The following is a 144179-nucleotide window of genomic DNA, read 5'->3' on the forward strand; positions in this document are numbered from 1 at the left end:
ACCCCCTTCTACCACCATACCCCCTTCCACCACCATACCCCCTCCCACTATCATACCCCCTTCCACCACCATACCCCTCCCACTACCATACCCCCTTCCACCACCATACCCCCTTCCACCACCATACCCCCTTCCACCACCATACCCCCTTCCACCACCATACCCCCTTCCACTACCATACCCCCTTCCACCACCATACCCCCTTCCACCACCATACCCCCTTCCACCACCATACCCCCTTCTACCACCATACCCCCTTCTACCACCATACCCCCTTCCACCACCATACCCCCTTCTACCACCATACCCCTTCCACCACCATACCCCTTCCACCACCATACCCCCTTCCACCACCATACCCCCTTCTACCACCATACCCCCTTCCACTACCATACCCCCTTCCACTACCATACCCCCTTCCACTACCATACCACCTTCCACTACCATACCCCCTTCCACTACCATACCCCCTTCCACCACCATACCCCCTTCCACTACCATACCCCCTTCCACCACCATACCCCCTTCCACCACCATACCCCCTTCCACTACCATACCACCTTCCACCACCATACCCCCTTCCACTACCATACCCCCTTCCACCACCATACCCCCTTCCACCACCATACCCTCTTCCACCACCATACCCCCTTCCACTACCATACCCCCTTCCACCACCATACCCCCTTCCACTACCATACCCCCTTTCACCACCATACCCCCTTCCACTACCATACCCCCTTCCACTACCATACCCCCATACCCCCTTCCACCCCCTTCCACCACCATACCCCCTTCAAAGGCACATGCATTTTCTGTCTTGCACACTCACCCTCTGAATGGCACATATACACAATCCATATCTCAATTGTCTCAAGGCTTAAAAATCCATATTTAACCTGTCTCCTCCCCTTCATCTATACTGATTGAAGTGGATTTAACAAGTGACATCAATCACCAATAATACACCTGCAGATGTAATCAATGCCACCTGGTACAGAATCTCTGGCATTTGGGAATATTTCTTCAGATTGACAAATTGGACTGTGACAGGCACTGACATTCCTTTGATACGTGTCTCTTTAATATTCTACCTGTAGCCGGGCGGGTAGGAGCGTTGGCCCAGTAACCGAAAGGTTGCTGGATTGAATCCCAGAGCTGACAAGGTAAAAATCGTCGTTCTGCCCCTGAACAAGAAAGTTAACCCACTGTTCCCCAGGCGCCGAAGACATGGATGTCGGTTAAGGCAGCCCCGCACACCTCTCTGATTCAGAGGCTGGGTTAAATGTGGAAGACACATTTCAGTTGAATGCATTCAGTTGAATACATTCAGTTGTACAGCTGACTAGGTATCCCCCCTTTCTTTCTCATACAAAGCTTTTTTGTTGTGTTGGAGCCAGGCGCTTTACTTGCAGGGGGGACATGACCCCAATATTAGAAACTGGCTAATTTGACTCCCTCCCCCCTAAGTAAAATCCCCACTGTAAGTGCCAGGCAACTACTGGCTTTGCACCGCATTGACTCAGCACCAAATTTTCAGTTGCGCTCGGTCACCCAGAGCTAGTTTGTGATAAAGGGAAAAAGAGCTGAGCACGGCTTGTAAGGAGAACAAAGAAACAAGCAATTTCTCCTCTCTTTCCCATTTCATCGGTCTGCAATGTTTTTGCTTTGGTCTGCAGTTAGTTTAGCAGCTCACACTACATGCTCTCTTTCTTTCTTTTTGTGGTGTTTGCTGAGGATAAGTAGCTAGCTATATTCACGAGCTCTCCAATGTATAAATGTTTTTAAAGTTTATAACATGTAACCATTTCATAAATGTATTCCTATGTTGTTGTGTAACTAGCGAACTATAGGTGATATTGTGTAAAAATAGTTTTATACAGTGATGCAATGCTAGGTTGGCTATTTTAGCGAGGCTAGCTAGCTAAGCTAGCACCAAACCTAGCACAGTATCTGGATCATCCCCTTTTCTACTTCACTTTCAGATGAGCAGCACTCAGTGAGTCAGTGGTCACCCTTAGTGAAAAAGTAGCTAGTGCCCTTAATGTAGGTACCAATGCCAAAGAGGAGAAAAGACAGAAGATCTAGCTGGTCTGTCATAATATAATAGAGACAGTAGACGTAGCTGGTTCTTCATAATTCAATAGAGACAGTAGATCTAACTTGTATGTTGTAATATAATAAAGACAGATGTAGCTGGTCTGTATTAATATAATATAGACAGTAGAACTAGCTGTTCTGGCATAATATAATTGACAGGACATAAGATTTCTTTAGGGGGAGTGCCGAGGACAAAGTAAATGAGTAAATGTCTACATAGCTAGCTAGCTTGCTATGTTCACTCCAGGGCCTGAAACTCCCAGCGACGATTGAACATCCACTAAGAAAAGTCAGCAAAAACGTAAAAAAAACCATCAATGGAGAAGTCAACATACAAGTGTAAGTAAAAACAAATTCAAATAAGTTAGAAATTGTGCTACTAATGCACATGACGGCACAAACGCGTCTCGTAAAAAGTAAATATGTTTTTGTTTGGTTATCTTTTGGAAATTGTTGAAGTAAAAGATTTTCCTTCAGAATTTCCAGCTAGGCAGGGTAACGTTAGTTAGCTAATTAATTTATTTTTTAGCTATCATGCTGTAAGCGTATATTAATATAAGTAGACATGCACTCATAATTGACTGTAGCGCACATAAAAGCACACAGAGAGAGAGAGAAAGAGAGAGAAGAGAGAGAGAGAGAGAGAGAGAGAGAGATAGAGAGAGAGAGAGAGAGAGAGAGAGAGAGAGAGAGAGAAAGAGAGAGAGAGAGAAAGAGAGAGAGAGAGAGAGAGAGAGAGAGAGAGAGAGAGAGAGATAGAGAGAGAGAGAGAGAGAGAGAGAAAGAGAGAGAGAGAGAAAGAGAGAGAGAGAGAGAGAGAGAGAGAGAGAGAGAGAGAGAGAGAGAGAGAGAGAGAGAGAGAGAGAGAGAGAGAGAGAGAGAGAGAGAGAGAGAGAGAGAGAGAGAGAGAGAGAGAGAGAGAGCACTGCCAGGATTGCCATTTCAGTGGTTTTCCCGCCAAATTGGGCTACTTTGAAAATTACATTGTGGGTGAAAATGTATTGGTCACGGTTTGAGGTTTTTGGGCTACTAAGTTCCACTGTGGCCGGCATGGCATTTCTATTTTATATATATATTTCACTGTGACCTGCTGCTGCTGACTATCAGGCAGTGAGGCCGGCTGTTGCTGAGTGAGTGGTGTGGAGGGCCGGATAGTCCACTATTGGCTGACTCACATGAGTGAGAGGAGACGAGCAGCACAGCTGTGAACTTTTTACCAGTTGTAGGTAGGCTAATTCACTTCTCATTATGCGCAAGTGGACATTTGAAATGGAAGGTATGGAACTCGCCTGCATGCTTCTGTTATGGGGAAAAGTCCTCAATGAAACTGACATTAAATGTGGAGAATGATACATTTGCATCTGTTGGCCATCAAGTACATCATTTATATGCCATTGTAGGCTTCTGTAGGCCAGAGTTTCCCAAACTCTGTTATTTGGATGAGCTGTGTAGTGCTAGTGGGGGGTGGCTGCACCATCTCCATTGGGTTGAGGTCAGGTGATTGTGGAGGCCAGGTCATCTGATGCAGCACTCCATCACTCTCCTTCTTGGTCAAATAGCTCTTACACAGCCTGGAGGTGTGTTGGGTCATTGTCCTGTTGAAAAACAAATGATAGTCCCACTAAGCGCAAACCAGATGGGATTGTGTATCCCTGCAGAATGCTGTGGTAGCCATGCTGGTTAAGTGTGCCTTGAATTCTAAATAAATCCCGACAGTGCGATTTATTTGATTCAGTGATTGAAATTAAGACCCTGTCCTCAGTAGCCTATTCCAGCAGGCTATTGGGAAAAATAAGCACTTCTTACCTCGAAATACACCAAGCTATTCATTTTGAAATAATTAGTCTGTTAATTTGAACTAAGCAATCCGCTAAATCGTTCAGGTAATGTCTTTCAGCCTGAGCACTGCCGATGTTGAGGTAGGCCATCATTGTAAATTAGAATTTGTTCTTAACTGACTTGTGTATTAAATAAAGTTTAAATGAAATAAAACATTAAATTAAAAGGTACAGGGAGAGGACGAACAGGTTATCAGGTGAGAATTTGGAATTTGAGTTACAGAATTTGGAATTTGAGTTACAGAATTTGGAATTTGAGTTACAGAATTTGGAATTCCCAGTTTGGTAAAGTATGTTGCAGCACACAGATTAGAACTATAGGTTCAACTCCTCATCCTACAGCTGACTGTAGCCCAAGCGCTGTAACAAATGTTGTTGCCTCCATTCTGATTTCATTTGACTGTCATGGAGGTTGAAGAAGTGGCTGCTCTCAACAATGACACAAAGCAGACTGAACCAAGCAGGAGAAGCTGGATACCACAGATAGGAAAACAACAAATCATCATATGATATCATAACGTTTATATTTCACCCAGGAAGACTGTTAGGAAAGTTTGCTTGCCAAAGTCTTTCAGGATCCAATAACTACTTTCTCAGTTCTTAGATGAGTCTATGAGTTTCACAATGAGTTGGCAAGCACATTTCTTGAACAAATTTCTGTATTGGTAGAGATCATATTGGTAGAATATAGAAGTTGCTGAATATAGAGAGTAATTCTGACTTGCTATGTAATTGGGTCAGTGTCTGAATAAGGCAGATAGGCTTGAGCTGGATCCATACCCGCTACTGTCTGATAATAATAATAAACTCACAAAGCCAATGCTTTTAACAGTTTACCCTTTGAAATGTTAATTCAAAAACGTGTCTTTGATCCTCTGCACTGTAACGTAGCCTGACTGCATTTTACCCACCATGCAAGATTACGGCAGCCTAAACAACAGCAGTCGAGCCCTTTGGGAGTGACATACTTAAAACACAACATTTCCATAAAAAGCCTTTGTGTTGCCACCTTTCGCGTTGCCACCTTGCGCAGTGTTGTAGGCAAGCATACAGCTTTCGTATACAACGACCACACACAGTACAACACATGACAATGAACTTAGAATAGGTTGTAAAATGGAATTAAACACTTTTATTATAGCTGTGCCAGAGGTTGATCACACCGTTCATCTACAATATGAGTGAACATCCTATACACTAATTCCTAAGTAAGCTATGTTACAATACACATACAGTCCATTTGATTGAAGTTATGATATGAGCTAACCAATGGACAACTGACAGCAGTTTGATAAACAGGCAAGTCTTTGAATGGAAGTGAATGTCAGACTAAGTGACTAAGTGACATGTTAACATCCCTTAGCAGTTTCTTCTTCCGGCAGCTCAGATAGGAAGGACTGCTGAATGTTTGCAGTGTCTGGGTGTTATAATTAAATCCCCAAAGAAGAAAATCATCTATGAGAGCTCTCAGAGTCATTCCCCTTACCCTCTTCTGTGTCAATCGCTGCAAGGTCCTGATCTCGTCACCCCAGTCACACGTAGTCACCACAGTGGGCAGCACAGGGTGCAGAGTCACTCGCAGGCCTGCTGGTGTGAGTGCAGTGTATTCAGCATCCGTGTGCTCTGCTGGCCGTAGAAGTGGACTGTGCCCCGTGACCAGTATGGACCCATCTGGAGAGAAAGTCACACAGCACAGCATAGACCTCCACCTAAACTCCCACACCATTAGCAACACACTAAAATAAATTAATAGACTATACACTGAGTGTACAAAACATTAAGGACACCTGCTCTTTCCATGACATAGACTGAACAGGTGAATCCAGGTGTAAGCTAGGATCCTATATTGATCTCCCTTGTTAAATCCACTTCAGTCAGTGTAGATGAAGGGGAGGAGACAGGTTAAAGAAGATTTTTAAGACTTGGTGCAACTCAATAAGCTGGAGACTCATCTCCCTCACTAGCTTTAAGCACCAGCTGTCAGAGCAGCTCACAGATCACTGCACCTGTACATAGCCCATCTGTAAATAGCCCATCCAACTACCTCATCCCCATACTGTTCTTTGATTTATTTTGAACCCCAGTTTATTTTCTTATGCTCCTTGTTTAATTGAAACTGTAATTATTTCCCATTATCTCTTACCTCATTTGCACACACTGTTGACTAAATGAGAACTTGTTCTCATCTTGGCCAGGTCTTGTAGCCTAACCTGGTTAAATAAAGGTGAAATAAATTAAATAAAAATATTAGGAAAGTGTCTTTAATGTTTTGTACACTCAGTGTACATTGCAAATGGCCCAGGCTCACATTTTCCACCTTTAGTCGGACACAGTGCACAAAATAATTATACATTTTGGCTATTCTTGCAAGTTTGCAATACTGAAGATCAAGATTGCATTGAGGTTGTAATCCTGTGCTGCCTGCCTGAGATTCCCCCTTACGCTACTATGTAAAGCCATTAGACTACCTTGTGAAAAACCCCTATATAAATCCAATCAATTATTATTACTGTGGCATTGCATGCATTTCATATACAGCACAAAGTTTACTTTATTAATGATGTCATCACATGAGAGGTTTCAAGATATAGACTTCCTATCCTATTGTGAGTAATAGGCATCTCAGTGCTGTTTTGCATATAACCCGTAAACTGGGAAAATAACATGCATAAATAAATGACATGTTTATTATGCTTATGTGTAACGAATCTCCTCTTGGTCTGAGGAAGAGTAAGAAGGATCGGACCAATATGCAGCGTGGTAAGTGTCCGTCATAATTTATTGACTGAACGCACAAAAACAAAATAACAAAGTGAAATGGAAGAAACGAAACAGTTCTGTAAGGTAACATACACTAAACAGAAAACAAACACCCACAAACAAGAGTGGGAAAACCTGCTACCTAAGTATGGTTCTCAATCAGAGACAACGATTGACAGCTGCCTCTGATTGGGAACCATACCAGGCCAAACACATAGAAATACCAAACATAGAACTAAAACATCAAATGCCCACCCCAACTCACACCCTGACCAACCTAAAATAGAAACAGACAACAGGAACTAAGGTCAGGACGTGACATTATGCTTGTTTATTGTAGCTTTGTTTTACACAACGGATCCATGTTGAAACTACACTTTAGTGACAGCTAAACATGCTTTCTTACATCAGCATGAGAGCTAGCTATGGGCTACTCACACGTTGGACAAATATTGACAGAAGAAAACTCAGCAGGTTCTTTCAATATTCATATCACACATATCTGAATGTCACATTCTCTCTGTGACTCATTAGCGTTATTGTTTCTGGGTAACCATGTCTGTTTATAGAGTACTGTAAATGACAGGCCGGAAGGAGCACTGCTATCAGCTATAGATCTGTGTGTGGAGCGTATGGATCTCTCACAGCCTAAACACCACTGACCTTGTGTCCCTCATACCGCCTCCTCTTGTCATTCTGTATGGCCGCTGTGCAGACAATAGGGCCATGTAGTTGTCATTGGTGTGCGCTACAAAGGAGTCTTCCTTGAGGTAAAGGGCTAGGCTGAGGCACTTGTACAGCTCCTGGATTCATTCAACTGAATGGTAGAAGGTCAGAGAACATTCAACTGGCTTGGCATTCATACTCAATAATACTGTATTTTCTGCCACAAAAAAAGTGTAATTGACTTAAATAGTCAATTTGGTCCAACACTTACATACATTACAGGGAGAGGAATTATTGTGTATTATGGAAGACAAAACAAGTTAGAGCTTTAAGATAGATACTGTACATACATACATTCCATTATTACTAGTTTTTTCTTTGCTCCTTAATTTAAAAAAAAAAAAATTCACCTTTATTTAACCAGGTAAGCTAGTTGAGAACAAGTTCTCATTTGCGTCCTGGCCAAGATAAAGCAAAGCAGTGCGACACAAACAACAACACAGAGTTACACATGAAATAAACAAGCGTACAGTCAGTAACACAATAGAAAAAAATAATGTCTTTATACAGTGTGTGCAAATGGCGTGAGAAGGTAAGGCAATAAATAGGCCATAGTCGCGAAGTAGTTACAATTTAGGAAATTAACACTGGAGTGATAGATAAGCAGATGGTGATGTGCAAGTAGAAATACTGGTGTGCAAAAGAGCAAAAAAGTAAATAAAAACAATATGGGGATGAGGTAGGTAGATTCGGTGGGCTATTAACAGATGGGCTACATACAGCTGCATCGATCAGTAAGCTGCTCAGATAGCTGATGTTTAAAATTAGTGAGGGAACTATAAGACTCAAGCTTCAGAAATGTTTGCAATTTGTTCCAGTCATTGGCAGCAGAGAACTGGAAGGAAAGGCAGCCAAAGCAGGTGTTGGCTTTGGGGATGACCAGTGAGATATACCTGTTGGAGCGCGTGCTACGGGTGGGTGTTGTTATCGTGACCAGTGAGCCATAAGGCGGAGCAAATACTTATAGATGACCTGAAGCCAGTGGGTCTGGCGAGGTCCAGCCGACTAGAGCATACAGGTCGCAGTGGTGGGTGGTATAAGGGGCTTTGGTGATAAAACGGATGGCACTGTGATAGACTGGATCCAGTTTGCCGAGTAGGGTATATGACATCTCCAAAGTCGGGGATCGGTAGGATAGTCCGTTTTGCAAGGGTGTGTTTGGAGGCTTTGTTGTGAAATAGGAAGCCGATTCTAGATTTAATTTTGGATTGGAGATGTTTAATATGAGTCTGTAAGGAGAGTTTACAGTCTAGTCAGACACCGAGGTATTTGTAGTTGTCCACATATTCTAAGTCAGAACTGTCCAGAGTAGTGATGCTAGTCGGGCGGGCGGGTGCGGGCAGCGAACGGTTGAAAAGCATGCATTTGGTTTTACTTGTTGTGACTAGGGTGGGCATTCTATGTTCCTTTTTTTATGTTTTTGTATTTCTTTGTTTTTGGCCGGGTATGGTTCTCAATCAGGGACAGCTGTCTATCGTTGTCTCTGATAGAGAACCATACTTAGGTAGCTCTTGCCCACATGGGTTTTGTGGGTAGTTGCTTTCTGTATTGTGTTTTGCACCTGACGGAGCTGTTTCGGTTGTTCTTTTTGTTATTTCGTATTTAGTGTTCAGTTCTATTTAATAAATCACGAACATGTACCACGCTGCGCTTTGGTCCTCACCTTCTTCCACCAATGGTCGTTACATTACTAGTGTTTTTGAGCAGTTGGAGGCCACGGAAGGAGTGTTGTATGGCATTGAAGCTCGTTTGGAGGTTAGTTAACCCAGTGTCCAAAGAAGGGCCAGATGTATACAGAATGGTGTCATCTGCGTAGAGGTGGATCAGGGAATCACCAGCAGCAACAGCAACATCATTGATATATACAGAGAAAAGAGTCGGCCCGAGAATTGAACCCTGTGGCAGGCCACTCGATTTCGTCTCTGCGTTATATTGGCATCGAACATGTCACCCTCCTAGGATAGGGGGTGACCTTGATAATTTATTGTTAAAACGAGAGGCTGCCTGGATATTTAATTTAAAGACCCTTGCTCCCTTCGGTCTCAACGTAGACTTTGATCTGAAGCCTTTCATGTGATTATTGTGACTCTGCCATTGTAATTGTTTGTAAGCTTTTGTAGTCAAATTAATTTATGATCATATGCTATCCATTTGTTGTTTGTATGCTGTTCTTTGTATGCCATTCTAATATTTGATAATTAACCAATGATATCAGGCCACTCTTGGCCATGATTACTGACACCTGTGTCTTTTGACACTACATAAACGAGTCATCCAGTGTTTGTGATTACTCCCTGATGAAGACAGCTTGGCTGTCGAAACGTTGGTAATTACATTTTTGCATCTGAGCTCCTAGAGTGTGAGGCTCTCTTTAATTTTCAAACCTCCATAGAGACTGCCAGGGGTCCGGACAACAGGCCCTTCCGATTTAACACACTGAACTCTGTCTGAGAAGTAGTTGGTGAGCCAGGCGAGGCACTCATTTGACAAACCAAGGCTGTTGAGTCTGCCGATAAGAATATTGACAGAGTCGAAAGCCTTGGCCAGGTCGATGAAGACGGCTGCAAAGTACTGTCTTTTATCGATGGCGGTTATAATATTATTTAGTACCTTGAGCGTGTCTGAGGTGACCAGCTCATAAACTGGATTGCACAGCGGAGAAGGTAGGGTGGGATTTAAAATGGTCAGTGATCTGTTTATTAACTTGTCTTTCAAAGACTTTAGAAAGGCAGGGCAGGATGGATATAGGTCTATAACAGTTTGGGTCTAGAGTGTCACCCCCTTTGAAGAGGGGGATGACCGCGGGAGCTTTCCAATCTTCAGGGATCTCGGATGATACGAAAGAGAGGTTGAACAGACTGGTTTTAGGGGTTGCAACAAAGGTGGCGGATGATTTTAGAAAGAGAGGGTCCAGATTGTCTAGCCCAGCTGATTTGTACAGGTCCAGGTTTTGCAGCTCTTTCAGAACATCTGCTATCTGGATTTAGGTGAAGGAGAAGCTGGGAGGCTTGGGCAAGTAGCTGCGGGGGAGTGCGGAGCTGTTAGCCGGGGTTGGGGTAGCCAGGAGGAAAGCATGACCAGCCGTAGAGAAAAGCTTATTGAAATTCTCGATTATTGTGGATTTATCGGTGTTGACAGTATTACCTAGCATCAGTGCAGTGGGCAGATGGGAGGAGGTGCTCTTATTCTCCATAGACTTACAGTGTCCCAGTTAGAGCGACAGGATGCTAATTTCTGTTATAAAAAGCTAGCCTTTGAATTCCTGACTGCCTGCATGTATTGGTTCCTGACTTCCCTGAAAGTTGCATATCGCGAAGACTATTCGATGCTAGTGCAGTCCGCCACAGGATGTTTTTGTGCTGGTCAAGTGCAGTCATGTCTGGAGTGAACCAAGGTCTATGTCGGTTCTTAGTTCTACATTTTTTGAAAGACAGTACATGCTTATTTAAGATGGTGAGGAAATTACTTTTAAAGAAAGACCAGGCATCCTCGACTGACGGGATGAAGTCAATATCCTTCCAGGACACCTGGGCCAGGTCGATTAGAAAGGCCTGCTCACAGAAGTGTTTTTGGGAGCGTTTGGCAGTGTTGGGGGGTGTTCGTTTGACAGCGGACCCATAGCGGATGCAGGCAATGAGGAAGTGATTGCTGAGATCCTGATTGAAAACAGCAGAGGAGTATTTGGAGGGCAAGTTGGTCAGGATAATATCTGAGGCAGTGATCTCTGAGATCCTGATTGAAAACAGCAGAGGAGTTTACGGATTTAGGGTTGTACCTGTTTGGTTCCTTGATAATTTGGGTGAGATTGAGGGCATCTGTCTTAGATTGTAGGTCTGCCGAGGTGTTAAGCATATCCCAGTTTAGGTCACCTAACAGAACGAACTCTGAAGCTAGATGCGGGTCATTCAATTCACATATGGTGTCCAGGGCACAGCTGGGAGCTGAGGGGGGTCTATAACAGGCGGCAACAGTGAGAGACTTATTTCTTGAGAGATTAATTATTTAAATTAGAAGCTCGAACTGTTTGGGCATAGACCTGGAAAGTATGACAGAACTTTGCAGGCTATCTCTGGAGTAGCTTGCAACTCCTCCCCCTTTGGCAGTTCTATCTTGACGGAAAATGTTGTAGTTGGGTATAGAAATCACAGAATTTTTGGTGGCCTTCCTAAGCCAGGATTCAGACACAGCAAGGACATCAGGGTTGGCGTAGTGTGCTAAAGCAGTGAGTAAAACAAACTTAGGGAGGAGGCTTCTGATGTTAACATGCTTGAAACCAAGGCTTTTTCGGTATCAGAAGTCAAAAAATGAGAGTGCCTGGGGATACGCAGGGCCTGGATTAACCTCTACATCACCCGAAGAACAGAGGAGGAGTAGGATGAGGGTATGGCTAAAGGTTATCAAAACTGGTTCCCCACCTTCACAATCTGCTGCATTGGGGACAGAGAATAAAAGGAGCAGATTTCTGGGCGTGGTAGAATAGATTCAGGGCATGGGTATGGCGGGGTGCGGGTACAGTGGAGGTAACCCCAGGCACTGAGTGATGATAAGAGAGGTTGCATCTCTGGACGGGCTAGTTATGCTGGGTGAGGTCACCGCATGTGTGGGAGGTGGGACAAAGGAGGTATCTGAGGTATGTTGAGTGGGACTAGGGGCTCCGCAATAAACTAAGACAATAATAACTATCCTAAACAACAGTGTACAAGGTATTTGACATTTGAGAGAGACATAAAGCGAGGCATAAAGCAATCACACGTGTTGATTGGGAGAGCTAGCTAAGACAACAACGGGTAAGACAACAACAACAGGTAAAATGGCGATGAATGGGCACAGAGGGTCGGTTAACTACAGTATGTTTCCACGGACAACATGGCTGAGGTGAAACAAGCTATGTCATGTCCAAAGAACTGGGAAGGTACTAACTGATAGAACTGGGGAAGTACTAACTGAAATTGTCCAATAAGAAACGCTCATTTCCATCCGTTGCAAAACATTTTGGTACAGTATGCCCTACTGAACATGTCCGTGGTCTTACATACATGGTAGATCTGTTTGGAGACCTTAGCAAAGGTTTGGAAGTCCCATGCGATGAGCATGCGCTCAGCAGAGTCCTGGCTGACTGAGTCACTGCTGGTCACAAACAGTTTGCAGAATTCCTGCTCTGTACACCCTCTGAGAAGAGAATATAGGGCATAAATAGAATAAATAAAACATGCTGGTGAAGCTTGGCTCCTCTAGCAGATATGACAATTCCATATTCTCTGCAACCTGCATTGACACCTTATCTCGCAGAACAAATTGCTGTTGCTTTAAAATGTACTAGCGGCTAGCCACTTGGGAACGTGCCAGTTTGAACTCATACCAAAAAGGCGTACAGTGCACCATAGAGTAGATCAGCATGCCTTGACAATGTTGTTAGCCCTATGAATTACTCTCTCTGTCTTGATGACTGAAGAGCCACAGAGAGATCAGACCTGGGTTCAAATATCTTTCAGATTGATTGTCGGATAGAGCCTGCTTCTAGTGCCAGATGGGCACTTTTATGGCTATTCCATTGGTTCCATTGTGAAATTATTCTAAAGAAATCAAATACTATTTGAATTCAGATCTAACAGAAATAGGCCTACAGTGCTGGGGAGAAGAGAGGGTTAATGATGCAGCTGACCTTGCAGGTATGGGCGTCCCAAGCCTTGACTTCTGCACTGTAACCCCAAGACAGGAACAATTCGGGGTCGTTGGGCTACACAGCCAAGCACATCACCTTGAACTGGTTCCCCACCTTCACGTCTGCTGTCTTGAGGAACCAAACAGAAACCGCCATAAGATCTCCCCAGAGAACCTCTAACAAACCTCTAACAAACATTTTACAAACAGGAGACAAGTACAGAACGTTACAGCTTTGATTAAGCATATATGACAGAGCAAATGGACACAGCCTCATTTTGAAAGTCATTAATCAATTTGCGTCCTCTCAAATGTATAAGTATGAAACTGGAGTGGTCGTCTTTGAAGTCGAGGAGTTTATCGTTGTCACTCGCCGTCCCATACCGCCAAATTCTACCTCGGTCGACGTTATTACGCTGTCAGATTGAACGTCATGTGCAATCACCTTTATGTATGTCAGTGTACAATATCTATGTTTTTGTAATTTTCCAGGATTTGACTAATGATACAGTGGCCTTCGCGAGGATTACCATAGAGCTGCTCCCATTAATCATGATCAACATGAAACTAGAAGAAAGCCTCTTTACAGGGACAATGACAGTAGCTACTGTATGTTTCCATTAACTTGTCCAGTGATTTTTTCCCCCCGACATTTTGACATTTTGAATAGAAATAAGATTGCTTGCTAGGGTGTATTTCCATTTAACTACCTGTACTAAATGTACTAGCGGCTAGCCACTTGGGAACGTGCCAGTTTGAACTCATACCAAAAAGGCGTACAGTGCACCATAGAGTCTTCAACTACCTGTGTAACTCTGTGTTGTCTGTTCACACTGCTATGCTTTATCTTGGCCAGGTCGCAGTTGCAAATGTTCTCAACTAGCCTACCTGGTTAAATAAAGGTGAAATAAAAAATTAAAAGTGTTCTTTAAAAACTGCTGGACCTAATGACCTAAGAAAAATACTTATTTGCCAAAACCTTACAGTGTTAAATACAAATGTATTGGTTGAAGTGTTTCTATTACCCATTCAGGCATATTACGCATTAATAAATTGGCGACAGTCTGCATGCCCTCCCACCTATCTTTCATATCTCAGGTAGCCCGTAACAGCCAGCATGTATAGAATGCAATCATTTACTAATATTTGAAATATTCTAGTAATTCTCATGTGCTAATATATTGCCACTGTCTGTGCCATGGTGAAACTTGCACTCCTGTAGATATGAAATAATTGAATTGTGAAACTTGCCAGTCAACCAGAAAAGTAAGGCAAAGCACTTCAGGAATTCTTGAAAGTCAGGACAATCCTTGTCCAGCGAAGAAACATATTTATAGTTGAGAAAATAGCTAATTTAGCAAGCAGTCAGCATTTAGAATTAAATGTGGAGGGGAGCCTTATAGTTATGCTGTGACATCACGTGCCCTGCGTACCTTCAAAAGGATTTGGCAATCATCAATCGTCATCAGTTTCCATCATAATTGTCACAATAAAGAAAGTTAGACAAAATAAAAATCCACCCCTGTCGAACGGATTTTTTTTTTGTCCATCTTAAGAAAATGTCTCTTATATCTGGTCTAAGACACTGCACCTCAGTACAACAGGTGTCACTGCAGTAGCTGGTTCGAATCCAGGCTGAATCACATCCGGCAGTGATTGGGAGTCCCATAGGGCGGCGCACAATTGGCCCAGCATTGTCCGTGTTTGGCTGGGGTAGGCCATCATTGTAAATAAGAATGTGTTCTGAACTGACTTGCCTAGTTAAATAAATCAAATAAAACGTAAATATATCTCCCCCAAAAAATCAGTTTATTTTTAATTTTTTACATTGCTTTTGTTGAAAAGGGTCAATGGAAACCTGTCTAGTGAGGGCTTCACTCTTCAGGTTCAAAGAAGACGTGTGTGTGTGTGTGTGTGTGTGTGTGTGTGTGTGTGTGTGTGTGTGTGTGTGTGTGTGTGTGTGTGTGTGTGTGTGTGTGTGTGTGTGTATGTGGGGGGGGTTACAATCCTTGTGGGTACCAGAGGTCCTCACAAGGATAGTAAAACAAGGAAAATTCAAGACATTTCATCCGTCCTCACAAGGAAAAATGCTATATTAGGCTTAGGGGTTAAGTTTAGAATTAGGTTAGATTTAGGGTTAGGAGTTAGGGTTCGGTTTAGTTTTAGGGCTAGGGGTTTGGGGTTAATGGTTAAGGAAAAGAGGATTTGAATGGAATTCAAATCCTCAGACCCCTTGACTTTTTACACATTTTGTTACGTTACAGCCTTATTCTAAGATGGATTAAATAAATAAAAATCCTCATCAATCTATAGACAATACCCCATAAAGACAAAATGAAAACAGGTTTTTAGATTTTTTTTGCAAATGTATTAAAAATAAACAGAAATACCTTATTGACATAAGTATTCAGACCCTTTGCTATGAGACTGGAAATTGAGCTCAGGTGCATCCTGTTTCCATTGATCATCCTTGAGATGTTTCTACAACTTGATTGGAGTCCACCTGTGGTAAATTAAATTGGAAAGGCACACACCTGTCAATATAAGGTCACACAGTTGACAGTGCATGTCAGAGCAAAAACCAAGCTATGAGGTCAACGGAATTGTCCGTAGAGCTCAGAGACAGGATTGTGTCGAGGCACAGATCTGGGGATGGGTACCAAACCATTTATGTAGCATTGAAGGTCCCCAAGAAGTGGCCTCCATCATTCTTAAATGGAAGAAGTGTGGAACCACCAAGACTCTTCCTCGAGCTGGCCGCCCGGCCAATCTGAGCAATTGGGAGAGAAGAGCCCTGGTCAAGGAGGTGGTCAAGAACCCGATGGTCACTCTGACAGAGCTCCAGAGTTCCTCTGTGGGGATGGGAGAACCTTCCAGAAGGACAACCATCTCTGTAGCACTCCCCCAAACAGGCCTTTATGGTAGAGTGGCCGGACGGAAACCACTCCTCAGTAAAGGGCACATGACAGCCCGCTTGGAGTTTGCCAAAAAGCAACTAAAGGACTCTCAGACCATGAGAAACAAGATTATCTGGTTTGATGAAACCAAGATTGAACTCTTTGGCCTGAATGTCACCTCTGAAGAAAACCTGGCACCATCCCTACGGTGAAGCATGGTGGTGGCAGCATCATGCTGTGGGGATGTTTTTCAGCAGCAGGGACTGGGAGACTAGTCAGGATCAAGGGAAAGATGAACAGAGCAAAGTACAGAGAGATCCTTGATGAAAACTTGCTCCAGAGCGCTCAGGACCTCAGACTGGGGCGAAGGTTCACCTTCCAACAGGATAACAACCCTAGGCACACAGTCAAGACAACGCAGGGCAAGCATCGGTGAATGCAGGGGTGGCTTCTCTGAATGTCGTTGAGTGGCCCAGCCAGAGCCCAGACTTGAAACCGATCCAACATCTTTGGAGAGACCTGAAAATAGCTTTGCAGCAACGCTCCCCATCCAACCTGACAGAGCTTGAGAGGATCTGCAGAGAAGAATGGGAGAAACTCCCCAAATACAGGTGTGTCAAGCTTGTACCATCATACCCAAGAAGACTCAAGGCTGTAATCACTGCAAAAGGTGCTTCAACAAAGTACTGAGTAACGGGTCTGGATGCTTACGTGAATGTGATATTTCTGCTTTTTATTTGTAATAAATTTGCAAGCATTTCTAAAAACTTGTTTTTTCTTTGTCATTATGGGGTATTGTGTTTAGATTGATGAGGATTTTAAAAATATATATAATTTAGAATAAGGCTGTAACGCAAAAAAAATACATGTGGAAAAAGTCAAGGGGTCTGAATACTTCCTGAATGCACTGTACAGTGAGCACCAAAAGTATTGGGACAGTGACACATCACTTTGGGTGACATTGACTATGAGGTTAAAAGACACACTGTCAGCTTTAATATGAGGGTATTTTCATCCATATCAGGTGAACCCTTTAGAAATGACATACTTAACTTTTTACTACTTTAATACACATAAGGGATTTTTTCCCAATACTGTTGGTCCCCTAAAATGGAGCTATGTACAAAAAGTGATGTTATTTCTAAACGGATCAGCCGATATGGAAGAAAATACCCTAAAATTAAAGCTGACAGTCTGCAATGTAACCTCATTGTATCATTTCATTTCATTTCAAATACAAAGTGCTGTAGTACAGAGTCAAAACAACAAAACATCTGTCACTGTGCCAATACTTTTGGAGCTCACTGTATGTGTGTGTGTGTGTGTGTGTGTGTGTGTGTGTGTGTGTGTGTGTGTGTGTGTGTGTGTGTGTGTGTGTGTGTGTGTGTGTGTGTGTGTGTGTGTGTGTGTGTGTGTGTGTGTGTGTGCACGTGTGTGCACGTGTGTGTGTGTGTGCGTACGTGTGTGTGTTGTGCGCACGTGTGTGTGTGTAGATGAGAAGAGCCCTGCATCTGTCTCTCTCAGCTTTGAACTGATTCCCCTGGCCACTTCAATCCCCCCTGCTCTGCCCTCTCTGATCCAAAATCCAGCAAAGCAATTACCCTGTCAGTGTCCCATCCGAGACCAGGGACCAGCGCTGACACACCACCACCGGCAGCCACTAGCCGTATCACCATTTAGAATCAGTGTTAGCCACCGTCGCTGGCTGCTATGCTAACAACATGCCGTTTCTGTGTACTCTACAAGCCCAGGCATCACAGTTGATGGATGTTGAAACAGATTATAAAACAGCCATAGGTCTACCTGATCATACGCAGACTTATTATTATTGGGGGAGGTATTTGAGGGTGACTGCCAAGTCTTGTTAGAGATAGGCCTATAAAGTAGAGCAGAGCTGTGTATTGCACATGTACAAAACATTAAGGACACCTGGTTTTTCCATGACATTGACTGACCAGGTGAATCCAGGTGAAAGCTATGATCCCTTATTGATGTTACTTGTTAAATCAACTTCAATCAGTGTAGATGAAGGGGAGGAGACAGGTTAAAGAAGGATTTTTAAGCCTTGAGACATGGATTTTGTGTGTGCCATTCAGAGGGTGAGTTGGCAAGACGACAATTGAAGTGCCTTCGGTAGTAGGTATGGTAGCAGGTGCCAGGCGCTCCGGTTTGTGTCAAGAACTGCAACACTGATGGGTCTTTCAAGCTCAACAGTTTCCTGTGTGTATCAAGAATGGTCCAACACCCAAAGGATATCCAGTCAACTTGACACAACTGTGGGAAGCATTGGAGTCAATATGCTTTCAACACCTTGTAGAGATATGGTCTAGACAATGTAGCAAAATAAGGAAAGAGTGGGTTCTGAAAATGAAATTGCCAAGACAACATTTGTGGTTGTTGGTACCGTATCCAGAACCAAGCGTGTTTTACTTGCTTTTGTTGAATGTTTTCATGTGTGGTTGTCTTGTCATTTATTTTTATTTTTTTTCACCTTTATTTAACCAGGTAGGCAAGTTGAGAACAAGTTCTCATTTACAATTGCGACCTGGCCAAGATAAAGCAAAGCAGTTCGACACATACAACGACACAGAGTTACACATGGAGTAAAACAAACATACAGTCAATAATACAGTATAAACAAGTCTATATACAATGTGAGCAAATTAGGTGAGAAGGGAGGTAAAGGCAAAAAAGGCCATGGTGGCAAAGTAAATACAATATAGCAAGTAAAACACTGGAATGGTAGTTTTGCAATGGAAGAAAGTGCAAAGTAGAAATAAAAATAATGGCCGTCTTGAGCTATTGAGATCAATCAAATATATAAATTGCATTTTCTCTCTCCGGTTGCACATTTTGCTGAAAGCATTTATCCTGTTCAATATAGGAATGCTTTACGTGAACTTGCATCTCTTGTGGGGAGTTATGGGAAGATTTGATTTGAGGCTATAAATATTGGGCAAATTACATTGAGCTATATGCCATGCATCTCTCTACTGAATGGATTCCTTTGAAAACAAGCTGATTAAAACAAGACAAATTGTGTTGTTACTTTACAGCATTGGGTGTAATCGTCAACTCAGCAGAGCTTTCAAATTCATGAGGCACATATATGATTGGTAACGTTCCAAGATATTTACAACGAAGAACTGGAGCTATAAAGTCATCTCAGTTATTACAATGGAGGAGGATAATACTCTAGAACAGTGGTTCCCAACCTTTTTCGGTTAATGTACCACCAAGTACATTTTGCTCTGCCCGGAGTACCCCTCATGTGCATTTTACAAGTAGGACTATGGTCTCATTAATCTTCTCAAGTACCCTCTGTGGACTGGGGCGGCAGGTAGCCTAGTGGTTAGAGCATTGGGCCAGTAACCAAAAGGTTGCTAGATTGAATCCCCAAGCGGACAAGGTACAAATCTGATGTTCTGCCCCTGAATAAAGCAGTTAACCCCCTAGGCCGTCATTGTAAATAAGAATTTGTTCTTACCTTGCCTGGTTAAATAAAATAGGCCAAGGTTGGGAACCACTGCCTTGGGTTTCAAACATTGTACAATGTGTCAGTGATACAGTATGATGTATTTAACAAAAGATAAACTCGATCCAGGAATCACAGAAGCATGCCGTGATATTTTTGGATCTATGCCTTTAACCATGTCGAACAAATTAGTCTTTGAAAACCAAAAGCAGCTTTTATCTCACACAAGTTTTTAAAAAAAATTGCTAATTTAAACTGACAAAGAAGTGATGATATAAAGATGTGTAAAAAAAAAAGAAGAGAGAATCCACTGTTTTGGCCAGCGGGTGTCTGCAAGCGTTTTCTTATATAATTATAGCGATGTTGAGCTTCTAAACAAAACCAAAACATTGAGGGGCTTAAATATAATTAATCCTGAAAGGGTGCGACATCCAGAGTAAAAACCTGCAGGGACCATTCCAGACTATGCCCAGGCATCAGCCCTGTCAAAGGCTATGTAAAATGTACCCCAGGGCCAAGCTTCTCCTCATTAATTAATCTAACACACAAACTCCATCACCAGTGTTAAATACCCCCTCACCAGTGTTAAATACCCCCTCACCGGTGTTAAATACCCCCTCCCCGGTGTTAAATACCCCCTCCCCGGTGTTAAATACCCCCTCACCAGTGTTAAATACCCCCTCACCAGTGTTAAATACCCCCTCACCAGTGTTAAATACCCCCTCCCGTGTTAAATACCCCTCCCCCTCCCCAGGTGTTAAATACCCCCTCACCAGTGTTAACCAGTGTTAAATACCCCTCAAATACCAGTGTTAAATACCCCTCACCAGTGTTAAATACCCCCTCACCAGTGTTAAATACCCCCTCCCCAGTGTTAAATACCCCCTCCCCAGTGTTAAATACCCCCTCACCAGTGTTAAATACCCCCTCCCCAGTGTTAAATACCCCCTCCCCGGTGTTAAATACCCCCTCACCAGTGTTAAATACCCCCCCCGGTGTTAAATACCCCCTCACCAGTGTTAAATACCCCCTCACCAGTGTTAAATACCCCCTCACCAGTGTTAAATACCCCCTCACCAGTGTTAAATAACCCCTCACCAATGTTAAAGACCAAGGTTACTATAGTAAACAAAAACTGGAAATAGAATAAAAACTACAATTGGAAAAACAATTTTGTAAACTGAAATAGAAACTAAAAACATTTGAAAAACAAACTATACTGAAACTATTATCTTCGACTGCAAAACTAACTAAAATAAACTGTTTAGTTTTAGTTTTTTTATTCTAATCTTTGACAAATATCAAATGGGGTTTTTCAAGATTTTTTTGCGAATGGGGTTTTCAGGCTTTTTTTGCTAATGGGGAGATGCAGATGTTTCAAATAGGCCTAGCTTTTGCATCACTATCACTAGCTATCACTAACTAACAGGGCATAAATCTGAGGGCGAGCACGGAGCATGACTGAGACAAGCTAGAACAGCATGTGATGTTGTTGGAGCCGTTTGCAATCCACACTAACCAACTTCAAACTGACAGCCAGTCACGGTCTGATGTGGTGCCGTGCTTTCTCAACTTTGAGACACACTTGCAGTCAACTACTGTTGCAAAACAGTTGGCACAGGTCCTCCTAAATTCACTGCGTGAGCGCTTCAGTTGCATACTGATTCCCCTGGCAGCCAACATCAACACAAACCCTGCATCACCTTGTCTGATGGACCCAAGTGTGTCTCTGCCACTTCGATCAACAAAGATGGAGACACTGATGAGGCAAGCAGAGTCTTTTGCACTTCAGCAAATTCGACAGTACAGCCGTGGAGCAGCAGGACGCCAGGGAGATGCCAGCCCGATTAATCCAGCAAGCTTCTCGACCAGATTGCTTTAGGAATATAACTTCCTCGCATCGAAGATTGTGTCTAAGGTCACCGTCTAGCCGGAGGGTCAACCTGGCAGGGCATTAAGTACTCTGTGTGAGCTGTGGAAATACCTGGAAGAGGTAAAGGGGGGCATCACTGCCTCATTGCCTGCATGCGTACTGGGTCAGCGGTCCAACGACCACCTCGCATCACTATCAAACGCTCCCTAAAACACTTCTGCGAGTAGGCCTTTCTAATCGACCTGGCCCGGGTATCCTAGAAGGATATTGAACTCATCCCGTCAGTAGAGGATGCCTGGTTGCTCTTCAAAAGTGCTTTCGTCTCCATCTTAATTAAATAAGCATGCTCCCTTCAAAAAATGTGTAACTAAGAACAGATATAGCCCTTGGTTCACCCCAGACTTGACTGCCCTTGACCAGCACAAAAACATCCTGTGGCGTTCTGCATTAGCATCGAATAGCCCCTGCAATATGCATCTTTTCAGGGGAGTCAGAAACCAATAAACTCAGTAAGTTAGAAAAGCTAAGGCTAGATTTTCCAAGCAAAAATTTGCATCCTGTAGCACTAATTCCAAAACGTTTTGGGACACTGTGAAGTCCATGGAGAATAAGAGCACCTCCTCCCAGCTGCCCATTGCACTGAGGATAGAAAACACTGTCACCACCGATAAATCTACGATAATCGATCATTTCAATAAGCATTTTTCCACTGCTGGCCATGTTTTACATCTGGCTACCCCTACCCTGGTCCAACATCTCAGCAACCCCTGCAGCAACTTTCCCAACCCCCCTCCTCTTCTCCTTCACCCAAATCCAGACAGCAGATGTTCTGAAAGTACTGCAAAATCTGGATCCCTACAAATTAGCTGGGCTAGACAATCTGGACCCTATCTTTCTAAAAATTATCAACTGAAATTGTTGCAACCCCTATTACTACCCTATTCAACCTCTCTTTCGTATCGTCTGAGATTCCCAAAGATTGGAAAGCTGCCACAGTCATGGGTCATGGGTGCAAGGTCCTGGGTGCAAGGTCCTAAACGATATCATAACCGCCATCGATAAAAGACAGTACTGTGCAGCCGTCAAAGCTTTCGACTCTGTCAATCACCGCATTCTTATCGGCAGACTCAATAGCCTTGGCTTCTCAAATGACTGCCTCGCCTGGTTCACCAACGACTTCTCAGATAGAGTTCAGTGTGTCAAATCGGAGGGCCTGTTTGTTTGTCCGGACCTCTGGCAGTCTCTATGGGGGTGCCACAGGGTTCAATTCTCAGGCCAACTCTTTTCTCTGTATACATCAATGATGTCGCTCTTGCTGCTGGTGATTCTCTGATCCATCTCTTTGCAGACGACACCATTCTGTATACATCTGGTCCTTCTTTGGACACTGTGCTAACAAACCTCCAAACAAGCTTTAACGCCATACAACACTCCTTCCGTGGCCTCCAACTGCTTTTAAAGCTAGCAAAACTAAGTGCATACTCTTCAACCGATTGCTGCCCGCACCCTCCCGCGCAACCAGCATCACTACTCTGGACGATTCTGACATAGAATATGTGGACAACTACAAATACCTAGGTGTCTGGTTAGACTGTAATCTCTCCTTCCAGACTCACGTTAAGCATCTCCAATCCAAAATTAAATCTAGAATCGGCTTCCTATTTCGCAACAAAGCCTCCTTCACTCATGCTGCCAAACATACCCTCGTAAAACTGACTATCCTTGACTTTGGCGATGTTATTTACAAAATAGCCTCCAACACTCTACTCAGCAAACTGGATGTAGTCTATCACAGTGCCTTCCGTTTTAACACCAAAGCCCCATATACTACTCACCACTGCGACCTGTATGCTCTCGCTGGCTGGCCCTCACTACATATCCGTCGCCAAACTCACTGGCTCCAAGTCATCTATAAGTCTTTGCTAGGTAAAGCCCCGCCTTATCTCAGCTCACTGATCACCATAGCAACATCCACCCGTAGCACGTGCTCCAGCAGGTATATTGCACTGGTCATCCCCAAAGCCAACACTTAATTTGGCCACCTTTCCTTCCAGTTCTCTGCTGCCAATGACTGGAACGAATTGCAAAAGTCTCTGAAGCTGGAGTCTTATCTCCCTCTCTAACTTTAAGCATCAGATGTCTGAACAGCTTACCGATCACTATATCTGTACACAGCCAATCTGTAAATAGCACACCCGATTACCTCATCCCCATATTATTACTTACCCTCTTGCTCTTTTGCACCCCAGTATCTCTACTTGAACATCATCATCTGCACATCTATCACTCGATTATTAATGCTAAATTGTAGTTATTTTCGCCTCTAGGGCCTATTTATTGCCTACCTCCCTACTCTTCTACATTTGCACACACTGTACATACATTTTTCAAATTGTATTTTCTTTTGTGTTTTTGACTGTACCTTGGTTTATGTGTAACTATGTGTTGTTGTTTTTGTCGCACTGCTTTGCTTTATCTTGGCCAGGTCTCAGTTGTAAATGAGAACTTATTCTCAACTAGCCTACCTGTTTAAATGAAGGTGAAATAAAATTAAATAATAAATCAAAATGTTTACAGAATCACCTCTCCAGTTTCAATGATGGCTGTGTATCCAAAGCTGTGGCCCGTGGCTCTGGATCTGCTTTCTGCCCCTTTATCCCAAGCATTCAGGAAGAGAATATTCTCTGTCTGTGGACAACTGTCATCCGGCTTGAGATTCCAAACGACTACCTTTCTGGAACGCAGAATCTTCTTGAAGATAAAACAGAAAATCTTGTTTGGTTGAACAAAAACAAAAAAACACACACACAAACAAACAAGCTGGCTGTGAACTGATAGATATGCAAATAATTGTTTTATTGCTTAAGGTGCCTGCGGAAAGTATTCTGCCCTCTTGACTTTTTCCATATATTGTCAGGGAGATGACCAAGAACCCTGATGGTCACTCTGACAGGGCTCTAGAGTTCCTCTGTGGAGATGGGAGAACCTTCCAGAAGGACAACCATCTCTGTAGCACTCCACCAATCAGGCCTTTATGGTAGAGTGGCCACTCCTCAATAAAAAGCACATGACACATGACCCGCTTGGAGTTTGCATTAAGGCACCTAAAGACTCGCAGATCATGAGAAACAAGATTCTCTGGTCTGATGAAACAAAGACTGAGCTCTTTGGCCTGAATGCCAAGCGTCACATCTGGAGGAAACCTGGCACCATCCCTACAGTGAAGCATGGTGGTGGCAGCATCATGCTGTGGGGATGTTCTTCTACGGCAGGGACCAGGAGACTAGTCAGGATTGAGGCAGAAATGAACAGAGCAAAATACAGAGAGATCCTTGATGAAAACCTGCTCCAGAGCGCTCAGGGCCTCAGACAGGGGCGAAGGTTCACCATCCAACAAGCACACAGTCAAGACAAAGCAGGAGTGGCTTCGTGACATGTCTATGAATGTCCTTGAGTAGCCCAGCCAGAGCCCAGACTAGAACCCAATCGATCATCTCTGGAGAGACCTGAAAATCGCTGTGCAGCAACACTCCTCATCCAATCTGACAAAGCCTGAGAGGATCTGCAGAGAATGGGAGAAACTCCCCAAATACAGGTGTGCCAAGCTTGTAGTGTCATTCCCAAGAATACTTGAGGCTGTAATTGCTCCCAAAAGGTGCATCAACAAAGTACTGAGTAAAGGTTCTGAATACTTATGTAAATGTGAAAATTCATGTGACGTCACCGATTGAAATGCTATTTGGCGCGCACCACCGCTGACTAGCTAGCCGTTTCACATCCGTTACACTCACCCCCCTTTTGACCTCCTCCTTTTCCGCAGCAACCAGTGATCCGGGTCAACAGCATCAATCTCACAGTATAACTTTACACCGTCCCCTCGCCCATACCCGGGCACGAACCAGGGACTCTCTGCACACATCAACAACAGTCACCCATGAAGCATCGTTACCCATCGCTCCACAAAAGCCGCGGCCCTTGCAGAGCAAGGGGAACCTCTACTTCAAGGTCTCAGAGAAAAGCGACGTCACCGATTGAAACGCTAATTGGCGCGCACCACCGCTGACTAAGCTAGCCGTTTTACATCCGTTACATGTAGATGGGCGAAAAATATATATTTAATCCATTTTGAATTCAGGCTGTAACATAACAAAATGTGGAATACGTCAAGGGGTATGAATACTTTCTGAAGGCACTGAGTGTTTCCCCTTTCATCTATATATGGTGTTAGCTAGGAGTAGTTAGGTCTTCAGCTGGCATGGAACAAAAGGGGGGAAGGTTCGTTCAAAACTCAGATCCAATGTCAAGTCAACACATCCGTCAGTGCTGCTGTGAACTACATCACCTCAAACATGCCAAACCGGAGATGTATACATTTTTTTTTAAATCATTGATTCAATGTTGTTTGAGTTTCTTTGTGTATCAACAAATTTGCTTGAGAGATGATTTTACTGCAATACTGCTCACTGCATCAAAGTTGCTTGGCATAGGCACTTCAAACAGCTGTCAGTCAAGGCGAGCTCATGAATATAAAAAATAACTAGAGACAAGGGACTCTCTTCCCAGCTAGCACATAACGTTCTGAGAACCATATGTTTCTTAGAGCTTGGTGAGAGTGGGGTTGTCCTATGGTTATTTGTGGTCCTTCTGTAGCTCAGTTGGTAGAGCATGGCGCTTGTAACGCCAGGGTAGTGGGTTCGATTCCCGGGACCACCCATACGTAGAATGTATGCACACATGACGACTGTAAGTCGCTTTGGATAAAAGCGTCTGCTAAATGGCATATATTATTATTATTTTGTATACAACCTTCCCACATTTTCTTGGTATTTCATGACTTTAATAGAACATTTTCAAAACGTTTGAACATGGTTGCATTTAATTAACATTTTGGTAACGTTCTAGGAACGTTCTCCAACTAGTTTGACATTGGGAAAGTTCTCAAATAGTTCAGAGAACTTTAGAAACAACGTTCTTCTATGGGAATTTCAATACTTCAGCATAACGTTTCTTACAGGTTTCCTCATGGAAACAAAACTCTCTTTATCCTCTAATCTTTTTAGTGTGTTCAGGTGTGTTGGCCGCGCCCACTAATTGGACACACTTGACCTTTGAAATGGGGTCAATTTGAATACACTAAAAAGGACGGCTTCGTATGCGTAAAAAATGGAGTAGTGGACTAATTCCATAGATAGAGAACAGAATCTCACTGATGCTGTGTCACAATAAAAAAATAGGTGTTTGCATGATTAATGTCAAAGGAAATGAATTTCCATGTGTCCTATCTGTGCTGGGAGTGTTATTAAAAGTCTTATTGGAACATTCAGTGAAAGTTTTAAGAGAATTTGTCAACAACCTCAAACAAACCTATTGGTTAATAAAACCTCCCAGGAAAAAAACTTTCAAGCAACCAGAGTAAACGTTGTCAGAACCACCCTGCAACCTAAAAAGAAATGTTCCCAGAACATGCAAAATGTTCACTTCTGTTCTAAGAACATTTAAAAAAAAATTTTTTTTTTTTTTAAACATTACGTTTTACCGGTCAGGAAACAATCAGCAAAGTTTGTGGGAAATTTCTTCTGGCGTGTGGCCAGGAAGGGTGGATTTCCTGTCTTCGCCTTTAATGGCTGTCTCCCCCATGGTGATGTGGGAGAGATCTTAGATCTGTCATTGAGATTCAAAGTTAATGTTTGGGGCGATGATGAGAAGTCAGAACCATTTGCATAATAAATAAGGCCTTTCACGTTTTAATTAAGAAACGTTAATTAGCTTAGCGAAGTTGGAAGATAAGGGGAGGAGACCGTTTCCTGTGCTGGAGCTGGTCTCTGAACTCCTAATATAAAGCCAGTGAACATTAAAAGCTGTCTGATCCTCAACGCTGGCCTAAATGCAATGATGATCTTGCCATGTAAATGTTGGTGGGGCAAACAAAAATATATATTTTTGATGCATGCCAGCCAAGCCACTACACAACACTAAACAATACATGAATTGCACTATAATGGTGATAAATGGTTCCCACAAACTGTTAGGGCCTACGTACAGCTGTCCCAACAGCAGAGCTTTCTTTTCAGCACCATGGAGTGAATCCTTACCACCGCTACACCTGGCTATCAGCAGAGCCTTGTCTGGCAGCGAAACAGTTAATTCAGCCTCATTTACTGCCTTTAAAAAAAACATAGCTGATATGGCTGACTTGATTAAACAAATGTGGTTTCTACTGACAATTGAGACGTACAAACTATGGCATAAGGAGATGACAAGCGCATAAGAGGCTATCTGTAATTTAGATTAAGACATTAATGAGTGAGCTAGGACGGACATAGTCAATATAACTATTTGTTTAGCACTTTTGAAATGTACAGCGACAGAATTCAGAACATGGGCCGTTATTCAGTATTCTCCCTGTACACCAGGTCAGAACCATAGGATAAATAAAGGGGGCATATATGCAGACAATTAAAGCTCTTACATTATTTGATGATGACATTTCTCTCAAGCAGGCTATATGTGCACCTTCAATTCAGAACAGTAGGCTACATTATGAGGGGGAAAGGGAACAAATTATTAGGGTGAGGCACATGGGCTATTAACAGCTTAATACACAACACACCCTTAGCATTGCTTTCTTAGAAACAGTATACATAAAGTGCCTTCGGAAAGCATTCAGACCCTTTGATTTTCCCCACATTTTGTTAAGTTACTGCCTTAATCTAAAATTGGGAAATTGTGTTTTTCCCTCATCAATCTACACACAATACCACATAATGGCAAAGGAAAAACAGGTTTTTAGAAATGTCTGCAGATTTATTAAAAATAAAACAGAAATATTACATTTTACATAAGTATTCAGAACCTTTAGTCAGTACTTTGTTGAAGCATCTTTAAAGGTGAATCCTCGCCCCTGTCTGAGGTCCTGAGCGCTCTGGAGCAGGTTTTCATTAAAGATCTCTCTCTTCTTTGCTCCGTTCATCTCGGCCTCAATTATGACTAGTCTCCCAGTCCCTGCTGCTGAAAAACATCCCCACAGCATGATGCTGCCACCACCATGCTTCAACGTAGGGATAGTGGCAGGTTTCCTCCAAAAGTGACGCTTGGCATTCATGAGAGACTTTGGTGACTTTTGGCAAACTCCAAGCGGGCTGTCATGTGCCTTTTACTGAGGAGTGGATTCTGTCTGGCCACTCTACCATAAAGGCCTGATTAGTAGAGTGCTGCAGAGATGGTTGTCCTTCTAGAAGGTTCTCAAATCTCCACAGAGGAACTCTAGAGTTCTGTCAGAGTGACCATTGGGTTCTTGATTACCTCCATAACCAAGGCTCTTCTCTCCTGATTGCTCCGTTTGGCTGGGAGGCTAGCTCAATTACTTCGACATCATGGCTTGGTTTTTGCTCTTATATAGACAGGTGTGTGCCTTTCCAAATCATGTCCAATCAATTTAATTTACCACAGGTGGACTCCAGTCAAGTTGTAGAAACATCTCAAGGATTATCAATGGAAACAGGATGCACCTGAGCTCAATTTCAAGTCACATAGCAAAGGGTCTGAATACTTCTTAATTTTTAATACATTTGCAACAATTTCTAAAAACCTGTTTTCGCTTTGTCATTATGGGGTATTATGTGTAGATTGCTGAGGATACAATACATGTTTGGACTCACCTTTTGCTGTGCTCACTTAAACAGGAAGGGATCGCGGTGGTCCTTCTTGTGTGGTCTAGAAAGTGGCCTGAATAGTAAAAATAAAGAAAAACCCTTGAATGAGTAGGTGTGTCCAAACTTTTGACTTGTATTGTATATATATATATATAGATATTATTTATGTGGGGGGGGCTAAGCAGATGTGGCTCAAAACAGGTGGGGCTCTGAATGATGCATCATGCCTACATGATAAGAGAGAGAGAGAACATTGAAGATAGTTGGGGGCTAAAACAAACATCATAACAAGCTTTACAAAAAGCCGGGCACTAGTAGTTGATCTACATACCATATTATGACCCAATCAAATACATTCTTACAAGGTATAATCTTCCAAAAACACAATTGCTGGCTGAAGACAAAGGCATAATGAAGCCAAAAACAAAAGCATAAACGTACGATAGTGGATGTTTACGACGTAGGGGTCCACTATCTTACCTTTGGTGGCAGCAGTGGGATCCAGGTCTGGGGGGGGGACTTTGTGCCCTGCAAAGTCTACACAGCTCCTGTTGTAAACTTATACCTGCGGACATGTCTTCTGCCAGTCGCTTTCAATCCCATTGGTCCATGAACAGCTTGGAAAAGCCAAAGCAGCAGCTGCCACTTCTCACTAATGCCCTTCAAATGAAATTAATTTATTCAACTGTCCATCCCTCCATCCATCCATCCCTCACTCTCTCTCTCTCGCTACTGAACTGTGACAGTCACTCTGTGGGCCAAATACGACTGCCTTAGGACTCAACAAATTGAATGAATGGGACAGAGCTTCTTGAGACGGATGAAACACTTAAGATTTCTTTGAAAGGTGGAAACGTGGTACCATTGCATGAATATAAATGGCAGAGCATTTGTTGAGGTACCTCACTCTAGACCATTGCGGTCAGGGGTTCAGATAATGTAAGTGGAGGTTCTCTAACAGCCAGTCAGACAGCCAAGAGCTGTGCTGTTTTGATCGAGGGCCCATCCTCTAAACAACCCAGCCTTCCTCGTTGCGGTTGAGAGCCTCTACATTATTGAAGAGCATCAAGAGCCTATGAATCACATCTGTTGATTACGAGCTGATGTTCCTAACACAAGCACACCACTCCGGCTCCACTGCCCCAGCTCTGCTATTAACATATATATGAATTTGTGACTGTCAGCGCAGACATAACAAACACCGCTGCATTGATATTCTAATTATCTCAATACCTCGGGTGTGGCCGTTCACCAGAATGCGTCATCACGACGAACATAAATCTAGTACTACAGGCCATTGCGGCTGAGGATTCTCAGGCGTTGCAAGGGAGCCTAGTCTCCCTGCCTGCCAGATAAGGGTGCACAGCATACCGGTATTCAAGAGTGCTGGCCTGCCAAAGGAAAGGTTGACAGACAGAGCCCAAAGGTCATGCCAAATGGTCATCAAGAGTCCTTATTATAATTTTCTGTTGCAAGTCACAACTAAACTGAGGTAAACATTATATTATTTTCACAAATGTTCTCAGAGTATCTGTGGGATACCGTTCCCTAAAAGCCCAACGAGAATGTCCTCTTATGTCCTTAGGACATCCCCTGTTTGCTGAGACAGTCATTGGGTCACTGGTCCCTTATTGAGTTAATACACTCTTTTACCAATAAAAGGAAGGGTAAACAGGAGATGATGTCACAGCAGGCTGGTGATTGTGGGTTGGTGGTTGGTTGGGGGTGTGTGGGCATGCTGGCCTCTGCCTGTGGATATGCTATCGATCACCACTCCGAGCTACCGGGGTATTTAATGGGAGGGCGAAGCAATTATCTAGGGGCTTTATTGGCAGATTGGACAGCCGCACGGGGAGAGGAGGTGCACAATGCAGCGACTCACTATGGGGATGAATGTGGTGACCTAAGAGTTGACTCATCATGGGGATGTGGTGACCTAAGAGTTGACTCATCATGGGGATGTGGTGACCTAAGAGATGACTCATCATGGGGATGTGTTGACCTAAGAGATGACTCATCATGGGGATGTGGTGACCTAAGAGATGACTCAACATGGGGATGTGGTGACCTAAGAGATGACTCATCATGGGGATGTGGTGACCTAAGAGATGACTCAACATGGGGATGTGGTGACCTAAGAGATGACTCATCATGGGGATGTGGTGACCTAAGAGAGGACTCATCATGGGGATGTGGTGACCTAAGAGATGACTCAACATGGGAATGTGGTGACCTAAGAGATGACTCAACATGGGAATGAATGTGGAGGCCTAAGAGATGGAGCACCACTGGGAGCTTTAAAACATTGTCCTACTGAATGGTGTCTTGTTTGTTGAGAAAACAATTAAGTGTGTTTACAGTTGATAAAACACACTTAAAAAAGGTCCAACACAGCCATTCATATCTCAATATCAAATCCTTTCTGGGTAACAATTAAATGTGATTATCTTCAATTAAAATGGTCAAAAAGAAACAAGAAAAATGCTTCTTAGCAAAGAGCAATTTCTCAAGGAAGACTGTCTGGGGAGTGGTCTGAGGGCAGTTGAAAACTGAATAGTAGCTGATATTGGCAGAGGTGTTGAACTCTTTCTTATTGGTCTATTAACTCATTTACTGCCTGGCAATGTCACCAGGCAGGCCAAAACTCCATCCCACCAAAACAGGCTGTGATTTCAGGCAGTCTTTTCAAACAGCTCTTACACTAAAAGGGCATTATCATAATTTTAACCATTTTACAGTATTATTCCAACCTCATAATGTGAAGATATATATAAAAACAGAGGAAAAATCACAATTTCAAATGCACTGAGCTTTTAAGAAAATAGGATAACATGCATTAAGGGGATGGATCACTTCAAAGAGGATTTTTACAAGATTTCCCATTAACCTTGGCTATTAGAAGGTTTTTAAGTGCACAATCTGATCACCTACACACTTATCAAATGCCAATTGTCTTAACGATTTTCCATAATTGGGTTAGGGTTCGTTTTTTCCCCCACATATGGCATTTTTCAATGGTCTAATATACAAAATCTGTATATCTGTGGTACAGTGCCTTCAGAAAGTATTCATACCCCTTGACTTATTCCAGCCTGAATGCAAAATAGATTAAATATATATTTTCTCCTCACCCATCTACACACAATGCCCCTATAATGACAAAGTGTAAAAAAATGATTTTAGACATTTTTGCAAATGTATTGCAAATTAAATACAGAAATATCTAATTTACATAAGTATTCACAGCCCTGAGTCAATACTTTGTAGAAGCACCTTTGGTGCTGATTAAAGCTTTGAGAAGCCTTGGGTATGTCTGTGTCAGCTTTGAGTAGCCTTGGGTATGTCTGTATCAACTTTGAATAGCCTTGGGTATGTCTGTGTCAGCTTTGAGTAGCCTTGGGTATGTCTGTGTTACAGCTTTGAGTAGCCTTGGGTATGTCTGTGTTACAGCTTTGAGTAGCCTTGGGTATGTCTGTGTCAGCTTTGAGTAGCCTTGGGTATGTCTGTGTCAGCTTTGAGAAGCCTTGGGTATGTCTGTGTCAGCTTTGAGTAGCCTTGGGTATGTCTGTATCATATTCGCACATCTTTATTTTATATATTTAATATTTATATATTTTCAGCCAAATTTCTTCAAGCTCTGTTAAGTTAGATGGGGGGGCGGAGCTGAACAGCAATCCTCAAGTCTTTCCAAAGACTTTCAAGTCACTCAAGAACTTTCACATTCTTGTTCTGAAGCCATTCCACCGTTGCTTTGCTTAATGCCTGGGGCCGTTGTCTTGTTGGAATGTAAATCTTCCTCAGTCTAAGGTCGTTTTGCACTCTGAAGCAGGTTCTCATCAGGGATTTGGCTGCATTTGTCTCTATTCATTGTTTCTTCTATCCTTACCAGTCTCCCAGTCCCTGCTGCCACCACCATGCTTCACGGTAGGGATGGTGCCACCATCATGCTTCACGGTAGGGATGGTGCCAGGTTTCCTCCAGACGTGCCGCTTGGCATACAGACCAAAGAGTTCAATCTTGGTTTCATCAGACCAGAGAATCTTGTTTCTCATGGTCTGAGAGTCTGTAGGTGCCTTTTGGCAAACTCCAAGTGGGCTGTTTTACTGAGGAGTGGCTTCCGCCTGGCCAATCTACCATAAAGGCCTGATTGGTGGAATGCTGCAGAGATGGTTGTCCTTCTGGAAGGTTCTCCCATCTCCACAGAGGGACTCTAGAGCACTGTCAGGGTGACCATCGGGTTCTTGGTCACCTCCCTGACCAAGGCCCTTCAGTGCCGATTGCTCAGTTTGGCCGGGCGGCCAGCTCTGGGATAAGTCTTGGTGGTTCCACACTTCTTCCATTTAAGAATGATGAAGGACACTTCTTGGGGACCTTCAATGCTACATAAATGTTTTGGTACCCATCCCCAGAACTGTGCCTCGACACAATCCTGTCTCGTAGCTCTACGGACAAATGTCGTTGACCTCATAGCTTGGTTTTTGCTCTGACATGCACTGTCAACTGTGTGACCTTATCTTGACAGGTGTGTGCCTTTCCAATTGAATTTACCACAGGTGGACTCCAATCAAGTTGTATAAAGATCTCAAGGATGATCAATGGAAACAGGATGCACCTGAGCTCAATTTCAAGTCTCATAGCAAAGGGTCTGAATACTTATTTAGATAAGATATTTCTGTTGTTTATTTTTAATAAATTTGCAAAAAATAGATTAAAATGCGTTTTCATTATGGTGTATAATGTGTAGATTGCGGAGAAAAAAAATTGAATCAATTTTAGAATAAGGCATGTTTTGCCACTAATATAAAATACCAGTGACTTCCATTGTTCCACAGAGAGCGTTGCTCACCTGTCTCCACTGCAGTTACCATGGCTGGGTTGTCAAAGAAGCCAGTGAGGAGGCGTCGACCACAGGGCAACCAACAGGCATCTCGCACCGCCCGTGAGTGGGAGGAGTATACCATTAGGCACCACCCACTGTCTGCACATTCCCAAATCTGCAGCACGTGGAGTGTATTCATTAGTGAACACCGTAGCAACATATTTTCCTACGAAAACAAGAGTTTCTTATTGGACAAATTCAAGTAGGGCTCTCACCGTTTGTTTGGTTCTGTTTGGTTCCTAGTGAATACACCCTTGAACACAGTGCAGTGGTTAATTAGACATTAGTCAGGCACTTTATCAGTTGTAATGGGAATTCGCATTCACGGCACAGAGAGAGCACAAAGAGGCTTTTCATCACATTATTTTGTATCAGAAAATTAATGTTCTTTAAGAAGGTGTTGCATTCACACTACGGCTAAATAATCAGAAATATGGGGGCTTTCAGTCTTTGTTACCAGAGCCTGGACAATTTCTCTATAAATGACATGGGGGAAAAGAAAAATGCTCTATAATACATTGATACTCATTAGTTTCTTTTGCAGTTCTTCACTTCAAATAAAATCGGCCTACATTAAAAAGGGTCGCCTCGGTTCTTTTATTCAACAAGTTGGGACATATTCTTTCCCTCCTCTGGTGTAACAACCATTTTACCACTGAAACACATAGAGGCCTACTCACAATGGTAATAAACTCTGTTGTTCGAACGATGAGGGTAAACACCTTACAGCTGCACCACCCGTTTTGGCTATGACATCACACAGAGCAGGGCAACTTCCTGCTTAGAGACATCATCATCAACATAAACAATAACAACAGGATTCAAATATGCCAAGATGGACACTACTGGCATATTGTAACATGTGCCCTTTCTGAAGGCATCCATTTTGTTGTTGTTGATTTCTTAAAGAGGAAGTTGCCAGCCCCACTGTCAAATTGCTAAGTCTACCTATAATGTTTATGCAGGAGGGATATTAAAAAACAACTCTCCACTGTAGAGCAAGCATCTTCAAAAGGCATTTGCCTCCAAGAGCGCATTGGCTCAAGGGTTTTATGCTACATTAAGTCCACAAGCAAACCCTCAAACTAACTACAAAACATGTCTGCCTCGATCAACGGCTTTGGCATTTGCTGGACAGCTAGCTACAAAACATGTCTGCCTCCTAGATTAACGGCTTTGGGGGACAGCCAGAGCTATTTGTGATGGATCTTCGCTGTCACGAGCAGGTGAGCCAGAGGCCCTGTGATGATATGACAGGACCACTGGTTTAATAAGTCCTGTCCGTCTCTTTTCATCTTGAGGTACCGTCTCATCTAGTGCGATCAGGACTCAGAACACACAAAGAGCCGATACCTAAAGAGAACTGAAGCTAGCCACAGCCATTAGTGCCTTTCCACAAAGTTGTTGTTTTTTTACCAAGAGGAAAAGCAAAGATACTAAAAGCCCGAGGCATCTGAAAGGAAACATCTACTAACAAGGTGTTTGACATCCACAGTTGAGTGACATCTATTACAAGTTGCATAAGAGATCCAAAAAATGACATGTTCTTTTCAGACGGAGTGAATGAATGTCAACATGAAGGCAATCGAGCTAATGGAGGAAATCCACACCTAGTAGGATCACGCTGAGATAATGATCTGACTAGCTGGCAGCGACCTAGAAACCGGAGTGAAATCCATGGGCTGGTGTAAGCACAGACAATCTCACATCCTCTTTACTGGCTCCCACATCGGGAGCCTCAGGGAGCCACACAGTCCTTTAGGATGGCAGTGGATTACTTTAGAGCTGGATAGACGTTTGGCTGGGAAACAAACAAACACATATACAACACAAACTGATAGGCCTGCATTAAAAGGGACAGTTTGGGTATATCATGTTTAACATGCTTATTGAATTTTTATGATCTTCTCTTGACATTCTCATTATCTATGTTGATGAATACAGTATATTGGATTATGTAGCCTGCAAATTTATGTCTATAGTAGCTTATGTTCTAACTTTGGGATTTGCTATTTCCGCATTTTTTATTACAATGTACTTTTTTCTGCTGCTAAAACTGATAATATTAGTAAAAGCCTTTAATGTTTTTTTGCATCTGGATCACACTGCTCTTGATATACACTCAGTTTATTAGGTACACCACCACGTTCGCGAAAATTGTTCACTCCTCTTTACAGTGAGTTACATGGCCGTGGCTTGCTATAGAAAGCAGGCAGACAGGCATTGAGGCATTCAGTTACTGTTCGATTGAACGTTAGAATGGGCCAAAACGAGTGACCTAAGCGACATTGAGTGTGGCATGATTGTCTCTGTCAGGCACACCGGTTCCAGTATCTCAGAAACAGACGGCCTCCTGGGCTTTTCACACACGACAGTGTCTAAGGGTTTACTGAGAACGGACAAACAAAAAACATCCAGTCAGCGGCAGTCCTGTGGGTGAAAACAGCTCGTTGATGAGAGGTTGAAGGAGAAGGACAAGAATAACAGAGGCATCTGCCAGTCCCTTTGGTCTAATCTCCCTGGGCAATGTTCTAAAGTTGAGTGGCTGGTCTCCTGTGTGTGAAGGCCGAAACGAAAGATGAGAAGGGTCTATGCCCTAGCATATCCACACCCACAGAGGGGCTGTGAAGATCTACAGTATGAGTCAGTTCTGTCTCCCTCTATTTCACGATTGAACACGGTACTGTACTGTACGGAGCATAAAACGAGAAAGGCATGACAGCTCCCATACTTCACAGAGAGAGAGCGTCAACAGGATGTGTGGCACGTCAATCCAGGAACAAGCTATTCCAAACAGAATTCCCAAGAACCTTATGGGAATATTTTGGGAATTTTAAGCCGTAATAAGGACATTTTGAGGGAATGCCTGAGCAAAAATCAAGACACAAATAGAGCAGAAAATAACTGGAGTAAAATAACTACACAACGCTATATCCATCCCTATCATGAACAACAGCAACGTCTAAAGAAGTGTCGCATACTAGTCTTTGTAAGGGAAACACTGCCATCTTAAGCATAAATCCTGACAGTAGGCATACGTGTGTACTGTAGAGAATAAATGCTTCACGGTTTGCAACATTTTCCATTTTACTGGTCACTTCAAGTCCTTGTAAATGACTCATTCTTTAAAATCAGCCTCCTAATGTGCTCTAAGTAATTAAAATACAATTGGTATTCATGCTATCCACCTAAACACTGGCAAAAAAAAACTACTGTAACCATGGTGACTGTCCACAGCTACAAACATAACTCTTCCCTGTCACCAAAAGTATTTGTTACGTTTTGAATGCTTAGCAGGACAGGAAAATGGTCTAATTCAAACACTTATCAATAAAAAAATCCCTGGTCATTCCTACTGCTTCTTATCTGGCAGAATCACTAAACATGAATGCTTCATTTGTAAATTATGTCTGAGTGTTGGAGTGTGCCCCTGGCTTTCCAGAAATACAACAACAAAAAACCATCTGGTTTGCTTAATATAAGGAATTTGAAATTATTTTTCTTTTACTTTTACTTTTGATACTTAAGTATATTTAAACCTAAAAACTTTTAGACTTTTACTCAAGTAGTATTTTACTTGCCGACTTTCACTCAAGTAATTCTCTAGTAAGGCAACTTTACTTTGACTTTTTCCACAACTGCCTGTGTCTCCTACAGTCATGTCCCGCCTTCCTCAGCTTGGCTCATGTCTTTGTTTGGGTTTAATTGGATGAACATTACAATATTTACACATTGCATATTCCAATTGGATGCCCCATTCAAATAATTTGTGAGATTGATCCATTTAAGACCGTTTATCATACGAACAATAAATATTCATCTGAGTAAATTCATTTCTATCCTCAAATAGGTTTTCTTTAAATAATTGGATAAAGGAATCCAATATGAATATAGTGTCATTAACTGATTTGATGCCGAGATACAGACACACGAATACCTCACAAGCCTTGCCATCTGTTTCTAAACTAGTTTGCCAGGTGCCAAAGGAGGAGGGAGCCTTGCAGCGGTACACTTGTACTCCTGAATGAATAGAAAAGACTCATCATGAATATTTAAATTGTTAATTATACCGAGCCAATTGGATAGCAGGCAGCTAATGCTCTCTGGCAATGTGCGGGGGACCCAATTTCCTCTGGATCTAAATATTGAAATATTTTGTTGTCTGCACCTGCAGCACTTGACCTTTGAGAAGATTAATAGATAGCTGGTTTTGGACTTCCAGGGTCTTATTCATTGGGGCTCTCATACAATTTACATTTGCATTTTAGTAATTTAGCAGACACTCTTATCCAGAGTGATTTACAGTTACCTAGGTGGGACAACCACATACACTACACGACCAAAAGTATGTGGACACCTGCTCGTCAAACATCTCATTCCAGAATCATGGGCATTAATATGGAGTTGGTCCCGCCTTTGCTGCTATAACAGCTTTCACTTTTCTGGGAAGGCTTTCCACTAGATGTTGTAACATTGCTGTGGGGACTTGCTTTCATTCAGCCACAAGAGCATTAGTGAGGTCGGGCACTGATGTCGGGCGATAAGTCCTGGCTCGCAGTTGGCATTCCAATTCACCCCAAAGGTGTTCCATAGGGTTGAGATCAGGTCAGGTCAGGGTTGAGGTCAGGGGGTAGTTAACGGAAGGCAAGGGTGTTATTTATTAATTGTATTTAATGGGCGAAAGGTTGAGGGGGTTCCAAGGGGAGGGGCTGTGGGAGTTTTTAAGATACTCTTTGAAGAGGTAGGTTTTCAGACGATTTTCAGAAGATGGGCAGGGACTGCTGTCCCAGCTTCAGGGGAAAGCTGGTTCCACCATTGGGATGCCAGGACAGAGAAGAGCTTTGACTGGGCAGAGCGGGAGCTGCCCTCCCGTAGGGGTGGGAGGGCTAAGAGACCAGAGGTGGCAGAACGGAGTGCTCGGGTTGAGGTGTAGGGTTTGAGCATAGCCTGAAGGTAGGGAGGGGCAGTTCCTCTTGCTGCTCCATAGGCAAGTACCATGGTCTTGTAGTGGATACGCGCTTTGACTGAAAGCCAGTGGACTGCGTGGAGGAGCAGGGTGGCATTGGTGAACTTGGGAAGGTTGAACACCAGGCAGGCGTGTGGTGTTCTGGATAAGTTGCAAGGGTTTGTGGGTTTGATGGCGCAAGCCGGGAGAAAAATGTTTTGCAACAGGAAACAGAAATACATTTTTCTTAATTGGTAAAGTTCAGCTAGTCCTTCCAGGTTTCATTCCGTTTTCCTCCATTTGGTGCCTAATGAATACAACCCTGGTGAAATGTGGTATGGAGGAGTGCAGAAAAGGATAGGCCATGGGTCCTGACACACATTGTTCTGACAGTGACACAGGTGTTTCTAAAGGCAGCATGTCTCTGTCTGTCTCTATCTCACTGCAAGAGGGTTTATCATCCAGCTTACCACTGAGCCACTTCAATTGAATGTCAGATAACCTGTACACTGTGATTACCCACTTACCTGCCCCTTGGACTGACACAAGTCTGAAATGATGTCGTGTGTCGGCTATGATTTATGCTACCACGCGTATGACCAAAAACATGGAGCACTCGCTCACACAGACAGACAGATACTCACACACAGACACACACTTTGCCACATCCATTACCATCGTCATCATCCTTATCCTCACAGTTACCTTGACAGTCTTGTCCATGGAGGCAGACAGTAGGAGATGGTCAGTAACCTGGAGACAGTGGACCTGTCAGACATGACATTGGTTTCCAAAGACGTTGGTTCTTCTCTCTCTCCTGGTGTGGCCAACCTCTGGGGAATGTATGGCCTGACACCAAGTGCTGCAGCCTGATGCCTCTTCACTGTTGTCATGATATTTACATGATCATGGAGTTGGGGAGTAGGGTATGGTTTTGAGTTTGAACTGCTATCCACCATCGCTGAGAGACCCAACGGAGGGGGATAATTCTCCCTGTGATGTTCTAACACTGACCCCCACCACCACCAACGCATTGTCCTGCTCAAGTTGTTTGTAGTGGGGGGCTGTGTAATGGTCCATGGAACTTAGAACCCAACGATTTCTGGTTTCTTTGGGACGGCCTGATATCATCCATGGGAGAGTTGGCAAGCGGAGGGAGCGCCTCGTCCTCCTCCTCATCCTGGTCAGAATCATCATAGGCCACTAGTGAGGTCATTGTCCTTTCCCCAGAACCTTGTGGGATGTCAATTAAAGAACACACAGGTTTAGAGCCGTTTCAAATAATCCTGCTCTACTACAAACTCTGTCCATCTGCAATTCCCTCTCTAATTCCATCCACTCTGGATAAGCAATAATTTAATAAGAGACACTATTAGAGTGACACCTGCTGGAGTGAAGTATAGCACACAAAATCTATTATTTTGCTTGCTGTTTGGGGTTTTAGGCTGGGTTTCTGTACAGCACTTTGAGATATCAGCTGATGTACGAAGGGCTATATAAATACATTTGATTGGATTTGATTTGATATAGAGGGTACAAAACATTAGGAACATCTGTTCTTTCCATGAAATTAACTGACCAGGTGAAAGCTATGATCCTTTTTTGATGTCACCTGTTAAATTCACTGCAAATCAGTGTAGACGAAGGGGAGGAGACAAGTTAAATACAGATTTTCAAGCCTTAAGAAATAATTGAGATATGGATTGTGTATGTGTGCCATTCAGAGGGTGAATGGGCAAGAAAAAAGGATTTAAGAGCCTTTGAAAGGGATATGGCAATAGGTGACAGGCACGCCGGTTTGAGTGTGTCAAGAACCGCAACACTTCACGCTCAACAGTTTCCTGTGTGTATCAAGAATGGTCCAACACCCAAAGGACATCCAGCCAACTTGACTCCACTGTGGGAAGCATTGCAGTCAACATGGGCCAGCATCCCTGTGGAATGCTTTCGATGCCTTGTAAATGCTCCGACGAATTGTGGCTGCTCTGAGGGCAAAGGGAGGTGCAACGCAATAAGGCAGGTGTTCCTAATGTTTTGTACACTCAGGAATTTTGTACAGATCCTTGTGACATTTAAAAAATATATATTTTACCTTTATTTAACTAGGAAAGTTAGTTAAAAACAAATTCTTATTTTCAATGACAGCGGGTTAACTGCCTTGTTCATGGGCAGAATAACAGATTATTACCTTGGGGATTTGATCTTGCAACCTACTGGTTACAAGTCCAACGCTCTAACCACTAGGCTACCTTCTGCCCCATGGGGTTGTGCATTATCATGCTGAAACATGAGGTGATGGTGGCGGATGAATGTCACAACAAGACACGGTATCTCTGCACATTCAAATTGCCATCCGATAAAATGTAAATGCGTTTGTTGTGCGTAGCTTATGCTTGCCCATACCTTAACCTCACCGCCACCATGGGGCACTCTGTTCACAATGTTGACATCAGCAAACCACTAGCCCACACTACACCATGAACGTGGTCTGCTGTTGTGAGGCCGGTTGGACGTACTGCAAAATTCTCTAAAATGATGTTGGAGGCGGCATATGGTAGAGAAATTAACATTAAATTATCTGCCAACAGCTCTGATGGACATTCCTGCAGTCAGCATTCCAATTGCACGCTCCCTCAACTTGAGACATCTGTGGCATTGTGTTGTGTGACAAAACTTCAGATTTTAGAGTGGCCTTTTATTGTCCCCGGCACAAGGTGCACCTGTGTAATAATTGTTCTGTTTAATCAGCTTCTTGATATTGGCTACAAGGGACCAGTAAACGGTGAAACTTCTGTGACTGAGGACAGGTCTTCTGAACAAGACTCACAAACGGTTGGCCACCATATAATCAGGTAAACTCAGTTCTTACTTATAGTTTAAGTTTGTGTAATTTGCTTCAGGAGTTCTTCCTCAGCAATAGAAGCACCAAGGAGGTCTCTCCAAATTGTAAACGAACTGAAAGATATTGGGAGCTTTTGAATTCAATAAATGCATGCATGATACTATTACTTCCTTAGGGACTTATAAAAAATTGTAATTGTAAAGTTGATTAGTTATTCGAATCTGTTTATTTTTATTTAACATGATGTTTTTGAATCACGTGTTCAAAGGGAAAATGACCAGTTCGATGGGGCCCTGTTCTTTGGGTAAATCTATAATATGTACTTTGTTCAGTCTGCATAGAGAAGGGAAAATATATGTCAGTTACTCCAAATGGATTGTGATAAATGTAATTGATGATTTTGTTTTTTGTTTTTGTTTCCATACAAATTTCACCAGATTGGGATTTATGGAGTATGGGATTCTAGGAGGGATTAGGGTGATAACTTTATGATCTGGTAACTCTTCCGAGAGGTCGCCAGTAGAATAAAGGAGTTATCATAGACGGTGACGTCAGATCGTGTCTTAACGCATGGTTGGAATAATTTGACCACAGTGTGTGTAAACATCAAAACCCTCCCTAACCGGCTGGAGAAAGAGCGACAAAGGCGTGCAATACGACAATGACTTTTATCACTTCTATCTGAGTCTACACACTGCCAACAGTTTGGACTAATAAGTATGCATTGAGAAACTGATCTTTCATTACCAGGCCACTTATGACAAACAGGGACAAAGGGAGGCTGTAATGAGAATAGTTGTCACGTTCTGACCATCGTTCGTATGTGTTTTCCTTGTTTTAGTGTTGGTCAGGACGTGAGCTGGGTGGACATTCTATGTTGTGTGTCTGGTTTGTCTATTTCTATGTTTGGCCTGATATGGTTCTCAATCAGAGGCAGGTGTTAGTCATTGTCTCTGATTGGGAACCATATTTAGGTAGCCTGTTTTGTGTTGGGTTTTGTGGGTGATTGTTCCTGTCTCTGTGTTTGCACCAGATAGGACTGGTTAGGTTTTGCACTTTTCTTGTTTTGTTTAGTCTGTTCATGTATAGTCATCTTTATTAAAAACATGAATAACCACCACGCTGCATTTTGGTCCGCCTCTCTTTCACCCGAAGAAAACCCTTACAATAGTTATTATTGGCACTAAAAGGTTTTGTTTATAAATGTACATTTTAATAGGGATGATGTGTGCTAAGTTGAGAAGGTTGAATTTGAGTTAACTAAGGACTGTTATTCTGAATTTGGGTTGGATAATTCATTAAATGTTTTAGTTATGATTTGGATATAGCAAGAGAGAGTTGCTTTTGAACGGTGAGGGTTGGGGGAACTGTTTAAAAGTATTAGGCCTAGGGAAGCTCTGGAAACCTTATCTCTAAGTATCCTTTGATAGGGAGGTTGTTAGAACTTACTGGATGATAGCTTGGGTTAACTTCTTGGGGGCAGTATTGAGTAGCTTGGATGAATAAGGTGCCCAGAGTAAACTGCCTGCTACTCTGTCCCAGATGCTAATATATGCATATTATTAGTAGTATTAGATAGAAAACACTCTAAAGTTTCTAAAACTGTTTGAATGATGTCTGTGAGTATAACAGAACTCATATGGCAGGTGAAAATCTGAGACAAATTCAACCAGGTGGGAAATCTGAGGTTTGTAGTTTAATTTAAGTGATTGCCTATCCAATATGCTGTGTCTATGGGGCCAGATTGCACTTCCCAAGGCTTCCAGCAGATGTCAACATTCTTTAGAAAGTTGTTTGAGGCTTCTATTGTGGAAGGGGGTCGAATAAGAGCTGTTTCAACAAGTGGACTGGGCTCTGGCCAATCAGTTGTTTACTGCGCGGTCACGCGGGCGCGCCGTTCCTTCTTTTTCCTCTGTAATGAATACGCTATTGTCCGGTTGGAATATTATTGAAGATGTATTATAAAAAGACCCTAAGGATTGATTGTAAAGATCATTTGACATGTTTCTACAAACTGTAATGGAACTTTTGACTTTTCATCTGGATTTTGCGCTCACGCATTGTGCCTTTGGAATAGTGAACTAAACGCGCGAACAAAACTGAGGTATTTGGAATATGGACGTAATCGAACAAAACAAAAATGTATTGTGGGAGTCCTGGGAGTACATTCCGACGAAGATCAGCAAAGGTAATTTAAGATTTATAATGCTATTTATGACTTTTTTTGACTCCACAATTTGGCGGGTAACTGTATGGCTTACTTTTGTGGCTGAACGCTGTTCCCAGATTATTGAATATTGTGCTTTTTGCCGTAAAGCTTTTTTGAAATCTGACAGCGGTTGCATTAAGAGCAAGTTTATCTTTAATTCTATGTAAAACATGTATCTTTCATCAAAGTTTATGATGAGTTTTTCTGTTATTCAATGTGGCTCTCTGCAATTTCTCCAGATGTTTTGGAGGCATTTCTGAACATGGCGCCAATGTAAAATGAGGTTTTTGGATATAAATATGAACTTGATCGAACAACACATACATGTATTGTGTAACATTGAGTCCCGGGAGTGTCATCTGATGAAGATTGTCAAAGGTTAGTGATTAATTTTATCTATATTTCTGCTTTTTGTGACACCTCTCTTTCGTTGGAAAATGGCTGAATGATTTCTGTGACTAGTTGCTGACCTAAAATAATGATATGTTCTGCTTTCGCCGAAAAGCCTTTTTGAAATCGGACACTGGTTGGATTAACGAGAAGTGTATCTTTAATGGTGTAAAATACTTATATGGTTGAGGAATTTTAATTATGAGTTTTCTGTTGTTTTGAATTTGGCGCCCTGCAATTTCACTGGCTGTTGGCGAGGTGGGACGCTAGCGTCCCAAACGATCCCAGAGAGGTTAACATAAAGGTTTGAGTTTTTTGTTTCTTTTGTTTTACTATGTCATCAGAATTTTTTGTTAACTTTTTGTCACAACTTCCGCCGAAGTCGGTCCCTCTGCTTGTTTGGGCGGCGTTCGGTGGTCGACGTCACCGGCCTTCTAGCCATCGCCGATCCACTTTTCATTTTCAATTTGTTTTGTCTTTGTTTTACACACCTGGTTTCAATTACCCAATTACATGTTCATTATTTAACCCTCTGTTTTCCCCATGGTTTTTGTGCGTGTTTGATTTTTGTAAGTTCGGTCCTATTGTTTTTGGGCCTGGTGTTACTTCATGTATTTTGATATTTTGAGTAAATTTCCTTGTGTTACTCATCTCTCCTGTCCTGCGCCTGACTCCTCTGCACCAGCTACACCCAGATACTTACAATTGTATTGATAAATAGAGATGGCAGGATGATATGATATAATTAATTGCATATAATGTTTATAGTCTTCAGTGTTGGTCTGGTCCACACACAGTACTCCTTACAGCACCTGCAGTGGTAAAGATCGCCATGTCTCTCCTCGGTGGGTGCACAGTTCTCATGTGAAGTAAGGTCCAGCTGTATAATGGGTGAGCTTGAAGACACCATGACAGAGGAAGGAGAGAGAGAGAGAGAGAGAGAGAGAGAGAGAGAGAGCGAGAGAGCGAGAGAGAGAGAGAGACTTGATTCCAGTGTAGACATGCAGATGGGTTGGATCAGAGTTACGCTCAGAGTTACGCTATTGAGGCAATCTACCTCTCATCCATTTGAACAATTTTAGCTCCAGTTTCTCATTCACATTGGTGAGTCAGGACCAAATATCTCCTTTCACATATAGTGTTACAGCATGTGCATTTCTTAACCTGGGGCAAGGCTATCTCAGTTATGTAGAATACAAGAAAAATAATAAAACAATTAAAACAATGAACTAAACATCATAAACCCTTATAATGTCAATCTCAATATGATACCTAAACATATTGCCCTCCCTCACTGACACCTCTCGGACAACTATATTTGACATAAGTGAAAAACCTGTCAGAGGATTGAGGACAAAGCCTATGTCACATACATGTCTAGGTGAAGAGATATTCAGAAGGTCTAACATAATTTATCATTCAGCAACTGTTACATTGAGTACATGGTTATATTCTGTTATACTCTGCTCCAGTTTCAACTGTTCTGCCTGCGGCTCTGGAATCCTGACCTGTTCACCGGACGTGCTACCTGTCCCAGACCTGCTGTTTTCAACTCTCTAGTTACAGCAGGAGTGGTAGAGATACTCTTAATGATCGGCTATGAAAAGCGAACTGACATTTACTCCTGAGGTGCTGACTTGCTGCACCCTCGACAACTACTGTGATTATTATTATTTGACCATGCTGGTCATTTATGAACATTTGAACATCTTGGCCATGTTCTGTTATAATCCCCACCCCGCACAGCCAGAAGAGGACTGGCCACCCCTCATAGCCTGGTTCCTCTCTAGGTTTCATCCTAAGTTTTGGCCATTCTAGGGAGTTTTTCCTAGCCACCGTGCTTCTACACCTGCATTACTTGCTGTTTGGAGTTTTAGGCTGGGTTTCTGTACAGCACTTTGAGATATCAGCTGATGTACGAAGGGCTATATAAATAAAATGTATTTGATCTATGCATAGCCACTTTAATAACTCTACCTACATGTACATAATTACCTGTTACCCCGACACGGTTCCTCCCGCACATTGACACATTGACTCTGTACGGGTACCCCCGCTATTGTTATTTACTGCTGCTCTTTAATGATCAGTTATTCTTCTCTCTTACTTTTTGGAGGGATTTTCTTAAAACTGCATTGTTAATTAAGGGCATGTAAGTAAGCATTTCACTGTAAGATCTATGTCTGTTTTATTTGGCGCATGTGACAAATACATTTAAAAAAATGTATGCACCTAAAATGTGGATGCGATCCGCCAACCCAATCATAAAGAAGAATCCCCTCTGTCCATTACCCCCATTCACCTTAGTTGGCTAGCTTGCTATTACGCTGCGTTCATAACCAAGTAGGAAGGTGGTATTTGCCACATAAGACTGAGAGAAAAACTGTCAAACAGGTCATTGATAGTGGACAACTCTCATTCCCGAGTTTCCTACCTGCACCTCTCTGACATCATTGTCAACAAATAGACAAAGCATGGTGACACAGTTGTTTATGGTAGAACTAAAAACAAATTGTTGATACAAAATGGATTCTGCTCATCTTCCTTTTGATTTATACAGTTAAAGCAGATCCGAATGTACTTTTTTTATTAGCAAAACAATCACAAGGCTTCTAAAGACGTTTAGACGGGATTTCCCAGTTCAAAACGTGGATGCACCCATATTGCATTTACGGCTACACACTTAGCATTAGCGAACATGAACCCGCAAGCTGGCTACGCGCTGAAGCCAGGCACAACAGCTCCATCACAGATACAGTCGAACAATGAGCTATGGGTTAGTTATAAAAATATTTGGCTCTATGGTTAGCCACAGTAGTTAGCTAGCTTTGTAACTCAACCAAGAAGCTGCATAGCAATATCTTCCTGTGTCTATAGCAGATATGCCACTACAACAGATATGTCACTAGTACCATGACGGGGGGTAATCGCAGTAGCTAACGCTACTTTACAATTCAGTGGTTCAGGAGAAAGTACAGTAAATGTATGTAGGACATCAATTTTGTCCCGTTCCAAATGTGTGAAGCCTGTGCATGAACCCATTGATCCACATCTTCGAAATAAAAGTTGTAATTATATCTCAAGCTCTTTACATTAGCGCACAGGGCTTGATAACTTTTATTTTGAAATCAGTCAGTCGGAACCAAAACAATTCCGACAAGCACCGTCCACGTTTTAAACAGACTTACATTGTCGTTTACGCATTTCTCTTTATGTCCTTCTCATTCAAAGTAACTGGATTTTCTCTTTGACATGACAACAATATTATAACCTCTCTTATTGCGGTAAATAAATTCACAGTGGAACTGAATAGATCAACTACTTGTTTGTTAGGGGATACATTTGCCCTGAACACTTCCCAGCCAACAAGCAGGCTGATGCAAGTGGAATGAGTTGATTTTACCGGCGTCATAAAATCTGAAAGGTGCGTGCATTTGAATTATTTTGAAACATTTGGAATATTTCAAAATCTAAACTATTTTGAATATTTCATTTGATGTGCTCGTGTTTATTTAAAAAAAAAAACATCCTATCAAACCGAAAGCCACTGTCATGGCGTGATAGAGTAGATCAGAAGAACGTTATGGCAAACATATGGGCTAACCACCATGCTAAGCTAGCTTTAGCAGTGGAGATCGAGAGGTTCTTGAATCACAACATATTAAACCTTCCTTTCTGTTCAGGTGGCTTCATGGACCATAGCAAAAACTAGATATCTATTGCTGTTCATTGTGGAAATGATTTCAAACCACCCCTGACAGAAATGTGTGTTTTGTTGATTTTAAATACCCCATACATTAGGTAGCTAGTCATTTTAGTGGACAAACTACTGAACAAATTTCGGAGATTTTAGTTCAGAGTTAACCAAGATTAGCTAGCTACTTTCTCTAGCACAGGGAACTGAAAACCCTGGCCTTATCTTTACCATGCAAAATTTAATCATTTTACAAGACATATTAGATAGCTTGTTAACTAATGCAATGGCATGTGTGCTACTTGACGTAAACTACTGTATATGAAATTGTGTCACACAATCTTGTATCTCTTAGGTCCTGACCAAGTTGAAGATGACAGACTGTCTGGGAGACGGGGCTGGGGATATGACCCCAATGGACCTATATGAGAAACTAACATCACAAGGAGACACAGTCCGAACTCTGAAAACTGAAAAGGCTGCAAAAGTGAGCTTTAGAATGATTTATTCCATTTATTTTTGCAGGATAAAATTGAGATGCACCATCTCGTTTTCAAGTGTCCCTCCAAAAAATACAATACTTACCGGTAGTAACAAGAATAATATGGCATATACTAACGGTCCAATAATAATGAAATACAAATAAAACGGCATAAAAAAGTTGTAAAACTAATAATAGGCCTACAACTAACAAACTACTGCTACAACTAATATAAAACGAAGTACCTATAACATATACATATTTACAAATATCTTCACATGGGGATGTTTTCTATTAGTTTTAAGAACACAACCAGTGTGTTCTTATACTGTATCATGTCATAATAAGTGGCTAAGTGTTGTGCAATACAGTCCCGATACAACACTGGTCATATCGTCTTCGTATAGTGAATTATTCCATGATCATGATAATGATCCACCTTGATGTTATTGTAGGACCTTTTATCTCATTTTGTTTTTGGATTGCAGGCTGATATTGACGCTGCTGTACAGTTGCTGCTGAAGCTAAAAGTGGACTACAAGCAGGTAACAGGTCAGGACTACAAGACTGGATGTCCACCCTCAGAATGCGTTGTTTCACAAGACAACGGGCCAGCTGCAGATGGGGAGGACATGGTCGACCCCTGGAATGTCTCCACCACCAACGCCAAAGGAGTGGACTACGACAAGCTGATAGGTCAGAGGGGAAAGCATAATGTTAGATCTCTGGGCAGAATCCGAATTTATGCACAGCGCACGCTTCACTTGATAATTGTGTAAATCATGCATTGATGGAAGAATTGTCAGAGTTATGTATGAATCTTCAAGTTAGGAGTTGGGCCTCTCTGAAAATGAATGAGCCTTGTGAGATATGTCAATATCTCACAAGTTGCTGTAAACTTGCTTCAAACACATGGAATGTCAAACTCTAAAAAAAAAAACATTTTAGTCAGAGCATAATTAATGGTATGGGTAAATTGTGTACTGACGTTTCTTTTCAGTGAGGTTTGGCAGTAGCAAAATTGACCAAGAGCTGGTGGACAGAATAGAGAGAGTCTCGGGACAGAAGGCACACCGTTTTTTACGCAGAGGAATCTTCTTCTCTCACAGGTCAGTTATTTGAATGTACTCTAGAGGGTGGTCCGTCTGCCACCCTGCCTTTATGTCTATCTGTCTGGGATTGAGCATGAGCAATTGATACCACGTAGTAAACATATAGTCTTAATCTGCTCTCATCTTGTTTTGGGGGCATTTTAGGGTGTGTCATATGCTGTAACTCTGTGTTGTTTGTCTTTTTCCAGAGATATGCACCAGGTTCTGGACGCGTATGAGAAGAACAAGTCTTTCTACCTCTACACGGGCAGAGGACCCTCCTCAGATGCCTTGCACATGGGCCACCTCATCCCTTTCATCTTTACAAAGTGAGTCTGTTGCTATATGTAGCCACGGTTGGGATCTATTCCATTTCCCTTCCAGTCAATTCAGAAAGTAAACCAAATTCAGAGTCTTTTCTGTGAAAAACATAGAAGAGAATTGGACATCCAGTGTACTTCCTGAATTGACTGGAATTCAAATGGAATTGACCCCAACCCTGATATCCATCCATTTCAAATGACCCCAACCCTGATTAGTATTAGTGAGATGGAGGGACTTGACACTATTAAGAACCACCAAAAGTTCTCCCTACACTATGGTACATCCCTGACCTTTTGTCCCAGACCCTTTGTCCCAGACCCGGGAAACACTCTAGACCCTACCCACTGTATAACAAACTGCCTATAATAACAAACACAGTACTTTATAACACACTGTCTATAATAACATACTGTATAAAACACTGTCTATAATAACATACTGTATAAAACACTGTCTATAATAACAGATACTGTATAAAACACTGCCTATAATAACAGATACTGTATAAAACACTGTCTATAATAACATACTGTATAAAACACTGTCTATAATAACATACTGTATAACACACTGCCTATAATAACAGATACAGTACTTTATAACACATTGCCAATAATAACAGATACTGTAAAACACTGCCTATAATAACAGATACGGTATATAACACGGTCTATAAATCAAATGTATTTATATAGCCCTTCGTACATCAGCTGATATCTCAGTGCTGTACAGAAACCCAGCCTAAAACCCCAAACAGCAAGCAATGCAGGTGTAGAAGCACGGTGGCTAGGAAAAACTCCCTAGAAAGGCCAAAACCTAAGAAGAAACCTAGAGAGGAACCAGGCTATGGGGGGTGGCCAGTCCTCTTCTGGCTGTGCCGGATGGAGATTATAACAGAACATGGCCAAGATGTTCAAATGTTCATAAATGACCAGCATGGTCGTATAATAATAAGGCAGAACAGTTGAAACTGGAGTAGCAGCACGGTCAGGTGGACTGGGGACAGCAAGGAGTCATCATGTCAGGTAGTCCTGGGGCATGGTCCTAGGGCTCAGGTCCTCAGAGAGAGAGAAAGAAAGAGAGAATTAGAGAGAGCATATGTGGGGTGGCCAGTCCTCTTCTGGCTGTGCTGGGTGGAGATTCTAACAGAACATGGCCAAGATGTTAAAATGTTCATAAATGACCAGCATGGTCGAATAATAATAAGGCAGAACAGTTGAAACTGGAGCAGCAGCACGGCCAGGTGGACTGGGGACAGCAAGGAGTCATCATGCCAGGTAGTCCTGGGGCATGGTCCTAGGGCTCAGGTCAGTTGAAACTGGAGCAGCAGCACGGCCAGGTGGACTGGGGACAGCAAGGAGTCATCATGTCAGGTAGTCTTGGGGCATGGTCCTAGGGCTCAGGTCCTCAGAGAGAGAGAAAGAAAGAGAGAAGGAGAGAATTAGAGAACGCACACTTAGATTCACACAGGACACCGAATAGGACAGGAGAAGTACTCCAGATATAACAAACTGACCCTAGCCCCCCGACACAAACTACTGCAGCATAAATACTGGAGGCTGAGACAGGAGGGGTCAGGAGACACTGTGGCCCCATCCGAGGACACCCCCGGACAGGGCCAAACAGGAAAGATTTAACCCCACCCACTTTGCCAAAGCATAGCCCCCACACCACTAGAGGGACATCTTCAACCACCAACGTACCATCCTGAGACAAGGCTGAGTATAGCCCACAAAGATCTGCGCCATGGCACAACCCAAGGGGGGCGCCAACCTAGACAGGATGACCACATCAGTGAATCAACCCACTCAGGTGACGCACCCCTTCCAGGGACGGCATGAGAGAGCCCCAGTAAGCCAGTGTCTCAGCCCCTGTAATAGGGTTAGAGGCAGAGAATCCCAGTGGAAAGAGGGGAACCGCCAGGCAGAGACAGCAAGGGCGGTTCGTTGCTCCAGAGCCTTTCCGTTCACCTTCCCACTCCTGGGCCAGACTACACTCAATCATATGACCCACTGAAGAGATGAGTCTTCAGTAAAGACTTAAAGGTTGAGACCGAGTTTGCGTCTCTGACATGGGTAGGCAGACCGTTCCATAAAAATGGAGCTCTATAGGAGAAAGCCCTGCCTCCAGCTGTTTGCTTAGAAATTCTAGGGACAATTAGGAGGCCTGCGTCTTGTGACCGTAGCGTACGTGTAGGTATGTACGGCAGGACCAAATCAGAGAGATAGGTAGGAGCAAGCCCATGTAATGCTTTGTAGGTTAGCAGTAAAACCTTGAAATCAGCCCTTGCTTTGACAGGAAGCCAGTGTAGAGAGGCTAGCACTGGAGTAATATGATCAAATTTTTTGGTTCTAGTCAGGATTCTAGCAGCCGTATTTAGCACCAACTGAAGTTTATTTAGTGCTTTATCTGGGTAGCCGGAAAGTAGAGCATTGCAGTAGTCAAACCTAGAAGTGACAAAAGCATGGATTAATTTTTCTGCATCATTTTTGGACAGAAAGTTTCTGATTTTTGCAATGTTACGTAGATGGAAAAAAGCTGTCCTTGAAATGGTCTTGATATGTTCTTCAAAAGAGAGATCAGGGTCCAGAGTAACGCCGAGGTCCTTCACAGTTTTATTTGAGACGACTGTGCAACCATTAAGATTAATTGTCAGATTCAACAGAAGATCAGCCATCCACTTCCTTATGTCTGAAACACATGCTTCTAGCAAGGGCAATTTTGGGGCTTCACCATGTTTCATTGAAATGTACAGCTGTGTGTCATCCGCATAGCAGTGAAAGTTAACATTATGTTTTCGAATAACATCCCCAAGAGGTAAAATATATAGTGAAAACAATAGTGGTCCTAAAACGGAACCTTGAGGAACACCGAAATTTACAGTTGATTTGTCAGAGGACAAACCATTCACAGAGACAAACTGATGTCTTTCCGACAGATAATATCTAAACCAGGCCAGAACTTGTCCGTGTAGACCAATTTGGGTTTCCAATCTCTCCAAAAGAATGTGGTGATCGATGGTATCAAAAGCAGCACTAAGGTCTAGGAGCATGAGGACAGATGCAGAGCCTCGGTCCGATGCCATTAAAATGTCATTTACCACCTTCACAAGTGCCGTCTCAGTGCAATGATGGGGTCTAAAACCAGACTGAAGCATTTTGTATACATTGTTTGTCTTCAGGAAGGCAGTAAGTTGCTGCGCAACAGCCTTTTCTAACATTTTTGAGAGGAATGGAAGATTCGATATAGGCCGATAGTTTTTTATATTTTCTGGGTCAAGGTTTGGCTTTTTCAAGAGAGGCTTTATTACTACCACTTTTAGTGAGTTTGGTACACATCCGGTGGATAGAGAGCCGTTTATTATGTTCAACATAGGAGGGCCAAGCACAGGAAGCAGCTCTTTCAGTAGTTTAGTTGGAATAGGGTCCAGTATGCAGCTTGAAGGTTTAGAGGCCATGATTATTTTCATCATTGTGTCAAGAGATATAGTACTAAAACAGTTGAGCGTCTCTCTTGATCCTAGGTCCTGGGAGAGTTGTGCAGACTCAGGACAACTGAGTTTTGAAGGAATACGCAGATTTAAAGAGGAGTCCGTAATTTGCTTTCTAATAATCATAAATTCATGAACTTCTTTGAGGAAAAGATTATCACTGCTAAAGTGAAAGTCATCCTCTCTTGGGGAATGCTGCTTTTTAGTTAGCTTTGCGACAGTATCAAAAGGAATTTCGGATTGTTCTTATTTTCCTCAAGTCAGAAAAATAGGATGATCGAGCAGCAGTAAGGGCTCTTCGGTACTGCACGGTACTGTCTTTCCAAGCTAGTCGGAAGATTTCCAGTTTGGTGTGGCGCCATTTCCGTTCCAATTTTCTGGAAGCTTGCTTCAGAGCTTGGGTATTTTCTGTGTACCAGGGAGCTAGTTTCTTATGATATTTTTTGTTTTGTTTTTAGGGGTGCAACTGCATCTAGGGTATTGCGCAAGGTTAAATGTAGTTCCTCAGTTAGGTGGTTAACTGATTTTTGTCCTCTGGCGTCCTTGGGTAGACAGAGGGAATCTGGAAGGACATCAAGGAATCTTTGTGTTGTCTGTGAATTAATAGCACGGCTTTTGATGTTCCTTGGTTGGGGTCTGAACAGATTATTTGTTGCGATTGCAAACGTAATAAAATAGTGGTCCGATTATGTCCAGGATTATGAGGAAAAACATTAAGATCCACAACATTTATTCCATGGGACAAAACTAGGTCCAGCGTATGACTGACAGTGAGTGGGTCCAGAGACATGTTGGACAAAACCCACTGAGTCGATGATGGCTCCGAAAGCCTTTTGGAGTGGGTCTGTGGACTTTTCCATGTGAATATTAAAGTCACCAAAGATTAGAATATTATCTGCTATGACTACAAGGTCCGATAGGAATTCAGGGAACTCAGTGAGGAACGCTGTATATGGCTCAGGAGGCCTGTAAACAGTAGCTATAAAAAGTGATTGAGTAGGCTGCATAGATTTCATGACTAGAAGCTCAAAAGACTAAAACGTCTTTTTTTTTTTTGTAAATTGACATTTGCTATCGTAAATGTTAGCAACACCTCCGCCTTTGCGGGATGCATGGGGGATATGGTCACTAGTGTAGCCAGGAGGTGAGGCCTCATTTAACACAGTAAATTCTTCAGGCTTAAGACATGTTTCAGTCAGGCCAATCACATCAAGATTATGATCAGTGATTAGTTCATTGACTATAATTGCCTTTGAAGTAAGGGATCTAACATTAAGTAGCCCTATTTTGAGATGTGAGGTATCATGATCTCTTTCAATAATGATAGGAATGGAGGTGGTCTTTATCCTAGTGAGATTACTAAGGCGAACACCGCCATGTTTAGTTTTGCCCAACCTAGCTCGAGGCACAGACACGGTCTCAACAGTGATAGCTGAGCTGACTACACTGACTGTGCTAGTGGTAGACTCCACTATGCTGGCAGGCTGGCTAACAGCCTGCTGCCTGGCCTGCACCCTATTTCATTGTGGAGCTAGAGGAGTTAGAGCCCTGTCTATGTTGGTAGATAAGATGAGAGCACCCCTCCAGCTAGGATGGAGTCCGTCACTCCTCAGCAGGTCAGGCTTGGTCCTGTTTGTGGGTGAGTCCCAGAAAGAGGGCCAATTATCTACAAATTCTATCTTTTGGGAGGGGCAGAAAACAGTTTTCAACCAGCGATTGAGTTGTGGGACTCTGTAGAGCTCATCACTCCCCCTAACTGGGAGGGGGCCAGAGACAATTACTCAATGCCGACATCTTTCTAGCTGATTTACACGCAGAAGCTATGTTGCGCTTGGTGATCTCTGACTGTTTCATCCTAACATCGTTGGTGCCCGACGTGGATAACAATATCTCTATACTCTCTACACTCGCCAGTTTTAGCTTTAGCCAGCACCATCTTCAGATTAGCCTTAACATCGGTAGCCCTGCCCCCTGGTAAACAGTGTATGATCGCTGGATGATTCGTTTTAAGTCTAATACTGCGGGTAATGGAGTCGCCAATGACTAGAGTTTTCAATTTGTCAGAGCTAATGGTGGGAAGCTTCGGCGTCTCAGACCCCGTAAAGAGAGGAGTAGAGACCAGAGAAGACTCTGCCTCTGACTCCGACTCGCTGCTTAATGGGGAAAACCGATTGAAAGTTTCTGTCGGCTGAATGAGCGACACCGGTTGAGCGTTCCTACAGCATTTCCTTCCAGAAACCGTGAGAAAGTTGTCCGGCTGCGGGGACTGTGCCAGGGGATTTATACTACTATCTGTACTTACTGGTGGCACAGACACTGTTTCATCCTTTCCTAAACTGAAATTACCCTTGCCTAACGATTGCGTCTGAAGCTGGGCTTGTAGCAAAGCTATCCTCGCCGTAAGGCGAGTACAGCGACTGCAATTAGAAGGCATCATGTTAATGTTACTACTTAGCTTTTTTATAACAGATACTGTATAAAACACTGTCTATAATAACCAATAACCATAAACCCCAGCGTTTCAAGTCAGGTTTGTAGAAGAAAGGTCTACTTTAGACTGACTTCGTGATTTAAGGTCGAAAGAATGGCAGTGGATTCAGTTCAGAGTTGAGAGTAAAGGGTTTTTGCTCTACCTGTTCCCAGATGGCTGCAGGACACGTTTGACATCCCGCTGGTGATCCAGCTGACGGATGATGAGAAGTACCTGTGGAAGGACCTGTCCCTGGAGGACTGTCACCGTTACACTATGGAGAACGCCAAGGACATCATCGCCTGTGGCTTTGACATCAACAAGACCTTCATCTTCTCTGATCTGGACTACATGGGGTACGTAACTAAATCACAGACCCCTCTGTCTCACTACGTCTCTGGGAACTTATCCAGGAAGCTGATCAAGGATCAGATCCCATCTGGCCATCTAATGCTATTCATTATGATCTAAAAGGCTGATCCTAGATTGACTGATTCTTTGTGGATATGGGCCCTGGGTCTCATATACCTAAGAGGTGCAGGGACTCTACTGTGTGTTTTAGAACTATTAAATATTAGTGGTTTCAGAATTCCCTCATCATGCTCTTTGAGCATTTATACATCATGGGAGTACTAAAGAAAAGTTATTTAAAAAAAAATATATATATATATATATACTGCTCAAAAGAATAAAGGGAACACTTAAACAACACAGTGTAACTCCAAGTCAATCACACTTCTGTGAAATCAAACTGTCCACTTAGGAAGCAACACTGATTGACAATAAATTTCACATGCTGTTGTGCAAATGGAATAGACAACAGGTGGAAATTATAGGCAATTAGCAAGACACCCCCAATAAAGGAGTGGTTCTTCAGGTGGTGACCGCAGACCACTTCTCAGTTCCTATGCTTCCTGGCTGATGTTTTGGTCACTTTTGAATGCTGGCGGTGCTTTCACTCTAGTGGTAGCATGAGACGTAGTCTACAACCCACACAAGTGGCTCAGGTAGTGCAGCTCATCCAGGATGGAACATCAATGCGAGCTGTGCCAAGAAGGTTTGCTGTGTCTGTCAGCGTAGTGTCCAGAGCATGGAGGCGCTACCAGGAGACAGGCCAGTACATCAGGAGACGCGGAGGAGGCCGTAGGAGGGCAACAACCCAGCAGCAGGACCGCTACCTCCGCCTTTGTACAAGGAGGAGCAGGATGAGCACTGCCAGAGCCCTGCAAAATGACCTCCAGCAGGCCACAAATGTGCATGTGTCTGTTTCTGACCGTTTTGAGCAGACTCCATGAGCGTGGTATGAGGGCCCGACGTCCACAGGTGGGGGTTGTGCTTACAGCCCAACACCGTGCAGGACGTTTCACATTTGCCAGAGAACACCAAGAGTGGCAAATTTGCCACTGGCGCCCTGTGCTCTTCACAGATGAAAGCAGGTTCACACTAAGCACATGACAGAGTCTGGCGATGCCGTGGAGAACGTTCTGCTGCCTGCAACATCCTCCAGCATGACTGGTTTGGAGGTAGGTCAGTCATGGTGTGGGGTGGCATTTCTTTGGGGAGCCGCACAGACCTCCATGTGCTCGCCAGAGGTAGCCTGACTGCCATTAGGTACTGAGATCCTCAGACCCCTTGTGAGACCATATACTGGTGCGGTTGACCCTGGGGTCCTCCTAATGCAAGACAATGCTAGACCTCATGTGGCTGGAGTGTGTCAGCAGTTCCTGCAAGAGGAAGGCATTGATGCTATGGACTTGCCCGCCCGTTCCCCAGACCTGAATCCAATTGAGCACATCTGGGACATCATGTCTCGCTCCATCCACCAACGCCACGTTGCACCACAGACTGTCCAGGAGTTGGCGGATGCTTTAGTCCAGGTCTGGGAGGAGATCCCTCAGGAGACCATCCGCCACCTCATCAGGAGCATGCCCAGGCGTTGTTGGGAGGTCATACAGGCACGTGGAGGCCACACACTACTGAGCCTCATTTTGACTTATTTTAAGGACATTAAAGTTGGATCGGCCTGTAGTGTGGTTTTCCACTTAAATTTTGAGTGACTCCAAATCCAGACCTCCATGGGTTGATACATTTGATTTCCATTGATCATTTTTGTGATTTTGTTGTCAGCACATTCAACTATGTAAAGAAAAAAGTATTTAATGAGAATATTTAATTAATTCAGATCTAGGATGTGTTATTTTAGTGTTCCCTTTATTTTTTTGAGCAGTGTATATATATTAATCCCATGTCTGTTCACTGATCTCCCAGAAGGTGGTGCTATAGTGCAGTCAATATTTAGATAGTAGGCTACATTGCTCTCAACCTTTCACTCATGAGCCTTCTGTCATCATAATTCTTCACCATAATTGTTTTCTGTGTGGGGTATGCTCAACAGCCTGATGAGACTGGGAGATACTAAAGTCTGATGGTTATCCTTCAATAGAAGTAGCTCACGGTGACAAATACTTTACCTATTTAAAGTGCATCTGATTCCTACTAGTGGTAATTATTTTTATATATAAATTCAGCAAAAAAAGAAACGTCCTCTCACTGTCAACTATGTTTATTTTCAGCAAACTTAACATGTGTAAATATTTGTATGAACATAACAAGATTTAACAACAGACATAAACTGAACAAGTTCCACAGTCATGTGACTGACAGAAATGTTATGTGTCCCTGAACAAAGAGGGGGGGGGGGTCAAAATCAAAAGTAACAGTCAGTATCTGGTGTGGCCACCAGCTGCATTAAGTACTGCAGTGCATCTCCTCCTCATGGACTGCACCAGATTTGCTAGTTCTTGCTGTGAGATGTTACCCCACTCTTCCACCAAGGCACCTGCAGGTTCCCGGACATTTGTGAGGGGAATGGCCCTAGCCCCCACCCTCTGATCCAACAGGTCCCAGACGTGCTCAATGGGATTGAGATCCGGGCTCTTCGCTGGCCATGGCAGAACACACCGAACTAGCAGTATGGGGGAGGAGGGAGGATGTCTTCCCTGTAACACACAGCATTGAGATGGCCTGCAATAACAAGAAACTCAATCCGATGATGCTGTGACACACCGCCCCAGACCATGATGGACCTTCCACCTCCAAATCGATCCCGCTCCAGAATACAGGCCTCGGTGTAACGCTCGTTCCTTCAACGATAAACGCGAAGGACGATCAGCTGTCCGTCCTGTCTCCCTGTAGCGCTGTCTTATGCGTCTCACAGTATGGACATTGCCATTTATTGCCCTGGCCACATCTGCAGTCCTCATGCCTCCTTGCAGCATGTCTAAGGCACGTTCACGCAGATGAGCAGGGACCATGGGCATCTTTCGTTTGGTGTTTTTCAGAGTCATTAGAAAAGCCTCTTTAGTGTCCTAAGTTTTCATAACTGTGACCTTAATTGCCTACCGTCTGTAAGCTGTTAGTGTCTTAACGACCGTTCCACAGGTGCATGTTCATTAATTGTTTATGGTTCATTGAACAAGCATGGGAAACAGTGTTAAAACCCTTTACAATGAAGATCTGTGAAGTTATTTGGATTTTATGAATTATCTTTGATAGACAGGGTCCTGAAAAAGGGAAATTTCTTTTTTTGCTCAGTTTATACATATTTTTTACCCTTTATTTAACTAGGCAAGTTAGTTAAGAACAAATTCTTATTCATAATGAGGTTGGCATGTCAGCTATGTTGCCTTTTTTGCTGATTGTTTTGTCTCTACAGGGCGTCCCCAGACTTCTACAGGAATGTGGTGAAAGTACAGAAGCATGTGACTTTCAACCAGGTCAAAGGCATTTTTGGATTTTGCGACAGTGACTGCATCGGTAAGAGAGACGACTTGTAGGAATTGAGTCAACACCTGTTGAGGAATTATACAAATGCCGGGATTTCACTTTCGTTATGAATGAGCACTTTCTGAGTAGCATAGTGTTGCTACAATTGTGATCAGGGTCATATTCACTAGAGACCTAAAGCGGGAAAAAAAATAACTCAAACAAAGAGGGACTAACTGTCCAATAAGAAACACTCGTTTTTTGATGCAAAATGTTGTTTTACTATGGTGTGCACTAATGAATACAGCCCAGGTGAATGCTTTTTAAAAGCTAAGTATTCCTCCCTCTCTCACCCATCCCAGGAAAGATTGCCTTCCCCGCCATCCAGGCCGCTCCGTCGTTCAGTAGCTCTTTCCCTCAGATCTTCAAGGGCAGAAAAGATGTCCAGTGTCTCATTCCCTGTGCCATAGACCAGGTCAGTCAAGCATCACAGCGCAACCAGGACATACTGTCTGCTAAAGATTTAACAACCAGGACACTGTCTACTAACCTGTAACAACCAGGACACTGTCTACTAACCTGTAACAACCAGGACACTGTCTGCTAAAGATTTAACAACCAGGACACTGTCTACTAACCTGTAACAACCAGGACACATTGTCTACTAACCTGTAACAACCAGGACACACTGTCTGCTAACCTGTAACAACCAGGACACATTGTCTAAACCTGTAACAACCAGGACACATTCTGTAACCTGTAACAACCAGGACACTGTCTAAACCTGTAACAACCAGGACACTGTCTGCTAACCTGTAACAACCAGGACACATTGTCTGCTAACCTGTAACAACCAGGACACATTGTCTAGTAACCTGTAACAACCAGGACACTGTCTACTAACCTGTAACAACCAGGACATACTGTCTGCTAAAGATTTAACAACCAGGACACATTGTCTACTAACCTGTAACAACCAGGACACTGTCTGCTAAACTGTAACAACCAGGACACATTGTCTAGTAACCTGTAACAACCAGGACACACTGTCTACTAACCTGTAACAACCAGGACACTGTCTACTAACCTGTAACAACCAGGACACATTGTCTAGTAACCTGTAACAACCAGGACACACTGTCTACTAACCTGTAACAACCAGGACACACTGTCTGCTAACCTGTAACAACCAGGACACATTGTCTACTAACCTGTAACAACCAGGACACATTGTCTACTAACCTGTAACAACCAGGACACACTGTCTACTAACCTGTAACAACCAGGACACACTGTCTGCTAACCTGTAACAACCAGGACACATTGTCTAGTAACCTGTAACAACCAGGACACACTGTCTACTAACCTGTAACAACCAGGACACACTGTCTACTAACCTGTAACAACCAGGACACTGTCTACTAACCTGTAACAACCAGGACACTGTCTGCTAACCTGTAACAACCAGGACACATTGTCTAGTAACCTGTAACAACCAGGACACATTGTCTAGTAACCTGTAACAACCAGGACACATTGTCTACTAACCTGTAACAACCAGGACACACTGTCTGCTAACCTGTAACAACCAGGACACATTGTCTGCTAACCTGTAACAACCAGGACACTGTCTACTAACCTGTAACAACCAGGACACATTGTCTACTAACCTGTAACAACCAGGACACATTGTCTACTAACCTGTAACAACCAGGACACACTGTCTGCTAACCTGTAACAACCAGGACACTGTCTGCTAACCTGTAACAACCAGGACACTGTCTGCTAACCTGTAACAACCAGGACACATTGTCTGCTAACCTGTAACAACCAGGACACATTGTCTGCTAACCTGTAACAACTAGGACACACTGTCTGCTAACCTGTAACAACCAGGACACTGTCTGCTAACCTGTAACAACCAGGACACTGTCTGCTAACCTGTAACAACCAGGACACTGTCTGCTAACCTGTAACAACCAGGACACATTGTCTGCTAACCTGTAACAACCAGGACACTGTCTGCTAACCTGTAACAACCAGGACACTGTCTGCTAACCTGTAACAACCAGGACACACTGTCTGCTAACCTGTAACAACCAGGACACACTGTCTGCTAACCTGTAACAACTAGGACACATTGTCTACTAACCTGTAACAACCAGGACACTGTCTGCTAACCTGTAACAACCAGGACACTGTCTGCTAACCTGTAACAACCAGGACACACTGTCTGCTAACCTGTAACAACCAGGACACACTGTCTGCTAACCTGTAACAACCAGGACACACTGTCTGCTAACCTGTAACAACCAGGACACTGTCTGCTAACCTGTAACAACCAGGACACTGTCTGCTAACCTGTAACAACCAGGACACTGTCTGCTAACCTGTAACAACCAGGACACTGTCTGCTAACCTGTAACAACCAGGACACACTGTCTGCTAACCTGTAACAACCAGGACACACTGTCTGCTAACCTGTAACAACCAGGACACACTGTCTGCTAACCTGTAACAACCAGGACACATTGTCTGCTAACCTGTAACAACCAGGACACACTGTCTGCTAACCTGTAACAACCAGGACACACTGTCTGCTAACCTGTAACAACCAGGACACATTGTCTGCTAACCTGTAACAACCAGGACACATTGTCTGCTAACCTGTGACAACCAGGACACTGTCTGCAAAAGATTTAACAGTTAATTTTAGAAATTGGCTGCTTTGACTGATCATCTACACTACTCTGACTAGTGGCAACTGATTAACCTCAACCTCTCTTCCTACAGACTATGCTTGTGACTTTATTTTCATTTAGCCAGAATAAAATCAGAAGGATCTGAGTAGCAGGGTCTGACAGCATGTCACTGAGAGAGTAAAGAACTATAAAGTTCAGTCTGATATGTTTAAGTTCATTGGGACTCATTGTAGCGTTACATCAAGAGCACTATAACGGTTTTGAAGATATATCCATCCTCTACCCCTTAAGGACCCTTACTTCCGGATGACCCGGGATGTGGCCCCCAGGATCGGCTACCCCAAGCCTGCCCTGTTGCACTCTACCTTCTTTCCGGCGCTGCAGGGGGCCCAGACCAAGATGTCTGCCAGTGACGCCAACTCCTCCATCTTCCTCACAGACACGCCCAAGCAGATCAAAAATAAGGTGACACTGAAGCTTTCTAATACCCTGTTGCCCACTCGAACTATATTGGCTCGGGTATTTTATTTTTAACTCGTCCTTTCTATCAATAGTGAATGCTTAACCAGATTGGCACAGTACAGCCCAGCTTGGTAGTGTAAAAGAGGTCACTTGACAATGTAAAACCGGGCTATATAGCTAAATACAGTACATTTAATTTATTACCTCCACATGGCAGTCAAATACAGTCACCTGAGAATGGTTTACAGGAAACAAGAGGGGGAAAAACTGTAATTCATGTTGTCATTTTTGCTGTCATCACCTAGGTGAACAAGCACGCCTTCTCCGGGGGGAAAGACACGGTAGAGGAGCACAGGAAATATGGCGGCAACCCCGATGTAGACGTGTCCTTTATGTACCTGACCTTCTTCCTGGAGGACGACGAGCAGCTGGAGAAAATCCGACAGGTGAGGGGGGGGCGTGCTGCCGGACAAATGCCAGAGAACCCAATGCACTTGGACTGGAACAATAGACAGACATGGATCAACATTTTTACAGTATTGCTGTCAAGGTTTAGGATCTGGTGTTATATTGACAGCCGCACTGTCCTACATTTTGAAGTGTGTATATTTATTAGTTTACCTAGCTACATAGCCCTACATTTGTATTGGTGTTTTTAACCCAAACAACCATACTATCAATGACTACCCTCACAGTTGAAAAATAAACTGATCTTTATAGGAAGAAAGCAAACTTAAGTTTTCTATTTGGTATCAAAACTCTTGTACGCAGCGGGACAATTGACTGTGCCAGACAAAATTCATGTCTGTTTTCTGCAAATCTCTCCAAATGAACACTGATGCTTTGTGTGTCGGTCTTATCCGAATGATTAACTGTCTAGATTTCTAGCCTGGTCACTTTCCAATGATGTGCTGTAGCCATCTATTCTATTGATGTCATGCCATGTTTGGCCTGGCAGAGGAGTGGCTAAAGCACCAACAGACTGGACCACCAGGCTAATGATTTCCAGGAAATAAAGTTCTATGCTGTATTGTGTCATACGTATAATAATCCCACTCATTGCTGTGTTGTATCTCTGTCTCCAGGACTACGCCAGTGGAGCCCTGCTAACCGGTGAGCTGAAGAAACGTCTGATAGAGACCCTGCAGCCAATAATCACATCCCATCAAGAGAGACGCAAGCAGGTCACAGAAGAGACCGTCAAGCAGTTCATGACCCCGAGACCTCTAAATTACAGTTTCTAGACAGTTTTATTCATGTGCTAAGTCCTGACACAATGTTGGGAGGTCGTTCAGGTCAAAACTTAGCAGGGGAGTGTTCAGCAGAGCACAACGTTCAGATATAAATATCTTTTGTAGAATAGATATGCCTCTGACATGTAGAATAATAAAGGAATCGTTTCTATTCTATTCATGACATTTCTATCTGCAACGTTCCACAACCTCCTACTGGATGTGGCCCAGGTCTCATCACATGCGCCATACTAGAAACATGAAACTTAAATGTGTCAATGACATATCCCCATGCTGAGCAGTTCGTGTCTAATGATTAACCAACTATGATATGGCTTCACATCAAACTTACCAAGCATTGACAAAGGAAGTCTTATTTTGGTGTGTGCTAACAGCAATACCATTGGATGAATAAAATAATGTCTGTCTTGTGAATCTTTATTCAGTCATTAAATATATTTTATTTTTTCACTTTACACTGCTGAAATGTTTGTGCGTGTTAAAACTCCCTTATACGTTTCACTCACAGCAAAATCAGATGTGCTACTTGAAGTTTTGTTTTTTCTCAAACACAATCACACGTACAGGATCATCAGTACATGTGGTATACAGAGAATGACTTGCAGTATTTTTGAGAACTGGGAGTTTAGACAGTACCATTGAAAATACTGTCCAAGTCAAGGACAAATAATTGATACTGCTTGGCTACAGTAACAAAGCAAAGTTGATAAATTCCTAGCCTCAGCTCCCGGGCTTTGCTCACTTTCATACTGAAGGTGAGGTGAAAGCCTGTGGCAGAAGTTAATCAATTCCTCAATACTGATGACCGACCCCCAGTATACTGCAGTTTGCTGGATGGTGGCCCTACTTCAAAGACGCTTGTTTCCGAGCTTCCGACAGGAGCGATATGAACAGTGGGATAATTATTTGGGAAGGATCAACAAGTAACTTTCATTAATACAGTATTCAGGAAAAACGTTGTCCGTCAGCTTCAGTTCTAGCCATTGAAATCAAGTGATCCTGCGGTGTAAAACACCCCTGTTATGTTCTAAGGTCAGTGAGGGAATGTTGTGTAAAAAGTAGGTAAGTCAAAATAAGTTTCTGTAGTACTATTAGGCCCTATTGCTAAACAATCAGAACTCAACCATAGAACTGTTTTAGCTTAGTATTCATTCTCAATTCATATTTTCCCTTGAAATACTATGCAGGAATATTTCAAACAAATCTTACTGAGGAATTGTAGTTTGCCCTTATAGGGCAATATGGCACTATATAAAAATCACATAGCAGCAACTGAGGCAAAGGTGAATAATGATACAACAATGGATTGAGTGTTATTCTAGTCATGGAAAATGGCATGAGAAACAATTAAAATAGAATCCCATCACCCAAGTCTTCAAAGACAAGGTTGGATTCATTAGTGCAGACCGTGTCCAAATTTGTTCTCGGACCAGTAGTTCCTATTTCAGTCCATTCGGCACCTAATGAACAACCCAAGCCTTTAAATTCAAGTTTTCGGTCGGAGGAGGCGCACAACCACCTCGTACATGGCGAACACGGACATGTTGACAGGGAAGGCCCGTATGCAATTGAGGCCCAGGCCTTTGAAGAGAACACCCGGCCCCTCAGTGCGTATGCTCTGTGAGATGCAGTGGAAGAAACCTGTGTATCTCCTCTTGCCCATACCGTCCACCTGCAGACGGGATTTGATCACGTCCATGGGTGTCCCTATGCACCAGCCACACATCCCTGACAGTCCACCAGCAAGCAGAACCACATTCCACTCTGGGGGGGGAGGAGAGACACCAGATAATCAACACTAAATGATCCTGAATCATGATGACCAATTGCAAAAGCAACCATGTACACTTAAGAGGACAGAAGCATACGAAATACAGAAGCATACGCTTTGGAAGATTCTTACAGAGTGAAGCTGTGTGTTTACCTGGCTGGGTGTTCCCAGGTGCTGTGTGTTTACCTGGCTGGGTGTTCCCAGGTGCTGTGTGTTTATCTGGCTGGGTGTTCCCAGGTGCTGTGTGTTTACCTGGCTGGGTGTTCCCAGGTGCTGTGTGTTTACCTGGCTGGGTGTTCCCAGGTGCTGTGTGTTTACCTGGCTGGGTGTTCCCAGGTGCTGTGTGTTTACCTGGCTGGGTGTTCCCAGGTGCTGTGTGTTTACCTGGCTGGGTGTTCCCAGGTGCTGTGTGTTTACCTGGCTGGGTGTTCCCAGGTGCTGTGTGTTTACCTGGCTGGGTGTTCCCAGGTGCTGTGTGTTTACCTGGCTGGGTGTTCTCAGGTGCTGTGTGTTTACCTGGCTGGGTGTTCTCAGGTGCTGTGTGTTTACCTGGCAGGTGCTGTGTGTTTACCTGGCTGGGTGTTCTCAGTGTTCCCAGGTGCTGTGTGTTTACCTGGCTGGGTGTTCCCTGTGTGTTTAGGTGCTGTGTGTTTACCTGGCTGGGTGTTCTCAGGTGCTGTGTGTTTACCTGGCTGGGTGTTCTCAGGTGCTGTGTGTTTACCTGGCTGGGTGTTCTCAGGTGCTGTGTGTTTACCTGGCTGGGTGTTCCCAGGTACTATGTGTTTACAGGTGCTGTGTTTACCTGTTCCCAGGTGCTGTGTGTTTACCTGGCTGGGTGTTCCCAGGTGCTGTGTGTTTACTTGGCTGGGTGTTCCCAGGTGCTGTGTGTTTACCTGGCTGGGTGTTCCCAGTTGCTGTGTGTTTACCTGGCTGGGTGTTCTCAGGTGCTGTGTGTTTACCTGGCTGGGTGTTCTCAGGTACTATGTGTTTACCTGGCTGGGTGTTCCCAGGTACTATGTGTTTACCTGGCGCTGTGTGTTTACCTGGCTGGGTGTTCTCAGGTACTATGTGTTTACCTGGCTGGGTGTTCTCAGGTACTATGTGTTTACCTGGCTGGGTGTTCCCAGGTACTATGTGTTTACCTGGCTGGGTGTTCTCAGGTACTATGTGTTTACCTGGCTGGGTGTTCTCAGGTACTATGTGTTTACCTGGCTGGGTGTTCTCAGGTACTATGTGTTTACCTGGCTGGGTGTTCCCAGGTACTATGTGTTTACCTGGCGCTGTGTGTTTACCTGGGTGTTCCCAGGTACTATGTGTTTACCTGGCTGCTGTGTGTTTACCTGGCTGGGTGTTCCCAGGTACTATGTGTTTACCTGGCTGGGTGTTCCCAGGTACTATGTGTTTACCTGGCTGGGTGTTCTCAGGTACTATGTGTTTACCTGGCTGGGTGTTCTCAGGTACTATGTGTTTACCTGGCTGGGTGTTCTCAGGTACTATGTGTTTACCTGGCTGGGTATTCTCAGGTGGGGATAGCTGCTCACAGATAACGTGGTAAACAGTGAAGTAGGTGGCAAAAGAGGGGCCGTCTCGCAGGGCGAGGGCACCAGCTCCCTTGTACAGTCCGAGGAAGCCCTCTTCACGAGCGATGGTCAGCAGACAATGCATTGGGCCGCGATACTTGGGTTGCTGAGCGTCCAAGCCTTGGTGTACCATCTGACACTGCATCCGTACTTTTACTATGTCAGCTGGTGCCATCACAGATACCTTAAAGAGGACAAGGGAGAGAGTACTCAAAGGTGTTGTGGTATGATGTCACCAGGGTCGTGTTTCAAGCCCATTTGGTTCCTAGTGAATATGATCCAGTTTTGCTAAGGGGAACTTTTATTTTTTTAGTTTCCCTAATTAAATTGACTGAAACTTACAAATATTGGCCATGCCAAGCAACCATGTCATGTAACGTTGCAAAAGTATAGACTAATATACTAGTTATAAGTTGACTACCTGGGCAACACCTCCTGACAACCCGGACAAGAAGATGTCCACTTTGGTTGGCAGAAAATCCAAACCTGTGGAGGTGGATCGTAGTTGATGTAAACACTGCAGGACATTCCTGTAGACGCCAAACACTACAGAGGAGCTGATGGACACAGTGGTGACTGGCATGGACATGCCCCTGTAGAATCCATTCACCTGTGGAAGAGACACAGCTTTCAGCCCCAAGTCCAAACTACAGCGCTTCATATATATTGTATTTACTTTGCCACCATGGCCTTTTTTTGCCTTTACCTCCCTTATCTCACCTCATTTGCTCACATCGTATATAGACTTGTTTATACTGTATTATTGACTGTATGTTTGTTTTACTCCATGTGTAACTCTGTGTCGTTGTATGTGTCGAACTGCTTTGCTTTATCTTGGCCAAGTCGCAATTGTAAATGAGAACTTGTTCTCAACTTGCCTACCTGGTTAAATAAAGGTGAAATAAAAAATAAAAAAATTGTGGTTTTTAACATGTCACTTAGACACTCACCCCTTCGGTCTTCCATGTAGTATGAATACATTGCCAAACTCCTGTGAATCTCCTTTGTGTCTGTATTCTCACCTGCAAAAAGGTAATCGAGTCAAAAGTTATTGAGTTTGATAATTGCACACTGTTAAACATTAGTGAAATAAGCACAGACAACTAATGAAGCTCGACTCACATAAAAATATACTTACCTTCACTGTGTCCAAAGGATACCCCACAGCCACTCCAAAGGCTCCTGTAGGAACAAGTCATATCCATCACATTACGAACTCACTGAAAATGTTGTAACCTATTTCACATTATAAGCTGGCCTATAGCCTCGCTTGCCTGTGTAGTTGCATGTTGCCAAATTCCTCAGCAATACAACTATGATAAGTTAAATGATTTAGATGGTTTAAAAAAAAAAGAGAGAGACAAAAACACATTACAGTAACGTTACTTAGCTCACCTCCAACGGAACCAGCAACGAAATCTGCCAAATGCATATTTTCCTCCTTGGGGGGTCAACTCAATTCATTTAGATGGCTGCCTGCTAAGCTAGTTAGCCAAGCTATGATGCTTTTCTAGATAACACGAGTCACGACCTTCAATTTTGACCTAAATATAATTTAATATGATTCTCCTCGTCGATTCACTGTCAGGTGAATTAGGTATACGTCGCATCAGAAAATGTTTACTAAAGCTTTCCACACAGAGATCTAACGTGACCATAGACGACCTACACAGCTATGGTAGCTAGCTACTGTCAAACATCAAAATGCTACACCGGCATTGTGTCACATTGAATTATGACTCGTTGTGCAACAAACAGTCTGAGCCAATTTCTGGGTTTGAGTAAACATCACCGAGCTGTAACAGACATATTGAGTTCATTGGAAAATATAAATGTAGTATATTATCTAAACATAAAGAATAATTGTGTATGAATTAGAGATTGTTTGTAGATCCATATATATATATATTTATTTTACCTTCATTTTCCCAGGTCTCTTTTCAGGGATTCTGGAAAAACGAGATAATACTTGTCCGTCAAACTTAAGCTTACACATTTTATGTGGGAAAGATACGTTTTTGGTATTTTCCAAATACTTTCAATGTGATTCATTTCCATGTCGAGTCTATGTCTGGAAATGCCCTTGTCAGGAGCAAAGGATCCCAATTTCAAACTCTCCAAAAAATTGTTTACAAAAAAATAATAATAATAATGGATATTAACTAAAAAGGGATCTCATGTAGTTTCTTGCAATAGCCCTCTGTGACTTTAAATAATATTTATCTCAAAACTGTGATTCCTAATGTGTCAAGGCACATATCTGGGAAATGGTTAAAAAAATATATGTGGAGCATTAAAGTTGGCCAAGAACACAGTGGCCTCCATCATTCTTGAATGGAAGAAGTTTGAAACCACCAAGACTCTTTCTAGAGCTGGCCACCGGCCAAACTGAGCAAGAAAGGCCTTGGTCAGGGAGGTGACCAATAACACGATGGTCACTCTGACAGAGCTCTAGAGTTTCTCTGTGGAGATGGGAGAACCTTCCAGAAGGATTACCATCTCTACAGCACTCCAACAATCAAGCCTTAATGATAGTGGCCAGATGGAAGCCACTCCTCAGTAAAAAGCACATGATAGCACATTTGGAATTTGCCAAAAGGCACCTAAAGACTCTCAGACCATGAGATACAAGAAACCAAGATTCAACTCTTTGGCCTGAATGCCAAGTGTCACGTCTGGAGGAAACCTGGCACCATCCCTACGGTGAAGCATGGTGGTGGCAGCATCATGCTGTGGGGATGTTTTTCAGTGGTAGGGACAGGAAGACCATTCAGGATTGAGGTAAAGATGAACGGAGCAAAGTACAGAGAGATCCTTGATGAAAACTTGCTCCAGAGCGCTCAGGACCTCAGACTGGTGGCGACGGTTCATCATCCAACAGGACAACGACACTAAGTACACAGCCAAGACAATGCAGGAGTGGCTTCGGGACAAGCCTCTGAATGTCCTTGAGTGGCCCAGCCAAAGCCCAGACTTACACCCAATCGAACATCTCCAGAGACCTGAAAATAGCTGCACAACAACACTCCCCATCCAACCTGACAGAGCTTGAGAGGGTCTGCAGAGGAAAATGGAAGATTCTCCCCAAATACAGGTGTGCCAAGTAGCATCATACCCAAAGATAATCAAGGCTGCAAAAACTGCTTCAACAAAGTACTGAGTAAAGGGTCTGAAAACTTAAGTATATGTGATACTTCAGCTTTTTTTCCCTATAAATTAGCAAAAATGTCAAAGACACTGTTTTTGCTTTGTCATTATGGGGTATTGTGTGTAAATTGATGAGGGAGAAAGGTTTTTAATCAATTTGAGAATAATGAAAAAGTCAAAGGGTCTGAATACTTTCCGAATGCACTGTACACAGTACCAGTCAAAAGTTTGGACACAGCCACTCATTCAAGTTTAATTTTTTTTTTTTTTTTTTTACTATTTTCTACATTGTAGAATAATAGTGAATACATAAAACTATGAAATAACACATATGGAGTCATTTAGTAACCAAAAAAGTGTTAAACAAATCAAGATATATTATATATTTGAGATACTTCAAAGTAGCTCACCGTTGTCTTGATGACAGCTTTGCACACTTGCCAATTTTGTTCTGTCTTTCTGGTGGATTCAAATGAAATGCTCAACCAACTTTCTATGGCTTCTTGAACATGGGGTGCTAGAGAACCAGTTTGGATTTAAGTATAACTTTTGTATGACTGAAGCCTTTACTGAGAGGTCTAATGCTTTAATATTTAATCATTTCTGCCCTCCGAATTCATATTGATTAATTAAAATAAAATGTTATTTGTCACACGCACCGAATACAACAGCCTTACAGTGAAATGCTTACTTACAAGCCCTTAACCAACAATGCAGTTTTAAGAAAATACAAAAAAAAGTATGAGATAAAAGTAAAAAATAATTAAAGATAAGCAGTAAAATAACAATAGCGAGGGTATTTACAGGGGGTACCGGTACAGAGTCAATGTGTGGAGGCACCGGTGTCGAGGTAATTGAGGTAATATTTACATGTAGGTGGAGTTATTAAAGTGACTATGCACAGATAATAACAGAGAGTAGCAGCAGTGTAGAAGAGGGGGGTGGGGGGGGGGCAATGCAAATAGTCTGTGTAGCCATTTGCAAATAGTCTGGCTTGCCATTTGATTAGATGTTCAGGAGTCTTATGGCTTGGGAGTAGAAGCTGTTTAGAAGCCTCTTAGACCTAGACTTGGCGCTCTGGTACTGCCATGCGATAGCAGAGAGAACAGTCTATGACTAGGGTGGCTGGAGTCTTTGACAATTCTTAGGGCCTTCCTCTGACACCGCCTGAAATAGAGGTCCTGGATGGCAGGAAGCTTGGCCCCGGTGATGAACTGGGCCGTACGCATTACCCTCTGTAGTGCCTTGCGGTTGGAGGCCAAGCAGTTGCCATACCAGGCAGTGATGCAACCAGTCAGGATGCTCTCGATCATGTAGCTGTAAAACATTTTGAGGATCTGAGGACCCATGCCAAAAATGTTCAGTCTCCTGAGGGGGAATGGGTTTTGTTGTACCCTCTTCACAACAATCTTGGTGTGTTTGGACCATGATAGTTTGTTGGTGATGTGGACACCAAGGTACTTGAAGCTCTCAACCTGCTCCACTACAGCCCTGTCGACGAGATTGGGTGCGTGCTCGGGCCTCCTTTTTTCTGTAGTCCACAATCAACTCCTTTGTCTTGATCACATTGAGGGAGAGGAAGTTGTCCTTGCACCAAACGGTCAGGTCTCTGACCTCCTCCCTATAGGCTGTCTCATCGTTGTCGGTGATCAGGCCTACCACTGTTGTCATCAGCAAACTTAATGATGGTGTTGGAGTCGTGCTTGGCCGTGTGGTCACGAGTGAATAAGGAGTACAGGAGGGGACTAAGCCTGTACCCCTGAGGGGGCCATGTGTTGAGGATCAGTGTGGCGGATGTGTTGTTACCTACCCTTAACACCTGGGGGCGGCCCGTCAGGAAGTCCAGGATCCAGGTGCAGAGGGAGGTGTTTAGTCCCAGGGTCCTTAGCTTAGTGATGAGCTTGGAGGGCACTATGGTTTTGAACGCTGAGCTGTAGTCAATGAATAGCATTCTCACATAGGTGTTCCTTTTGTCTAGGTGTGAAAGGGCGGTGTAGGGTGCAATAGAGATTTCATAATCTGTGGATCTGTTGGGGCGATATGCAAATTGGAGTGGGTCTAGGGTTTCTGGGATAATGGCTTTGACGTGAGCCATGACCAGCCTTTCAAAGCAATTCATGGCTACAGACATGAGTGCTACGGGTCGGTAGTCATTTAGGCAGGTTACCTTAGTGTTCTTGTGCACAGGGTCTATGATGGTCTGCTTGAAACATGTTGCTATTACAGACTCAGACAGGGAGAGGTTGAAAATGATATGAATAGGCCCACTTTGTCAGGTTTGCCGTTCAAAATCAAATTGAATCTTTTTTCCTCATATAATTTAAAAAACAAGTCGCAAGGTGTAGGCAAGGTCATAAGCAACTAGCTAGACTGGGATTTGACTAAACAGTTAATCTGGGTGATTTTTCCACACATCAACAGGTATTTTCCTTTCCATGGTAGCAAAATCTTTCTATTAAAATGTATTGTAGTGAGATATTTTCTTTCTTTCGGGATTTGAAACCGAGTACAGTTGAAGTCGGAAGTTTACATACACCTTGGCCAAATGCAATTAAACTCAGTTTTTCACAATTCCTGACATTTAATCCTAGTAAAAATTCCCTGTTTTAGGTCAGTTAGGATAACCAGTTTATTTTAAGAATGTGAAATGTCAGAATAATAGTAGGGAGAATGATTTATTTCAGTTTTTATTTATTCCATCACATTCCCAATGGGTCAGAAGTTTACATACATTCAATTAGTATTTGGTAGTATTGCTTTTAAATTGTTTAACTTGGGTCAAATGTTTCGGGTAGCCTTTCACAAGCTTCCCACAATAAGTTGGGTGAATTTTGGCCCATTTCTCCTGACAGTGCTGGTATAACTGAGTCAGGTTTGTAGGCCTCCTTGCTCGCACACGCTTTTTCAGTTCTGCACACAAATTTCCTATAGGATTGAGGTCAGGCCTTTGTGATGGACACTGCAATACCTTGACTTTGATGTCCTTAAGCCATTTTGCCACAACTTTGGAAGTATGCTTGGGGTCATTGTCCATTTGTGACCAAGTTTTAACTTCCTGATTGATGTCTTGAGATGTTGCTTCAATATATCCACATAATTTTCCATCTTCATGATGCCATCTATTTTGTGAAGTGCACCTGTCCCTCCTGCAGAACAGCATCCCCACAACACGATGCTGCCACCCCCATGCTTCACGGTTGGGATGTTGTTCTTCGGCTTGCAAGCTTCTACCTTTTTCCTCCAAACATAACGATGAACATTATGGCCAAACAGTTCTATTTTGTTTCATCAGACCAGAGGACATTTCTCCAAAAAGTACGATGTTTGTCCCCATGTGCAGTTGCAAACCTTAGTATGGCTTTTTTATGGCGGTTTTGGAGCAGTCTTCTTCCTTGCTGAGTGGTCTTTCAGGTTATGTCGATTATATGACTCATTTTTACTGTGGATATAGATATTTTTGTACCTGTTTCCTCCAGCATCTTCACAAGGTCCTTTGCTGTTATTCTGGGATTGATTTGCGCTTTTCGCACCAAAGTACGTTCATCTTTAGGAGACAGAACATGACTCCTTCCTGTGGGGTATGACGGCTACGTGGTCCCATGGTCTTTATACTTGCATACTATTGTTTGAACAGATGAACGTGGTACATTCGGCCGTCTAGAAATTGCTCCCAAGGATGAACCAGACTTGTGGAGGTCTACAATTTGTTTTCTGAGGTCTTGGCTGATTTCTTTTGAATTCTCCATGATGTCAAGCAAAGAGGCACTGAGTTTGAAGGTAGGCCTTGAAATACATGTGAACTTCCGACTTCAGATGTAGCTCTGAATCCACCATATGGCAGACGTCATAACACATACGCTTTCTCTTTAACAGGTTATGGGCAATAATATCTATGGCTGCAATGAAATCTAGCAGTGCAGCTCCCACAATCCTCACAATCAATTTATTTAAACAAATCATCAGTCATTTGTTTCAGTGCAGTACATGTTGAGTGCCCTTCTCTATAAGCACGCTGAAAGTCTGTTGTTAATTTTTTTACAGAGAAGTAGCATTGTATTTGGTCAAAAACTATTTTTTCAAACAGTTTGTTAAGAGCTGGCAGTAAGCTGATAGGTCTGCTGTTATAGCCAGTAAAGGCTGCTTTACCCCTCTTGGGTAGAGGAATGACTTTTGCTTCCCTCCAGGCCTGAGGACAAAGACCTTCCTCTCAGCTCAGATTAAAGATATGAATGTCAGGAGTGTCTATAGAGTCAGCTCCCATCCTCAGTAACTTTCCATCTAAGTTGACAACGCTACGAAGTTTGTCATTATTGATCGATAACAATAATTTTTCCACCTCTCCCACACTAACTTTACAAAATATTTAAAGAACAACTGGTGCTTTGAGTTTAGGCTAGCAGGATTCAAGGATGCTATGAGTTAAGATATCAGGACCTGCTTAGACAAAGCAATTGTAACAGTAGACCAAACAATTGCAATATTGTATGTTGGAAAATAAATGCACGCAGTATTGTCATTATAATAAGTATCATATTAAATTGTATTTGTCACCTGCTACATAAACAACAGGTGTAAACTAACAGTGAAATGCTTATTTACAGGTTCTTCCCAACAATGTAGAGAGTAGACAACAGGTGTGAACTAACAGTGAAATGCTTATTTATACGGGCCCTTCCCAACAATGTAGAGAGAGAGTAGACAACAGGTGTGAACTAACAGTGAAATGCTTATTTACAGGTTCTTCCCAACAATGTAGAGAGAGAGTAAACAACAGGTGTGAACTAACAGTGAAATGCTTATTTACAGTTTCTTCCCAACAATGTAGAGAGAGAGTAAACAACAGGTGTGAACTAACAGTGAAATGCTTATTTACAGTTTCTTCCCAACAATGTAGAGAGTAAACAACAGGTGTGAACTAACAGTGAAATGCTTATTTACAGTTTCTTCCAAACAATGTAGAGAGAGAGTAAACAACAGGTGTGAACTAACAGTGAAATGCTTATTTATATTCCCAACAATGTAGAGAGAGAGTAGACAACAGGTGTGAACTAACAGTGAAATGCTTATTTACAGTTTCTTCCCAACAATGTAGAGAGAGAGTAAACAACAGGTGTGAACTAACAGTGAAATGCTTATTTACAGTTTCTTCCCAACAATGTAGAGAGAGAGTAAACAACAGGTGTGAACTAACAGTGAAATGCTTATTTACAGTTTCTTCCCAACAATGTAGAGAGAGAGTAGACAACAGGTGTGAACTAACAGTGAAATGCTTATTTACAGGTTCTTCCCAACAATGTAGAGAGAGAGTAAACAACAGGTGTGAACTAACAGTGAAATGCTTATTTACAGTTTCTTCCCAACAATGTAGAGAGAGAGTAAACAACAGGTGTGAACTAACAGTGAAATGCTTATTTACAGTTTCTTCCCAACAATGTAGAGAGAGAGTAAACAACAGGTGTGAACTAACAGTGAAATGCTTATTTACAGTTTCTTCCCAACAATGTAGAGAGAGAGTAAACAACAGGTGTGAACTAACAGTGAAATGCTTATTTACAGTTTCTTCCCAACAATGTAGAGAGAGAGTAGACAACAGGTGTGAACTAACAGTGAAATGCTTATTTACAGGTTCTTCCCAACAATGTAGAGAGAGAGTAAACAACAGGTGTGAACTAACAGTGAAATGCTTATTTATACGGGCCCTTCCCAACAATGTAGAGAGAGAGTAAACAAGAGGTGTAAACTAACAGTGAAATGCTTATTTACAGGTTCTTCCCAACAATGTAGAGAGAGAGTAGACAACAGGTGTGAACTAACAGTGAAATGCTTATTTACGGGCCCTTCCCAACAGTGTAGATAGAGAGTAAACAACAGGTGTAAACTAACAGTGAAATGCTTATTTACAGGCCCTTCCCAACAATGTAGAGAGAGAGTAGACAACAGGTGTAAACTAACAGTGAAATGCTTATTTACGGGCCCTTCCCAACAATGTAGAGAGAGAGTAAACAACATGTGTGAACTAACAGTGAAATGCTTATTTACGGGTCCTTCCCAACAATGTAGAGAGAGAGTAAACAACAGGTGTGAACTAACAGTGAAATGCTTATTTGCGGGTCCTTCCCAACAATGTAGAGAGAGAGTAAACAACAGGTGTAAACTAACAGTGAAATGCTTATTTACGGGTCCTTCCCAACAATGTAGAGAGAGAGTAACAGGAGAAATAAATACACAATGAGTAACAATAACTTGGCTAAATACACAGGGCACCGGAATCGACGTGCAATGGTGCAAAGTAATTGAGGTAGATATGTACATGTAGGTAGGGGTAAAGTGACTAGACAACAGGATAGATAATAAGCAGCAGCAGCAGGGTATGTAATGAGTCAAAAGAGTTAATGCAACAACAAAAAAAGGGTTCAATGCTAATTGTCCTGGTAGCTATTTGGTCAAATGTTTAGCAGTCTTAATATGGTTTGGGTGGTAAAAGCTCTTCAGGGTCCTGTTGGTTCCAGACGTGGTGCATGGGTACCGCTTGCCGTGCGGCAGCAGAGAGAACAGTCTATGCCTTGGGGGTGGCTGCAGTGCCTTGCTGTCGGATGCCAAGCAGTTGCCATACTAAGCGGTGATGCAGCCAGTCAAGATCCTCTCAATGGTGCAACTGTAGAACTTCTTGAGGTTCTGAGGGGTCATGCCAAATCTGTTCAGCTTCCTGAGGAGGAAGAGGCTTTGTAAATGCCTTCTTCGTGACTGTGTTGGTGTCCGTTGACCATGTTCATTCCTTAGTGATGTGGACACCGAGGAACGAAGCTCTCGACAAGCTCCACTGGAGCCCCATCATTATGGATCAGGGCGTGCTCTGACTTCCTGTAGTCTATGATCAGCTCCGTTGTCTTGTTGACATTGAGGGAGAAGTTGTTGTCCAGGCACCACACTGCCAGGTCACTGACCTCCTCCCTGTAGGCTGTCTCATTGTCGTCGGTGATCAGGCCTAACACCATCGTGTCGTCAGCAAACTTAATGATGTGTTGGAGTCATGCGCGACCACACATTTGTGGGTGAACATGGAGTACACCTCTGAGGGGCAACCCGTGTTGAGGGACAGCGTGGTGGATATGTTGTTGCCTACTCTAGCTACCTGGGGGCTGCCCGTCAGGAAGTCCTGAGCTTACTGGTGAGCTTGGAGGGTACTATGGTGTTGAACGCTGAGCATTAGTCAATGAACAGCATTCTCACATAGGTGTTACTCTTGTCCACGGGAGAGGGCTGTGTGGAGCGCAATAGAGCTTGCTTCATCTGTGGATCTGTTGGGGAGGTATGTGAATTTGAGTGGGTCCAGGGTGTCCGAGATGATGGTGTTGATGTGAGCCATTTAAAAGCATTTCATGGCTACAGATCTGATTGTTATGGGGCGAAAGTCATTTAGACAGGTTACCTTGGTGTTTTTGGGCACAGGAACTATGGTGGTCTGCTTGAAACATGTAGTTATTACAGACTCGGTCAGGGAGAGGTTGAAAATGTCAGTGAAGAGACTTGGCAGGCAGTCTCTCTGTCTCTCTGTCTTTCTGTCTGTCGTCCCCCCTCTCTCTTCCTCTCTCAAGTGATAAAATTGGATACCAGTTATGAAAACATGGGCATGGTAAGCAGGGGAGGGTCAGGTATCAGTGACTCAAGAAGTCTTATTGACAGTGTATAAGCCAAAAGGATGACACAAATGCCCCAATGCCTCAACATCCCAATGGATAAAATACACCAACAAATATTCACAGAAGTATAAAGAAACTATAGAATTAAACCTAAAAAAAAATGAAGTACCTTTGGTCACTTTCAAGAATACAGCTGAATATGCAGATATTGCAAATGTTAACATAGAGTTAGGTTTTTTTCCAGATTGTTTTTTCAGAATGTCTAAAATGCTACAGATGTTGCAATCTTGCGTGTCATTTATCTTGGTTAATATTTTACCATATTTTCCCCGTAACATCTGGTCTATGATCTGTTTTGATACTTGGGTACTATAGAGTACTAGGAGTAAATGGTTAGACTAGGTTGGGGAGAGCTGATCATAAATCAGTTGTTTGGATCAGAAAGTATTGTGGTCGGTGGTTTTGATGATTACCCGTGGAAAATCAACTCGAGCCAATCAGCGTGCGGGGCGGTAGGAGTCTTGTCTTAATCACAGTGATCTGATTGGGCTACATGCTTGGTTAAAAGGGGCTTTGAATCTCACGGGATACAGTCAGAAATAGAAACAGCGTGCGGAAGGAAGAAGACAGCTGGTGGGGGGTAGCTAGGTAGTGAACTGTGGGAGCGCCTCAATTCAATAATCAATTCATACACATTAAGCTACTTAGCGATCTGTCTTATTCCCGAGCTCACCTGGGTACTGTCATCAACAGCCCGTCGCAAACTCGCTTTTATTCAAGAGGAGACGAGAACTAGCTACTTTACGTTACTGTATCTAGCAATGCAGCCATCAAACTACAGGTCGAAACTGATAGTTAACTAAAGTATTCGTCTAGTTTGAAGCAATACAAGATTGTAGCTAGCTTTTGCACCAAGCCAGACCTTTGAATTACGTGTGCTACGGAGAAATACAGACTTATTGAGAGCTAGCTTTTGACTAATTCAAAGACTCCTTGAGGGAATGGACTTTGCAGCAGGATGCATAGGAGGTAAGTTAATTCACGTTTGTTAGAAAGCATACCCGTGGATATATTGATTCAATGCTTGCTACGTGGCAGCATGGAGTCATGTTTGCAAAATGCATCAGGTTGGAAACGCTTTGAATAAATGATTCATGAGTTTGGCTAGCAAAGCTAGTTAGCCAATGCAGAAGTGTGCCTAGTGATGGCGCAAGTTTGCCCCCCAATTTACATTTCATGAATGGAAAATTACAGAGTACTGTTCATTGTCTAGTACAATTTCTTGCCCCTAATTGTTGTGAATTCCTATATTAATTGTTTTTCTGGCTAAACCTGTTTTTATTTTCTTAGAATCACAAAATATATATTTGTGCAACTTTATAATCGCAGCCAGACAATTCCATTCATTCCAAACCATGTGCTGCGAGTGTTAAAAATGGGCAGTCCCTCTCAAGCACCAATTACATTATCGACATATATTTCAACTTCACATAGTCAAATGGTGACTATATAACGAGGGAACTTGGTAGATTCTTCAGATTTATCAGGGTACACAGAATACCCCCTAAACTAAACCAGGTGTAGTTTTAACCCTTGGGCGTTGTGAAATTGGACCTCTGTAGCATTTTACCGGTTAATTTGATTTTTACTAAATCGTTAAAATTCTTATCCACAGAAAGTCCATTCCTAACTTCCTATCAATATGTATCATTGCTTTAGTTAACCCCATCTCAATTAATATGAATGTCAGCTCAGCCAGAAAGTGTATCAATAAGTCTATTATTGGGCGTTATTGCGATACTGTCTCGGCTACTAATAATGTCTTGAAAGTGGGGGTCAGACAAATTCTCTAGAGTCATCTTTCTGCAATGGGTCATTCCTACGAAACAATTCTCAAGTGTGATTTTTCATGTCCTTTTTAGTCACTGAGATTGGGATCTGTACTGATCAATTTAATGCATTTTGATTAGATTTTATTCAACTACAATTTCCACAATTGTCATTACTAAAACAATTTCATTTTTAAAAAATACATTGCTCCCCTAATGTAAAGGCCTGAGTTAAACAACACCGGGGAAAAAATATTTATACTGAACAGAAATATAAATGCAACATTTTCAAAGATTTTACTGAGTTAAAGTTCATTTAAGGAAATCATTCAATTGAAATAAGTTCCCTAAACCCTAATCTATGGATTTCACATGACTGGGCAGCGATGGGTGGGCCTATGCCCTCCAATAGGCAGCCAGGCCAACTCACAAGGTAGCCCGGCCCAGCCAATCAGAATGAGCTTTATTACAGACAGAAATACTCCTCAGAACCCCAATTTGAGCTTTTTAGCCGTTTTGTTGAGAAGACCAAGTGGGGTGAAGGCAGAGTTTGAGAATAAGAACCTCCTTCTGAAGGCAAATAAATGAACTTGTGCTCATCTAAAGATGACTACTCCTAAATGATGCATCATGGGTGAATACATTTTTATTTAAAAACTGGAGTGTTTACAGGAGCTTAGTGTTACCAAAATTATATGTCCAGAAACTGTTTGTACATAAATATTATAGTAACACTTCAACTAGTATACCATTTAAACAAAATATATTTCTGGACAAACTACAGCAACATATTTTGTTTTATTCAAATAAGTTAGGTTTTTCTGAAGTAAAATCACCTGTGAATTGAGTCTGGATGAATTTCAGTAATGTGCATTTGGGGGAAAATGTAAAATAATTCAGGCAAAAGTACTAAAAAAATTGACTTTAAAAATCTGAAATTGTGCAGGTGCAGTGAAATGCTTGTTTGTACACAACACACACAGAAGGACAATTGATTTTTTGCAGATGCATCATGGGTTTTGTAACTCATGTTTTAAAACGGGTTTCATGAGAATCACATGAATGCACCATGCTTCACTCACTCAAACACCAAGCCAGAACACATACAAGTGCCCCTAACCTGAAACGGCCCTAGTTATGGTTTTATCCTGTATCTTCTCGCTAACAATGTCAAGGACACATGTTCAGTACAGTGAACAGCTGATGGGCAGTCCAGAGAAGACTGTTTGTTCTTGTGTAATGCACTTGATATTCAAACATGCACCCATCACCACTGAACGTGTAATAACTTGCATCGGCTCTAGGCTCAAAGACTTGAGTATTAAAGTGTCTCTATGCTGTTTATTCCTATACTTGTACTTAGTTACCTATACTTGTACTTAGTTACCTATACTTGTACCTATACTTGTACTTAGTTACTTAGTTACCATTCTTTCTTAAAGTTGTCAGGGTTTAATTGTTTCACATAGCTTTAGACCACATTACATATCAACCTCCTCCAACAAGTGCTGATTAATTGTTCATCTTTGTCACTTCCAGGTGCTGCCGGTGTCTTGGTCGGGCATCCTTTTGACACTGTAAAGGTGGGTTTGTTTTATCTGGTTGGCAAGTGACAGGCACGTGTCATATTTTTAGAAATCGCACTGAAATGTAATTCCTATTTAGCTACTCTGGGGTTTATCAAGGCTCCTCAAAAGGGCACATTTGAATATAGAATAGATGACCCAAAGTGTTTTTGATAAAGTATGAAATATTCATGTTCTCTCCCAATCAAAATGTGTCAGAACTGCATTTCTCAGCTATTACTTACATATAGCAAACTGAACTTTTTTTTCCCCCAGACCCCACACACACGTGGGTAATTTGCCTGGTTTTCTGACCTAGTCATATCTACACACTGCTGTTTAAAAAAGTAGAGCACATAACATTCTTAACCCAGTGTCTTACTGCAACACAATCTGTTCTTGGAACGGAACAGACATCTCCTCCTAGTTAGCTCATGAACCTGAGATGGAGCTGTTGTCTCTGTATGGCATGTTGAAGCTTGCTGAGCAACAGTATGTGCACACAACAATTAACTTATCTAGAAGCATGACAGGTTTCTGTGTTATAGTTGACATTTCAAGATATGCCTTTTTTTTTTTTTTTTTTTTTTGTATGAGTGAGTGTATAGCCTTAAGCTCAGCTGACCCCTACACTCATCATATGCATTACCCAAATATAGTTTTGATTAACACCTAAGCCACATGATATGTTGGAGCTGTGACAGCATAGGTCATTGGAAAGCTCTGTGAATAAACAGTCGAGTTATACACTTCATTGGGTCATGGACTCTACAAGGTGTCAAGTTCTACAGGGATTCTGACCCATGTTGAGTCCAATGCTTCCCACAGTTGTCAGGATGTCCGTTGGTCCACCACCCATTCTTAATACACACAGGAAACTTGGGATTACGGTATGTAACTCTGGTTCTTTGAAGGAGATGAGGGAGACCTCTCACTATGGGACACGCCTTTACGGGTCATTGGTTGAAGCCTTATTCAATCACACCAATCAGAGCTTTGTGGGTGTATGCCCTGTGTGTCTATATCACCCTGCACTACTCTGGTTTCCTCATTCTAAGAACTACCTCTTACACAAGTCAGAGAACATAATATTCAGTGCCCCTTATGTGGCAATTTCTCTAGCGGAATGTTCTCGGAGACTGCAATCCCCAGCTGTACGCCTTGGCGATAGCCTCCAATGGGAGAGGTGTTTGGACAAAGCAGGGTTGGCAAAGCAAACAGTTGGTCATAGTTTCAGAATGGCCTAGTCCTGTCCATGTAGAGGCGCTGGGCGCGGCACTGGACACAATGTGTTAAGGTGCCGCTGCTCTGGAGAAGAGCACAGTGGAAGGTGGAAGAGGTCAGTGGCTTGAATGACATTTAGAAATTAACGCAACGTTAGGACGTATCATAACCTTGAAGTAGTTGAGGGGGGTTCGTGAAGGTCGCTAGCGGGCTTGGCCAAGGCGAGAAACGGGGCTGACGTATGTCACCGTTGGCTTATTGTCTGACCTGACAAGGACATGTTGGCCCTGTAGGAATAGACAAAAGTGCCTGAGGGATAATGACAGTTTAGAGCTAGAACATGGATATGGGCTGTACGCAGTCTGACCATATGCCGTTCACTGTATGCCCTTCGTGGACTGCCCTCCCCCTCCCATCCCTATAGTGATGCATCTATTTGTCACTACTTTGCATGTGAAGACTGTCCCAGTAGGATTGAAGTGTCGATAGACACTTTGCTGAGAGAAGCACGTACCTGTGGATAGACTAGTTCAAGCAGAGTGAGGTCACCCACAGCTGGATAGCTGAGTTAAGGAGACCAAGCAGAACCACTACAATCATGGAGCCCAGGAAGCTTCAGACACATCTAGTATGTGGCTGATGTTGCCGTGCGAAACAGGCAATGGTGAAAATGTCACTCCATGGTGAGGGCTGGGGAGGCTGGCTACTATGGTCGTTGAGGTCAGAGGAGTTCTGCCAGCTTATCAAGGCCCTGTGCCTTGCGCTAGGTGTGCTGATTCTTCCCAACAGATGGCGCCAAGGGGGTATCCACTGCTAATTGCTTGGAGTGATGCCCTGAGGCACTGCGTTGCTGGTGAGCGGACTGTCTGTCCCAGGATCGGAGCTGCAGGAGAAGGCTGAGACTTCTTGGGGATCCTCCAGTTCTGTGAGGGAGGACTCCTAGTGATGACCTGGGTGAATGTGGGCTTCTGGGGATTCAGGGCTTGCTTCTGGGGATTCAGGGCTTGCTTCTGGGGATTCAGGGCTTGCTTCTGGGGATTCAGGGCTTGCTTCTGGGGATTCAGGGCTTGCTTCTGGGGATTCAGAGCTTGCTTCTGTGGTAAGCGCCTCACTCTCCTTTTCTTAGAATTTAACCTGGTCTGGTTGGATCGATCTGTCCATTCAGGTAGGGCAGCGCATTTGATTGCCTTTGAAGAAAGGTCAGTTATTGACTCCTGCCCTACCTCTTCAGTCTGGCTGGGTAGCACAAACTGAGCAGAGGAGAAATTATTCTGTGGTGTAATCCATCTGCTGGTCAAAGGGTGCTGCCTAATGTGGCAAGAGACATGCCGTCGTCCTCACATCCGGATTCGTCGGCATTAATGTCCACCCCCTGGTAAAAGTGGGGAATTCTCCGAATCAGCCTGAAGCGCAGACTGAGGGGATGCCTAAAGTAGCTTCTCCCTCTGGGACTTCGTTGTCAACTGAGTTGTCCTCGCGCAGGTATGAGGCCTGGGCAATACTTTCCATGTACTTCATGTCTAAGGAGACGAGTCCAGCTGAGCGCGATGCACACAACTAGCGGGGGTCGATGGGAGCCTCCATAGCGTCCCGGACGTGTAATGCCTGCAGTTGCCAGGGTGAGCGTTGCTAGGCTTTTGCTGCTTTTTCTCCCCTTTCCCTGACGACTTGGCCGGTAAGCCTGTTGGACATTGCATTTCGACAGGACGGACAAAAGCACATGGAATTACCGGGGGGCTAGCTAGCCACTCCACGCGCTGCTCCTACAATGGGAATTTGGGAGAGACACTGGGTAATGTGAGTTTGAGCCAGGTAAGCAGAAACAGACTGCTTTATTTAGCAGGGTGGCGAGAAATGCCTTCTTTAAACTTTCAGTGTAGTGAATTAGCTGGCTTTCTTAACCTGAGTTTAGATAGCCAACTATCCGAGGCGTTGCGTGGGCTACAAAGTGCCGACTCGGGTCTGTAAACCAAGTAACTTGAGGTAGAACGAACAGCTGGGTTATCTTTCACAGGGGAATGAAAGGTGCTTCAATGGTGGGGTAACGCACTGAAGAAACACAAACGCTTATGCTAGCCAAATAAACCGAATGGGGCTTTGGCCCAGATTGCTAGCTAAAACATTAGTGGTGCGGTTAGCCCACTAGCTAGCCAAGATACACGAAAGTTCAGCTAGTTAACTCTGAAAGTGGGAACCGACAGAGCTAGAGACCCCGGGTAGAAGTAGCTAAAATTTGTGGGAACCTGCTATTAGCAGGATGCTAAAGCAGTGCAGCTAGCTAGCTAACGATGCCAATTGTGTGTATGCCAGGCAACAGGTGTACAGTATCTAGCCGATGACAAAGTGCTGCTAACCGAGTTAACTTCACTCTGTAAAGTGAAGCTGAAGTTAGCCGCATTCGTGAAAAATAGAAAACAAGCCACTCAATGCTATGTGTTGGGGTAGTAAACCCACACCGAAAGGAACTGTTAAGTTGAGAGCTAGTTTACTGAATAAAGCTGCTTATCGGGCTAGTAACCAGATGGACTCGAGGCTAAGAATGAGGAAACCAGTGCAGTGTGTTATAAGACACTCGGGCGGACACACACTGCTCTGATTGGCCTGTTAGACACACACTGCTCTGATTGGCCTGTTAGACGGGATTGAATAAGGCTTCAAATAATGACCCGCAAAAGGGGCGGTGTCCCATAGTGAGATGTCGACTGAAAGAACTGTTCAGCGTGAAAAAAACCCAGCAGTGTTGCAGTTCTTGACACAAACTGGTGTGCCTGGCACCTACTACCATACCCTGTTCAAAGGTACTTAAATATTTTGTCTTGCACATTCACCCTCTGAATGTCACACATACACAATCCATGTCTCAATTATCGCAAGGCTTAAAAAATGATTCTTTAACCTGTCTCCTCCCCTTTTAACAAGGGATCATAGCTTTCACCTGGATTCACCTGGTCAGGTTGTTTTGTACACTCAAGTGTATCTGCAGGTGTTTTTCTGTTTTTTCCGTTTCACATTTTAGGGGTTTGCATTTTTTAATGCTATGGATCCCCCTTTATACAAGATTCTACTTCCAACCTGCCGGTAAACATATATATTTTAAGGCAGTGTGCAAGGTATTTTTTAAAAGTACATTTCTAGTAAAGTTATACCAATCATGGCAATACAGTTTGCATGAGAGGCTATTTTGAGCCTAATAATCAGGTATAATTGTTTTAATGATGCAATTTACGAGGTTTATACTGAAATGTTTATCTTCTCATACATTAGTCTTCTAAAAGCTGTAATTTTCAGACACTGAATCTTGAAATATTTTTTGCTGTGTACTCGTAATCTCTAAGCATACAAGTTACAACCCATGTATCAGGATATTTGTACTTGATATTTTGACAATTTGAGTCAACTTTTTTATTAAAAATTTAAAAATATATATATATTCTGAGTACAGACATGTGGAGGGACACTGTTTGTTTTATCCCTGAACAGGGAGGGCTGTCTTTAACAGCATAAGTGTCACTGTGTTTTAGATGAGGGATATACAACCTCTGCACGGATGTGACCTAGCTAGTAAGTACGGTCTAGGTCTTTTTCTCCCCTGTGTTTTGTTTTTGTGTTGTGAAAAAAAAAAATCTTCCAGACTTTTAAATAAGTAGCACAAAAATACTTAAACATAATTTGTCAACCAAATCTACTCTTATATTGTAGTACATTAGTCTTTGTTTATATTCTCTTTTCCTATGAGTTTTTGAATTGTCTTTATTGTTATTAAATGTGGCGATATTGCCTTCTGAGCTTTTTCGCTAACATTGAAGATTCCATTTTCAGGTACGACTCCAAGTTCAGAGTGTGGACAGACCTCTGTACCGCGGCACATATCATTGCTTCCAGTCTATCGTAAGGCAAGAGTCGGTGAGTACGACCGCTACCGTTACGGAGTCAAGTCAGAAACTGTTGAGATTGCGATTACGTTTTAGAATTGTTGGCTTTATAAAAGCGTGTTTCACTCCATCAGCAACGAGCTGAGAAGCTGCAGCATCTTTAGCGTTGTCTGACAAGTGATGTTCCGCTCAAAATAGTCTAGGTATGTTGTGCACGTGTTATACATGGAATAAATGAAGACGAATGAAAATAGACCTATAAGCATGATGGTCAAATGTGTTGACGTTGACTGATATTTCCATCAATTAATTAAAAGCGGTATTTTCGCAATGGGATTGTATTTTTTAAATTTTTATCCCGGACAATTTGGCCAGCAATTTTTTTTAATTTTTTATCGTCTGTTCATATAATTTATTTTGGTCAAAAGCCGGCAATTACCGGCTAACGGAAACCCTGGTGTGTGGGTAGTCACCAGTGGTGAAATCCTTTCATTCAAATTGATTGATGTGTATTGGGAGGTAGTTGGCACTGCAGCCCATGAGGCATTGCCATGTGCTCTGTGCAGTGCCAACTGCTGTTGTACCATTGGTTAGAACAGGGCTCTACTCAGAAGGGTTTCTCATTAGTCTTGTGCTTCAATCATAGAGAATGATAGTGGCCAAAAGGCTGTTTTTAGCATGGGCAGCTCCATTGAGGGCTTCCACCATTTTAAAGTTGTCAACTAGGTGGGAATTCCTATGGGTTGTAAACCTCAATGGTGCTGCTAATGCTGTCACAGACGCTATAATGGCACATACTGTATGTAAAGATGAGTCCTCTATCTATCTCTATGGCTTCAATACAGAGGTCAGTCTAGCAGAGAGCCTATTGGCCAGTCTGGGGGGGAGGTGGTTGGGAAAGACATATCAGTAGCTAAGGTCAATCGGGGTGTTACGCTTGCTGTGTGGCTAAATTAAGAGAACCACCTTGTCACTTGAGCCGGTTAAGTATTAGGTTAAGGCTGTCAGTATTATAGTGAAATAGCAGCATAGTATTGCCTTATGAAGAGTATGTCCTTAAGCAACATTTGTTGTGGTGAAAGTGTGATTTGGCTGTGGCAAACTACTACTGTGTGTTTGTGCCAAGTTCTTCAGCTTCATTCAACTTACATTACCATGGTCTGTCTCTCGGTCTGTCTCTCGCTCTGTCTGTGTGTCTCTCGCTCTGTCTGTGTCCACAGATGACTGGTCTGTACAAAGGCATTGGCTCCCCCATGATGGGTCTGACCTTCATCAACGCCATCGTGTTCGGTGTCCAGGGCAACGCCATGCGCAGGCTGGGCCACGACACGCCGCTCAACCAGTTCCTGGCCGGGGCGTCGGCGGGCGCGTTGCAGAGCGTCATTTGCTGCCCCATGGAGCTGGCCAAGACGCGCATGCAGCTGCAGGGGTTGGGTGAGAGGAAGTCCAAGCAGAAGCTGTACAAGAACTCTCTGGACTGCCTGGTGCGCATCTACCGGAAGGAGGGCTTCCGCGGTATCAACCGGGGTATGGTGACCACGCTAGTCCGTGAGACACCGGGTTTCGGGATCTACTTCCTGACCTATGATGTACTGACGCGCTCTCTGGGCTGCGAACCCGATGACCCCTACATGATCCTCAAGTTGCTGTTTGCCGGAGGCATGTCGGGCATCACCTCGTGGATCTCCACCTACCCTGTTGACGTCATAAAGTCCCGGCTCCAGGCGGACGGCGTGGGCGGCCACAACAAGTACAATGGCATCGCTGACTGTGTGCGTCAGAGCCTGAAGAGGGAGGGCTGGCGGGTGTTCACGCGCGGCCTCACCTCCACGCTGCTCCGGGCGTTCCCCGTCAACGCCACAACCTTCGCCACCGTGACTCTGTTCCTCATGTACATGCGAGACGATGAGGGCGCCGTCAATGACTGCGAGCCCCAGCCTGCCCACTCCTCTCTCGCTGTGAGCCCACAGCAGGGCCAGCCCTCAAGCTTGTGAATGGGAGAAGGTGGTGTTTCTGCTCTGGTGACCCTTATTGGGTTGGAAGTGGTCCCACAATGCACCAGCTAATAAGCTGATGTGACTTGACCGCTCAACGTCAGCTTCACGAAGGCTATTTTTACAAGATGTATGTATGTTCCGATGGTAAACCGCGCTTGTAAATACTTGTCCCATTTTGACCCCTGGTTTTTACAGAGTACACTTTTTTTATTATATATAATTTAGTCTTTTTGAGAAGTAATTGGGGAAAGAAACTAGCAGTGAAAAAGCACATGTCTGACCTAGTCATCCCTTGTGCATGAACAGTAGGGCAAACACGTATTTAGTCAGCCACCAATTGTGCAAGTTCTCCCACTTAAAAAAGATGAGAGAGGCCTGTAATTTTCATCATAGGTACACTTCAACTATGAGAGACAAAATGAGAAATTCAGAAAATCACATTGTAGGATTTGAATTTATTTGCATGAATTTATTTGCAAATTATGGTGGAAAATAAGTACAGTTTATCTCAATTTGTTATATGCCCTTTGTTGGCAATGACAGAGTTCAAATGTTTTCTGTAAGTCTTCAAGGTTTTCACACACTGTTGCTGGTATTTTGGCCCATTCCTCCATGCAGATCTCCTCTAGAGCAGTGTTTTGGGACTGTTGCTGGGCAAACAGACTTTCAACTCCCTCCAAAGATTTTCTATGGGGTTGAGATCTGGAGACTGGCTAGGCCACTCCAGGACCTTGAAATGCTTCTTACGAAGCCACTCCTTCGTTGCCCGGGCGGTGTGTTTGGGATCATTGTTATACATTAAAGACCCAGCCACGTTTTATCTTCAATGCCCTTGCTGATGGTAGGCTTTGTCACTTTGGTCCCAGCTCTCTGCAGGTCACCTACCACTGCTTATCCAGAAAGGAAGCCATTTCATTGGTTCAAATCAATGATTCTGCCGGCTAGGACCATAAACATTTTTTTTTTTTTAAATCTCCCCTGTTGGAATGCCACTGGATATTTCGGAGTCTGGTGTGAGGTCTGCATTACCTGGTTCCTTTTTAAATTACTCTTGGCTGAATTTACACAGGTAGCCCAATTCTGATCTTTTGCCCAATTGTTGGTGAAAGAGCTGATCTGTTTGTTCAAAATACCAGTTGTTGCCAAATAGATCAGAATTGGGCTGCCTGGGTATAAGCAGCCTTCATTCTTCTAAATAATCCTAAAGTTAAACAGTCATGATTTTCAACTCCGTCTCGTCTCAGACCTTGTAAAGGTGACACATTATTTCTCATTTTACTGAAAGATTCAGCATTAACTGAAATATTTGCTCATGTGTGCTGAAATGACTGCATGAAATGTCATGAGCGAAGTGCAGAGCAAAAATGATAATAGTTTTGATTTAAAACATGTTTTGTTAGTACAATAGAATTGTACTTTGAGGCGGCATAGTCCCTAGCAGTATAAATCTACAGCCTGATTGTTACATTTTGGGCAAGTGGTACAATTGCAAGTGGTACAATTTTTACAAACCAACATGATATTGACTATACATCTCATGATTTTTATTTTTTATAAATTATTCTACAAGTATGTGTAAAGTAATCTCTTAAATATTGCGTCTTTTCACGTACAGACCTTGACTTTAATTGCAACCTTGTGGTTCACAAGAACGTGTTACTTAACTAGTTTCTCTATGATGGACGACATTGCTTGTACAGAGACGTGTTACAAATGATGTATTTATACTGTGAATTTGGGTCCGTGCTTTCGCTCCCTTGTCTTGTTTCTTTTATAGCACCTAGACATTCGAGGGCAACTCGACTAAATGGAATGCTGCTTCCTTTCTGTTTTACTGTGATGTAATACGACCAATTGGAGCTAGCTATTTGGTCAGAAGAGCACAAGTGCTTGACGAGGCCAGTTACTCTTAATTTGTACGTGCCATATTTGTTCTGTATCGGTCGTAATGTCTTTCAACCAAAGCAATATGTGGAAAAAACATGTCAGAATAAAACTATATGATATGAGTCTTTGTCATGTCTTTTCAAGCCACGGTAACTGAAATAGTAGCATTGTCTGTATTTCTGCCTAAGGCCAGGATTCAATACGATCGCCATTTTAAGGTCATTTCTGATTTTGAGCTGACATGCAGCGATGGGTCGACTGAACAAGGTGAAAAAAAGGTGAGTTGTCGTCAACAACGCGATCGTAATGTATGTAAGGCTAAGCCTGGTGCTGTGTTTCATAACCTCCTAGTAAATGGCAGCATACGGACTGGGAAAAATCAACATGAACGTTCCTCCCCACTGGTAATTACCAGATTTTTCCCAAACTGGTCTTATCCCGAGCCCCTACTCCTCCCACATGCTGACCTCTGCTAAAGAAATGCCCTTCATGCAGAAACAAAATATTATTCACAAATATTTTAATATAGTTTTGGAACACCATTATTTGTTTGAGCGTGATAGCTGTACTTTTACTTTATGGTTGACAGTTTGTTTGCCATTAGCCAATTGGCTTTCTCAACGTGTTTTAAAGCATTTGAAGCCACGCAACTCGTTGCTTGTAGTTTACAGCCCAGTAAAAGCTCTTCTCTGTTCCATGCACCCCAATGGTGGAACCAGCTTCCCACAGAAGCTAGGAAATCATATTCAGTCTGGAAAAACTCACAGTGGGGAGAACAAGTATTTGATACACTGCCGATTTTGCAGGTTTTCCTACTTACAAATCATGTAGAGGTCTGTAATTTAAAAAAAAAATCATAGGTACACTAACTGACTGAATCAAAAACAAAAATCCAGAAAATCACATTGCATGATAAGTAATTAATTAGCATTTTATTGCATGACATGTATTTGATCACCTACCAACCAGTAAGAATTCTGGTTCTCACAGACCTGTTAGTTTGTCTTTAAGAAGTCCTCCTGTTCTCCACTCATTACCTGTATAAAAGACACCTGTCCACAATGGCCAAGACCAGAGAGCTGTGTAAGGACATCAGAGATAAAATTGTAGACCTGCACAAGTCTGGGATGGGCTACAGGACAATAAGCAAGCAGCTTGGTGAGAAGGCAACAACTGTTGGTGCAATTATTAGAACATGGAAGAGGTTCAAGATGACGGTCAATCACCCTCAGTCTAGGGCTCAATGCAAGATCTCACCTCATGAGCCATCAATGATCATGAGGAAGGTGAGGGATCAGCCCAGAACTACACGGCAGGACCTGGTCAATGACCCGAAGAGAACTGGGACCGCAGTCTCAAAATCATTAGTAACACACTACGCTGTCATGGATTAAAATCCTGCAGCGCAAGCAAGTTCCCCCTGCTCAAGCCAGTGCATGTCCAGGCCTATCTGAAGTTTGCCAATGACCATCTGGATGATCCAGAGGAGGAATGGGAGAAGGTCATGTGGTCTGATGAGACAAAAATAGAGCTTTTTGGTCTAAACTCCACTCACTGTGTTTGGAGGAAGAAGAAGGATGAGTACAACCCCAAGAACACCATCCCAACTGTGAAGCATGGAGGTGGAAACATTCTTTGGGGATGTTTTTCTGCAAAGGGGACAGGACGACTGCACCGTATTGAGGGGAGGATGGATGGGGCCATGTATCGCAATATCTTGGCCAACAACCTCCTTCCCCCATTGAAGATGGGTCGTGGCTGGTTCTTCCAGCATGACAATGACCCGAAACACACAGCCAGGGCAACTAAGGAGTGGCTCCGTAAGAAGCATCTCAAGGTCCTAGAGTGGCCTAGCCAGTCTCCAGACCTGAACCCAATAGAAGATCTTTGAAGGGAGCTGAAAGTCCGTATTGCCCAGCGATAGCCCCAAAACCTGAAGGATCTGGAGAAGGTCTGTATGGAGGAGTGGGCCAAAATCCCTGCTGCAGTGTGTGCAAACCTGGTCAAGAACTACAGGAAACGTATGATCTCTGTAATTGCAAACAAAAGGTTTGTGTACCAAATATTAAGTTCTGCTTTTCTGATGTATCAAATACTTATGTCACGCAATAAAATGCAAATGAATTACTTAAAAATCATACAATGTGATTTTCTGTATTTTTGTTTGATTCTCACAGTTGAAGTGTACCTATGATAAAAATTAGACCCCTACATGCTTTGTAAGTAGAAAAACCTGCAAAATCGGCAGTGTATCAAATACTTGTTGTCCCACCTAGCTAATTTTTTTTTAAAGATGAATGCCTTAAACTAAGTCGTTCTGGATGAGAGCGTCTGCTAAATGTGATACCTTGTTGATCAGTGCATATCAGTATCCATCTATCATATGTTAAATCATAGTATAGGTACCCCTCAAACTGAAGGGGACAGGCACGGCTCTAAAACAAGATTTTGAAGGCAGAACAAAGGTCCAAGAATGTGTTTTTTTAATTCTAGGGCAAAACAAGGAAATTATTTCTGAAATGCTCCTGTAATGCTGGTTTGGTTTTGAGAAAGGAGTCGTGTGTGTGTGTGTGTGTGTACGTGGATAGGGCTTTGTTACCATCAACAAGTCGAAGTACAATCCCTTTCTCAAACACAGCACTGTTATATTCAGACCGTGACAGAGTTATGGGCTATATCAATCCATAGTGCATGCTCGTTCCCAGAGTCATCTTATGCAATGTGATTGTGTACTTATATGCAATTGTTATAAAGACTGGAATGCAACCAGTGTTAGTGCAGATAACAGCAGTCGACCAATGACGTGTCCTAGAGTCACTTCTTGTGGTGACTTCGTGTGGTTCAGACAGACTACTAATCTCGCTTGCCAGACTCCTGGAATTCCACCCCCAGAGTGTGGGAAAGACAGCGGCTGTGCAAAGACACTACAGACAAGGTTGAAATTGTTATCTGCTACAGTCAAATATTGAACAAAGAGGATATGAATCTAACACTAAGAAATCTAAGAGTATGAACTTCATATTGTGTACTTATATCTGTCAATGTGTTTTTGACTGAATCATGTCAAATACTTTTGTGAATTTGTTTTGGAATAAAGCAATTTAGTTATAGAAAAGTGCATTTTTATTCCTGCAATCCAAACCATATATTTGACCTCTACAAAATATGAACACAAAAATAAAACTTTTATTTGAACAGAAATGGTAATAACTTCAATAATTTGTTCAACAAAACAAACGCAGTGACACATTGTGCATCCACCATACTGTACATTCACCTTAGTGTCCGTCAAGTCTTATTTTGATGTGCAATAAATATTTACAGTAAGGCTGGGCCTTGTTCATTAGGGAACACAACTGAAAGGAAAACATTTTGCAATCGGGAATAAAAATGACTTTCTTATTGGGCAAGTCCAGATAATCCCTCCCTGTTTCAGTCCCTTTCTTATTGGACAAGTCCAGGTAATCACGCCCTGTTTCAGTCTGTTTTATTCCATTTGGTGCCACAATTGCAGGCCATGATGCCGTTAGAGGTCCCGTTTGAGGGAAATTGTCCTTCGGGGTCAGTTGTAGGATCATCTCACTGTCCCCAAATCCTAACCAGTAACCATTAGGGAAGAAAAAGGGCAAAACTGACCTTAGATCAGTGCCAATGGGGAACTAGGCAGTGATGGCTGGCTAAAGGCTGCACTTCCTGGCTGTGTCAGTGTTGGTGTAACAGGAGTAGCGTAGGCAGTGGTAGATCTCCTCGGCTCTGGGGCAGCTCACATATACGCCCCCTTTTGGAGAGCCTCGACATAGATGCAATTCGAGGGGACGGCAGTGTTCCTTGACATAGCTACAAGTCGAGGGGAGGGGCAGTGTTCCTCGACCGAGCTACAAGTCGAGGGGAGGGGCAGTGTTCCTCGACCGAGCTACAAGTCGAGGGGAGGGGCAGTGTTCCTCGACCGAGCTACAAGTAGAGGGAAGGGGCAATGTTCCTCGACGGAGCTTCAAGTCGAGGGGAGGGGCAGTGTTCCTCGACCGAGCTACAAGTAGAGGGGAGGGGCAGTGTTCCTCGACCGAGCTACAAGTAGAGGGGAGGGGCAGTGTTCCTCGACGGAGCTACAAGTCGAGGGGAGGGGCAGTGTTCCTCGACATAGCTACAATTCGAGGGGATGGGCAGTGTTCCTCGACCGAGCTACAAGTAGAGGAGGGGCAGTGTTCCTCGACGGAGCTACAAGTAGAGGAGGGGCAGTGTTCCTCCACCGAGCTACAGGTAGAGGAGGGGCAGTGTTCCTCAACGGAGCTACAAGTAGAGGAGGGGCAGTGTTCTTCAACGGAGCTACAAGTAGAGGAGGGGCAGTGTTCTTCAACGGAGCTACAAGTAGAGGAGGGGCAGTGTTCCTCAACAGAGCTACAAGTAGAGGGGCAGTGTTCTTCAACAGAGCTACAAGTAGAGGAGGGGCAGTGTTCTCAACAGAGCTACAAGTAGAGGAGGGGCAGTGTTCTTCAACGGAGCTACAAGTAGAGGAGGGGCAGTGTTCTTCAACGGAGTTACAAGTAGAGGAGGGGCAGTGTTCTTCAACGGAGTTACAAGTAGAGGAGGGGCAGTGTTCTTCAACGGAGCTACAAGTAGAGGAGGGGCAGTGTTCCTCAACGGAGCTACAGGTAGAGGAGGGGCAGTGTTCCTCAACGGAGCTACAAGTAGAGGAGGGGCAGTGTTCTTCAACGGAGCTACAAGTAGAGGAGGGGCAGTGTTCTTCAACGGAGCTACAAGTAGAGGAGGGGCAGTGTTCTTCAACGGAGCTACAAGTAGAGGAGGGGCAGTGTTCTTCAACGGAGCTACAAGTAGAGGAGGGGCAGTGTTCTTCAACGGAGCTACAAGTAGAGGAGGGGCAGTGTTCTTCAACGGAGCTACAAGTAGAGGAGGGGCAGTGTTCTTCAACGGAGTTACAAGTAGAGGAGGGGCAGTGTTCCTCAACGGAGCTACAAGTAGAGGAGGGGCAGTGTTCTTCAACGGAGTTACAAGTAGAGGAGGGGCAGTGTTCCTCAACGGAGTTACAAGTAGAGGAGGGGCAGTGTTCCTCGACGGAGTTACAAGTAGAGGAGGGGCAGTGTTCCTCGACGGAGTTACAAGTAGAGGAGGGGCAGTGTTCTTCAACGGAGTTACAAGTAGAGGAGGGGCAGTGTTCCTCAACGGAGCTACAAGTAGAGGAGGGGCAGTGTTCCTCGACGGAGTTACAAGTAGAGGAGGGGCAGTGTTCCTCGACGGAGTTACAAGTAGAGGAGGGGCAGTGTTCCTCGACGGAGTTACAAGTAGAGGAGGGGCAGTGTTCCTCGACGGAGTTACAAGTAGAGGAGGGGCAGTGTTCTTCAACGGAGTTACAAGTAGAGGAGGGGCAGTGTTCCTCGACCAAGCTACAAGTAGAGGAGAGGGCAGTGTTCCTCAACGGAGCTACAAGTAGAGGAGGGGCAGTGTTCTTCAACGGCGCTACAAGTAGAGGAGGGGCAGTGTTCCTCCACCGAGCTACAAGTAGAGGAGGGGCAGTGTTCTTCAACGGCGCTACAAGTAGAGGAGGGGCAGTGTTCCTCGACCAAGCTACAAGTAGAGGAGAGGGCAGTGTTCCTCAACGGAGCTACAAGTAGAGGAGGGGCAGTGTTCCTCAACGGAGCTACAAGTAGAGGAGGGGCAGTGTTCCTCCACCGAGCTACAGGTAGAGGAGGGGCAGTGTTCCTCAACGGAGCTACAGGTAGAGGAGGGGCAGTGTTCTTCAACGGAGTTACAAGTAGAGGAGGGGCAGTGTTCTTCAACGGAGTTACAAGTAGAGGAGGGGCAGTGTTCCTCGACGGAGTTACAAGTAGAGGAGGGGCAGTGTTCCTCGACGGAGTTACAAGTAGAGGAGGGGCAGTGTTCCTCGACGGAGTTACAAGTAGAGGAGGGGCAGTGTTCCTCAACGGAGTTACAAGTAGAGGAGGGGCAGTGTTCCTCGACGGAGTTACAAGTAGAGGAGGGGCAGTGTTCCTCAACGGAGCTACAAGTCGAGGGGAGGGGCAGTGTTTATACCATAGAATCTGGATGGATTCTAGTTCTATTGTTAGACATGCCAAGTATCGTATTATTTTAGCTAAATTCTGTTTGATTTCCTGATGGTGGCATCAATATTCCTCATATCATTGCTATCATCAATTCTGGGGCACTTTCGTGGCTGAATGACTATCCTGTTGGTTGCATGGTCTTTCCACTTCAACAAATCGGAATTGAAATGCAATTGGAATGGAAGTGTACTTGAATCCACTGCTGGTTTGACGTGTCAATGCACTGATGTACCAGCAATATGTTTGTATTGCGGTATGCTGCTTTTCTTGGCCAGGGCTTATTTGAAAAAGAGTGGTCAATCTCAATGTGTCTTTTTTGTTTACTTTTTTTGTTCAAATTGATTATAAATGAAAGCTTACAGAGATGCCCAATTAATTTGACTGCCCCTACCTGCTGACCAGGTGGCCCACCAATCTGAACCTATGGCTCATGTTGTATTCGGCGCACGTGACAAATAACATTTTATTTTATTTGTTGAGGGTTTTGACAGCTGACGCAGGGCAGTGTCTGGTAGAGGAGCAGCATCTGCTGCCTGTGATCTTTTGACTCATAGTAGAAAGGTCATGTAACTCCGGGGCGGCAGCGTAGCCTAGTGGTTAGAGCGTTGGACTAGTAACCAGAAGGTTGTGAGTTCAAACCCCAGAGCTGACAAGGTACAAATCTGTCGTTCTGCCCCTGAACAGGCAGTTCCCAGGCCGTCATTGAAAATAAGAATGTGTTCTTAACTGACTTGCCTGGTTAAATAAAGGTAAAAAAAAAATGTTGAACCCTGTCTGATCTTTCTACTCTTACATGTATTATTTTATCAAACTTCCTTGAACATTTTTTTTATACTGTCACACTGTCACAATCACAAACTGTCACAATCAAACAAAAGTGAGCAGAAAATCAGGAATTGAACCCACAGTAAGTATTCCAGCCAACTGGTTCTGTTCAAAAGTGAATGTGTGCCCTCCCTCACCTAGTTTGGTGCAGTCCTTCTCTACGATGAGATCAAAAAGGCCCTGCAGGCTGGTTCCTCTCTCCACCAACCGTTTGCTGTTTGCCATCCCGGTCAGCTCCGATTGACTCTGCCTGTCCCCCACTGCGGTTACTGACCACAAAGTCGACGCCATTCAGCGAGCACACGTGGGCTGTAATGGCGTGGCGTTGGCGTAGATGACACCAGTACAGAGACAAGGCCCGACGGCCCCGACTACGAGGCAGGGGGCTCGCTTAGAGCGGCAGCCTGACAGATGGAGCTCTGAGGCTGTGTTTCTGAGGAGGTGGAGGAGGTAGCCTGGGGAAAGACACAACATTGACATTTAGGGATAAATCAAATTAATAAGATACTGTGAAATAGTACTACTACTGAAATCCAGAATCTGGAAGATTCTATTCTTCTATTGAAATCTAAGTGTAGCCTAGGGTGATGAAAATGGTAGAACAACAGTTGTTTATTAAACTGTGTACTGATTCAAACATCTGCTGTTTACAGTAACTCAATATCCATTGGTACGTGATACTAAGTGAATCTATTGCCGTTTAATAGCAGTTTAGTAATTGGATTAGCATCTGACCTCTATCATCTGAGCTATAACATCTGAGCTATAATATCTGAGCTATAACATCTGAGCTATAACATCTGAGCTATAACATCTGAGCTATAACATCTGAGCTATATCATCTGAGCTATAATATCTGAGCTATAACATCTGAGCTATAATATCTGAGCTATAACATCTGAGCTATAACATCTGAGCTATAACATCTGAGCTATATCATCTGAGCTATAACATCTGAGCTATAACATCTGAGCTATAACATCTGAGCTATAACATCTGAGCTATATCATCTGAGCTATAATATCTGAGCAATATCATCTGAGCTATAATATCTGAGCTATAACATCTGAGCTATAACATCTGAGCTATATCATCTGAGCTATATCATCTGAGCTATATCATCTGAGCTATAACATCTGAGCTATAACATCTGAGCTATAACATCTGAGCTATATCATCTGAGCTATATCATCTGAGCTATATCATCTGAGCTATATCATCTGAGCTATATCATCTGAGCTATAACATCTGAGCTATAACATCTGAGCTATATCATCTGAGCTATATCATCTGAGCTATATCATCTGAGCTATAACATCTGAGCTATATCATCTGAGCTATATCATCTGAGCTATATCATCTGAGCTATAACATCTGAGCAATATCATCTGAGCTATAATATCTGAGCTATATCATCTGCGCTATATCTGAGCTATATCATCTGAGCTATATCATCTGATCTATATCATCTGCGCTATATAATCTTTGCTATAACATCTGAACTACAGTTGAAGTCAGAAGTTTACATACACCTTAGCCAAATACATTTAAACTCAGTTTTTCACAATTCCGGGCATTTAATCCTCGTAGAAATTCCCTGTCTTGGGTCAGTTAGGATCACCACTTTATTTGAAGAATGTGAAATGTCAGAATAATAGTAAAGATAATTATTTATTTCAGATTGTATTTCTTTCATCACATTCCTTTTGGGTCAGAAGTTTACATACACTCAATTAGTATTTGGTAGCATTGCCATTAAAATGTTTAACTTGGGTCAAACGTTTCGGGTAGCCTTCCACAAACTTCCCACAATAAGTTGGGTGAATTTTTGCCCATTCTCCTGACAGAGCTGGTTTAATATGTGAGTGGGACATTGGGAAGTTGGTGCTTGGGGAATTCAGTGAGGCCATGAACCCACATGTTCCTTTACACAAGGACCTTGAGTTCTGCCAGCAAGGAACTGTTTACTCTGTCCTTTTCTTAGTGTACCTAAGATCAGTGCCAATGGGGAACTAGGCAGTGATGGCTGGCTAAAGGCTGCACTTCCTGGCTGTGTCAGTGGTGGTTAACAGGTTTCTAGCACTGCCTACACTACTCCTAAGTCAGGTTTGTAGACCTCCTTGCTTGCACACACTTTTTCAGTTCTGCCCACAAATTTTCTATAGGACTGAGGTCAGGGCTTTGTGATGGCCACTCCAATACCTTGACTTTGTTGTCTTTAAGCCATTTTCCACAACTTCAGAAGTATGCTTGGTGTCATTGTCCATTTGGAAGACCCATTTGCGACCAAGCTTTAACTTCCTGACTGATGTCTTGAGATGTTGCTTCAATATATCCACATAATTTTCCCACCGTCATGATGCCATCTATTTTGTGAAGTGCACCACCAAACCTGACCAAGTTGTTTAAAGGCACAGTCAACTTAGTGTATATAAACTTCTGACCCATTGTGATGCAGTGAATTATAAGTGAAATAATCTGTCTGTAAACAATTGTTGGAAAAATTACTTGTGTCATGTACAAAGTAGATGTCCTAACAAACTTGCCAAAACTAGTTTGTTAACAAGAAATTTGTGGAGTGGTTGAAAAACTAGTTTTAGTGACTCCAACCTAAGTGTATGTAAACTTCCGACTTCAACTGTATATCATCTTTGCTATATCTGAGCTCTATCATCTGAGTGAATCTGAAATGTATCATCTGGGCTATATCATGTTACCTATGTCTGATCAGTACATTATCACATTATCTGAGGCTATTTACTTGAGGACAACAGAGACGGACTGCTCCTCAGACAGGAAGGCCTGCTGGGGGAGCCTCTGGTGATACCTCTCTTCCTGCTGCTTCTCTCTAGGCCCCCTGATGGAGCTCGCCGAAAAGGTCCTGCAGGTTCCATTAAGGTCTCTAGGCTCCACCACAGAGCTCGCTGAGGAGGCTCTGGTAGCTCCACTAGGGGGCGCCTGCTGCTGTGGACCTTTAAACACAGTCATTCTGAGGCTGTGCCTCAGTTGGCCTGCAGAGGGAAGAAAACACCTCAGTTTTTATGTGGTGATTGTGAAAGTCAGTGTGTGTGTGTGTGTGTGTGTGTCCTCCTCAGTGAATTTCATAAAAATCTAAATAGTGAAACATATAAAAAATTATATTTTTAAAATGGGGATAAACATACACAAATTTGTCCAACAGAAACTCATTTGCAACTTTTGGACTAATGATTACACCCTAATGATTACATATCTTCACCCCGTTGATCCTCAACACTGGGGCCCCACAAGGGTGCGTTCTCAGCCCTCTCCGGTACTCCCTGTTCACCCATGACTGCGTGGCCATGCATGCCTCCAACTCAATCATCAAGTTTGCAGACAACACCACAGTAGTAGGCTTGATTACCAACAACGACGAGACGGCCTACAGGGAGGTGGTGAGGGCCCTCGGAGCATGGTGTCAGGAATATAACCTCACACTCAACGTCAACAAAACAAAGGAGATGATCGTGGAGGCTTATCTACACAAGCTGGCCTTGGCTCGGTCATACATTTTCTTAATAGGGAGAGACGATGTGAGAACCATACAGCCATTGTACTGGAGCGGAGATGACATGGGCTAGTACTGAAACTAATGCGCCATTTTCAGTTTATAACCTGTGGTAAAATGTATAATGGGCAGTACTCTCGTGAATAAAAGCTGCTGATTGACTTTAAGACTGGGCTCTGTCCATTTTATACAAATAAGATTCTTATGAATTGACAGAGAGTTTAATTTGAATTGGGTATTAAAACAGAGGAATTTAATTCCTGTAACAAGAGTGCTGTGGTCTGTCCTATCAGGAGCATTGGTGGAAAATCTGATGGCCGAATGGTAAAGAACCTCTAGCCACTCGAGAGCACCCTTACCTGTCGATCTATAAATTATGTCTCCCTAATCTAGCATTGGTAGGATGGTCATCTGAATCAGGGTTAGTTTGGCAGCTTAGCCTGCAACTTCGATATGTGCTGAGAGAAAGACAGTGTACCGTCTAGCCATACTCCCAAGTACTTGTATGAGGTGACAAGCTCAAGCTCTAAACCCTCAGAGGTAGTAATCACACCGGTCTTCTTACCAAACAACATGACCTTTGTTTTGGACAAGGTTAAGGGCAGAGAAAGCTTGTTGGACACTAAGAAAGCTTTGTTGTAGAGCGCTTAACACAAAATCCAGGGAGAGGCCAGTTGAGTACAAGACTGTATCATCTGCATATAAATGGATGAGAGAGCTTCCTACTGCCTGAGCTCCAGTTGAAGTCGGAAGTTTACATACACTTAGGTTGGAGTCATTAAACCTCACTTTTCAACCACTCCACAAAACTCTTGTTAACAAACTATAGTTTTGGCAAGTCGGTTAGGACATCTACTTTGTGCATGACACAAGTCAATTTTCCAACAATTGTTTACAGAAAGATTATTTCACTTATAATTCACTGCATCACAATTTCAGTGCGTCAGAAGTTTACATACACTAAGTTGACTGTGCCAAGCTGTTGACAGCTTGGAAAATGGCTTTAGAAGCTTCTGTTAGGCTAATTGACATCATTTGTGTCATATGGTGGTTTACATGTGGATGTATTTCAAGGCCTACCTTCAAACTCAGTGCCTCTTTGCTTGACATCATGGGAAAATCAAAAGAAATCAGTCAAGACCTCAGAAAACATTTGTAGATCTCCACAAGTCTGCTTCAACCTTGGGAGCAATTTCCAAATGCCTGAAAGTACCACGTTTATCTGTACAAACAATAGTACACAAGTATAAACACCATGGGACGACACAGCCGTCATATCACTCAGGAAGCAGACACGTTCTGTCTCCTAGAGATGAACATACTTTGGGGCGAAAAGTACAAATCAATCCCAGAACAATAGCAATGACCTTGTGAAGACGCTGGAGGAAACAAGTACAAAAGTATCTATATCTACAGTATAACAAGTCCTATATCGACATAACCTGAAAGGCCGCTCAGCAAGGAAGAAGCCACTGCTCCAAAACTGCCATAAAAAAAGCCAGACTACGGTTTGCAACTGCACATGGGGACAAAGATCGTACTTTTTGGAGAAATGTCCTCTGGTCTGATGAAACAAAAATAGAACTGTTTGGCCATAATGACCATTGTTATGTTTGGAGGAAAAGGGGGGAGGCTTGCAAGCCGAAGAACACCATCCCAACCGTGAAGCACGGAGGTGGCAGCATCATGTTGTGGGGGTGCTTTGCTGCAGGAGGGACTGGTGCACTTCACAAAATAGATGGCATCACGAGGGAGAAACATTATGTGGATATATTGAAGCAACATCTCAAGACATCAGCCAGGAAGTTAAAGCTTGGTTGCAAATGGGTCTTCCAAATGGACAATGACACCAAGCATACTTCCAAAGTTGTGGCAAAACGGCTTAAGGACAACAAAGTCAAGGTATTGGAGTGTCCATCACAAAGCCCTGATCTCAGTCCTATAGAGAATTTGTGGGCAGAACTGAAAAAGCATGTGCGAGCAAGGAGGCCTACAAACCGGACTCAGTTACACCAGCTCTGTCGGAAGGAATGGGCCAAAAGTCACCCAACTTATTGTGGGAAGCTTGTGGAAGGCTACCCAAAACGTTAGACAATTTAAAGGCAATGCTACCAAATACTAATTGACTGTTTGTAAACTTCTGACCCACTGGGAATGTGATGAAAGAAATAAAAGCTTAAATAAATCACTCTCTCTACTATTATTCTAACATTTCATATTGTTAAAAAGAAAGTAGTGATCCTTACTGACCTAAGGCAGGGAATTTTTACTCGGATTAAATGTCAGGAATTGTGAAAAACTGAGTTTAAATGTATTTGGTTAAGGTGTATGTAAACTTCAGACTTCAACTGTATGTTGCTAATGTAAATTGAGAAGAGTGTGGGGCCTAGGATCGAGCCTTGGGGTACTCCATAGGTTACAGAAAGTGGCTGAGACAGCAGATGTTCTGACTTTATGTACCGCACTCTTTGAGAAAGGTAGTTAGCAAACCAGGCCAGAGACCCCTCAGAGACACCAATACTCCTTAACTGGCCCACAAGAATGGAATGGTCTACCGTATCAAAAGCTTTGGCCAAGTCAATAAAAATAGCAGCACAACATTGCTAGTTTTTCCTAGCCACCATGCTTCTACACCTGCATTGGTTTTAGGGCTTCATACATTTTTTTTAATTGATTTTATGGTATTACATTTTTGCATCTGAGCTCCAAGAGTGTGCGGCTCTCTTTTATTTTCAAGTTTCTACTCCGCTAGCCAGCACCTCGTCTTAATAGGTGTGTGTTTCTTTTTCTTCCCAAGCGTCTTCAACGCCAATTTACAGAGGCCATGCCATGAAGGAAGGCTTACTCATTGAAGCTTTTTAGCAAGCGTCTTTGACAAATCAGGACAGGTTTTTTCACTGAGCAGCCATTACCAACACAGGCTGTAAAACAGTGATCACATTACAGAAACACCTGACTGATACCTATCAGGATTATTTGTGAGGATAACATCAAGGAGAGTAGCCTTTTCTGGTTGTTTGGGGTCATACCTTGTGGGATTGGTAATAATCTGAGATTATTAAAATTTAGGGAGTCCCATTGCTTTAGGACTTGGTCAGATGGTTTAAGCATGTCCCAGTTTAGGTCACCTAGAAGGACAAATTCAGATTTAGTGTAAGGGGCCAGGAGAGAGCTTAGGGAAGGTAGGGCACAGGCCGGTGCTGATGTAGGACGCTAACACCAAGCAACAGTCAACAACGATCTATTTGAAAGTGTAATGCTTAAAACCAGCAAATCAAATTATTTGGGGACAGATTTGGTGGAGACAACCGAGCCCTGAAGATGTTCCTTGGTTAAGATTGCCACTCCACCACATTTGGAAGATCTGTCTTGCTGAAAGAGGTTCTAACCAGAAAGGTCAACATCAATGTTCAACGCACTCTTTCTGAACCACGTCTCAGTAATGACCAACACATCTGGATTGGAGCTGTCAACCCACACTTTCAATTGATCAAGTTTAGATAATACGTTTCTTGTTTTAACGTGCAGAAAACCCAGGCTTTTACTAGAGCAGAAATCAGTGAAGTACAAATCAGAGCACACATCAGAATTGGGGCTAGCAACAGTAGATGGTCCAGACTGTACATGCACATTTCCAGATATCATCAGCGGTAGTAGCCACCTCATGATCACTCATGCTGCCAAACATACCCTTGTAAAACTGACCATCCTACCGATCCTTGACTTTGGCGATGTCATTTACAAAATAGCCTCCAATACCCTACTCAATAAATTGGATGCAGTCTATCACAGTGCCATCCGTTTTGTCACTAAAGCCCCATAAACTACCCACCACTGCAAGCTGTACGCTCTCGTTGGCTGGCCCTCACTTCATACTCGTCGCCAAACCCACTGGCTCCAGGTCATCTACAAGACCCTGATTGGTAAAGTCCCCCCTTTTCTCAGCTCGCAGGTCACCATAGCAGCACTCACCTGTAGCACACACTCCAGCAGGTATATCTCTCTGGTCACCCCCAAAACCAATTCTTTCTTTGGCCGCCTCTCCTTCCAGTTCTCTGCTGCCAATGACTGGAACGAACTACAAAAATCTCTGAAACTGGAAACACTTATCTCCCTCACTAACTTTAAGCACCAGCTGTCAGAGGAGCTCACAGATTACTGCACCTGTACATAGCCCATCTATAATTTAGCCCAAACAACCTCTCCCCCTACAGTATTTATTTATTTTGCTCCTTTGCACCCCATTATTTCTATCTCTACTTTGCACATTCTTCCACTGCAAATCTACCATTCCAGTGTTTTACTTTCTGTATTGTATTTACTTCTCCACCATGGCCTATTTATTGCCTTTACCCTCCCTTATCTCACCTCATTTGCTCCCATCGTATATAGTCTTGTTTCTACTGTATTATTGACTGTATGTTTGTTTTACTCCATGTGTAAGTCTGTGTTGTTGTATGTCTCAAACTGCTTTGCTTTATCTTGGCCAGGTCGCAATTGCAAATGAGAACTTGTTCTCAACTTGCCTACCTGGTTAAATAAAGGTGAAATAAACACAAAATGATACAGGGGAAATTCGAGTATCATGTAGTAGCCTAAAACTATCAATGTTACATTGAGCTGAGTAAATGGAATATGAACAACAGTCATCCAATATGCTGTAATAGAAATAAGGCCATGCTCATTAAAAAAATCATCATCATCATCCCTCATCTTAAATGGCAATGACCGCCACTGGTGTGTGTGTGTGTGTGTGTGTTGGGGTGTCAGTTTGTGTGTGTGCATAGAGTAGAGAGGGTCAGCAGTATTATGTCTTGGGGGTAGAAGCTGTTCAGCGTCCTGTGTGTTCCAGACTTGGTGCACTGGAATCCCTTTACCATAAGAGAACAATCTATGGCTTGTGTCGCTGGAGTCTTTGAAAAAATGTTGGTCCTTCCTCTGACACTGCCTGGTATAGAGGTCCAGGATAGCAGGGAGCTCGGTCCTAGTGATGTACTGGGCTGTACTCACCACCCTGTGAAGCGCCTTGTGGTCGGGTGCCTTGCAGATGCCGTACCAAGCGGTTACTGCACCTTGTCTTCTGTTTCTAGGCCCATCCCTCCCCCTCGTGTCATCGATGGCAAGTCAGCGTACATGGTGAGATGCCTCCTGAGGGTTCGAACACGGGGCAGGGGTTTCCAGCACCCGGTTAACTGGGAGGGTTATGGCCCGGAGGAGAGGTGCTGGGTTCCCGCTCAAGACATCGTGGACCCGGCCCTCATCACCGACTTTCACTCCCAGCACCCCAGTCAACCAGGTATCTGCCCAGGTGGAACACCAGGTGGCGTCCCTGGAGGGGGGTACTGTCACGCCCTGATCTGTTTCACCTGTCCTTGTGCTTGTCTCCAACCCCCCCCCCCCCAGGCGTCGCCCATCTTCCCTATTATCCCCTGTGTATTTATACCTGTGTTCTCTGTCTGTTTGTTGCCAGTTCGTCTTGTTCATTCAAGCTAACCAGCGTTTTCCTGTCAGCTCCTATCGTTTCCTCCTGGTTTTTGACCTCCTGTCCTGACCCTGCCTGCCGTCCTGTACCTTTGCCCGCCTCTGCCTGACCCCCTGACCTGCCTGACTGCCTGCTCCACCTCTGGATTACTGAACTCTGCCTGACCCTGCCCTGAGTCTGCCTACCTTTGCTCCACCTCTGGATTACTGAACTCTGCCTGACCCTGAGTCTGCCTGCCCTGTACCTTTGCTCCACCTCTGGATTACTGCTCTGCCTGACCCTGACTGCCTGAGTCCTGCCCACCTCTGTACCTTCGCTCCACCTCTGGATTACTGAACTCTGCCTGACCCTGAGTCTGCCTGCCGTCCTGTACCTTTGCTCCACCTCTGGATTACTGAACTCTGCCTGACCCTGAGTCTGCCTGCCGTCCTGTACCTTTGCTCCACCTCTGGATTACTGAACTCTGCCTGACCCTGAGTCTGCCTGCCGTCCTGTACCTTCGCTCCACCTCTGGATTACTGAACTCTGCCTGACCCTGAGTCTGCCTGCCGTCCTGTACCTTCTCCTTACCCTGGATTACTGAACTCTGCCTGACCCTGAGTCTGCCTGCCGTCCTGTACCTTTGCTCCACCTCTGGATTACTGAACTCTGCCTGACCCTGAGTCTGCCTGCCGTCCTGTACCTTCGCTCCACCCCTGGATTACTGAACTCTGCCTGACCCTGAGTCTGCCTGCCGTCCTGTACCTTCGCTCCACCTCTGGATTACTGAACTCTGCCTGACCCTGAGTCTGCCTGCCGTCCTGTACCTTCGCTCCACCTCTGGATTACTGAACTCTGCCTGACCCTGAGTCTGCCTGCCGTCCTGTACCTTTGCTCCACCTCTGGATTACTGAACTCTGCCTGACCCTGACCCTGAGTCTGCCTGCCGTCCTGTACCTTCGCTCCACCTCTGGATTACTGAACTCTGCCTGACCCTGAGTCTGCCTGCCGTCCTGTACCTTCGCTCCACCTCTGGATTACTGAACTCTGCCTGACCCTGAGTCTGCCTGCCGTCTTGTACCTTCGCTCCACCTCTGGATTACTGAACTCTGCCTGACCCTGAGTCTGCCTGCCGTCCTGTACCTTTACTCCACCTCTGGATTACTGAACTCTGCCTGTCCCTGACCCTGAGTCCGCCTGCCGTCCTGTACCTTTGCCTTACCCTGGATTTTCGACCCCTGCCTGCCTTGACCTGTCCTTCCCTGCCCCTGTTGCCACAATAAACATTTTTACTTCGACAGTCTGCATCTGGGTCTTACCTTGATTCCTGATAGTAATGTTTGGGAAAGATTTGGTGATGATTGTGAGGCGCTATAGAAATTCTAGTGTCACAAGACAGGGACTTCAAATAGGCCTATGGTACGTCAAAGGAACTGTATCTTACCGTTCAGATGGATTAAATGGAAACTGAAATATGGACACTGACTGTAGATCTATAACCTCTCACATAGCCTTAATAATAACTCCTCTGGAATTAAGCATTTCTTGCAGTAAAATTATTCACCAAATGTAGGGAAAGGGAGTGGAGAAAAGGCTTGGGCGATATACCTTTTATACCGTATACCGGTGGGATGATTTTCAATACCGTTTAAAAAAAAAAGAAGAAACAAATATTTGTATATTTTTTTTTGTTGTTTAAATAGCTCCCCTTGGGTGCACATTTGGTTATATTGTATAGCCTGGTATAGTACAGAACTGGTATGACGGTATGAAAATCTGGATACAGCCCAACCCTAGTCGAAAAATATGATTTATTTCTTTCAGCCTCTTGAGAGAATGCGAGGTGCTATATTTATCAGCATCCTGAAAACTGAAAGTATTTCAATCACATAAAATATGCATTCAAGCCCAACTGAAATCTTATCAGAAATATGTTGGGTTGTTTTCACCAGTTTTCAATTTTGCAAAGAACATCTTTCTACTTTTTTTAAAATTATTGAATTGTATCCCCGGTCCCTACACGTCAATGCTCTGTGAAAGTAGCAGAGATGACAGAAAATACTTTACGATGTCAACTAGATTGAATCACTTTATGACATTATTCTGGTGAGCAGTTTATTTCGTCTTCTAGGTCAACATACAGTGCCTTGGGAAGGTATTCAGCCCCTTGACCTTTTCCACATTTTGTTACGTTACAGCCTTATTCTAAAATTGATTAAATAAAATAAATTCCTCAGCAATCTACACATAATAACCAATAATGACAAATTTTGAAAATGTATTCAAAATAAAAGTATTCAGACCCTTTGCCATGAGACTCGAAAATAAGCTCAGGGGCATCTTGTTTCCATTGATTCCATTCCATTGACAACTTGATTGGAGTCCACATGTGGTAAATTCAATTGATTGGACATGATATGGAAAGACACACCTGTCTATATAAAGGTCCCACAGTTGACAGTGCATGTCAGAGCAAAAACTAAGCCATGAGGTTGAAGGAATTGTCCGTAGAGCTCCGAGATGAAAACCTGCTCCAGAGCACTCAGGACCTCAGACTGGGGTGAAGGTTCTCCTTCCAACAGGACAACAACCCTAAGGACACAGCAAAGACAAAGCAGGAGTGGCTTTGGGAAAAATCTCTAAATGTCCTTGAGTGGCCCATCTAGAGCCCAGACCTGAACCCGATCGAACACCTCTGGAGAGACCTGAAAATAGCTGTGCAGCAACGCTCCCCATCCAATCAAGAATGGGAGAAACTCCCCAAATATAGGTGTGCCACGCTTAGCGTCATACCCAAGAAAACTGAAGGCTGTAATTGCTGCCAAAGGTGCTTCAACAAACTGAAGGAAAGGGTCTGAATACGTATGTGTAATTGTCTTTTTTTTCTCTTTTTATAAATTAGCAAAAATGTCAAAACATGTTTTTTATTTTTTATTATGGGGTATTGCGTGTAGATTTAAAGATTTAAAAACATTTTAGAATAAGGCTGTAACCTAACAAAATGTGGAAAAAGTTAAGGCTCTGTATAGTAAAAGAAGAGAAGTTACATGTAAATTGACTAACAAATAGCCTTCCAAAATGTTGGAAATTATAAGCATAAACATATCTAAATCAGGCAAAAAGAAGTCCTGTACCCCCTGTCAAAAAATCGTTCCGCCGTCTGGAACTGTAGCCCACAGCTCATTTTCTATATAAGCGTGTCAGGGTCGGTTGCAAGGCCTCAAATGATCACTTTCATAGTTGGGCGGTTGAGGATGGGTTATTAGCAATTGCAGGTGGGTGCAGGTGAAGAAACAGCTGACTCGCGTACTACTAATGTGGACACCGAGGAACTTGAAGCTCGATGTGGATGGGGACGTTTCTCGCCCCTCTGTTTCTTTGTGCATCTTTGATCAGCTCCATTGAAAGTGCATCTTAGTCAAGGACAAGTTTAACCTCTGTCCGCGAATCCGGCCCTAAGATTAATAGGAACCACTGAAATCCTGATAAACAACTGTACCTGAGAGAAGACGTCCATGTTGTGGTTTTGCTTGTAGACCGTTTTGAAATTGCCAGCCACAGCAAGGCTTCCCACGACTTTAGGTAAACCTCCTGCACCTCAGAACCTGTCACACAGGGAGATACAATGAGTGTATGTGTGTCAGTTATGCCCAAGCCTCTTGATCCAGCAGTGGCCTCTTTGACCAAATCAAAACGCTTGAGTGCTGGGTCAGGCACACCAAAACAAAATACATCGCCACCATGTTGCACAACAGGAAATGAAACTGAGCTTTCTTATTCAACAAGGTCAGACAGTATCTCCCTGTTCTAGAAACGCTTTTCTTCTGTTACGTGCTCAGTGAACACTATCCTAGTCATGTACTATATGACTACTTCTACCTGCTGTTTCCAGAACCCTCCGAAAGACAGACAGAGGTCAGAGAGGCTGGAGCAGAGGGTCACCCTACTAGGGCGTCAACAAACAGAGAAGGCAGCCGAGCAGGGACAGTCATCGTTGGACATCATCTGACTGGAACAGAGATTGGGAAGACATTGTCAAAGCCATGTAAACTTTATTTTGACGGTCAGAAGAAACCGTGTTCAACAGTCATTGGAATGACTGTTTGATGCTTAGCTTGAACTGTAAAAGAGTAAAAGAGAATTGAGGTATTAAAGTTCACACACCTTATTCTGAGGTGAAGAGAACCAAACACATAACATGGTGAAAGCAATTATCTAACAATGTGTGCCACTGCATGCTTCAGCTTCCTGGTAACTTGTTACTTTAGCTTCTTGGTAACTTGTTACTTCAGCTTCCTGGTAACTTGTTACTTTAGCTTCCTGGTAACTTGTTACTTCCTGGTAACTTGTTACTTTAGCTTCCTGGTAACTTGTTACTTTAGCTTCCCGGTAACTTGTTACTTCAGCTTCCTGGTAACTTGTTACTTCCTGGTAACTTGTTACTTCAGCTTCCTGGTAACTTGTTACTTCAGCTTCCTGGTAACTTGTTACTTCCTGGTAACTTGTTACTTCAGCTTCCTGGTAACTTGTTACTTCCTGGTAACTTGTTACTTCAGCTTCCTGGTAACTTGTTACTTCAGCTTCCTGGTAACTTGTTACTTTAGCTTCCTGGTAACTTGTTACTTCAGCTTCCTGGTAACTTGTTACTTTAGCTTCCTGGTAACTTGTTACTTCAGCTTCCTGGTAACTTGTTACTTCAGCTTCCTGGTAACTTGTTACTTTAGCTTCCTGGTAACTTGTTACTTCAGCTTCCTGGTAACGTGTTACTTTAGCTTCCTGGTAACTTGTTACTTCAGCTTCCTGGTAACTTGTTACTTTAGCTTCCTGGTAACTTGTTACTTCAGCTTCCTGGTAACTTGTTACCGGTAAAATCGACATCACTGAGGAGCATTGACTGTGAGAGGAAATATAACAATGAATCAACAGAATCATCCTCATCATCATTTGAATAGATGTTAACCTTCGGTAACACAGGGGATGATCTCTCAAACAAATAAATATTTTTCAGACACTTTTGCATTTGTATCATTGGTATTCTACATAAGTCTAAATCTTTAGTTAGAAGACCACTCTGACCATTCTGAACCCTTAAGCACTTTCCACAGGTTTTCTTTGTCTTGGGCAAAGCCATGTATACAATTGTGTGATGAATAGTCTTGTTTGTCAAAAAAACAAACGCAGCTGGTTCAGACAGGAAACCTGAGTGATGCATCAGCTGATAGCATCAGTTTATATTGCACCAGTTAGATCATCCCTCTACGTTAACATGGCGGTCTATTTAGTCCGCTAGGCTCTGCACACACTCTGATGGCTGCCCTGGTGTTCTTGATGCCATGCTGTGGCAGTAATGTGTTACTCACCATGTTGCCAGGTAACCTTTATTTAGAACTAGGCTCTGCACACACTCTGATGGCATCCCTGGTGTTCTTGATGCCATGCTGTGGCAGTAATGTGTTACTCACCATGTCACCAGGTAACCTTTATTTAGAACTAGGCAAGTCAGTTAAGAACAGTTAGGGGGAAATAAAAATCTTATTTACAATGACGGCCTACACCGGCCAAATGTGCGCCACCCTATGGGACTCCCAATCACAGCCGGTTGTGATACAGCCTGGATTCGAAACAGGGCGTCTGTAGTGATGCCTCTAGCACTGAGATGCAGTGCCTTAGACCGCTGCACCTCTAGGGAGCCAATCATATCGGTGTTTTCTGCTTTTCCATCAGCCACCTGTTTGGTTCTGTGTTTGGTTCCTACGGGGGGATTGGTATAGCATACCTTGCTCTCTGCCTTTAATTATTATTATAATCTTATCTTATGATGCATGCTCTGGCAGTGAGCTACGCCGAAGGAGCAGAGCCTATCTCCAAGACTATCATATATTGCATGTATTGTAATCTTTTCTTATAAATGGTTCATCAAACACGTGGCTTTCCTGACTGACCTGAGGTGTCTCAGAGAAAACAGGTGCTGTCCTAAAAGAGGCCAGTCTGAATGGGAAATGAAAATAAAATCGATATTATACAAGCAGTCTGCGAGCATGTTGCCATGCCGACAACAGGTAGCTAGGAGACAGACTATGGTTCAAGGTTTATACATGTAGATTATATTACACCTCTCAATATTCTGACTCAGTATGGTATCATTGAGCAATAAGCCACGAGGGGGTGTGTTATATGGCCAATATACCACGGCTATGGGCTGTTCTTAGGCACGACGCAACTGCTTTTTTCAGCCCTTTCCATAGGTTATGGATGTGATTCAGATCTGGACTCTTCACTGGCCACTCCAGAACACTCCAGAACGTTTCTTCTTGAACCTTTCCAGGGTGCTTTTGATGTGTTTGGAGTTGTTGTCCAACTGGATGACCCACAACCTTCAAAAGAGAGACAGATTTTGGGTTGAACATTGCATTTCAAAACACCTTGATAATCTGTTGATTTCATGATTTCTTGCACACATTCAAGGCCTCAAGTACCAAAGGCAGCAAAGCAACCCCACAGCATTATTGATCCTCCCCCCATAATTGATTGTAGGGAGGGTGTTATTTTCTTTTAAATCTTAATTTGGCGATGGTTTGGGGCGATGTTTAAGAAGAGATACTGAACTGTTCTGGAGTGGCCAGCAAAGAGTCCAGATCTGAATAACATCCAAAAACCTATGGTGAGATCTGAAGACAGCAGTTGGTGGAGGGCACCCCTGAAATATTTAAAAAAGGTGCAGCAAGCTCATTGATGGCTACAAGAAGCAGTGTATGCAGTTATCTTGGCCAAAGGCTGTGCAACCAAGTACTAGCTCTGGGGTTGGCCAAAGGCTGTGCAACCAAGTACTAGCTCTGGGGTGACAATAATTGTTTTTATTTTCTAAATTAAAATTGTAAACTTAAATTTAATAAAATCGGTTCTGCAATGCTGAAAACAAGGTGTTGTGACCAAAGTTGATCCAATTTCAACTTATTTTAGAAGTAATAGGAGTATATATACAGTACATCTCAGTTTTAACTGATTGTGGTTTAGTTGTTTGTGAACGGGAAACTAGGGGACACATTTAGTTGGAGTGAACCTGGATGAAGGGGGTTCAACATGGAGTCAAGACACAAACGGTGTCCCATTTGGATTGAACCATTTCCTAGGTCCCCTGCCTGAGCTTTGGGAGTCCAGGCCTTCTGTAAGGCCTCCTAGCATTCCCTCTTTAAGACAGGGAGCGAAGGGGACATGGTGGTGGAAGGAGCAGGCAGGGGAGCTCACCTCATTCTCAATGTTAGGATTGGTGAGAACAGAGCTCCACACTTGGAGGTCAAAGGTGAAGTCAGAGCCGAGATCTTCGTCCTCTTCCCTTCTGGATCGGCTGCCAGGGGTGTGAACATGCTCTTCCTCTGGAAACTAAAGGAGGGAGTGAACGAGCCAGAGATTTTCAGCCAAGTCACCTGAGCAGACTCCTGCAGCGCTACTGGTTTTACCTGGTCCCACATATTTGTTTCTGTAAAACTTTCACTTGACACTATTGACTCATTCCTCTCTGAACACGTTCTGGGGCTAGCTGTCTGGACAGTGATGTTCCCTGGTTTAGGGATGTCTGGGATGGTCATCTGGAGGAAGGCCTTGTCATCTCCAAACAGGTCAATGCTCTCGTGCCAGGCTAGTTTTAAAGTGTTGGGCTTTAAGTTGAGTGGATGTCATGGCGTCTCAAAGTCTGCTTTGTCGTCCATATCATCATCCCTCATGTCATTGTCGTCATCCTCAAAGACCTCATCTCAACTAGGGCTGCCAATGGCACTGCCACTACCCCATGCCAGCACAGTAATGGGTGAAGAAGGGGATTGTTGCTTCTGAGGAGGTTTGTGATCTTCACAATGACTTTCACAGTATGGAGAACCAATGTTTGCATCAACATTGGGAGATTGAGAAGCAGGATAGGGAAAGTCCTTATCCATTTCTATGGAGAAATTCACCAGGAATGGCTGACCCTCATCCAGTGGTTCATCCAGCGATTCAACCAGTGGTTCAGGTGTAAGTGAACAGTCCTTTATGGTGGTGACAGTGGTGGGTCTAGGCCAGGGGTCATACAGAGAACTGCCCGGGTCAGGGTGCAAGGATGGAGGAAACTTGGACAAAAGCTCTGTCACGTTGGCTAAAATTACACTTAGGCACTCGGTCCTCTGATTCAGGGTCGCAATTTGCGGTCAGCAACACACTTGGGCAACACTTGGGCAAGTAAGACATAGCCTCCAGTTCCTCTGACTTGGGCTCATGTTCAGCAGTTGAGGCCAACCTGGTTGAGATAGATTTGTTCTGCAGCAGCAATGGCGCGTGCTGGTTTGGTAACCAACACCTTCTTCTCCTTGGTTGGGGATTGGACCTTTGAGCTGTCACTCTTATTGTTAAGCATGATAAAGTCACAATCCATGTCCATGATTGGCTGGTCACCGGTGGAGGGGTATGCTGCTTTCAACCTGTCAGATAAAACAAAAATGGCATCAATCGATCTATCAAGATTTGTTCTAATTTCTTCCGAATAAATATTTGGTCGTACAACTTTTATAGATGTTGCACAAGTATCATAATGAAAGTAACAGACCTATCACTTCCCTAGTATGACACATGAAGATAGACTAACCGGTTCAGAGCATTGGCCCAATAACCGAAAGGTCGCTGGTTTAAGTTCCCGAGCTTGCAAGTTGGAAAAAATCTGCCATTCTGCCCTTGAGTGAGGCTGCTAACCCCCAACAACAATCGGGTGCTGATGGTGTGGATGTTGATTAAGGCAAACCCCCTGCACCTTTCTGATTCAGATGGGTTGGGTTGAATGCATTTATTTATTTATTTTTTACCTTTATTTAACTAGTCAAGTTAGTTAAGAACAAATTCTTATTTTCAATGACGGCCTTCAGTTGTGCAACTGAATAGGTACCCCTCTATCCCTTTATATTAACAAAAAGACATTTGAAACATACAGTGCCTTCAAAAGTATTCATCCCCCTTGGTGTTTTTCCTATTTTGTTGCATTACAAACTGTAATTTAAATAGATTTTTATTTGGATTTCATATAAAGGACATACACTAAATAGTCCAAATTGGTGAAGTGAAATAAATTACTTGTTTCAAAAAATGCAACAAAAAAAAAATCCTGAAAAGTGGTGTGTGCATATGTACTCACCCCATTTGCTATGAAGCCCCTAAATGAGATCTGGTGCAACCAATTACCAAAGTCACATAATTAGTTAAATAAAGTCCACCTGTGTGGAATCCAAGAGTCACATGATCTGTCACATGATCTCAGTATATATACACAACTTCTGAAAGGCCCCAGAGTCTGCAACACCACTAAGCAAGGGGCAACACCAAGCAAGCGGCACCATGAATACCAAGGAGCTCTCCAAACAGGTCAGGGGCAACGTTGTGGAGAAGTACAGACCAGGGTTGGGTTATAAAAAAAGATCAGAAACTTTGAACATCCCATGGAGAACCATTACATCCATTATTAAAAAATGGAAAGAATATGGCACCACAACAAACCTGCCAAGAGAGGGCAACCCACCAAAACTCACAGACCAGGCAAGGAGGGCATTAATCAGAGAGGCAACAAAGAGAACAAAGATAATCCTGAAGGAGCTGCAAAGCTCCACAGCGGAGATTGGAATATCTGTCCATAGGAAGAGTGGCTTAAAGATTAAAATAAGCAAGCAAAATGTGGGAGACTCCCTAAATATATGGAAGACGGTACTCTGGTTAGAGGAGACAAAAATGTAGCTTTTTGGCCATCAAGGAAAATGCTATGTCTGGAGCAAACCCAACACCTCTCATCACCCCAAGAACCACATCCACACAGTGAAGCACGATGGTGGCAGCATCATTTTATGGGGATGTTTTCATTGGCAGGGACTGGGAAACTGGTCAGAATTAAAGGAATGATGGATGGCGCTAAATACAGGGAAATTCTTGAGGGAAACCTGTTTGAGTCTTCCAGAGATTTGAGACTGAGATGGAGGTTTCAGCAGGACAATGATCCTTTTGCATACTGTAAAAGCAGCACTCGAGTAATTTAATGGGAGACATTTAAATGTATTGGAATGGACTAGTCAAAGCCCAGACCTCAATCCAAGAGAATCTGTGGTATGACTTAAAGATTGCTGTATACCAGCAGAACCCATCCAACTTGAAGGAGCTGGAGCAGTTTTGCCTTGAAGAACGGGCAGAAATCACAGTGGCTAGATGTGCCAAGCTTATAGAGACATACCCCAAGAGACTTGCAGCTGTAATTGCTGCAAAAGGTGGCTGGCTCTACAATGTATTGACTTTGGAGGGGGGCGGGGGCAGAATAGTCATGCACGCTCAAGTTTTTTTTGTCTTATTTCTTGTTTGTTTCACAATAAAAAAAAAACATTTAGCATCTTCAAAGTGGTAGGAATGTTGTGTAAATCAAATGATACAACCCCCCCAACAATCTATTTTAATTCCAGGTTGTAAGGCAACAAAATAGGAAAAATGCCAAGTGGGGTGAATACTTTCGCAAGCCACTGTAAGAGGCTTTGAAAGAGGCCACAGGGCCAGATGCCAACCCTACTCAGCACCAATTTTTCATATCAATGACACCTGTATTTGTCCTGCAAGTGATGCAGACATAGTGGGCCCAGAGTGGAGCAGCAGGGCACAAGAGAACTGGAAGCTCGAAGCTGAGGTGTGAGAGAAGGATTAGATGGGGCGTAAAGTTATGCTGGCATCTCCGAGCTACGAGCGGGAGGAGAAAAGATCAGGGTCCTCAGTGGTCTTCTAAAAACTAAGAACCTGAGTGTCCCTCTATGTGTGCAGGCAGGCAGGCAGACAGACAAAAAATCAAATTGTATTAGTCACATGCGCCGAATACAAGAGGTGAATACAACCTCACAGCGAAATGCTTATTTACGAGCCCTTAACCAACAATGCAGTTTAAAAAAATAATATTAATAAGAATAAGAAATAAAAATAACAAGTAATTAAAGAGCAGCAGTAAAATAACAATACTAAGACTACTGTATATATGTGCGGGGGCACCGGTTAGTTGAGGTAATATGTACATGTAGGTAGGGTTATTAAAGTGACTATGCATAGATGATAACAACAGAGAGTAGCAGCGGTGTAAAAGAGGGGGGGCAAGGCAAATAGTCTGGGTAGATATTTGATTAGCGGATCAGGAGTCTTATGGCTTTGGGGTAGAAGCTGTTGAGAAGCCTCTTGGACCTAGACTTGGCGCTCCGGTACCACTTGCCGTGCGGTAGCAGAGTGAGCAGTCTATGACTAGGGTGGCTGGAATCTTTGACAATTTTTAGGGCCTTCTTCTGACACCGCCTGGTCTAGAGATCCTGGATGGTAAGAAGCTTGGCCGCAGTGATATACTGGGCCGCACGCACTACCCTCTGTAGTGCTTTGCAGTCGGAGGTCGAGCAGTTGCCATACCAGGCAATGATGCAACCAGTCAGGATGTTCTTGATGGTGCAGCTTTAGAACCTTTTGAGGATCTGAGGTCCCATGCCAAATATTTTCAGTCTCCTGAGGGGGAATAGGTTTTGTCGTGCCCTCTTCACAGCTGTGTGCTTGGACCATGTTAGTTTGTTGGTGATGTGGACACCAAGGAACTTGAAGCTCTCAACCTGCTCCACTACAGCCCCGTCGATGAGAACGGGGGCGTGCTTGGTCCTCTTTTTCCTGTAGTCCACAATCATCTCCTTTGTCTTGATCACATTGAGGGAAGAGGTTGTTGTCCTGGAACCACATGGCCAGCGCTCTGACCTCCTCCCTATAGGCTGTCTCGTCATTTTCGGTTTTCACTGTTGTGTCTACTGCAAACTTAATGATGGTGTTGGAGTCGTGCCTGGCCTTGCAGCCATGAGTGAACAGGGAGTACAGGAGGGGACTGAGCACGCACCCCTGAGGGGCCCCTGTGTTGAGGATCAGCGTGTTTGGATGTGTTGTTACCTACCCTTACCACCTGGGGGCGGTCTGTCAGGAATTCCAGTATCCAGTTGCAGTGGGAGGTGTATAGTCCCAGGGTCTGAGCTGGGAAAGGTCAGTGTGGAGTGCAATAGAGATTCCATCATCTGTGGATCTGTTAGGGCGGTATGCAAATTGGAGTGGGTCTAGGCTTCCTGGGATAATGGTGTTGATGTGAGCCATGACCAGCCTTTCAAAGCAATTCATGGCAACAGACGTGAGTGCTACGGGTCGGTAGTCATTTAGCAGGTTACTTAAGTGTTCTTGGGCACTAAGGTAATCATTCTTATATGGTGATGCCATTCTTGGATGGACAAGAAAGTTATATTGCATTCTATTCTTGGATGGAGAAAAATTGACTAGCCAGCCAACACTGGTCCTTTAATCAACATGTCAACATCCATGTGATGGAGGATGGATAAGACAGCCAGGACAGTATCCCACTGTGGTGCCTCACTAATGGATCAAGAGCATTCACCTGATGCTTGGTAGAGCACAGCAGAGCACAGCAGTAGTGGGAGTGTTGCCTCTCCTTCCACTCTAGTTAAAACAAGCCGTATTAGTACAGCTGACACAGAGAGGTCTTGAGCAGGGCTCCCCAATAGGTGGCCCACGGGTCATTGTATTTGGCTTCTCAAGTTTTTTCGTTCTTGGAAATAAAAGACTGTAATAGTAGCAGGAAATGAGCTCAAAGTAATTTTTATTTCGGAATACTGCTCAAGTGTTGTCACACATAAATAGATATGCACACTGTATGGGATCGTATCCCAATATTATCAAGGTTTGAAATTATGCTGTTTTTGTCAAATACTAAATCTGTTTGGGATTCTTTGCAGTGTAGAAATGATTTATTACTATGCTCCCTCCCCCAGACCATCTGGTCGAGGAAAAATCTGCCCACTGCGGAATGTAATTGGGGACCCCTGGTATCGAGTGAGCTCAATAGGGGAAGTGGCTTAGTCATGAGTCATCGTAGATCACCTCTTGGCAAACACGTTTAATGATATAGCCGTGAACTACACTAAGGGAGACACAAAACGTGGCTATGGTTAGAGAACACAATATACAGGACATTTTAGTGTTTGTCAACATGAGGCCCCAATAAACTAGCCTTGTAAAAACAGCCTGATTGATATGCTCATCATTCTGTTTTAATTGAAGTATGAGGCAACAGGTATGTTCAAACAACAAAACCAACACCACTGTCTTGGTAAACAGCTGAGGGACAGGGCTTGAGAAATGGAACCACTCTAAATTTTATAGACAGAGCTATGGATGCAAGGACTGACCATCAATGAGTTTAAAATGATAGTTTTAACCATGTTTTAAGGATATTTGGTGGTTGTTTACAATTACAGTGTTTACAAACAATGGAGCAAAACAAGCTTATATTTTTGGTTCTGATGGAGTAGGACAGCAGAACTAAGATCATACTATTACTCAATGAGTATACCAATCATCAGAAACACCTTCCTAATATTGAGTTGGATTTAACAAGTGACATCAGTAAGGGATCATAGCTTTCACCTGGATTCACCTGGATTCACCTGGTCAGATGTAATGGAACAAACAGGTGTTCCTAATGTTTCGTATACTCAGTGTATATGATTAATTAAAAACACAAAATGGATGTACCAATCCCAGATTGCCCCTTGAAGGACTGATTCAATCAGAACAGGTAAATGCTTTGCTAGAATATGTCATAAAAACCATTACTTCCTGTAAAATAATCATGAAGTTCAGCTTAGTTTGTTTCTGTTTCACACTTCAAATCTTTGTTTTGTGGGGAAATTAATCATATTGTGCATTCATGCAGCACAATCAGACATTGTGTTTGACTGATTTAATAATATCCTAAGCAATTGCACTGCTTATTTACAGAAGGGGATAAAACAGAGAAAAACAAAGCTAAGCTAATCCACTAAATGGTTTGTTTACAACTGTCCGAAAGGGACATTATACACCAGAATTTCAGTTTCTCAGAAATGTTCAAATCTCCAAAGTAGTTTAATGTCAATATGAGTCTATATCCCACCCCATCAAGGGTTTAAAAAGTCCCCTATTGTCATCCTTGATTAAAAGATAACTTCATAGAAAATGACTCAAATAAAAGTGTCACCCAATAAAATACTACCTGAGTAAAAGTCTAAAAGTATTTACTTTAAATATACTTAAGTATCAAAAGTAAATGTAATTGCAAAAATATACTTAAGTATCAAAATAACAAGTATAAATAATAAAAAAATTCCTCATATGAAGCAAGTCAGGTGGCACAATTTTCTATTTTTTTTATTTATTTACGGATAGACAGGGGCACACTCCAACACTCATGGTTAATGAGTCCTCCAGATCAGAGGCAGCAGTGTTGACCAGGGATGTTCTCTATATAAGTGTGTGAATTGGACCATTTTCCTGTCTTACTAAGTACTTTTGGGTGTAATGGAACAAGTATGAAATAAGAAGTACATTATTTTATTTAGGAATGTAGTGGAATAAAAGTAAAAGTAGTCAGAAATATAAATAGTAAAATACAGATACCCCCAACTTAAGTAGTACTTCAAAATATTTTTACTTAAGTATTTACAGGGCTCAATTCTCGGGCCGACTCTCTTCTCTGTATACATCAATGATGTCGCTCTTGCTGCTGGTGATTCTCTGAACCACCTCTACGCAGACGACACCATTCTGTATACCTCTGGCCCTTTGTTGGACACTGTGTTAACTAACCTCCAGACGAGCTTCAATGCCATACAACTCTCCTTCTGTGGCCTCCAACTGCTCTTAAATGCTAGTAAAACTAAATGCATGCTCTTCAACCGATCACTACCCGCACCTGCCCGCCCGTCCAACATCACTACTCTGGACGGCTCTGACTTAGAATATGTGGATAACTACAAATACCTAGGTGTCTGGTTAGACTGTAAACTCTCCTTCCAGACTCACATTAAGCATCTCAATCCAAAATTAAATCTAGAATCAGCCTCCTATTTCGCAAAGAAAGCATCCTTCACTCATGCTCCCAAACATACCCTCGTAAAATTGACCATCCTACCGATCCTCGACTTCGGTGATGTAATTTATAAAATAGCCTCCAACACTCTACTCAACAAATTGGATGCAGTCTATCACAGTGCCATCCGTTTTGTCACCAAAGCCCCATATACTACCCACCACTGCGACCTGTACGCTCTCGTTGGCTGGCCCTCGCTTCACTCTCGTCGCCAAACCCACTGGCTCCAGGTCATCTACAAGTCTCTGTTAGCTAAAGCCTCGCCTTATCTCAGCTCACTGGTCACCATAGCAGCACCCACTCGTAGCACGCGCCCCAGCAGGTATATCTCACTGGTCACCCCCAAAGCCAATTCATCCTTTGGCCGCCTTTCCTTCCAGTTCTCTGCTGACAATGACTGGAATGAACTGCAATAATCACTGAAGCTGGAGACTCATATCTCCCTCACTAGCTTTAAGCACCAGCTGTCAGAGCAGCTCACAGATCACTGCACCAGTACATAGCCAATCTATCTACCTACCTCATCCCCATACTGTATTTATTTATTTATCTTGCTCCTTTGCACCCCAGTATCTCTACTTGCACATTCATCTTCTGCACATCTACCATTCCAGTGTTTAATTTCTATATTGTAATTACTTCGCCACCATGGCCTATTTATTGCCTTTACTCCCTTATTTTATTTTTTTCTACTGTATTATTGACTGTATGTTTTGTTTATTCCATGTGTAACTCTGTGTTGTTGTATGTGTCGAACTGCTATGCTTTATCTTGGCCAGGTCGTAGTTGCAAATGAGAACTTGTTCTCAACGAGCCTACCTGGTTAAAAGGTGAAATATATATATTATTTAATTACACCACTGCACTCAATTGGTCTAATGTCAATATGAGTCCATATCCCACTCCAGTAGTCTAGTGTCAATATGAGTCCATATCCCACTCCAGTAGTCTAGTGTCAATATGAGTCCATATCCCACTCCAGTAGTCTAAGGTCAATAGGAGTCCATATCCCACTCCAGTAGTCTAGTGTCAATATGAGTCCATATCCCACTCCAGTAGTCTAGTGTCAATATGAGTCCATATCCCACTCCAGTAGTCTAGTGTCAATATGAGTCCATATCCCACTCCAGTAGTCTATTGTCAATATGAGTCCATATCCCACTCCAGTAGTCTAAGGTCAATATGAGTCCATATCCCACTCCAGTAGTCTAGTGTCAATATGAGTCCATATCCCACTCCAGCAGTCTATGGTCAATATGAGTCCATATTCCACCCCAGCAGTCTAAGGTCAATATGAGTCCATATCCCACTCCAGTAGTCTAGTGTCAATATGAGTCCATATCCCACTCCAGTAGTCTAAGGTCAATACGAGTCCATATCCCACTCCAGTAGTCTAGTGTCAATATGAGTCCATATTCCACCCCAGCAGTCTAAGGTCAATATGAGTCCATATCCCACTCCAGCAGTCTAATGTCAATATGAGTCCATATCCCACTCCAGTAGTCTAATGTCAATATGAGTCCATATCCCACTCCAGCAGTCTAATGTCAATATGAGTCCATATCCCACTCTTTATGCCTTCACCCCAAATTAATGGAAAATAATAGCACCACAAATCTGGAAATGTTATAGTGCCAATCTTCTCCATTGTTGATTTAACTGGATCCGAGACGTGGACTCACCTTGACATCTAAATACTTTGAGGTCTGAAAACATCTGACAAAATTATATTTGGGAATTTAATGTCTCTTCAATGTATTATTCCTATTTACCCCATATTTACTTGCGCAAAGGCTTAGTCAATCTGATTCTTCACTTCCCTTTAAATTCAAGTCCTACCTTGGATCTGCCTAACCTACTCAAATCTATAGGCCAATTAAAATGACAGATGCAGATGATGTGATAAAACACGTAAGGGGAAACAAAAGTCTCTGGTGTTCATCGGATGGGGCCACAGTGTCTCCTGACCCCTCCTGTCTCAGCCTCCAGTATTTATGCTGCAGTAGTTTATATGTCGGGGGGCTAGGGTCAGTCTGTTATATCTGGAGTATTTCTCCTGTCTTATCCTGTTCTCCTGTGTGAATTGAAGTATGCTCTTTCTAATTCTCTCTCGGAGGACCTGAGCCCTAGGACCATGCCTCAAGACTACCTGGCATGATGCCTCCTTGCTGTTCCCAGTCCACCTGGCCGTGCTGCTGCTCCAGTTTCAACTGTTCTGCCTGCGGCTATGGAACCCTGACCTGTTCACCGGACGTGCTACCTGTCCAAGACCTGCTGTTTTCAACTGTCTAGAGACAGCAGGAGCGGTAGAGATACTCTAAATGATCGGCTATGAAAAGCCAACTGACATTTACTCCTGAGGTGCTGACTTGTTGCGCCCTTGACAACTACTGTGATTATTATTATTTGACCATGCCGGTCATTTATGAACATTTGAACATCTTGGCCATGTTTTGTTATAATCTCCACCCGGCACAGCCAGAAGAGGACTGGCCACCCCTCATAGCCTGGTTCCTCTCTAGGTTTCTTCCAAGGTTCTGGCCTTTCTAGGGAGTTTTCCCTAGCCATCGTGCTTCTACACCTGCATTGCTTGCTTTTTGGGGTTTTAGGCTGGGTTTCTGTACAGCACTTTGATATATCAGCTGATGTAAGAAGGGCTATATAAATACATTTGATTTGATTTTGATTCATTGGTAAGAGGAAACAAAGTTCTCTGGTGTTCATTGGTAAGAGGAAACAAAGATCTCTGGTGTTCATTGGTAAGAGGCAACAAAGATCTCTGGTGTTCATTGGTAAGAGGAAACAAAGAATAATGCACCAGACGAGACCCGTAAGCAATGCACCGGACGAGACCCGTAAGAAATGCACCGGACGAGACCCGTAAACAATAGACAGGACGAGACCCGTAAACAATGCACCGGACGAGACCCGTAAACAATGCACCGGACGAGACCCGTAAACAATGCACCGGACGAGACCCGTAAACAATGCACCAGACGAGACCCGTAAACAATGCACCAGACGAGACCCGTAAACAATAGACAGGACGAGACCCGTAAACAATGCACCGGACGAGACCCGTAAACAATGCACCGGACGAGACCCGTAAACAATGCACCAGACGAGACCCGTAAACAATGCACCAGACGAGACCCGTAAACAATGCACCGGACGAGACCCGTAAACAATGCACCGGACGAGACCCGTAAACAATGCACCGGATGAGACCCGTAAACAATGCACCGGACGAGACCCGTAAACAATGCACCGGACGAGACCCGTAAACAATGCACCGGACGAGACCCGTAAACAATGCACCAGACGAGACCCGTAAACAATGCACCGGACGAGACCCGTAAACAATGCACCAGACGAGACCCGTAAACAATGCACCGGACGAGACCCGTAAACAATGACGAGACCTGTAAACAATACACAGGACGAGACCCGTAAAACAATGAATAGACCTGTAAACAATGCACCGGACGAGACCCGTAAAACAATGAATAGACCTGTAAACAATGCACCGGACAAGACCCGTAAAACAATGACGAGACCTGTAAACAATGCACCGGACGAGACCCGTAAACAATGCACCAGACGAGACCCGTAAACAATGCACCGGACGAGACCCGTAAACAATGACGAGACCTGTAAACAATGCACCAGACGAGACCTGTAAACAATGCACCAGACGAGACCCGTAAACAATGCACCAGACGAGACCCGTAAACAATGCACCGGACGAGACCCGTAAACAATGACGAGACCTGTAAACAATGCACCGGACAAGACCCGTAAATAATGACGAGACCTGTAAACAATGCACCTGACGAGACCCGTAAACAATGCACCGGACGAGACCAGTAAACAATGCACCGGACGAGACCTGTAGTAACAATTGCACAATACTACACGGGACGAGACCTGTAATAAGAGATTTATCCTCGCTCTTTTGTTTGGGTTAAATCCCTGTATTGTTTTTGTATACGTGTCTGTTTTGGGTTTTGTCCCTGTACCTTTTCATGGCATGTTGTATTTTTGGGTAGAGTATTAAAAACCTCTTACTACGTATTCCTGCGCCTGTCTCCAATCATTTATACAATGTGACAGGTGTTCATTGGTAAGGGGAAACAACGATCTCTGGCGTTCATTGGTAAGGGGGAAACAACGATCTCTGGCGTTCATTGGTAAGGGGGAAACAACGATCTCTGGCGTTCATTGGTAAGGGGGAAACAACGATCTCTGGCGTTCATTGGTAAGGGGGAAACAAAGCAAAAAGATCATGTTAGGAGAAGAGAGGCCCCTCTATGCTCATCACAGATGCAACAAGGTGTCAGGCTCCCATCTCTTCCATTCTACTCTTCTCTTCTCCTCTCCTCTCTGTAGCTCAGCCTGTTCGTGCATATCTAGGTCACCGAGGCCTAGCCTACTTAGAGCTTCCTAGACTTATGTAATAATTCAGAGAAACGTTACATAAGCGGGGGAGAGAAAGCCTGCCTGCCTGCCTGCCCTGTGTGTGTCTCTCTCTTTCTTCATCATAAAGGAAAAGGGGGGGGATGAAAAATGTAGCGTTTGTGCACCGAGCCACAGAGAGAGAGGGCTTCGCACCGAGCCACAGAGAGAGAGGGCTTCAAATGAAAAGGGTGACTTTGCCTTTGACATGTTTTTTTTCTTCTCCTGCCCTCGTCATTGGTTTTAAAGGAGAGGTTCACCTTGCCCTCGTCATTGGTTTTAAAGGAGAGGTTCACCTAGCCCTCGTCATTGGTTTTAAAGGAGAGGTTCACCTTTCCCTCGTCATTGGTTTTAAAAGGAGAGGTTCACCCTGCCCTCGTCATTGGTTTTAAAAGGAGAGGTTCACCTTGCCCTCGTCATTGGTTTTAAAGGAGAGGTTCACCTTGCCCTCGTCATTGGTTTTAAAGGAGAGGTTCACCTTGCCCTCGTCATTGGTTTTAAAGGAGAGGTTCACCTTGCCCTCGTCATTGGTTTTAAAGGAGAGGTTCACCTAGCCCTCGTCATTGGTTTTAAAGGAGAGGTTCACCTTGCCCTCGTCATTGGTTTTAAAAGGAGAGGTTCACCCTGCCCTCGTCATTGGTTTTAAAAGGAGAGTTTCACCTTGCCCTCGTCATTGGTTTTAAAGGAGAGGTTCACCTTGCCCTCGTCATTGGTTTTAAAGGAGAGGTTCACCTTGCCCTCGTCATTGGTTTTAAAGGAGAGGTTCACCTTGCCCTCGTCATTGGTTTTAAAGGAGAGGTTCACCTTGCCCTCGTCATTGGTTTTAAAAGGAGAGGTTCACCCTGCCCTCGTCATTGGTTTTAAAAGGAGAGGTTCACCTTGCCCTCGTCATTGGTTTTAAAGGAGAGGTTCACCTTGCCCTCGTTATTGGTTTTAATGGTGAGGGTGTGCCTTGCCCTCGTCTCGGGTTTAATGGAGAGGTTCGCCCTGCCCTTGTCATTGGTTTTAAGAGAGGTTCACCCTGCCCTCGTCATTGGTTTTAAAGGAGAGGTTCACCCTGCCCTCGTCATTGGTTTTAAAGGAGAGGTTCGCCCTGCCCTCACCATTGGTTTTAAAGGAGAGGTTTACCCTACCCTCGTCATTGGTTTTAAAGGGGAGGTTCACCCTGCCCTCGTCATTGGTTTTAAAAGGAGAGGTTCGCCCTGCCCTCACCATTGGTTTTAAAGGAGAGGTTTACCCTACCCTCGTCATTGGTTTTAAAGGGGAGAGTCACCCTGCCCTCGTCATTGGTTTTAAAAAGAGAGGTTCACCCTGCCCTCACCATTGGTTTTAAAAGGAGAGGTTCGCCCTGCCCTCACCATTGGTTTTAAAAGGAGAGGTTCACCCTGCCCTCACCATTGGTTTTAAAAGGAGAGGTTCACCCTGCCCTCGTCATTGGTTTTAAAAGGAGAGGTTCGCCCTGCCCTCACCATTGGTTTTAAAGGAGAGGTTTACCCTACCCTCGTCATTGGTTTTAAAGGGGAGAGTCACCCTGCCCTCGTCATTGGTTTTAAAGGAGAGGTTCACCTTGCCCTCGTTATTGGTTTTAATGGGAAGGTGTGCCTTGCCCTCGTCTATGGTTTTAATGGAGAGGTTCGCGCTGCCCTCGTCATAGTAAAAAATAAAAATAAATGTATTTCAATAATTGTAAAAAAAAATGTTTTTACCCCTTTTCTCCCCAATTTTGTGGCAACCAATTGGTAGTTACAGTCTTGTCTCATCGCTGCAACTCCCGGCTCCCGATCGAGAGCCAACCAAGCCGTACTGCTTCTTGACACAATATCCACTTAACCCAGAAGCCAGCCGCACCAATGTGTCGGAGGAAACACCGTATACCTGGCGACCGTGTCAGCATGCAATGTGCCCGGCCCGCCATAGTAGTCGCTTGTGCGCGATGGGACAAAGACATCCATGCCGGCCAAACCCTCTCCTAACCCGGACAACGCTAGGCCAATTGTGTGCCGGTTCATGGGTCTCCCAGGAGTGGCCAGCTGCGACAGAGCCTGGACTTGTATCCAGAATCTAGTGGCACAGCTAGCACTGCGATGCAGTGCCTTAGACCACTGCACCACTCGGGAGGCCCTCGTCATTGGTTTCAAAGGTGAGGTTCATCCTGCCCTCATCATTATTTTTAAAGGTGAGGTTCACCTTGCCATCGTCATTGGTTTCAAAGGTGACGGCAGGAGGGGAGAGAAGAGCAGGGCAGGCGAACGAACGGCCTTTACGATTTAGGCCATGTAACTAAGCCCTGGATAATGTCATCGGACCTCTGAATGTGCTGAGAGTCAATCGGCCGAGAGAGAGAGAGAGAGAAAATAGGGCAGTCGAGCTCCTCTTATGAAAGCCCCCCGTTGGAGAATTGATTATAGGGATAGCGGATTGGTCTGAGGGAAATATAAACGGTGGTGAAATCAAGGTACCACCCATTCAGATCATTTCCATTTCAAACTGTTGAAACAGCAGTTCATTGCGAGCTATAAATGCAAGGCTGATTGTGAAGTTGTTTGTGAATAACACTTTGGTGAGATGGATGACCACAAATACGTCCTTGTCTAAATGTACCTGTTTGTGCTGTTGACAATGTGACAGGGAACAAGCCCACAGAACATGGGGGCTTATTTGTTGGCCCAAATCTCCATGGTGATTCAGTATCAAACAAGAGAACTGGCTGGCACGACGTCTTGTTAACTTGTGGAGGAAACACTCTGAAATAGCTGTGATGTTTCTCATGAAATAGATCCCTAGCAACAACAGAAAACAACGTTTCCTACAACAATGTACCAACGTCTATTTCCCCACCATGCTAAGGATAATTTGTATCATTAGTAAAATACGATAATCAGAGAGATAAGCACATGCTGACATTTACCTTTCATTCAAAGACAATAGCTGATATTCAGCCCTTAAGAGCTCTAGGTTTGTTTCAGCAGGTGGTCTAGTTCTTTCTTTATACAAGTACAGTCATCCGATCATGGCACTGTAGCCTAAATTCTCCCTTATGTGTCCAAAACTGACCCAGTAGCCTAAGCACAGGACTTTCCGTCTTTCCACACTAATCTTCGACCCAATTCCCGGGATTTGGACAGCGTCAGAGGTGTTGAGCAAGTTAGCAAATGGTACAAATATTTTCCAGTTACCTTTTACTGAAATTAGTATTATAACATACTGCTGTACGGAATCAGATGTTATGTGCTCTGTGTGAATTGGATCTTGTACTGATAAAACAAACTAGGCATCTCATGGGGACCTTAGTTGCCTCAAAGGGACATGACAAATCAAAACATGCCATTGAAAGTTTAGCACTTGATAATAGAGGAAGCAAGTGTAGTAGTACACAGTGGGGCTTTCTAGGACACCAACCATCGCTACAGCGCTTTGTTCCTGCTCCATTCAGTCTTATTCAATAGGGCACAGCGTAGCACAACACTTTGCAATGGAAAACGAAATTAGTGTTTCCTACTGAACAAGTTCAAGTAGTCCCACCCCGGACTCAAGTCAGTTTTGCTCCGTTTTGCTCCTAATGACTAGGCTATGACCCAGGTGTGTGACACACAAGGCTGACCCTCTGTGTACCTTTTCTACCTTCTGTCAATGAGGATCAGATCCCGTGGAAGAAGAGATACCCAAATCCTTTTGAGCTGACAGAAAACATTTCTTTATTACTGCACTGCCGACTAAGCCCACAAAAGCCATTTCTACTAGGTCAGCAGAAAGATATAGTGTATCTCCAACAGTATGTGTATATGCCTTCAAATTGGTGGATTCAGCTATTTCAGCCACACCGGTTGCTGAAAAGTGAATAAAATCGAGCACACAGCCATGCAATCTCCATAGACAGACATTGGCAGTATTAATGGTATGGAGACACACCTTAAAATGAGTGCATTCAGCTATTTTAGCAACACCCGTTCCTGACAGGCGAATAAAAACGAGCACACAGCCATGCAATCTCCATTACAGACATTGGTAGTAGAATGGTATGTGGACACGCCTTCAAATGAGTGCATTCAGCTATTTCAGCCAGACCCATTGCTGACAGGTGAATAAAATCGAGCACATCTCCATAGACAGACATTGGCAGTAGAATGGCCTTACTGAAGAGCTCAGTGACCTTCAGCGTGGCACCCTCATAGGATGCCGCCTTTCCAACAAGTCAGTTCGTCAAATTTTTGCCCTGCTAGACCTATAAATTCTGTTTTGATATACTGAATGATATACTGCTTTCCCGGGAACAGGCCCAGATCCCGGTCATTTGCGTGAAGAGAAGGTGGAGAAAACGGGGCCAGAGGGCGGGCTGCCATCGAATAAACCCCAACTGCCTGTCACGCCTTGGTCTTTGTATTTTTTGTTTTCTTTAATTATTTGTTCAGGCCAGGGTGTGACATGGGGTTATTGTATTGTCGTATTGGGGTTTTTGTAAGCATTGGGATTGTGGTTGATTAGGGGTGTGTCTAGTATAGGCTTGGCTGCCTGAGGCGGTTCTCAATCAGAGTCAGGTGATTCTTGTTGTCTCTGATGGGGAACCGTATTTAGGTAGCCTGGGTTTCACTTTGTATTTCGTGGGTGATTGTTCCTGTCTCTGTGTAGTTTCACCAGATAGGCTGTAATTAGGTTTCACGTTCCGTTTTGTTGTTTTGTATTTGTATCAGTTATTTCATGTACCGCGATTCATTCATTAAAGACATGAGTAACCACCACGCTGCATTTCGGTCCAACTCTCTTTCAACAAACGAAGAACGACGTTACACTGCCTTCCATTCTGTCAGCAAACGAGCAAACTTTGGACAATAAAATCAATGACCTATGTGGAAAATGAATCTACCAACGAGACATTCAAAACTTGTAATATCTTAGTCGTGGCTGAACGACAACATTATCAACATTCAGCTGGCTGGTTAAACGCTGTATCAGCAGGATAGAACAGCAGCCTCTGGTAAGACAAGGGGCGGTGGACTATGTATTTTTGTAAATAACAGCTAGTGCACGATATCTAAGGAAATCTCAAGGTTTTGCTCGCCTGAGGTAGAGTATATCATGATAAGCTGTAGACCACAGTATCTACCTATAGAGTTTTTATCTGTATTTTTCATAGCTATCTACATACCACCACAGACTGATGCTGGCACTAAGAACGCACTCAATTCCACCATAAGCAAACAGGAAAACGCTCACCCAGAGGCGGCGCTCCTAGTGGCCGGGGACTACAATGCAGGGAACCTTACCAAAATTCTATCAGCATGTTAAATGTGCAACCAGAGGGGGAAAAAACTGGACCACTTTCAGTCCACACACAGAGACGCATACAAAGCTCTCCCTCGCCCTCCATTTGACAAATCTGACCATAATTATTAGGGATGCATGATATATCTGATGAACATATCGGAATTGTCCGATATTAGCAAAAAATGCCATTATCGGTATCGGCCGATGTCTAGTTTAATGCCGGTGTGCAAAACTGATGTCAAAGCTGACGTGCATACCTATATAACATAAGTACATGACGTAATGACGCCATGTGAAATGTTGCGCTGTATGTGCAACACAGTATTCCTAAACTAGTGTGTGTGGATCGAGCAGTCAATAAGACGAGCAGTCATTTGAAAAAATAACAACATTTCGAAGAGGCAACTCAAAGGCGAAACCCATTAAAGCCAAGATAATGGAATTCATTGTTCTTGACAATCAACCGTTCTCTGTCGTGGGTGACTGGTTGAGCACCGGTACACACTATCAAGTGCACTATTTTTCAGATGTTGCCCTACTGGAAGTTACACCGTAATAGCGTCACTGCTATTAGCTTCACGACATACATACTATGGAATGCTGTTTGTGTCACGTTCTGACCATAGTTCTTGTGTGTTTTCCTTGTTTTAGTGTTGGTCAAGACGTGAACTGGGTGGGCATTCTATGTTGTGTGTCTGGTTTGTCTATTTCTATGTTTGGCCTGATATGGTTCTCGATCAGAGGCAGGTGTTAGTCATTGTCTCTGATTGGGAACCATATTTAGGTAGCCTGTTTTGTGTTGGGTTTTGTGGGTGGTTGTTTCCTGTCTTTGTGTTTTATGCACCAGTTAGGACTGTTTCGGTTTTCATGTTTATTGTTTTGTATCCTGTTCATGTTTGAGTTACCTTATTAAATTAACATGAACTCTAACCACACTGCGTTTTGGTCCGCCTCTCCTTCCCAGGAAGAAAGCCGTTACAGTTTGCGTCTTTGCGTGTCAAAGAAAATACAGCAGCACTGTCAAAGCTGTACAAAAACAGTAAGCAAACACCGGCCACGAACGATGTGTTTACAATACCCGCGTTGGTAATAAAGCATCATTTGTTTGACCGCAACTTCTGGGGTAGCTAGCTAGCTTTAGCTTGGTACCTAGCTAGCACCAATACAACCAGCCAGAAAATAATGACCAGTAGAAACTGCTGTGATTTTCATTATTCTTAGCAATGATTTCAAATCAAATCAAATTTTATTTGTCACATACACATGGTTAGCAGATGTTAATGCGAGTGTAGCGAAATGCTTGTGCTTCTAGTTCCGACAATGCAGTAATAACCATCAACTAATCTAACTAACAATTCCAAAACTACTGTCTTATACACACAAGTGTAGGGGGATAAAGAATATGTACATAAAGATATATGAATGAGTGATGGTACAGAGCGGCATAGGCAAGATACAGTAGATGGTATCGAGTACAGAATATACATATGAGATGAGTATGTAAACAAAGTGGCATAGTTAAAGTGGCTAGTGATACATGTATTACATAAAGATGCAGTAGATGATATAGAGTACAGTATATACGTATACATATGAGATTAATAATGTAGGGTATGTAAACATTATATTAGGTAGCATTGTTTAAAGTGGCTAGTGATATATTTTACATAATTTCCCATCAATTCCCATTATTAAAGTGGCTGGAGTTGAGTCAGTGTGTTGGCAGCAGCCACTCAATGTTAGTGGTGGCTGTTTAACAGTCTGATGTCCTTGAGATAGAAGCTGTTTTTCAGTCTCTCGGTCCCAGCTTTGATGCACCTGTACTGAACTCGCCTTCTGGATGATAGCGGGGTGAACAGGCAGTGGCTCGGGTGGTTGTTGTCCTTGATGATCTTTATGGTCTTCCTGTAACATCGGGTGGTGTAGGTGTCCTGGAGGGCAGGTAGTTTGCCCCCGGTGATGCGTTGTGCAGACCTCACATTTTGCCAGCCCTGGTTGCGCAATCGATATGCTGATACAATTTAGGGAGTCTTGTTTTCAGATTAGCCTTGTTAAAATCCCCAGCTACAATGAATGCAGCCTCAGGATGTATGGATTCCAGTTTGCAAAGAGTCAAATAAAGTTTGTTCAGAGCCATCGATGTGTCTGCTTGGGGGGGAATATATACGGCTGTGATTATAATCGAAGAGAATTCCCTTGGTAGATAATGCGGTCGACATTTGATTGTGAGGAATTCTGAATCAGGTGAACAGAAGGACTTGAGTTCCTGTATGTTGTTGTGGCCACACCACGTCCCGTTAACCATGAAGCATACGCTCCCGCCCCTCTTCTTACCAGAAAGATGTTTGTTTCTGTCGGCGCGATGCGTGGAGAAACCAGCTGGCTGCACCGACTCCAATAGCGTCTCTCCAGTGAGCCATGTTTCCATGAAGCAAAGAACGTTACAGTCTCTGATGTCCCTCTGGAATGCTACCCTTGCTCGGATTTCATCAACCTTGTTGTCAAGAGACTGGACATTGGCGAGAAGTATACTAGGGAGTGGTGCACGATGTGCCCGTCTCTGGAGTCTGACCAGAAGACCGCTTCGTTTCCCTCTTTTCCGAAGTCGTTTTTTGGGATCGCCGGCTGGGATCCATTCCGTTGTCCTGGGTGAAAGGCAGAACACAGGATCCGCTTCTCGAAAGTCATATTCTTGGTCGTACTGATGGTGAGTTGACGCTGCTCTTATATTCAGTAGTTCTTCTCGACTGTATGTAATGAAACCTAAGATGACCTGGGGTACTAATGTAAGAAATAACACGTAAAAAAAAAAAAAAACTGCATAGTTTCCTCGGAACGCGAAGCAAGGCGGCCATCTCTGTCGGCGCCGGAAGTGCAAAAAATGTATGAACGTGTTCAATTATTATGTGACATGCAATCATATTCAGGTCCTGATTGGTCAACAAACTTATTTGACACATCAAATAGTGTTCTTTCAAACAGCGTTCCATAGAAATCCTGGTTGAGAATGAAACGACTGAACAAATGAACAATGAAACAGCACAGCAAGTAGGTGAAAGAAATAGGTTTTGAATATGTTTTACTGGTAATGGGGACATACGTAAATGCCAGCAAAATTACTTTTTGGTCAGTGTGGTGTGGTGTGTGTGTGTAACCTGGTGTGGTGTGTGTGTGTAAGTCAGTTAAGAAGAAATTCTTATTTACGGCCTACCCCGGCCAAACCCGGACAATGCTGGGCCAATTGTGCGCTGCCCTATGGGACTCCCAATCACGACCGGCTATGATACAGCCTGGATTCGAACCAGGGACTGTAGTGACACCTCTTGCACTGAGATGTAGTCCCTTAGACTGCTGCGTTTACTAGAATGCTTAAAAGGCCGCTAAAATTTTAAGTATTGGTTATCTGTATCGTTTTTTGGGGAAAAGAAAATATTGGATATCAGTATCAGCCAAAGATGTAATATCGGTGCATCACTAATGAGTATATCCTCTTAATTCCTGCTTACAAGCAAACATTTAAGTAGGAAGCACCAGTGACTCGATCAATAAAAAGTGGTCAGATGAAGCAGATGCTAAGCTACAGGACTGTTTTGCTAGCACAGACTGGAATATGTTTCGGGATTCCTCATAAAGCATTGAGGAATACGCCACATCAGTCATTGGCTTCATCAATAAGTGCATCGATGACATCGTCCCAACAGTGACCATACGTACATACCCCAACCAGAAGCCATGGATTACCGGCAACATCCACACTAAGCTAAAGGCTCGAGCTGCCACTTTCAACGAGAGGGACTCTAACTCGGAAGCTTATAAGAAATCCCACCATGCCCTCCGATGAACCATCAAACAGGCAGAGTCAATCAGGCCTTTATGGTAGAGCCAGACAGAAGCCGCTCCTCAGTAAAAGGCACATGACAATCAGCTTGGAGTTTGCCGAAAGGCACCTAAAAACTCTCAGACCATGAGAAACAAGATTCTCTGGTCTGATGAAACAAAGATTGAACTCTTTGGCCTGAATGCCAAGCGTCACGTCTAGAAGAAACCTGGCACCATCCCTACGGTGTATCATGGTGGTGGCAGTATCATGCTGTGGGGATGTTTTTCAGCGACAGGGACTGTGAGACTAGTCAGGATCGAGGGAGAGATGAATGGAGCAAAGTTCAGAGAGATCCTTGATGAAAACTTGCTCCAGAGCACTCAGGACCTCAGACTGGGGTGAAGGTTCACCTTCCAACAGGAAGTTCTGGACTGGGTTTGATTTAGTTTTTGTTGTTTTAAATATTAAAATGTTGTTAATTATCTTTAAACTTCCATTGGTTGAAAGCTCATTGCTCAGTTATCACTTATCACTTGGTTCATGTAAATTCTGTAGTTGCCCCTTTAAAACATCCTACGGTCAACATCTCCATAGTGTTCACATTTCTCTCATGTAAATGTTGTAGGAAGATAAAAATATATAATAAACTATTTATTTGGGAAAAATTCAGTCTTTTCTCTTTTCTTCATTAGCATGCTGATGATTTTAAGGTTAATATTGTGAGACTGTATAATGTTTTCATTGCGAGATGGATCAGAACATTGTATTGGATTTATTTTTATCTGTTAAGAAATTGAATACGTTGTTTAGTAAATGTAATACATTTAGTATGATTATGTGAGAAGCAAGTTATTTAAAGTTAAATGTGATTTGATTTATGTATATACAACATTTCAAGGTTAACACAGTATCCAAAAACCGGATCTAATTGCATACTCAAATTGAGTTTGCAGCAAACAGTACAATGTTTGCCACAAATTTCCCAGAATTGTTTGCCAGAAGTACAGAAGTCGCCGTAAATTTGCCGCAATAGTTTGCCACAAAACTAATTTTCATGTGAAAATATTACCGGCAAATTGGCTAAAGGTTTGCCATGTGCTGCTGGCGGTGGTGTTAACCAGTAGACCACCCCAGGACCATAGACCTACATGTGCTGCTGGCGGTGGTGTTAACCAGTAGACCACCCCAGGACCATAGACCTACATGTGCTGCTGGCAGTGGTATTAACCAGTAGACCAAGCCAGGACCATAGACCTACATGTGCTGCTGGCGGTGGTGTTAACCAGTAGACCACCCCAGGACCATAGACCTACATGTGCTGCTGGCGGTGGTGTTAACCAGTAGACCACCCCAGGACCATAGACCTACATGTGCTGCTGGCGGTGGTGTTAACCAGTAGACCACCCCAGGACCATAGACCTACATGTGCTGCTGGCGGTGGTATTAACCAGTAGACCACCCCAGGACCATAGACCTACATGTGCTGCTGGCGGTGGTGTTAACCAGTAGACCACCCCAGGACTATAGATGTTGTATTTTTACCTCCAGCTGCTCCTTCTGGAGGTATCCTGCCGAGGCCCATAAAGGTCATGAGCTTCACCAGGGCAGATGGTGGTTCAACATGGCAGCGATCTCCTGCATGCTCTCGTGGAATGACGAAAATATCATCACATGCATTCTCACTTCCAGGGACCCGGAACCTGGACCAATCAAAGAAGAGCGAGAGAGAGAAGGTACTTACAACTAATGAAAAAAGGCGACAAGCAGCACTCACTTCATATAGTTTTCACTTTTGGTAACATGTCCTACTAAAAAAGACACTGCATACGTTTCGGTTTGCACCTTCCTTGGTACATGTGTGTACTTACAACCAATCAACTGCTTATTTAATGCATACACCCCTACTCAAACAAATATGGAAAAACAAGATCTGGAGCAAGTTGTGGCTTCAACTGTGCCACTCGCTGTTGCTGTTGTCCTCGGCTTTAGTTAAATATCTTAAAAGGATGATTCATGGCTAAAGGACCGAGTGCAGTTAGCTGCTACTAATAAGAGAGAGTGAAGTACTGGTGCCAGAGCTCTCAGCCCACATTTTAAAATGTCCTAGCATCTCCTCCTCCAGCTTCTGTAGTTTAGAGTGGCTGTAGATGAAGGGCCTGGAAGCAAAGGGCAATCAGGTCAATACTGGCCAATCCAGCCAATCAGGGCATAAGACATCCTTCATAATAAGCAGCATTCACAATTAGGAGAAGCGTCTAAAGGTTAACTTTACAGCCCGCAGTTGAACAGGTAGTTTGAAAATGACTTGTTACAACTGTAATTTACCGTCAGTATCTTTGAGATTCATTGACACAAGCATCACTATGTACTATTTGGTACGAGGTAGTTACCAATGGTGGGAAATTCTTTGAGGTACCCTCTTTGGTTTCCTGGAGCGTTTGTGAGAATCCTACAGAATACGCTTTGCTTTCTCAAGACCTGAAAATAACCGTTTAAGGGTGCGATTAGCAAGACACACGTTCTACATGACGTCAGCGAGCTAACTTGTTTACAACGGGCAAAGAAGGGGGGCTCCTGCCTTTGGTTCCCTGGAGGAAGAGGAAGTGAAGGCCCATCTGAAGCAGCAGCTTGTAGTCATGGTACTGGGAACCTGGGAAATGTCCTGTGCTGAGACCCCTGTCAACACCAAGGATCACCAAGACGTGCTCCTTGACATAATTTGACATTTGACATTATATTTCCATGCAACGTGGTCATTTAAAAAAAAATGTTATTTCACCTTTATTTAACCAGGTAGGCTAGTTGAGAACAAGTTCTCATTTACAACTGCGACCTGGCCAAGATAAAGCATAGCAGTGTGAACAGACAACAGAGTTACACATGGAGTAAACTATTAACAAGTCAATAATACAGTAGAAAAAAGGAGAGTCTATATACATTGTGTGCAAAAGGCATGAGGAGGTAGGCGAATAATTACAAATTTGCAGATTAACACTGGAGTGATAAATGATCAGATGGTCATGTACAGGTAGAGATATTGGTGTGCAAAAGAGCAGAACATAAAATAAATAAAAACAGTATGGGGATGAGGTAGGTAAAAATGGGTGGGCTATTTACCGATAGACTTATGTACAGCGGCAGCGATCGGTTAGCTGCTCAGATAGCAGATGTTTGAAGTTGGTGAGGGAGATAAGTCTCCAACTTCAGCGATTTTTGCAATTCGTTCCAGTCACAGGCAGCAGAGAACTGGAACGAAAGGCGGCCAAATGAGGTGTTGGCTTTAGGGATGATCAGTGAGATACACCTGCTGGAGCGCGTGCTACGGATGGGTGTTGCCACCGTGACCAGTGAACTGAGATAAGGCGGAGCTTTACCTAGCATGGACTTGTAGATGTCCTGGAGCCAGTGGGTCTGGCGACAAATATGTAGCGAGGGCCAGCCGACTAGAGCATACAAGTCGCAGTGGTGGGTGGAATAAGGTGCTTTAGTGACAAAACGGATGGCACTGTGATAAACTGCATCCAGTTTGCTGAGTAGAGTGTTGGAAGCAATTTTGTAGATGACATCGCCGAAGTCGAGGATCGGTAGGATAGTCAGTTTTACTAGGGTAGGTTTGGCGGCGTGAGTGAAGGAGGCTTTGTTGCGGAATAGAAAGCCGACTCTTGATTTGATTTTCGATTGGAGATGTTTGATATGAGTCTGGAAGGAGAGTTTACAGTCTAGCCAGACACCTAGATACTTATAGATGTCCACATATTCAAGGTTGGAACCATCCAGGGTGGTGATGCTGGTCAGGCGTGCGGGTGCAGGCAGCGAACGGTTGAAAAGCATGCATTTGGTTTTACTAGCGTTTAAGAGCAGTTGGAGGCCACGGAAGGAGTGTTGTATGGCATTGAAGCTCGTTTGGAGGTTAGATAGCACAGTGTCCATGGACGGGCCGGAAGTATATAGAATGGTGTCGTCTGTGTAGAGGTGGATCAGGGAATCGCCCGCAGCAAGAGCAACATCATTGATATATACAGAGAAAAGAGTCGGCCCGAGAATTGAACCCTGTGGCACCCCCATAGAGACTGCCAGAGGTCCGGACAGCATGCCCTCCGATTTGACACACTGAACTCTGTCTGCAAAGTAATTGGTGAACCATGGCAAGGCAGTCATCCGAAAAACCGAGGCTACTGAGTCTGCCGATAAGAATATGGTGATTGACAGAGTCGAAAGCCTTGGCAAGGTCGATAAAGACGGCTGCACAGTACTGTCTTTTATCGATGGCGGTTATGATATCGTTTAGTACCTTGAACAATGCTGAGATGCACCCGTGACCGGCTCAGAAACCAGATTGCACAGCGGAGAAGGTACGGTGGGATTCGAGATGGTCAGTGACCTGTTTGTTGACTTGGCTTTCGAAGACCTTGGATAGGCAGGGCAGGATGGATATAGGTCTGTAACAGTTTGGGTCCAGGGTGTCTCCCACTTTGAAGAGGGGGATGACTGCGGCAGCTTTCCAATCCTTGGGGATCTCAGACAATATGAAAGAGAGGTTGAACAGGCTGGTAATAGGGGTTGCGACAATGGCGGCAGATAGTTTCAGAAATAGAGGGTCCAGATTGTCAAGCCCAGCTGATTTGTACGGCTCCAGGTTTTGCAGCTCTCTGCTATCTGGATTGGGGTAAAGGAGAACCTGGAGAGGCTTGGGCGATTAGCTGCGGGGGGGCGGGGGGGGAACTGTTGGCCTAGGTTGGAGTAGCCAGGCGGAAGGCATGGCCAGCCGTTGAGAAATGCTTGTTGAAGTTTTCGATAATCATGGGTTTATCGGTGGTGACCGTGTTACCTAGCCTCAGTGCAGTGGGCAGCTGGGAGGAGGTGCTCTTGTTCTCCATGGACTTCACAGTGTCCCAGAACTTTTTGGAGTTGGAGCTACAGGATGCAAACTTCTGCCTGAAGAAGCTGGCCTTAGCTTTCCTGACTGACTGCGTGGATTGGTTCCTGACTTCCCTGAACAGTTGCATATCGCGGGGACTATTCAATGCTATTGCAGTCCGCCACAGGATGTTTTTGTGCTGGTCGAGGGCAGTCAGGTCTGGAGTGAACCAAGGGCTATATCTGTTCTTAGTTCTGCATTTTTTGAACGGAGCATGCTTATCTAAAATGGTGAGGAAGTTACTTTTAAAGAATGACCAGGCATCCCCAACTGATGGAATGAGTTCAATGTCCTTCCAGGATACCCGGGCCAGGTCGATTAGAAAGGCCTGCTCACAGAAGTGTTTTAGGGAGTGTTTGACAGTGATGAGGGGTGGTCGTTTGACTGCGGCTCCGTAGCGGATACAGGCAATGAGGCAGTGATTGCTGAGATCCTGGTTGAAGACAGCGGAGGTGTATTTGGAGGGCCAGTTGGTCAGGATGACATCTATGAGGGCGCCCTTGTTTACAGATTTAGGGTTGTACCTGGTGGGTTCCTTGATGATTTGTGTGAGATTGAGAGCATCTAGCTTAGATTGTAGGACTGCCGGGGTGTTAAGCATATCTCAGTTTAGGTCACCTAACAGAACAAACTCTGAAGCTAGATGGGGGGCGATCAATTCACAAATGGTGTCCAGGGCACAGCTGGGAGCTGAGGGGGGTCGGTAGCAGGCGGCAACAGTGAGAGACTTATTTCTGGAGAGAGTAATTTTTAAAATTAGTAGTTCGAACTGTTTGGCTATGGACCTGGAAAGTATGACATTACTTTGCAGGCTATCTCTGCAGTAGACTGCAACTCCTCCCACTTTGGCGGTTCTATCTTGACGGAAAATGTTATAGTTGGGTATGGAAATCTCAGAATTTTTGGTGGCCTTCCTGAGCCAGGATTCAGACACGGCAAGGACATCAGGGTTAGCAGAGTGTGCTAAAGCAGTGAGTAAAACAATCTTAGGGAGTGTTGATTGATGACAGAAAATGAATAGGGGTTATCCTGAGGAAATTTCTGCTCCGAAAAATATCATTAATTGACTAAAGTACAAAATGGTCACATAGATACAAAATATATAGTGTAACAAGGCATACTTTTCAATCTGAGTGTGGTGGCAGTGTGTGTGTGTGTACGTGAATGCAAATGCTTGGTGGCAGTGTGTGTGTGTGTACGTGCATGCAAATGCTTGGTGGCAGTGTGTGTGTGTGTGTACGTGAATGCGTGGTGGCAGTGTGTGTGTTTGTGTGTGTGTACGTGCATGCAAATGCTTGGTGGCAGTGTGTATGTGTGTGTATGTGCATGCGTGATGTCAGTGTGTGTCTGTACGTGCGTGTGTGTGTGTATGTGCATATGTGGTGCCAGTGTGTGTGCTTGTGTGCATGCGTGGTGGCAGTGTGTGTCTGTGTATGTTGTGGTAGCGGAATCAGAATTAGTTAGGTAACATAGATAAAACATCTTATTTTATCTATGTTACCTATCTTATTTATTGTCATTAGCATGTCTTCTTTTTGAATAATACTGTTGGCAGTTTGCAGTTATCCCTTCTCTGCTAGGGCTCAGTTACTTGGGGCCCAAAGAGGGGAGAGGTCAGGTTAGTCTTATCTGTGAATGCGTCTGTAACTATTCCTAAACCATGTGAAGGGATGGCCTGATTAATGTGGAATCAGTTAGTTGGCTCCACAATGTCTGTGTGCCAGTCACTCCTCTCCGTGATCTTGTCCAGGAGGGGTTATATTTGAGATGGGAGTATCTAGAATTGACAATTGATATATGCCATTGGATGAGGTAATGTTTTGGTCCTAAGTGGTACCAAGAACTAGATAGGAACTTCGTTTAGGAAATCAAACTGAACGATAATGTATAGCCAATGCTGTCTGGCTATGGGATACTCCACTCTCTCAAGTAAAATCTTTCTTTGTGTAATGTTCCTAAGATCTGTTATTCGTCATGTGAGTTGAGATGGGTGTGTCTTGGCTATAAATGATACTAAGAACTGTTTTGTAAGCACTCTCAGAGAATTCATTTATAGACACTGAATTGATCTGAGAGTCACAGGGCTATGGTGAAGCTCATATATAATTAAAGATGGGACTTTATAATATATAATATATATATAATATAATATACTCTGACTTGTGTGTGGTTTGCTCTCTCATGATTTGGTAATACAGGACATTTTCACGACAATGTGCGTGTGTGTGTATGTGCATGCGTGGTGCCAGTGCGTGTGTGTATGTGCATGCGTGTGTCTGTGTGTGTGTGTATTGATATATATATGCGTGTCTGTGTGTATACTGCACTATGACTTGGGGGCGGAGGGTTGTTACTGAACTGTTCTTGGGCCAGGATGACCTGGTACTTGATGAGGGAGCACAGGTCACGTTGAGACATGGCCCTGTTCTGGATCAGACCACAAGTGAACGGCTCCAGCACCTGAAACAACAATGGCCGACAAACAATAGGCCAACCCAGACAGGATAAGTGGAGCACTTTTCTATTTTCAGTTCCTCGTGTCAGAGCGAGGCGGAAGACTAAATTCGAGTAGCCACAATATTCATATACAGTGAGCTCCAAAAGTATTGGGACAGCGACACATTTTTGTTGTTTTGGCTCTGTATTCCGGCACTTTGGATTTGAAATGATACAACGACTGAGGTTAAAGTGCGGACGATGTGGAATAATCACTTTATTATGATTTTGTTTTGAGAGGCATCTTAAGTGTCAGAATCCTAAAGAAACCCATTGGTTGTACAGAGCTGTCTACTGCTATAGACAATAGGAGAGGCTTTCAATTCCTACTTTATTGACTCTGTCAGGGTACTGACACAGAACCCCTCCACTGGTTTCTTGGGCTCAGTGCTAGTAAATGACGCTCAACCTGTCTTCATCATAAGGGAGGTTTCTGAGTCAAAGGTGAACAAGGTGATTAGCTCACTAAAGAACTCTAAAGCCAAAGATGTGTTTGGACTGGACTCTACCTTTCTTAACTACAAAGAGTCACTCATTGGTCCCATTACTAAGGTCACCAACACATCTATTGGTCTCGGGGTGTTTCCAAGGGTATGGAAGTAGGCCATAATAACGGCCATCTTTAAATCAGGCGACCCTGCTGACGTGAGTAACTACAGGCCCATTAGTATACTACCTGTGGTGCCAAAGGTTGTTGTAAAGTGTGTAGCAGAACAACTGATTGCCCACCTCAACAACAGCCCCTTCACATTACATTCCATGCAGTTTGACTTCAGAGCGAAACTCTCCACAGAAATGGCCAACTGCTTTCTTCTGGAAAATGTGATGTCCAAGATGGACAAAGGGGGCGTTGTTGGGGCTGTTTCTGGACCTAAGGAAGGCTTTTGATACTGTTAACCATGAGATTCTCATTACAAAATTGTCCAAGTTCAACTTTTCCCCTGATGCCTTGAGATGGATGAAATCCTACCTTGAAGGCAAACTACCTGCCCTCCAGGACACCTACACCACCCGATTTCACAGGAAGGCCATAAAGATCATCAAGGACAACAACCACCCGAGCCACTGTCTGTTCACCCCGCTATCATCCAGAAGGCGAGGTCAGTACAGGCGCATCAAAGCAGGGCCCGAGAGACTGAAAAACAGCTTCTATCTCAAGGCCATCAGACTGTTAAACAGCCACCACTAACATTGAGTGGTTGCTGCCAACACACTGACTCAACTCCAGCCACTTTAATAATGGGAATTGATGTAAAATATATATCACTAGCCACTTTAAACAATGCTACTTAATATAATGTTTACATACCCTACATTACTCATCTCATATGTATATATATGTATATACTGTACTCTATCTCATCTACTGCATCTTTATGTAATACATGTATCACTAGCCACTTTAAACTATGCCACTTTATTTACATAATCTACATTACTCATCTCATATGTATATACTATACTCGATACCATCTTCTGCATCTTGCCTATGCCATTCTGTACCATCACTCATTCATATATATTTATGTACATATTCTTTATCCCTTTACACTTGTGTGTATAAGGTAGTAGTTTTGGAATTGTTAGGTTAGATTACTCGTTGGTTATTACTGAATTGTCGGAACTAGAAGCACAAGCATTTCGCTACACTTTCATTAACATCTGCTAACCATGTGTATGTGACAAATACATTTGATTTGATTTGAACTCACTGTGTCAGAGTGAGCAATGAGCTGTCGCCCACTCTTAGCTATGATGTGTGCGTGCCCCAAAGGTCAATACTGGGGCACCTCCTGTTCAGCCTGTACATTAATGATCTGCCTTCTGTCTGTACTGGGTCTGAAGTTCATATGTATGCAGATGATACAGTG

General features: G+C 43.5%; 4 protein-coding genes, 3 long non-coding RNA genes and 1 pseudogene across 32 annotated transcripts in view; 4 read left to right on the forward strand and 4 right to left on the reverse strand.

Moving 5' to 3' along the window:
* Window positions 1-5510: 5510 nt before the first annotated feature.
* Window positions 5511-34000, reverse strand: LOC118362129 (WD repeat-containing protein 25-like; annotated as a pseudogene).
* A 13506-nt stretch (window positions 34001-47506) lies between these two features.
* Window positions 47507-64393, forward strand: LOC118362251 (tryptophan--tRNA ligase, cytoplasmic-like). Its single transcript, XM_035742451.2, has 11 exons — window positions 47507-47671; window positions 48297-48428; window positions 48911-49118; window positions 49423-49531; window positions 49723-49842; window positions 55971-56153; window positions 59513-59613; window positions 59925-60037; window positions 62556-62729; window positions 63032-63172; window positions 63812-64393. Exons 2-11 carry the CDS (start codon window positions 48315-48317, stop codon window positions 63968-63970), a joined length of 1422 nt encoding a protein of 473 aa, XP_035598344.2. The 5' UTR covers window positions 47507-47671; window positions 48297-48314; the 3' UTR covers window positions 63971-64393.
* LOC127913559 (uncharacterized) lies at window positions 60056-62400 on the reverse strand. 4 transcript variants are annotated; one of them, XR_008086025.1, is made up of 8 exons: window positions 61982-62400; window positions 61715-61865; window positions 61353-61383; window positions 61264-61294; window positions 61111-61141; window positions 60774-60866; window positions 60467-60742; window positions 60056-60200 (listed from the first exon to the last, which is right to left on the reverse strand). It is a non-coding gene; the product is annotated as an uncharacterized LOC127913559 (long non-coding RNA). The 4 variants fall into 4 exon arrangements; XR_008086023.1 differs by lacking the exon at window positions 61264-61294 and having other exon boundaries at window positions 60467-61172; window positions 61982-62074; window positions 62106-62400; XR_008086024.1 differs by lacking the exon at window positions 61264-61294 and having other exon boundaries at window positions 60467-61172; window positions 61715-61834.
* A 193-nt stretch (window positions 64394-64586) lies between the features above and the next one.
* Window positions 64587-69077, reverse strand: slc25a47b (solute carrier family 25 member 47b). The gene is made up of 6 exons (XM_035742452.2): window positions 68726-69077; window positions 68469-68512; window positions 68281-68352; window positions 67752-67940; window positions 67256-67514; window positions 64587-65743 (listed from the first exon to the last, which is right to left on the reverse strand). The coding sequence occupies exons 1-6, from the start codon at window positions 68760-68762 to the stop codon at window positions 65466-65468; spliced, it is 879 nt and encodes a 292-aa protein (XP_035598345.1). The 5' UTR covers window positions 68763-69077; the 3' UTR covers window positions 64587-65465.
* LOC127913558 (uncharacterized) lies at window positions 65751-67264 on the forward strand. Of its 8 annotated transcripts, none has more exons than XR_008086015.1 (5): window positions 65973-66086; window positions 66457-66522; window positions 66629-66844; window positions 66878-67009; window positions 67175-67260. It is a non-coding gene; the product is annotated as an uncharacterized LOC127913558 (long non-coding RNA). The 8 variants fall into 8 exon arrangements; XR_008086019.1 differs by having other exon boundaries at window positions 65973-66020; XR_008086018.1 differs by having other exon boundaries at window positions 65976-66053; window positions 66424-66522.
* Window positions 69078-78696: 9619 nt separating the features above from the next.
* Window positions 78697-90613, forward strand: LOC118362254 (mitochondrial basic amino acids transporter-like). Of its 4 annotated transcripts, XM_035742454.2 has the most exons (5): window positions 78697-79146; window positions 81486-81529; window positions 86257-86296; window positions 86555-86638; window positions 87828-90613. In XM_035742454.2, exon 5 carries the CDS (start codon window positions 87828-87830, stop codon window positions 88599-88601), a length of 774 nt encoding a protein of 257 aa, XP_035598347.1. In that variant the 5' UTR covers window positions 78697-79146; window positions 81486-81529; window positions 86257-86296; window positions 86555-86638; the 3' UTR covers window positions 88602-90613. The 4 variants fall into 4 exon arrangements, with proteins under 4 accessions (XP_035598347.1, XP_035598346.1, XP_035598348.1 ...); XM_035742453.2 differs by lacking the exon at window positions 86257-86296; XM_035742455.2 differs by lacking the exons at window positions 78697-79146; window positions 81486-81529; window positions 86257-86296 and adding an exon at window positions 82177-84547.
* Window positions 90614-90740: 127 nt separating this feature from the next.
* On the forward strand, window positions 90741-96632 carry LOC127913439 (fibrinogen alpha-1 chain). Its single transcript, XM_052485385.1, has 4 exons — window positions 90741-90769; window positions 94633-94925; window positions 95141-95428; window positions 96223-96632. Exons 1-4 carry the CDS (start codon window positions 90741-90743, stop codon window positions 96618-96620), a joined length of 1008 nt encoding a protein of 335 aa, XP_052341345.1. The 3' UTR covers window positions 96621-96632.
* A 10077-nt stretch (window positions 96633-106709) lies between these two features.
* LOC118362255 (uncharacterized) overlaps window positions 106710-144179 on the reverse strand; it is an 82236-nt gene continuing 44766 nt past the window's right edge. For 2 of the 13 annotated variants that reach the window (XR_008086032.1, XR_008086026.1), the window contains exons 3-6: window positions 136437-136594; window positions 113629-114833; window positions 107149-112757; window positions 106716-107086 (exon numbers count right to left, since the gene is read on the reverse strand). This is a non-coding gene — a long non-coding RNA (uncharacterized LOC118362255). Of the gene's footprint in view, window positions 107087-107148; window positions 112758-113628; window positions 114834-136436; window positions 136595-144179 lie in introns of all 13 variants that reach the window. The other 11 variants (XR_008086034.1, XR_008086030.1, XR_008086031.1 and 8 more) reach the window with 10 other exon arrangements.

The sequence above is a fragment of the Oncorhynchus keta genome, chromosome 29 (assembly GCF_023373465.1).
Source record: "Oncorhynchus keta strain PuntledgeMale-10-30-2019 chromosome 29, Oket_V2, whole genome shotgun sequence".
Classification (NCBI taxonomy): domain Eukaryota; kingdom Metazoa; phylum Chordata; class Actinopteri; order Salmoniformes; family Salmonidae; genus Oncorhynchus; species Oncorhynchus keta.

Coding starts and splice junctions, on each gene's coding strand:
- LOC118362251 (XM_035742451.2), top strand. CDS start 48,315: ATGACAGACTGTCTGGGAGACGGGGCTGGGGATATGACCCCAATGGAC. Junction 49,119..49,422: donor GGACTACGACAAGCTGATAG/GTCAGAGGGGAA, acceptor GTTTCTTTTCAG/TGAGGTTTGGCAGTAGCAAA. Junction 59,614..59,924: donor TTGCGACAGTGACTGCATCG/GTAAGAGAGACG, acceptor CACCCATCCCAG/GAAAGATTGCCTTCCCCGCC.
- slc25a47b (XM_035742452.2), bottom strand. CDS start 68,762: ATGCATTTGGCAGATTTCGTTGCTGGTTCCGTTGGAG. Junction 68,513..68,725: donor CGTTGCTGGTTCCGTTGGAG/GTGAGCTAAGTA, acceptor TTGTTCCTACAG/GAGCCTTTGGAGTGGCTGTG. Junction 67,515..67,751: donor TGTCAGGAGGTGTTGCCCAG/GTAGTCAACTTA, acceptor GTCCTCTTTAAG/GTATCTGTGATGGCACCAGC.
- LOC118362254 (XM_035742453.2), top strand. CDS start 79,119: ATGGACTTTGCAGCAGGATGCATAGGAG. Junction 79,147..81,485: donor TGCAGCAGGATGCATAGGAG/GTAAGTTAATTC, acceptor TGTCACTTCCAG/GTGCTGCCGGTGTCTTGGTC. Junction 86,639..87,827: donor CTATCGTAAGGCAAGAGTCG/GTGAGTACGACC, acceptor CTGTGTCCACAG/ATGACTGGTCTGTACAAAGG.
- LOC127913439 (XM_052485385.1), top strand. CDS start 90,741: ATGGGTCGACTGAACAAGGTGAAAAAAAG. Junction 94,926..95,140: donor GTTCTTCAACAGAGCTACAA/GTAGAGGAGGGG, acceptor ACGGAGCTACAG/GTAGAGGAGGGGCAGTGTTC. Junction 95,429..96,222: donor GTTCTTCAACGGAGTTACAA/GTAGAGGAGGGG, acceptor ACGGAGCTACAG/GTAGAGGAGGGGCAGTGTTC.